At 42.5% G+C, this 144,179-nt stretch overlaps 1 long non-coding RNA gene across 1 annotated transcript; it reads left to right on the plus strand.

The window, feature by feature from the left end:
- Positions 1-81,422: 81,422 nt before the first annotated feature.
- Positions 81,423-84,739, plus strand: LOC137570609 (uncharacterized). Its single transcript, XR_011031110.1, has 2 exons — positions 81,423-81,470; positions 84,487-84,739. It is a non-coding gene; the product is annotated as an uncharacterized lncRNA (long non-coding RNA).
- The last annotated feature ends 59,440 nt before the right edge of the window (positions 84,740-144,179 follow it).

Raw genomic sequence — 144,179 nt, forward strand, 5'->3', positions numbered from 1 at the left:
TTAATGCAAAATGAATGTTTTAGAAAGTCTTGTTTTTGCAATCTTAAGCACTATTTTTTTTACCAAAAAATAATTTTGCATTAGCAGACAATCACAATATGCCTGCAGGTTGTGGGGCTGGCGTTAAGTGGTTAGGGACTTGATATACTATATATATATATATATATTTGTGTACTAGTTACGCAAAAGTTCTTTTGCTTGGACTGTTTGTTGTTGTCAGTAATCAACCACAGCTTATATCATATAATATCTTACATCATATAGTAATCTCCATCTTTTTCAGAGGTCTTCTTTTTATAGTTATTAAAATTGTTCACATATGTATAATATGCACCCATTAGTAATCTACATCATATAAAAAGCTTCATATCAATGCGCTCTACCATATATTTATAATTACATAAAAAAATGAATCTGTTGTAACCTACAAAGGCTGAAACTATCCATATTATCTCCATATTTGCATCTAACTAGCGTTCTTTATGACTTTCACTAAGCTCCTGTGGATAGATAATGTCTTTTAGCTTTTTAATAACGACACATTTTCCCAAATCAGCATTGGAAGCAAGCATGGTGAAAATACGGTTAACAGTGTCACTGATGCCTTCTGGGCATGACATGGTAGTGCCCTCTAGTGTAGAATTTCCAGCATCAGTAACACAGTCAATGCTGGATGTAATAACTGCCATATTTCACAAGTGAGCATACACATATAGCAACTGTATTTTGGAGCCAAAAGATATTGCTGATATACACAAGATGTGACTCACAATGATTACAGGAAGGGGGCTGTGATCTTTTTCTATTAGACACACACTAGAGAGAAGAGCCAAGCACTGGCTTCTTATATCACCAGTGGATTTCATATGCCACCAGTGACATATGTCAGATGGTTGTCAGCCAGGAACTGTTTCAAGCACCTCTAGTCAAATTACATTTTTGTTTACTCTCTTAAATTAAGAGATGTTTAACCCAACTGTTACAAAGAGCTAAATATTTCTTTAAATAATTACTTTAAAAATGACAATTGCTACTTGCCAAAAATGTATTCCAATGTTCATTATAAATGAATGAAAAACTATTTGGCTGGATAAAATACAAATACACGAGGGTTACACACAGCATTTGTGGCTTTTCTTAAAAGGCACCTGAAGTGAGAGGTATATGGAGGCTGACATACTGTATTTATTTAATTTTAATACCAGTTGCCAGGCTATATTGCTGATCCTCTGCCTCTTAGACTAGGTGCACACAAAGCAGAAATGCTAGTGTTGTGGAAAACACAGAGTTTTTACTGCAAATGGAAGTCTATGGGTCGCAGGAAAAAACGCGCATGCGTTTTCAATGTGTTTCGAAACATGCGTTTTAAAAAACACATGTTTTGTTGATTGATATTCAAAAATGCATCAAAAATGTGCATGATGAGAGTCAATGGAAACACAATGGTATGCGTTTTTCATGCATTTTACATGCGGTTTTCTATGCGCTTTTGCTTTAAAAGATTGTTTTGTGATGTATTTCTGCTTCATGTTGTCTCCTAGTGATTTGCATAAAATTAAGGAAAAAAACGCATGAAAAATGCATACAAAACGCATGTGCGTTTTTTATATGCAAATCGCAAATGCATTAAAAAGCATGTAAAATGCTTGAAAAACGCATCTGCGGTAAAAAACACAAACAGCAAAAACGCTGCAAAAATGCACAAAAAACGCACACATCATTAACATAAAACATGACATAAAACTCAGCTTTTCATGTTATATTATGTGTGCACCCAGCCTAATACTTTTTGCTATATACCCTGAGCAAGCATGTAGCAGATCAGGTGTTTCTGACACTTTTGGCAAATCTGAAGAGATTAGCTGCATGCTTGTTTCTGATGTAATTCAGACACTACGGTAGCCAAATAAATCAGCAGGGCTGCCAGGCAACTGATATTGTTGAAAAGGAAATAAATATGGCAGCCTCCATGTCACTCTCATTTCAAGTTCCCTTCAAAAGGGTTTGTAAACCGCAGAACATTGACAACCATTGACGTAGGGGTATTGCTGGGATCTCAGAAATTATGGTACATTTCATAGGGGTATTGCTAGGATCCCAGAAATTCTGGTACAGTACATCTGTGGTTACCACCAATGCAGGAAAAGTTGCAAAAAGTGGGTGTGGTTATGACAGATTGTGGGCATGGCCAAATAATGTATGCGAAACAAGCAAATATGTAAGTAGAAACTAGTTTTTGCCCCTCACCCAAAAGCTGGCCCATTACTATAGAAATAGTTATTTGGGATGTAATAAAAGATACAATGTATGTACTGCTTTCCACAACATGCCACTTCTAGAACCTTAGCTTATTATTAAGTAGACATATCCGAAAAAAACAAAAAATAAGGCAGCATTTCCCACTAAACAATATAATTAGGCAGAGTGTGCCCCAAGTTTGTTTTTTTCACACACATTATATATTTTCACGCATACTCTCATCTATGCAAAAATTTGTTCTCTCATGCTCACTGACGTCAATGCATTTGGTGAAACCGTTTTTTGTTTTTTCCTCATGCCCATTGACCTCCTGAATTTGAACATGTTAGATGGTGTGAAGTCTATAAAATCTTTTTTTATGGATACATTCACAATAAAAAAATTAATTTTTTTGGGACATTGTCCAGACCCCCCCCCCCCCCCCCACACACACACACACACCTACGCATACACATGGGTTCTTAACTTACCAATTGAGTTACCCTCTCTCAGTGGGTCATGGGGCTATTTCTCACTGCAGTGCTAAATGTTGGCTGTCTGGAGGTAGGAGACCTTACTTTCTGTTACGTAGGAGGCAGAAAAGAGGGTTAGAAAAAGAAACAAAGAAAGGGTTTTAACACCGTTGGAAATATTTGTCAAACTGTACAGTCTGCACTGCAAAGGACAGTGTCCTATAATACCAAATGAGCATAGTGGTGTGATTTGCTTGATTGAGCAGATTTTCCCTTCAACTTACTGGACAAATGCCCTGATTCCAAGCTCCAACTACAACTTTCAGCATCATAAATTGGACCCTCATCAGTTCACTAAAGTATAAGACTAATTGGAATATATAAAAAAGATGGGTTATAGACATGGGCACATGACTGTTATTGAATAACTGTGCATTTATTAACCTTTTATTGTCCTTACCAGTATGACTTTCAAATGCAAACAATAGGCATTCAAACCAAAGCAAACCAAGCTGTGTTTGTCTTCCCCATAACTCCCTGGCTCACCCATGCTCCGCTGGTCCAACAGTCAGGACTTGAGAAAATCAGACACATCTCTTCTCCATCTAAGTGGTGGGAGGCAATGGATGTCTACTGATTACAAGGTCTTTAACCAGGTTTTCCTTTGATTGCCATGGTAAGAAGCAATATATCATGGTAGGATGCAATATAGATCAATATACACTTTAGATGTCACCCACAGTGATTGTTATACCTACCATTCTTGTACCACGCACCCTATATTATTATCATTGTCTGAGATAAAGGATCCAACAACCTTGACTGATCCATAACAGTTTGCTGAAGCCTCATTGACATTAGCACTCCACTACCCGACTCTATGGCAGATACAGAGTCAAGAGCCCTGCCAAAATCAGATTGTGGACCTCCTGCAGAAGTCTCAATGAACTCCAGACCACCATTAGCAGTGCCATAGCACCCCAGTTTTAGACTTACTCTCAGCCACAATTTTGACTCCTCCTTGCTATTGGATCACCTTTTTTAAAATGTTAGTTTGTTTCTAATCTGTCCAAAACATTCTTTAAGGAACTGTTGAGTTTACACGGTAATTTTAGCATCATTTATTTATAAGGGCAAAGAATTACCACTGCACACTAAAAAATGTGTGCTTCATTTAATCCTTTAGCAGACAAATACAGTAAAACTTTATTTGGCTGCAGGGCCACCATCCTTGCCTTATATGTGCCAAAAGCTATATCTAGACCTTATCAGCACCTTTATAAAAGTGTCAAACAAAAAAAATGTATTTTTTGCCATGTTGCCTGCTTGTATTTTATATAATGAATAAGACCTTTAAAGTTTGCTCAGGAAAAGCCAGATGCCCATTGAAATGCTTTAGAAATTGGCACCGGATGGAAGTTTGGCTTCTCCTGAACAAACCTGACTGTGGTATTAGTTTCATCTTCTCGTTCCTATGTTTCCTTCAGATGAGGGCCCACCAGTTCCATGTCAAATATGATCTTCAGTGGGCAGTCCCAGTGCTGGTCGTAATGGAAAAATCTACGCTTACGGATCATTACGCGTAATTTTACGCTATTACGCATTACGCAATTACGGTTACGGCGTAGGAAATTATCTACGGTACATCACTGTAATTACGCGTTAACTTACGCAGTTACGCGTAAGGATACCGTAATGTAGGCGCTTACACTACGATGTTACGCGTAGTGCCGTAATACCCATTAATGCGTATTTTTCGACGCATACGGACGATGTGTACGCAATAGCCGTCAATGTGAAAGTTATTGCGTACATATCATTCGTATGCGTCAAAACGTACGCTTATACTGAAGGGCGGGAGAAGATACTATTGGTTGCTTAGGATGTTGACTGATTGGCTACTCTTAGAAAAGGGGAGTTTTTACGTTAGTAATTACGCGTAAAATTACGCGTAAGTGTTCGTAAAATTACGCATACCTAGCAATTAGACAGTGTAATTACGATACCACTTTACTGCTTACGCGTAAATAATTACGCGTAAGACCGTAAGTTACGCTTAAATTTACATTGAATTACGATGCATAATTACGCTCATGCGTAATTTCGGCCCAGCACTGGGCAGTCCTTACACTAAGGGAACATAGCCTGATCTCCACTTAGAATTGTGACCTTCAGAGCTTGATAGCGTCTTCCTACAAATTTACTGATTGGATGACATCATCACCTGGTTGGGCTCTGATTCTTCTGTAACATACTCCAAAAGAACAGGTCACTTTTTAGTTATAAATCACTACCAGTAAATCACTATTTTATGCCCTGAATGAATCCTCATGTCGCTTATAGCTGAGGAAATGTCAGCTCAGCAATGTTATGTTTATGTTTTGGAGGATTAGATAACAGAATAAAGCAGTGAGAAGCCCCCTGTCCTGACACTACAGGATCACACAGCTTTGTTTCCATGTTTGTGTTTAACCCCATCTTGTGTTGACAAAACTTATAATGACAACAAACAGAGCAGTTGTTTCTGCAAATTATTTGTTCTTAGTAATGCACTAATAGTAGTACTATACTAATCAAAATTCGGGATTTCAAAATGAGAAATAATAAAATGGAAAAAAATGTCCCTTTCTCATCACTATAGATAAACGTTACGCTCTTTGGCTTCCTTTGAGACTTTCGTTTAAAATAACCATCTCAATGAAAAGCTGCTGGAAACCTTATCCACGGGGAAACAGTTACCTGCCTTGCCAGCTTGGGCCTTGTAGCAGTTGACATCATCTTTTGGACTGGTTACAGAAGCCTATTCACATAGTTGTTAGAAGCAGGCTTAGCCTGCAAGGCAAAATCGTCCACAGAAGAAAATTAGTGCATTTACCTGTCAGCATCAAGCTAGATTTTCAATCCAGTTCACTAGTCACAGGGACTAGTTTTTCATCCTGTGGGAGATGAAACCGATACGCTGTTAGTGGTGGAGGTGTCGGCTAAAATACTTCATTAGCATGAGAATGTTAAATCCAGACGCCAAGTTTGAATTTTATACTCATTGCTTAGCTATATGGCAATGGTAGGAGACCTGTTATTTTTCAGAGCCACTTGGTGAATACAAAGTAAGGAATGTTTCCTGTAGAAGTATTAGATAGCTAAAACTAACACCCAGAACATATAGTTGAGCCATTTAACACTGGATTTTGCACTGAGAATCACACAAGCAGCAGTTAATAAACCAGCTAGAAAAAGTGTAACACATAGGCGGGCTAGTTATTGTTGCACAAAACTTTCTGTGGAATAGTTTTAATAAAGGTTAGAAATTATATTTTTTACTGCAAATGGTCAAATTATAAAAAAAAAAAAATGACATTTCACATAAACGATGTGTCCATATTACCAAATCTAAACAGCACTTGCTTCCTATGAATAATAATAATAAAAAAAAAAAAAATAAGCCTTATTACCATATTCCTTCAGCCTATGTCTACTCCATGGAGCAGAATAGGGAAGTAGTAGTTTTATTTTGTTGTCATAGTTAGATACTTGATCTGCCAAGCTAATCGATCTCTTCCTGATCAGAAATCGATCAGATAGTGATTAATTCCTGCATTCCTCCATTTCAATACATTTCAGAAGAAACCTATCAAGCTTCAATCAAACTAGAAGCATTGTACCACTCGGTATGCAGCCATTGATTCCACACTGACCCTCCCCCGCTAGCACAGACATTTTTTAACATGAGATATATCATGTTTTGATCGATAAACTTCTCAAAGTCAATTGAAAAATGAATCAGTACAATATGTACAATAGATGTTCTACTGATTAAATCAAGGTGATTGAATCTGGAAAATTCTTCACACGTGTGCCTATCATTATTAAACAGAGATGGAACATGTCCTTGTGTAAGATAACATTTGCCTGAGACAGAAGGATCATTTTTCTCCCACCCGGCGCTACACTGAGCGCTGCGTCTTTTGAAAAAGTGCTTTTCTAAGTGCTTTGCCAGAGCGGTTTTGAGATTCCCTCCCTGACACAAGTCTTTGACCTGGAAAATAATAAATACAATGTATTTATTCTAAAAAAAATGTGAACGCAATCGCCGAATAAAGTTTTTTTTTTTTTAGCATTTAGCGCTCTTACTATACCATCCATTATATCAAAAACACCCCAAAAATGGTACAGGCACCACTTTGCTGAATGTACAGAGGACGAACTGCACTGATATGAACCTTCTCATAGAGATTCATTGCACAAGCATTTTGTGGGCGATTTTAAAAATCGTCTGTGCTTGAAAAAAGGCCTAAAATGCCCCTAGTGTGAACGAGCCCTCAGAAAGCTAAAGCAAACCTTTATTGAGTGGGAGAGTTAGATTCCTTAGTAGTTACAAGCCTCTGGGTGGTCCATAGGCTTTCCAGATCCTTGTAGAGCCCACTGTTTCAGTACAGGGTTCCTCTTAATCTTCTAGCAGTGCTCCTGGCCGTGGACTAGTGCACCCGGACTGGGCATACATATGTTAAATACGGGCATGTCCTTCAGAACAAAGCCGATAGTACGCAGATGTTTTCCTCTGTGCATGAGCCCCCCATTCTAATGGCCATTCACAGACGTTATTCCCACATACCAAGTTTTGATGAGCTCATTCATGGCTGGAAGCATGTTTAGAAACCTATTTGTTGAATAGGTTTACAGGGATCCAGCATTGGAATTGTAGGCGGTAGAACTGTTTGGAAAGTTTCTGGACCATTCACTCTCACTACTGAGGTATTGTATTTTTTGGACTATAAGACTCAATTTTTCTCCCCCAAAAGTGGGGGAAAAAAGTCACTGAGCCTTATAGTCCAAATGCAGGGAGTTCCTGACGTGTGAACACCTGCCAATACAAACCTTCAGCCAGCCACAATGTCGGGGACTTCCTGTACTGTGCAGAGGAGGACACAGGGGGATACAAAGGGGTATATAGGAGGAAAAAGGAAGACACAAGAGGTACACGGGGCATGAGGTACAAAGGGGGCATAATATACAAGACGCTCCTTCACCATGGATGCACCAGGATTAGTATATATTTTTCCCCTGGCTTTGTCCTCTAAACCTAGGTGCGTCTTATGGTCTTATAGTCCAAAAAATACAGTATTTAACTTTTTTCCTGAATTCAGGTTTACTCTCAGATAAAACTCTGATGTAGAAGGAAGAAGTGGCAGCACCACATTAGCATAATTATGCTCTTTATTAATAAAACATAAGAGGAGTAGCCACAGCTACAGACACTGTTTTGGAGGTTCACCTCCTTTCTCAAGCTGTTTTGGCTTTCTCTGAAACACACAGTTTGTAAATACTGAATAAAATTTTCCAAAGGTCACATGGACCAATCAAAAGCAACATAGGGGAAGCGACCAATCATAACACAATCCAAACGGAGGAGGACCTGATGGAGAACCAATTCACAAAAGAAGCCACGCCTACCACCATAAATGCGTGCAAAGTTCGTCCCGCCCATCCTCCATCCCAACAGATGACACACCATGTTCTGCCTTCCAGCATTCAAAGGCAACCAATTGGATGCCAGCGGCTGTGGCAGACATGCCACTGCAGGACTCAACCCCCAGAGCCATCTTCAGCAGTGACGCTCACAAGTGGGGAGAGGCAAAAGTGTTAATGCACATCCCACCACTTGGTATATGATGTAGTGTATTACATCCCTTGCAACAAGAGTGCCCAGGCACCTAATTCAACTGACTTCACATCTCATGAACTCATCTAAAGTCCAAAGTTACACTGTTGATTACCTGTAGATGCAGTTGCAACACAGTGTGGTGGCATGCCTTAAAATGATTAGAGACTGGATGGTCAGGGTTTGCTGCTCCGATTGCTGTCTTATGAGAGGAGACATGTTCACGCAGACGTTGGGCATTCTTGCCCACATACACCAACCCAAAGAGGTATTTAAGTAAATACAAGACATAAGAAAAGTCGCAGGTGTATAACTGTCATATGTAGAAAACTGTATCACTTGATGGATGCATCACCATGCCCCCCTTAGATACAAGGGTGCACCTGTGGCAGTCCAAGCAAGGAAAAGTGCCCTTTCTGCTAGACGGTGCGGGCACTGTCACAACAGGTTTAGGTCTAACCTTGTTACGTATTGTTGGAGCTCATCTAAAAGAAAAAAGAGGAGCACATGTTCGTCACTACTGGGTGCTTGTCGACCTACATTGATTTAAAGTCTGATGTAGAACTTCTTATGCAGTCAACAAGCATGCAATGTTTCCACTCTGCCAGCACCCTACACTATGTCTACAAATTCAAAGCAAACATTCTTGTCTCCGCTGCTTCTCCTCCAGTCATGCCAACAGGTTTTTAAACACTCTGCACTGAAAACAGTCATATGTAAACTGGCTCAAGTACACTGCCACTGTCCTTGTGTCATGATGCATGCCTGTATATAGTTGAAAACAGTACAATGAAAGCATAGCAAATGTTAAAGCTGTGAATTGTTGTTGTTTTTTTGGGGGGAAAACTTGTGCTTATTTGGAATTTCATGCCCTCAATAACTTTTAAAAAATTGGAGACTGGGGCATGTTTACTACTGTATTGAATCACCTCACTTGAGGACTGCAGGGCTAAACCCCCCTAGTGACCAGGCCATTTTTAGCAAAATTGGCCACTGCAGCTTTAAGGCCAAGCTGCAGGGCCGCACAACTCAGCACACAAGTGATCCCCCCCCCCTTTTCTCCCCACCAACAGAGCTCTCTGTTGGTGGGGTCTGATCGCTCCCCCCATGTTTATTTTTTTTAAATAAATATTTATGTTGTCACTTTTTTAAAAAAAAACCTCTTCCTTTAATTCCTTTCCCTCCCTCGCTCCCTCCCTCCCCACAGCCGGCCAATTATGGCGATCGGCTATCATAGGCTTCTGCCTATGAGAGTCGATCGCTCTCTTGTCCCCCATGGGGACAGCCGTGTCACACGGCTGTCCCCAGTGCAGCGCTGCTGCTCGTCGCAGCGCTGCACCTAGTAAATAGACGGCGTGATCGCCGTCTAACAGTCTCCCTAGCGGCAATAGCCGCTCGGAGACCGAAGGCGGGGCGGAGCTCCGCCCTCCGAGCATGAGATGCGTGCACAGCCTGCGTGCGATCTCATGCAAAACAGAGCCCCAGGACTTTACGCCAATTGGCGTTAGGCGGTCCTGGGGCTGCCGCCGCGGCCACGCCTACTGGCGTGATGCGGGCGGCAGAAGGTTAATCATGTTCTGCAAAACGGATATTTATAAACATCCTATGTGTGCACCTTTAGTACAAATACTATTTTTATAACTGTCTTGCTATTAGTCTAACGCGCAAGTGCCCCCTGCAGCATGCATGCACACGATCAGTTGATGTAGTTTTGAAAGTGAAATGTTGGCCCATTGGCCTGATATAGGATTTTAGCTATCAAGTTCAGAGTCGCCTTTTTGTCATATTTTTTTTTTAATTACATAATTTTGCAAATATTTTCAGTGGGTGACAGTTCTGGGTGGCAACTAGGCCAGTTTAGCTCCCAGACTCTTTTACTGTGGAGCCATGCTTTTTTAAAATGTACCATATATGGTTTAGTATAGTTGGTCTGAAATAAACAAGATCTCTCTGCAAAATACACTATGCAGTCTTTGTTGCTACAAACCTAATGGGGACTATTCAGATGTGCAAGCTATACATGCCAAGTATCCTAATGCACCCTCTTAGCATCATAGGTGCTGGCTTTCTCCTCTCTGAATAAATACTTCATTTGGTCAGACCATAGGACAGTTTTCCTCTTGACCTCAGTCTATCTTAAATAAGATGGCTCAGAGAATGCAACTGCGTTTGTGGATCACATTAATATGTGTTTTCTCCTTGTATGGCAGATTAGAAACTTGTGTTTGTGGTCGGGTACAATGAACTGTGTTCACAGACACGTAAAAATATTCATGAGCCCATGTCATGATTTTCACTACACATTCAGGTCTGTTTTTATGCAACCCTGTGTGAGGACTCAGTGCTATTTTCTGAAGCACTTATACATCAAAGAAACAGTGACACACAGCTTCAGATACAATTTGACTGCAGGGGAATTCAAATAGTCAGTAGCTCTGTTCTGTTTCATAGTTTAAAACACAGTGTGGTGTTTGTAAATGCAAATATTACAGAATGATACAAAAAAAAAAACTATATAACTAAACATAATAATATGAGACTCTTTTCTTTGCTACTAATGTTCTATTAATTATGCGTACTACACATACAATTCATTATATCATAAGTTTTTTTCCCTTCAGTGTCATTTTACGTAATTTTTCAAATAATCACCTTCTGTTTTTATTTACAATTTACACAGCACACCACTTATAAATATTGTTTATATCCATACACATAAAGATATATCTTTGGTCCCACTCTTTATTCATTCTATACTGGAGTCTTGTAATCATTCTCTTCCCTAATGATTAATTATTCATTAAGATTCAGTAGAGACTGGAAATTCACAGCATGTAAAGACAACTAAACAAGAAAATTGATGTATGTTTTCTATTAACCTCTAGCATGCATAAGGCAAAAAAGTTGAATGTTCATCATATAGAACGTCTTCTGAATCAGCAGCTATCATTTCACTGTGGATCTTTGCAGTAAGTTTATGCCTCTCTGTGTTTTTGAAATTATATTGGCATATTGCTCTTTATATTGTTAATGTATCATCGGTGACAGATTTCTTTTAATATAAATTAAATACATATGATTCATAAACATATATCTATTTAATGAAGCTAATGTTTAACTTTTAATTTGCTCGCCTTCTTCTTCCCCTCTTCCTATTTCCCCCCCTCCTCACCATCAACTCGACCCAGACCGCATTAACGTCGCAGAGCAGAGGGAACAGTTCTCGTCTGTCCGTCACCAGGGAGGCAGACGGGACAGGGGAACAACAAGTCATTTGTACCTGGTGAGGAGGACACTCCTGGGAAACAAATAGATGAGCTAGCCCATGAATCCTAGCCATTCTCCGAGGTAAACAGAACTGCATGAGAAACACAGCAATTATCAGCAGCAGCATCATGCTTAACTCTCTCACTGCTCCATGGCGGCCAGAAGACATGAAACTGTAGATTATCCCAATATCTGCCTTAGGACAAAGAGACAGAAAATAATGTTGTCTCTTTCAGTTAGTCAGATATAGCACTAGCTGCTGGTATCATCAGGTCCATATCTCAATCATGTCTGCTCTGCCAGGCGTGTATAACCCTCATCAGTTTCCCCTGTCTGATACCAGCCTCTCTAACAGATCATCATACAACTTCACATGTGTAAATGTCTCCCCTAAACTGTAGCTGAACAAGTACATTTGAGGGGATTCAGACGGTGGCATCCTCCGCTACATTTTGATAAAAATTATGAACAATACATGTCTGATCATAAAAGAGTAGTGCACCTTAGAATGAATAAAGCAAAAATCTATTAACCCTTCGCACACTCACATGCAAATGCCCAAACAATGCATTCACAGATTCACTCATCCAGGCACAACTGTTATCCCTACAGCTAAATTAAAAGCCAGGGCTCTAGTTCACAAAAGAATGCATTCTTATGCTTAATCACCTATACTGCGCAGAAGTACCCAGGTAAACATAGGTGTCCTAACTCTGGCCCTGTAACATGCATAGTGCAGACATGCAAACACATTCATTGCATCAAACCTATCAATGGATTAGGAGCACACATCCTAACTTCCTCTCCTGGGAAAGACAGTGCATCTTACCAATCGCACAAGGGAGCTAATGTTATGTGTCCATGTGCACCATGCGCATACACCAGCATAAGCTGTCTGCATGCTGACAAACATACAGGGGAAGGGGGGAGTGCACCGAATTGGACCCTAGCCACAGGGGTCAATGATAAGAATAAACATACATATATCCAGGCACATCGCCTCTAGTTAGGACATTAAATAAATTATTAGGGAAAGGGAGGTGCTGAAGGGGGTGTGGCTAGAAAACAGCAAAAATCTATTAACCCTTCGCACACTCACATGCAAATGCCCAAACAATTGCATTCACAGATTCACTCATCCAGGCACAACTGTTATCCCTACAGCTAAATTAAAAGCCAGGGCTCTAGTTCACAGAAGAATGCACCTCCCTTTCCCTAATAATTTATTTAATGTCCTAACTAGAGGCGATGTGCCTGGATATATGTATGTTTATTCTTATCATTGACCCCTGTGGCTAGGGTCCAATTCGGTGCACTCCCCCCTTCCCCTGTATGTTTGTCAGCATGCAGACAGCTTATGCTGGTGTATGCGCATGGTGCACATGGACACATAACATTAGCTCCCTAGTGCGATTGGTAAGATGCACTGTCTTTCCCAGGAGAGGAAGTTAGGATGTGTGCTCCTAATCCATTGATAGGTTTTATGCAATGAATGTGTTTGCATTTCTGCACTATGCATGTTACAGGGCCAGAGTTAGGACACCTATGTTTACCTGGGTACTTCTGCGCAGTATAGGTGATTAAGCATAAGAATGCATTATTCTGTGAACTAGAGCCCTGGCTTTTAATTTAGCTGTAGGGATAACAGTTGTGCCTGGATGAGTGAATCTGTGAATGCAATTGTTTGGGCATTTGCATGTGAGTGTGCGAAGGGTTAATAGATTTTTGCTGTTTTCTAGCCACACCCCCTTCAGCACCTCCCTTTCCCTAATAATTTATTTAATGTCCTAACTAGAGGCGATGTGCCTGGATATATGTATGTTTATTCTTAGAATGAATAAAGACTGCCAGTCAGGTGAGCCGTGTCTAAGCACTGTCAGTACTGGCGACATGGTGGTGCAGTGGCTAGAAGCCTTGAACTGCTGTTCTGCCGTCACTGGTTCAGATCTGGACCAGGATAGTATATGCATGGAGTCTGTATGTTCTCCTCATGTTTCACATTCCAAAAACATATCAATAAGTTTAATGATCTCCACCTTGCAAAAAAATAAATAAATTGGTCTATAGCCTGTTACACACAACCAATTTTGATTGGTCAATTTTACCGCCTCGTTGTAGTATGACAGCATAACTACACAATCAGTTCATGGTATTCAAAATCTGTTGCCCCTCATACTGCATGGAATGTGATCAAATTGGCCAATCATTGGACAATCAAAATTGAATGTATGTAGCAGGCTTTAGACTATGAAAGATACATTATACTGTTACAATAGCAGTGATAAGATTGTGAATTAAAGGACAGTAAATTACAAGGCTGTATTCTGTAAAGCACTGTGATAGCTGTCAGCACTGTATACATACATAATAATAAGCATCAAATTTAAAGGAAACCTGTACTGAGTCAAATTATTTAAAATAAACACATGAGGTAACTTCAAATGAACATTACATAGTTACCTTGCCATCAATTCATCTCAGAAGCTCACAATTTTCTTCTGACAATGATCCCTTCCAGTTCTGACAACATTTTGTCAGAACTGTAATATATTAGTTGCTGTCAGTTATTTATCAGTTGCTGTCAGTTATAGCTGAGAGGACAACTGCTGTGCCAAGTAATGTCTATGTTTCCCTATGGCTCAAGTGGGCGATGTTACAGTTTAACAGTGTGCTGACCAGGAAGCTGTTATGGGGTAATGGCCATTTTCAAAATGGAGGACAGAGAATTCCCTTGATCACAGTGGACAAACAGGACACGGGAGAGGAGAAAGAGATTGAGGAGTAGACTACATGGGAGATAAGTATGACCTGTGCATGTTTATTTTGACTTTTAATTTGCAGTTCAGGTTTTCTTTAACTGAACCTAGGTAGGTAAGCTAATCTGTTTACAGAATGACACGTTCATCCCCAAAATGAGATTTATGTACAGTATGCATCAATTCCCACATCTATTTCTATATTTATGTATACATCAGTTCCTCATTCTTCTAGGCCTTTTGCCCAGCTAAGCTGTGACTAATTTTTAATCTCACCAATGGCCTGATGCACTAATCAGCGGTAATATTGTCATGTAGAGACAGCGCGCTGCAATATTACTGTTGCTACTGCAGGCAGTGTGCCACACATGGAACTCGAGTAGCGCAAGCATTGCTATGGTAACGTGTTCGTAATGTGCATTACCGCAGCATATCTCATAGTACACTGCTGGTGGTAGTACCGGTCCAGTTCTATTGCCGTGCAATGTCCACGCACTGCAATATTGCTGCTGGTTAATGCATCAGGCCCCACGTTTCCTATGCTTAACTGTATTCTCCACCTGCACTCAGTGCCAAACTCTAACCCCTTGCTTGTGCCTACTGCCCAACTCCAAGCTTTCCTGTTACCTTCTGCCTAACCCCCATCCTTTGCCTAATCCCTGAGATTTACTTTATCCTTCCCATATCCTGTGTCTATCTGTAACTTCAAGGCCTTGCCCTTTGCCTACCTCTATGAACATCTGCAGGCTGCAGCCAAACTCTTCCTACCACTCCTGCCCTGTGCCTAATTTTAACAGTCTGCCCTATTCCTACATCTTACTACATCTGCAGGGCTTTGCCTAGCTCAAACTCTCCTTGTGCTTTTAGATCTAGTCTTGGGCTCACATCTTGCATCTATATCTAATTTTATCCCTTGTTCTATCCTCCCATAATGGCATAGCATTAGAAACTGCAGAAGTTGTGACCCATTAGCAATGTTCATCTTCATTCACATCAGCCCTGAAGGATGTGCTTAAAGAGGAGCTGTTAGCCATACTATCTCAGAAAAAAAAACACATATATTAGTACCGTAGATAAATACTTGCTCTACTTGCATAACATATGTATTGCACTCCCACATGTTTATTTAAGTGAGTTTTATATAGTAAATAAAGAGAATTCTGTTTCTATCAGTTTCCATTTTACAAACCCTGTGTATGAAGCCAATCCTGATGTCATTTCCTCCCTTACTCTGTTTCCTCTTCTCTGCCAGATTGAAGACAGGGAGGAGGGTGGGCAATGCATACACAGACACTCCCACACAGCTCTGCAACTGTGTGCATCCTCACAAATCATTGTGTGACTTTGCAGACCTGGTTTATTTGTAAGGATTGGATTTCAGCTGAGTCATTTTCTCAGCTTCTCAGCACAATAAATATTGGCCAATCAGAGAGGAACAGAGGTGTGGGAGGGGAAAACAGGAGTGAATCAAACTTCAGCCAATCAGGCTGCATTAGTTATGTCTGAGGGGAAAAGGGGAGGAAAATGAAAGAGAAAAAAAAAACTGCATGCACTGCAACTTTTCTTGTGCGGCAGATGTACCAAATAAGAGCCAGGGGACCTGGTAAATGATAAAGAAAATTAAGAGAGATTTTTAACTTTTGGATTGCTTGGTTAGCATCCTTATTATTTGTTTACTATATAAAAATAGAGAATTCATGTTTGATTTTATGCCTAAGTTACTATTTAGGCTTGGTTCACATATAAATCTGTACATTTTCCAGTCAGTTTTTCATCCGGTTTTTAACAATTTTACCATGACATGTACACCATTTATGTGTGAACAAAGCCATAGAAAACTCAGGGCAGGACAGGACTGGGCCGGAAAATACTTTATTGGGCACAGCTGTATGTTGACGTTCAGTAAGCCAGTAATTCAGTAAGGAGTTCATTGGGCAAGACTCCCTAACACTGCTACTGCCTACTGAGTGCGCTCTAGTGGCTGCCTCGCAAGCGCTTTGAGTCGGACAGGAGAAAGGCGCTATACAAATACTGCCATTATTATTATTATTATTGACAGCAGTGAAAACATTTTTCTTCAGATGAAGGCATACTTGATAGTGATGTTCAGATTATTATTAGTAATGGACCTTGAAGTACTAGGATGAGTTCCACTGGCCTAGTCTTGGCACAAGTGTCAACAATTGGATAGGTCTTTGGTAAGCTGAACTGGCTGTCTGGGTTTACTGCTATGTGTCATGCATTTTAGTAAGGGAGCTTTTTGGACCAGTGTAGCCCCTTACACACTCCAATGAGTTCTGGTTCACCCTGAGCTTGCTGGTTAGTCTGTGCTGCTATGCCTCTGAACTGTTTCTGAAGAAGGAATATCATTCATATGGGAAAACACAAATAATTCATTTGTTTTTGTTTTAAAAGCAAAGCCAAGCTGCTGACTACCTTACCATATTATAATTAGACTATATATGTGTTTTTAGGCATTTTAGGCTAAACTGGAAAATGAATGTGGCTCTACAAGTAACCTATAGTGATATTTATGCTGTGTTTTTCTCTTCCCTGATGTTTGTTTTTCTTCCTTTAGAACCATCTGTGAAGAAAAAGATCTTCATCACATGTTGAGAATGCGATAAGGGGCAAATCCTGCAGGTGGATGGATGCTTAGCACCAGTGTAGCAGGCAGCACGGAGATTAGTATAAATCTTATCCTGCCTTTTACTGTTCTATAACTATTTATTCTAGCCACTGGCAAATGTTGTGAGGTCTTCAGTTTCGACAACCCTTTACAAGGACCTGTTTTCTGTATATGATAATGATACTCAAGCACAGTGTGATTGTTCACAGATGTTAGTTTCAACAGAGCAGATTTCCAGTAGAGAGCAATTACTCCGTGAAGCACTGACAGTCTGTAGCACTGGCTGTAGAAATTCTTTACAGTATGCTGGAATTTCACCACTGTATAGTTAATTTGTTTATAGAAGTAGTCAGATTAGAAAAGACAAAGAAACAATTCAGTCACTTCTACAGCATTCAGCTTTGTAAAGAAAAGAAATAAAAAGTATTGTCTGAGTCAGAAGCAGAAAACATCACTGCCTAAGGTGACTGGTGTCATTCGGAGAATGGAACATTAACATATCTTCTGATGCTAGGAAACATGTGCACGTGTGTTCCAGCCTACACTTGCTGCTGCATGGATGATAATCAGCCCATATGCAGGGCGCCCTAAACTTTGGAAATAAACACATGTCCACTCAGGCATCAAGCTGCTCTAATATACATTGTGGTTCCACAGAGACATTTTGGTACATGCCTGCTCTTTTTATACAACCCCTTTTGTTGTTCTCCATGTGGAATGAATAAGAATAAGAGAGCTTAAAGTGAACCTCCGTACTAAACATCTACTCAGCAGAACTGAAAAGGCTTGATGTTTCTTTAACAGTTTCACAGCATCAGAACTTTGTTTTTCTTACCAAAGCATCATTTTTAGCTGCATTTTTAGCTAAGCTCCACCCATCGAAGAAAACTGGCCAGGCTTTTTTTCCCTGATGCTGTGCAAAGCATGATGGGATTCCCTATGTTGTTATTCACGTTGCCTAGCAACTAGGAGGGATGATCAGCACACAGGACAGTTGGAACTGTGTCTCATGCTTCCTGTCACCTCCTTTCAAACAAAAAGATGGCTGCCGTCATGAAATAAAACATTTGCCTGTTGTTTTAAAACAGGGTGGGTAAGAGATTAAATTACCTATCTATTTTAATTAACATAACTAATGTAACTTAATGACAGTATGTTTGTTTAGGCTGAAGTTCCTCTTTAAGGGTCATATTGTTGAGTGGTGGACATCTTCCTACTGAACTGACCTGGTCAAGTCCCACTGTGGGGAAAGAGTGTGGATACGATCTTGTATTTTGTGGACGCTGCAACCATACTTAGAAACATGTGCTGTTCAGGTCATGTAGGCGGTAAAATGCAAATAATAAGCACGTTCAAGCATCAAAAATATTTGTTATCATTTCCATTTGTTCTTTTCTGAGAAAAGAAAACAGGCTTTTTGATTTACAGACATGTGACGCTGAGCACGTTGGGTATTAACAGGAACATATCTGAAAGCTGCTTGCAGAGACACTGTGGTCAGTGTATATATATTTTTTAATATTGCTTGTTATCAGGTGACAGATGTTTGGAACCCGTCCCTCACCTGGTTCTTATCAGATCTCAGTAAGGAGTGTTGAAAGGTTAGTGAATCAGAGCTTATGCTTTTGCAGTCACATGCACACACAACACAGTTTTCTTGAGTGTAATATTTACTGACTTTATAAAAAAAAAAAAGATTCTTGATTCTCAATGAATACAAATGTCTGTGATTGCATAACCACCAATTGACTAACAGTTAACTTGTATTCTGAAATGCAAGGGATGTCATTTTTTGCTACGTAATACGGAATAAAAAAAAATCCAGTTCAGGTGGGCTTTTGTCAAATATTAATACGCCACTTGATATTTTTATTTAAACAATTTATTGGCAAGAAAATGAAACGTACAGCACTTGAGCCAGTAAGTACTATAGTACACAGAATAGTCTGGTACGAACCACTGGATATTTTTGTGATGTTAGATTTCTAAAAAAAAAGTCAAAGTGGAGCCAAACCTAAGACAAAGTCTAAGTTGCAGGTTAAATTGTTTATTAGGATTTAGTAGTCTCAAACGTAAAGTATTTCAACTTGAAATATGAATTTTAACACCAACCTGTGCTATATACAGTGGCTTGCAAAAGTATTCAGCCCCCTTGAAGTTTTCCACATTTTGTCACATTACTGCCAGAAACATTAATCAATTTTATTGGAATTCCACGTGAAAGACCACGTGAGAAGTGGAACGAAAATCATACACGATTCCAAACATTTTTTTTACAAATCAATAACTACAAAGTGGGGTGTGCATAATTATTCAGCCTCCTTTGGTCTGAGTGCAGTCAGTTGCCCATAGACATTGCCTGATGAGTGCTAATAACTAAATAGAGTGCACCTGTGTGTAATCTAATGTCAGTACAAATACAGCTGCTCTGTGATGGCCTCACAGGTTGGCTAAGAGAATCTTGGGAGCCACAACACCATGAAGTCCAAAGAACACACCAGACAGGTCAGGAATAAAGTTATTGAGAAATTTAAAGCAGGCTTAGGCTACAATAAGATTTCCAAAGCCTTGAACATCCCACGGAGCACTGTTCAAGCGATCATTCAGAAATGGAAGGAGTATGGCACAACTGTAAACCTACCAAGACAAGGCCGTCCACCTAAACTCACAGGCCGAACAAGGAGAGCGCTGATCAGAAATGCAGTCAAGAGGCCCATGGTGACAGCTCAGGTGGGGGAATCTGTCCATAGGACAACTATTAGTCGTGCACTGCACAAAGTTGGCTCTTATGGAAGAATGACAAGAAAAAAAGCCATTTTTAACAGAAAAGCACAAGAAATCCCGTTTGCAGTTTGCCACAAGCCATGTGGGAGACACAGCAAACATGTCGAAGAAGGTGCTCTGGTTGGATGAGACCAAAATGGAACTTTTTGGCCAAATGCAAAACGCTATGTGTGGCAGAAAACTGCACATCACTCTGAACACACCATCCCCACTGTCAAATATGGTGGTGGCAGCATCATGCTCTGGGGGTGTATGTGAAGAGAAGAACCGAGAGCCAAAATATAGTGTAGTAGGTTTTGATAATGGGAAAATAAAGCAGAGTACAATAATATACTCACAAACACGGGTTACCTCCAGGTAACCACTATATAAGCAGGTGAGGAGATTAGCCTGTCCCCACTCAGGATTAAGAAGTCGCTCTCTGTAGACAGGAAAAATGGGGTATCCCCCTCCACCAAGGGTGGATATTCGATATGACAAAGACAGAGGCGCCAAAAGAATAAAACCAATATTTAAAAAGTTTAAAAATTGCTGAGGAGGCAGTGGTGGACTTACCTCCAGCAAGCAGACACAACAAGCTGTGAATTTAGAGCAAATTTAAATTTATTGGTACACTCCGGGGGGCAGTCGCTACCCCGGAGTGTACCAATAAATTTAAATTTGCTCTAAATTCACAGCTTGTTGTGTCTGCTTGCTGGAGGTAAGTCCACCACTGCCTCCTCAGCAATTTTTAAACTTTTTAAATATTGGTTTTATTCTTTTGGCGCCTCTGTCTTTGTCATATGCTCTGGGGGTGCTTCTCTTCAGCAGGGACAGGAAAGCTGGTCAGAGTTGATTGGAAGATGGATGGAGCCAAATACAGGGTAATCTTGGAAGAAAACCTCTTGGAGTCTGCAAAAGACTTGAGACTGGGGCGAAGGTTCACCTTCCAGCACGACAACGGCCCTAAACCTTAACCCAGGGCAAGAATGGAATGGTTTAAAACAAAACATATCCATGTGTTAGAATGGCCCGGTCAAAGTCCAGATCTAAATCCAATCGAAAATCTGTGGCAAGATCTGAAAACTGATGTTCACAAACGCTGTCCATCTAATCTGACTGAGCTGGAGCTGCTTTGCAAAGAAGAATGGACAAGGATTTCAGTCTCTAGATGTGCAAAGCTGGCAGCTGTAATTGCAGCAAAAGGTGGTTCTACAAAGTATTGACTCAGGGGGCTGAATAATTACGCACACCCCACTTTGCAGTTATTGATTTATAAAAAATGTTTGGAATAATGTATGAATTCCGTTCCACTTCTCATGTGTACACCACTTTGTATTGGTCTTTCACGTGGAATTCCAATAAAATTGATTCATGTTTGTGGCAGTAATGTGACAAAATGTGGAAAACTTCCAGGGGGCTGAATACTTTTGCAAGCCACTGTACTTTATACCATGGACATGCTCACAGCAAACTGGAAATTACTTGTATTGTAGGATGTCCAGGCAGGTGGGTGATAGGGGTGGCATCTCCAAACAGCTAACACCTGTTTTGTGTGAAAAGAAAACTTGCTTCAGCTTTCAGAGGTATGGAGCAGGAAGGCAAAGACACTGTGCCCTACCCCTTTAGGGCCACTCACAATAGTGGACAGGGTAGGTGCACCTGCGCATTCACACATGTGCCCATGCATAACTAGGCTATGGCTGCTCGCCATTTACATGAAAACACCAGACAAAGCTGGTACAAACACTAGTCTACTGTGAGCATGTATACAGCACAAGGTAATGCTATTCATTTCTTCATTTCTTTAACCATTTCCTCCATTCTTTTACTATTTATAATCATGCAGCTTTGAAGCTTTCCTGGACCACATAAAGTGGCTAGGTGGGCCAGATTTAGTCCTTGGCCTTGAGTGTGACTCCCATGCTCTAGATCAGTGGTTGATCATTTTACCGATCAGTTTTTGACCCTTTCTCTTCCAATTTTCAAAGCAGAGCAACTTGAACTGTTGCTATTGAGCCCCCCTCCATAGCAACAGTTCAAGTTGCTCGGGAGGGGGGGGGGAGGCAGGAAGGACAACTGCACAATGCATGATGGAGTTGTCTCCAGTGGTCAAGGTAACAAGGGGAACATGCTCCAGGAAGTCGCTTTCAATTAAATTTGGATCTTCAAACAAGCTTAGGAGATGCCTGTATATATGCTTGATGCTCAGCCAAGACACGTGCATGTAGATTTTGGCTGGGTGCACATGGGGGCAAATTGCGGCCATTTTTCCAGTTAGTGTTCTACGCAGAGCGTTGCACATGCAATGTATTCGTAATAAGGTGTTTTTTTTTGCTATCATTCTCACTTCCATTTTTGTGTTTGCGTTGTGGGAAAACTGTCTGCATTCTGCTTTTTTTCCGCACACTGAGAGCATTTCAAAAACAACTGTGTAATGCTAAGCATTAAAATGTACACAAACGTAATTCAAAATTGAAAATCACATGTGGAAAAATACATGCAAAATGCAAATGCAGCGAAATCAAGTTTCATCAAAAAGTTTGAGATTTCAGATACCTCTGGTGTGTGCTCTGCCTTAAAATGGATCTCTGCTGAGATTTGATCTATTAGTAGGATAAATGGCAAAAAGGTGTATAAACAACAACAGGAAAATAATAGTTTACCTGATTGAATACAGTATGATGTCCTTTAGTGAATGTATCCCATTGACCTTGTCACAAAAAATATACATATTTGCAGGGCCGGATTTTCCATAAGGCACTGTGGCATTTGCCAATTACACCAGAGAGAAAATGTGTGCATCAACCAAGTGAACCTGACAAATCTGGCTTTGCAAATTTGGCCTATTGGTTAATCACGAGACATTGCTCATGCAAATATGCATTTGCTTTCGCATGCCTAAATATGCAGGGTCAAAAACCAAAACCGCAAAGCAATCGCCCTGCGGGAATTAGTTCATGCTACATTAGCACTATCCAGGGGCGCCACAAGGAGGCTTTCTAAAGCCCCCATACAACTGTGGCATTTGCCTACAGGCGCCTGATGATGGAAAGGCAGCTCACTCCCCTCCCTGAGCACCTCCTCCCTCCTTACCTGTGCAGAGTCCTGATGAGAGTGTAAATGAGAGGTTCCTCACCCTGCTCTTGGCATTCCACTTGAGAGATCTCCCTTCAGTCAGAGTCACCTCTAGCTACTTAATACTGAGGTTCCTCTAGCTACCTAATACTTCGGGACACCTCTAGCTACTTAATATTGAGGGTATCTCTGGCTACCTACTGTAATACTAAGGGACACCTGTAGCTACCTATGACGGGCAAGGGAAGTATGGGAGACAGCCAGCACACTTATGGTGCAAGTCAGTGAGAGTTTGTAGGTTCATGGAGGGCGAAGTCTAAGGTGCCAGGACATCTGTGCCTATAGGCTCCTGTGAGGTAAATCTGGGCCTGCATATTTGTAATTTAGGTAATCCTGTTGTCCCTGCCGCCAAAGCATAATGGAGAGAGAAGGAAATCAGTGTAAGTGCTGAACTCACAACATTAAACAGCTGGGAACCACAAACAAGCAAGCAATAGACAGCAAACAGGACACATTGCACTTGTAAATGTGATAGACATCTTGCCAGGCAAGACATGTGAGCAAACATGACAGTGCAGATTCCAAGACAGAAGCATCACAAGCATCTTATCCCATGCAATCTATGTTTACCTTGGGCTCACCTTAACTAGCCTCAGAATGCTCCCGTGAGAACAGAAATCTATGGGGAACTTTATAAAGACAACATAGTGTTGTGCGATGCTATTATACTGCCCGGTGTATGAAAGAGACAGGCCATACCACAAAAATGCTGAAAGCAATACATCGTTTTGGTCTTTTCATAAACAACAATAGACGTTGTTCAAGGACCAACAAGGGTGAAATAATAGGAAAAATAAAGTTATTTTGGTGATGGTAAAATAAATACGTATTCCCTTTTATTTTTTAAAAAAGAGGGTGTGCTCTGTTTACCAGCCAAGGTTTCAATAACTACCGCACAAGCTTCCAATCATTATAAACCCCTTCGCTTTAATGTCAGCTTGGAAGCTAAAGCACAGCTAAATCCAGATAAAGAATGCTGCTCAGCCTACAATGGAGTGTTGGTATGTTCAAGAACTGTAAAAACTCTAAGTTAGGCTGCTTTGTCCATTGCGTTGTGGGGAGATGGACAATCTAATCACATCAAAACACAATTCAATTGTATTTCAATTGGGGCATTCACACTGTTACATTTGCAAAATGTACAGGGAGTTTGGCAGGCACTCAGGGTTTGCTGTAGAAGAACCAGGCAACATACACTCAGGCAAGCTATGTGCTCAAGATCAAAAGGATAGTATATGCAAAACATATGGAGAGACAGAAGAAGATCTGGCACTATAGCTTTAATATGTAGCAAAAAATTGACATGTGCTAAAGTGCTGTTGTGCAAAAAATTCATTGAACAATGCAGGATCGTATTTGATCAAAAGACATATATGGGTGACAGTAGCACAAAGAGGTTTGCTAACCTGGGTGTCAGGGAGGTAGCAGGTGTGGGTGCCAATAGGTGCACGGCCTAACGCCGTTTCGCAGGGCAAACGCCAAGCTTCTTCCGAGGAGTGCACAAGGTGACTGAGTGAAAATCGGGGATAAGAGCGCGTCTATTCATGACGCACTTCCGGTCCGCTGAGCTAATCCCGCCCTCGCTGTCTAATTGGCTTACAGTCTCGCTGAAGGCTAAGGGCAAAATACTGCACTGCTACAGATGAGTCGCGTATGCGCGTCATATGACGTCGCATTAACGCGGCCAATAGCAGTGCAGATATGCTGAGAAGGGCGTAATAGGGGTACGCTGTAAACAACAGCGTTTACAAAGTTGCTACTATGGCAACGTGAGATGTCCCAGCTTGACTAAGCAAATGCTGGGGCGATCTCCGTGCGCAAAGGCAACAAATGAGAGTATTCTCTCATTTAGAAGCTTATTAGCTAATTGAACCCTATGCTTGAAGCAGAGCAAGAAAAACAACAAAAGTGGGCAGGATATGGCATTAGTGCAAGTGTGTGTAAGTAAGAGAAAAGGGAAAAGGGGAGTGGTGTGTGAAGAGAAAGAAAGTGAAAAAGCACTAAGTGTAGAGGACCCCCGCAAAAGAGAGGGGATAAGTCAGTGGATAAAAGACCGAAACCCAGAGAGACATAAATATAAAAGTAGGTTCCATCATGGCGAGAAAAGGCAGCAGTATCTCATTGATATAAATTTATTAATTTGTAAGCTATACTAATAATGAAGGTTAAAATCGTCCTATTGGTTGAAACCCCTAGAAACCTAGGTTTTAATTGAAGCCTAAAAAGGAAAATATATAAATTAAATATTTTTAAGAAGGACAAATTGCCATGATGAAAGCTACCGGGCAACAATCAATGGTTTGATAGGCATAAAGGAAAGGAGAAGACCCCTATATATAACTATGGATCCAAGAAGCAAGCAAGGTCAACGTAATCGTTGAGACCTAAGGCTCCCATGGCATGGGTGCGCAAAATCCAATGTGCTTCTTGTCTAAGCAAAAGTTTCTTTCTGTCTCCACCTCTACGTGGAGTATTACAAACATCAATGCACGCGAAGGAAAGTAAACTGGGATCACTTTGGTGAGCTGCGGACATATGCTCGACTATCCTTGGGCAGCCTTTACCCTTGGGTAGCAATCGAGCATGTTCTAAAATTCGTTCTTTGACCATTCTGGTGGTTTTGCCAATGTAAAATCGCTGGCATGGGCACCATAATGCATATACCACAAATTTGGTTCTACAGGTACAAAAGAATGGAACTTTGCATTGTATGGGGCCGAGTTGAAAAAACGTGCCAGTTTTCATAAGAGGACATGCTTTGCAAAAACCGCATCTATAGTTGCCATTTGGTGCTAATTCGCTCAGCCAAGTGCGATGCGGATTTTGACGGAAATCGCTGTGCACCAAGATGTCACCAATAGTGGGTGCTCTTTTAAAGGCTATCATAGGTTTAGCAGGTAATCTATCTTTTAGGATGGGGTCTTCTAACAGGAGTGGCCAATTTTTGCTAAAGGCCCACTGAATCTGTTTGGCCATGGGGGAAAATTCAAAAGAGAAGACACTCGTTTCTCTAGAGGGTTCCCTACGCTTTTTTCTCGTGACTAAGTCCATCCTGTCTCTGTCGGTGGCCCTCTTAATGGCAAGATCTAGACTACGCTCGTTATAGCCTCTAGCCAAGAGTCTCTGTTTCAATTCACCAGACTGGTGGAGAAAATCCTCCAGTCTGGTGTTGTTCCTACGAAGACGCAGGAATTGGCCATAGGGGAGGGATTCCGTGACATGTTTAGGGTGATAACTGTTAGAATGTAAAATGGTATTAGACGCTGTTGGCTTCCGATAGCCTTTCGTCATGATTCCTTGTGGGGTAATATATAACTCTAGATCCAGGAAACACACGTTTTCTGTGGACCATTCCATGGTGAACTGCATGTTAACTTCGTTTTGGTTCAAGTATACCAAAAAGTCTTCAAGGAGTGACACTCCTCCTGACCAAAAGGCCAGGACATCGTCCACGTACCTGGACCACATCCTCAAAGCCGATCGGTATGGATTCCTGGGGGAGTGAATATATACTTCCTCCCAGGCACCCAAGAACAGATTAGCATATGTACAGGCTACTGGGGTCCCCATCGCGGTGCCCGAGACCTGCTGGTACCATGCATCGCCAAAGAGAAAGGCATTATGTGTAAGGACAAACTCCAAACATTCACATATAAAGGTATTATAAGAAGTATCTGTTTTGCCTCTATCCAGGTACATTCTCACGGCACAAATACCGTCAGTATGTGGTATTCTACTGTAGAGGCTGGCGACGTCTATGGTCACCAACAGGTCCCCTTTACACCACGGCGGGGACCCCAGGCCCCCCAACACATCAATTGTGTCGTTCAAATGGGAAGGTATAAGTGACAGAAGCTTTTGGCCGCGTTAATGCGACGTCATATGACGCGCATACGCGACTCATCTGTAGCAGTGCAGTATTTTGCCCTTAGCCTTCAGCGAGACTGTAAGCCAATTAGACAGCGAGGGCGGGATTAGCTCAGCGGACCGGAAGTGCGTCATGAATAGACGCGCTCTTATCCCCGATTTTCACTCAGTCACCTTGTGCACTCCTCGGAAGAAGCTTGGCGTTTGCCCTGCGAAACGGCGTTAGGCCGTGCACCTATTGGCACCCACACCTGCTACCTCCCTGACACCCAGGTTAGCAAACCTCTTTGTGCTACTGTCACCCATATATGTCTTTTGATCAAATACGATCCTGCATTGTTCAATGAATTTTTTGCACAACAGCACTTTAGCACATGTCAATTTTTTGCTACATATTAAAGCTATAGTGCCAGATCTTCTTCTGTCTCTCCATATGTTTTACACTGTTACATTTGCAATGCATCAATTTCCGATGGGATTATGCAAAACATACAGTGCGTTGCGAAGCGATGCATGCAGTGCCCCTTCCCCCCAGTCCATTCACCCTTTTCCCCATGTAGACTACTATAACCTATGGATTGCAGAGCCCTTTGACAATCAATACCAACCCACATAGTCCAACACATTAAGGGCTAGATGTAAAAGGGAGAGGGAAAACACTAAACTTCCCGCTCTTGACAAGATGCTTCTTCCATTTTTTAAAGAGGGTGAAGGCCCTGGGAGGGGGGGGGGGGGACTAAGTGGAATCTGGGAAATGTCTCCATTCCAGAGAGAGATGGGAGGAGAGGGATTCCCTGATCAAAACACCCTACTGGGGCGTTCCTGCAGGCTTTCCCCAGTTGCCATTGGTAGCTCTCTCTCTCTCTCCCCAGCCATGCCCCCTGCCGCTCCACTGCACGCTGCTTTGTAAGAGCAGCTTCTTCCAACATTGTGACCCCAGTCACAGTGAAAATGGAAGACTGCAGGAAAATGAAGCGGCAGAGAGCAGCGGAGATGGCAGCTACCTGTTCCGCCCACCCGGATCAAGTAGCTTTAATCCTTTGGTAATTTACTGACCCACCTCGGGTTCTCTTTAATGTTAATATTGGGAACAAGTCAAAAAAATACTTTTTTTAAAAAAAACAACTTTTTGATTTTGAAAATGCAAAGGAAAAAGAGTTTCTTCTGAGTTTAAAAAACAAATTTACTTTGCATTATCAAAATCAATTATCTCCAAAAACTGCACAGTCTTTTTTTTTTTTATAAATGTTTTATTGAAATTTTTCAAACAAAGTTGACATACTATGCAGGGGGTGCCAAATGCTCTGTTCATAGGCGACACAACCCTGCATCAATTTCTGTACAGTCAGATATAACAGTAAGAACGAGATTGGTTACAACAGTGTAAAATTTGCATAGGTTTCATAAGTAGAGCCAATCTCTCCCTCCTCCCCCTCCCATCCCCTCCCTAACCCTCCCTTGGTCTCTCAGCCCTACCACCAGTGGAAAATGGGTATATAAAACTTTTATATCACTGCTTCTTATGTAATAATATAGGTTGATAGTTTGAGGGTACTATCTGATATCTAATCAGTTGGCTCTTGGACCCCTGGCCCGCTCGAGATCTGAAGAGTTCCCAATGTGCCTAGTAGCTGTTGATTACAGTACCATGTGGAGTATTTGAAGTTTTCCATGAGAGCGTCTATTTCCTGCTGGTTAAAGTTAAATTGGATAAATCGTCTCCATATTTTGAAAAACTTATTAGATCTTTTTTCTTTGCTTTGCAGCGTATGTAGTTTCTCCAACAGGAATAGTTTGAGAAGTTCTTCCTTGACCTTATTGATCGTGGGAGGGTGTGGGTTAATCCATTGTTGGAAGATGGTTCTCTTCGCTACTATTAGTATTAGATGGTATAGGTCTGATGGAATTGACTTGGGGGTTGCATCTTTGGGTTCCAAATGATTGAAGACGCATAAGTCTTTGTGCTTAGTGATGTCTTTGTTGCACACTCTGTTGGCATACCTGCATACTTTTTCCCAAAAGTGGCTTGTGTACGGGCACTGCCATAAACAATGCATCATATTAGCTTCCGGCTCTCTACATTTAGGGCACCAAGGGTTGTAATGCGACGGAGGAGTCTTGTAAACTGCACAGTCTTTTTGAAAAAATATTTCTTTTGATTTGTTCCCAAAATTCCGCTTAACATACGGAGTAATTTCGGTGATGATAGCATGTATGGGGGCTTTGCTATTAACCGCTAAAATCGGCACGAAATTTCACAAAATGTTGTGTATTTACGCAAAATTTCAGATGGATTACGTTTACGTACCAAACACACAATTGGAGAACCTCACTCCCAAACAGTTCTCTGCTGCTTTATAAAGCCTGCAGGCTGCTTATAAGCCAATGAGAAGTGCACACATAATACACCTAGCTTGCAGTGATAATCAAGCAAAAGCTGAGCAAGTCAGCCAATTAGTAGGAGAGGGCTTCAGTTGCATATAGACAATGGCTATATGACCAGCAGGGGGCACCAGCGTGCAGGATATTCCCTCTCATCTGCCCCCCTCCTAACTAAACTGCATGGGATACTACAATGATTAAAAACAATGGTGCATGAGCCAGCCTGGGGCCCCGGGAACTCTCACTGCCCGGGGCCCCAGAACCAGCATCTAACACCATATGTGAATGCAGCCAAAACCTTGGAGCTGCCACCTCCAAGGCCTGTCTCCTACTGCTCTAAAACTTACCAAACACACAATTGGAGAACCTCACTCCCAAACAGTTCTCTGCTGCTTTATAAAGCCTGCAGGCTGCTTATAAGCCAATGAGAAGTGCACACATAATACACCTAGCTTGCAGTGATAATCAAGCAAAAGCTGAGCAAGTCAGCCAATTAGTAGGAGAGGGCTTCAGTTGCATATAGACAATGGCTATATGACCAGCAGGGGGCACCAGCGTGCAGGATATTCCCTCTCATCTGCCCCGTGTGAATTAGTAATTTTCCTGAAACTTCACGACACGATTTTGCATCGTAATTGCGAATTACAATGTGAAATAAAGAATACCCGGTATGTGAAATTTGTGCACATCACTAGCTGCTATTTCTCTAGTGTTTGAGGTATTACAGCACTTTTGTGTTACTATTCTTACAAAAAGAAATAACGGATAAAACTTAGTGGTTGTTTAATTGTAATCATGTACATGGTCTACAAAGGGGAACTGTCATTAAAGGAGGGCTATGGAGGTTGCCATGTTTATTTCCTTTTAAGGAATACCAGTTGCATGGCAGTCCTGCTGATCCTCTGCCTCTAATACTCTTATCCATCGACTGTGAACCAGCATGCAGCATATCCAGTGAAAATAATGTAATAAAAAAAGTGCTTCATTTTTACAATAATTATGTATAAATTAGTTAGTCAGTGTTTGACCATTGTAAAATCATTTAAATCCCTGATTTACATTCTGACATTTATTACATGGTGACATTTTTGCTGTTGGCAGGTGATGTAGCTGCTACTTGCTGTTTTGGCAGTTGGGAACAGCTGTAAACAGATATTTCCCACAATGCAACAAGGTTCACAGACATGAAACTGCCAAGAGTACGTACTCAGAATTTCTTGTGAGAGAGGTTTCACCACAATATCAGCCATACAGCGCCCCCCGTATGGCTGATATTGTGGGGGATGGTCTTTTTGTGAAAAGGAATAGATTTCTCATGTAAAAGGGGTATCAGCTACTGATTGGGATAAAGTTCAATTCTTGGTCGGATTTTCTCTTTAAGAAAATTGCAATAACTGCACAAACTGTTAAAACCGTTAAAACAATATACAGCAATAGCAGATAACAAATAACATCAGGTTACATCCATTGGTCTGTAGCAAACGAAAAGAGAAAACAAAATAAAAATAAAAATTCAAGCATTTTTTAAAAAAGTTAAAATGACAAATAGATGAGTAAAAACAAAACCACTGGCTTACAATTGTTGTACACCCCCTAAAAAATGACTTCAGGCTTCACTCAGCTTGCATAGTACCATACCACTACTACATTCTCCAAAAGCTGTGTATCTTCCACACAACTGGTATCCACAGTCAATTTTTAGTTCATCACTGTTGATGTATATCCAATGGATGCCTACTATTGAACTCACAGCGGTTATCAGATACAACCTTGTATAACTCCTCCTACCTCCTATCTCACAAGTTTTGCTATTGTATAACAAGTAATAATTAACTGCAGTTTTGCGTGGCCTACAAGAAGCTACTCCTCATCGATGTACATATGATTTACTTGTAAATCAGTGTGTCACCCTCAAACAGCACTCAAAGATGACAAAGAATAATAAGTTCAATTAGCCATTATTATTGCCATGTATCAGACACTTCTCTATATTCCACAGATGCCAAACCATCTGCAGAATCATTGCATCATTGCAGTTCTCCATACTGGTAGCAGACATAATCGCTCTAGTATCCTTTGTATTAAAACCTCCACCAGCCTTACAGAGCCGAGATTGCACTAACTTCCACTGATGTGTTCCACATGTAATAATGGTACAGAGTTAATTCACCAACCAAAAGATATATATTATAGATACCATCATCAGTATTTTACCAGCACGTGGGTCTAATCCTTCTGGCCACACATGTCAATGCATTTCAGCAAAAACTTCTGCTTTCTTTAGGCAGTTCCAGATAGGTGGAGACCCTGTTTACACAAGGGTCTCCACCTACCTATGCCTTCCTCCCTCATCATTTGGTAATACAATAAAGCAAGTATAAACCATTCAATGCATCAAGAATAAAGTATAAGGTGAACATGTTTTAAAGTGCAATAGTATGGTTGGTGATGAATATCTGCTCCTTTGCTAGGTGCTAGGTGCAGGACTGTATGTCCCTGGATGTGATCTGCAGTATCACCAATGGTATAAAAATACAATGGGTCATTGACATTTGGCATGCATGCCATTTTGTAGTCTACTTTGACTGTACTGGCTGAAGCTTGTTTTATGTATACGTAGTATATATACAGTACACTTTACACAAGGGTCTCCACCTACCTAAGCCTTTCTCCCTCATCATTTGGTAATTAATGTAGATTAGTAAAAAATAAATAAAAAATAAAATTGTACAACATGAATAACATTTCTCGCTCCATAATATTGGTCACATAAATGATTCACATCTCCACATGCTGATTTATTCACTTGATACATATGAATCTCTGAGGCAAGGGTCACCCTTATCTATTTTCATGTGCATTTTCTGCACAGAAAAACACATTTAAACTGAGAACTCATGTTAATCAATGGGCTAGTTCTCATTTACTCTAAATCCTTTTTTACATACAGAAAAGAAAACTGACATCCTGCAGCATAATTGTGCACATTTTGTGTGTTTTCTCTAACAATTATACTAGCTGCTGGGAAATGTACGCATTTTTACAAATGCACATGGTAAGCAGAAGGAGTATGCAGAAAACAAAACACGCACAGAAAACTGACAGACAAGTGTGACCCCTGTCTCTGAAAGATACTTTAATATTTGCTTTATTAAAATGTGAAGCAAAGAAGAAAATATTTTAATGGTGAAAATAATACATAATGTTAGAAAAATACCACACCCGTTAAAACTTTTACTTTCCCTTGAATACATGTAGATTTCTAAGGTGTAAAGGGCGTACGTAAAAAAGGGGCGTCGGGAAAAAAGGGCGCAGGGTTTTAAACGATAAGCAGGAATAACGTTTAAAAAAATTGTGCTATATTTCGTTTAAAAATAATGTTTTGTAAAGTTATAAATCATTAAATAATGTGTATGAAATCAGCAATTGTAAAAACGTTAATCTTCCCTGTTTAAAAAAGTGAAATGTATAATAACGTTTTATAAAACATTAATAAGAATTTTACTAAAACTATACATAACCCTACTCTCATACAGACCCCTCCCTGTACCTACCCCTAACCCCTAGACCCCCCTGGTGGTGCCTAAACCTAAGACCCCCTTGTGATAAGCATTAATAACGTTTAAAAAAAAATTTGTGCTGTTTTTCGTTTAAAAATAATGTTTAAAAAATATATTGTACTGTCTTTCATTTAAAAATAATGTTTAAGAAATTATAAATCATTAAATAATGTGTAATCATGAGAAGTAGTTATAAAACATTAAAAGTCTCCGGGCGCCGCTTTTAAAACGTTATTTTTCTCCGGTGCCCTTTTTTCCTGTTTAGCGCCCATTAAACGATATTTATTATGAGAGTGAATGGCGGCGCCCTTTTTGTCCACCTGCCTCATGCGCCCAAATGTCCTGCCTTCGTGTAAAGGTGTGTGAGGTTTTTTTTATATGTACTCTATTATATGTACTCTACAGACTTCTGTTTTCAGCCTAATTGAATCATATAAGTAGGTAATCATTTAGCAAAAGGGACATAATGTTCTGCTTGCATAGCAAGTCAGTGAATACTATATACAACATGCTCAACTCACTGACTACAATATGACAAACTATATGAAAAAGTTGGCTGTGGAAAAATGTAACACATGTATTTATCTCAATATGCTTATTGCAGTTGATTTGTACATCTCAAAACCTTTGATGCATGAATTCTGTACGACTCTGAAATTATATGTGCAGTCTAGCGTGAACCAGCACAAATAGAGTAAAGTGCCCACACAGTAATACATATATTACAGTTATTTAGAAAGCAGAAAAAAACAGTGCTAATACATCGGACTAAAATATACCTATTTCTTTTAATGCCGCAATGCTGAGAATCATTTAACCCTTAAATACAGAATACAGTGGCTTGCAAAAGTATTCGGCCCCCTTGGAGTTTTCCACATATTCTCACATTACTGCCACAAACATGAACCAATGTTATTGGAATTCCACGTGAAAGACCAATACAAAGTGGTGTACATGTGAGAAGTGGAACGGAAATCATACATGATTCCAAACATTTTTTACAAATCCATAACTGCAAAGTGGGGTGTGCATAATTATAAAGCGCCCCCCCCCCCCCCTTTGAGTCAATACTTTGTAGAACCACCTTTGCTGCAAGTACAGCTGCCAGTCTTTTAGGGTATGTCTCTACCAGCTTTGCACATCTAGAGACTGAAATCCTTGCCCATTCTTCTTTGCAAAACAGCTCCAGCTCAGTCAGATTAGATGGACAGAATTTGTGAACAGCAGTTTTCAGATCTTGCCACAGATTCTCAATTGGATTTAGATCTGTACTTTGACTGGACCATTTTAACACATAGATATGTTTTGTTTTAAACCATTCCATTGTTGCCCTGGCTTTATGTTTATGGTTGTTGTCCTGCTGGAAGGTGAACTTCCGCCCCAGTCTCAAGTCTTTTGCAGACTCCAAGAGGTTTTCTTCCAAGATTGCCGTGTATTTGGTTCCATCCATCTTCCCATCAACTCTGACCAGCTTCCCTATCCCTGCTGAAGAGAAGCACCCCCAGAGCATGATGCTGCCACCACCATATTTGACAGTGGGGATGGTGTGTTCAGAGTGATGTGCAGTGTTAGTTTTCCACCACATACAGTATAGCATTTTGCATTTTGGCCAAAAAGTTCCATTTTGGTCTCATCTGACCAGAGCACCTTCTTCCACATGTTTTCTGTGTCCCCCACATGGCTTGTGGAAAACTGCAAACGGGACTGCTTTTCTGTTAACAATGGCTTTCTTCTTGCCACTCTTCCATAAAGGCCAACTTTGTGCAGTGCACAACTAATAGTTGTCCTATGGACAGATTCCCCCACCTGAGCTGTAGATCTCTGCAGCTCTTCCAGAGTCACCATGGGCCTCTTGACTGCATGTCTGATCAGCACTCTCCTTGTTTGGCCTGTGAATTTAGGTGGACGGCCTTGTCTTGGTAGGTTTACAGTTGTGCCATACTCCTTCCATTTCTGAATGATCGCTTGAACAGTGCTCCGTGGGATGTTCAAGGCTTTGGAAATCTTTTTGCAGCCTAAACCTGCTTTAAATTTCTCAATAACGTTATCCCTGACCTGTCTGGTGTGTTCTTTGGACTTCATGGTTTTGTTGCTCCCAATATTCTTTTAGACAACCTTCACAGAGCAGCTGTATTTGTACTGACATTAGATTACACACAGGCGCACTCTATTTAGTCATTAGCACTCATCAGGCAATGTCTATGGGCAACTCACTGCACTCAGACCAAAGGTGGAATTCCAATAAAAATTGATTCATGTTTGTGGCAGTAATATGACAAAATGTGGAAAACTTCAAGGAGGCCGAATACTTTTGCAAGCCACTGTAAATGCAGATTACACACCTAACCAAGAGTCCTGAAATTAAAACATTAATCGTTGAAATATGAACATTCTGCCAATCAGTTACAAGAAACTAGTTGGTATATTTTTTTTATGTCAAGTATGCATAGCAAATGGGTCCTACTGCATTAGGGTTATAGTAGTCTTTTATTTACATTTCAACATGAATGAGTACTTGTAGTGTTTAGTATATACTTTTTGTGTTTCATCAAGTTGTATGCTTGAATACAAAAAGGCTCACATAATGAGAGACATGAGAGACACCTGCTGGAGTGGTGGAGAAACAAACCAGCTGAGGAGAGGGAGATGTAACATGTGATGCTGAAGCCCGGGGAGTTTAGACATTTCTCCGCTCTGGGGGGTGCGGTTTACCTAAACTTCTGGCTTCCTATGCAGGCGGAACATCTGGCTACCTATATTAAGGACAAATCTTCCTACTTAAAGGGACGCTTAAAGCAACATAAAAAAATGAGTTTTACTCACCTGGGGCTTCTACCAGCCCCCTGCAGGTGTCCGGTGCCCACACAGTCTCGCTCCGATGCTCTTGTCCCCCGCCGGCGGCCACTTCCATTTTCGGTGAAAGGCGCCAACAGGCCTGGGAACGCGAGTGATTCTTCTCATTCCTGGCCGCAATAGCAGTACAGGGGGCACTATTGTGGCCAGGAACGCAAAGAATCACTCGCGTTCCCAGTCCTGTCGGCGTCTGTTGCCGAAAATGGAAGTGGCTGCCGTCGGGGACAGGAGCATCGGAGCGAGACTGCGTGGGCACTGGACACCTGCAGGGGGCTGGTAGAAGCCCCAGGTGAGTAAAACTCATTTTTTTATGTTGCCTTAAGTGTCCCTTTAATATTTGGGGGCACATCTGTCTACCTAATTGTGCCAATTGGGGGGCAACAGAACTACCTAATATTGCTAATCGGAGAACTTATCATATGGATCCCTAATACTAATAATTAGGTGCACACCTGGCTACCTAATACTGCTATTAGGGTCATACATGGCTTTCTAATACTGTTATCTGGCAAGAGAACATGGCTACTTAATTATTTATCTGGGGGAACATGGCTACTTAATTTTTGTGTATAGGGGGCACCTGGCTACTTAATTATTTTATCTTGAGGCACCTGGCTATATAGTTATTTTATTTTTGTGGCACCTGGCTATTTGTTTTACCTTGAGGCACCTTGCTACTTAATTATTTTAACTGGAGGCATTTGACTATTTAATTATTTTATCTAAATACTCGCCTGGGGACGTGTGACTACTATATTATTTTACCTACAGGTTTGTGAACACTCAATTCATGTATCTGGAAGCGTATGACTACTAGAGATGGCCCGAACCTCCGATTTTCGCTTCGCGAACCGGGTTCATGAACCTTCGCCAAACATTCGATTTGCGCAAACTTTCGCAAACCGCAATAGACTTCAATGGGGAGGCGAACTTTGAAAACTAGAAACACTTATGCTGGCCACAAAATTGATGGAAAATATTTTTCAAGGGGTCTAACACCTGGAGGGGGGCATGGCGGAGTGGGATAGACACCAAAAGTCCTGGGGAAAAATCTGGATTTGATGCAAAGCAGCGTTTTAAGCGCCAAAATCACATTGAATGCTACATTGCAGGCCTAAAGTGCTTTAAAACATCTTGCGTGTGTATACATCAATCAGGGAGTGTAATTAGAGTACTGCTTCACACTGACACACCAAACTCACTGTGTAACGCACCGCAAACAGCTGTTTGTGTTGTGATGGCTGTGCTGGACTGGTGCGCACCATGGCGAGATTGCTCTTCCTCAGTGATATCAGGTAATGTCTGACTGCCTTATCAACTTTCGATGGTTCTTTCTCTACCATTGTTAAGCTTACATCTATTTTTTTAAATACTTTTTCTGCTTGCTGTTCAGTACCTGCAACGAAAATCTGTTATGGAGGGCAAGTCTGCCATTGTGAGTGACCACGGGTAATGGCCGGGGAATCAGGGTTCGATTCCGGTCCAGAGTGGGAGCCTAAGAAACGGCTACCACCACCACACTTCAAAGGAAGGCAGCAGGCACGCTGTGGGAAAAGGAGCAGGATTGGCTACCACACATCCAAGGAAGGCAGTAGGCATGGCATGCACGTCCCGAGGTAGTGACCAAAAATAACAATACAAGAGGACTTTCGAGGCCCTGCTGTATATGAGATGAATAAAATTTAAATCCTTTAATGAGAATCTGTTATGGAGGGCAAGTCTGCCATCCATTTAAGTGAAAGGTATGCACGGACTGCCAGGTATTATTATTATTATTATTTAGTATTTATATAGCGCCGACATATTATGCAGCGCTGTACAGTGTGTATATATATATTGTCTTGTCACTAACTGTCCCTCAAAGGAGCTCACAATCTAATCCCTACCATTTCCATATGTCTATATTATGTAGTGTAAGTACTGTAGTCTAGGGCCATTTTTTTTTTTTAGGGGGAGCCAATTAACTTATCTGTATGTTTTTGGAATGTGGGAGAAAACCGGAGGAAACCCACGCAGACACGGAGAGAACATACAAACTCTTTGCAGATAGTACCCTGGCTGGGATTCGAACCAGGGATCCAGCGCTGCAAGGCGAGAGAGCTAACCACTACGCCACTGTGCTGCCCAGGTATAATGCAATGTGCAGTCAAAGATGCACTGAAAGGTATGCAGTGACTGCAAACAGCTGTTTGTGTAGTGATGGCCGTGCTGGACTGGTGAACACCATGACAAGAGTGCAGGTGATGGCAGTTTTCCAGCCCATGTAGTCGGGCTGAGGTAGCTGAATGACAGAACAGTGACTGTCCAGCTGATCAAATTTGGTCTGTCCACAATGAAGCAACAACCTTATTATCTTTGGTGTGCCACCCCCCGAGACACTCATATAGCCGGCGGTCATTGCTTCATTGTGATACACAAGCCCCTTCACCGCGGCAATGTAATGATCACCAAGGGGAATTGGCACATGTACATGCCTTTTGTTTTGTTGTTAAATGGATGTACAGAGGCGCCAAAAGGATACAATTATGCTAAAAAGTTTAAAATATTCGGGTGGCGGTGGTGGACCGACCACTCCAAAATGGACACGAAACTGTCGTTTGAGATAAAGACAATTTATTCACATACTCCACAAACAAACTGCAACGCATTTCACGGGCACAATCCCGCTTCATCAGGCATTAAACAACCGGAGTATAACACTAAAAATGACAGTGATGAAGGCATATCAGAGTGCTATACATGTATGAATGTATGTACAACTAATATGGTATAATAAAATATGGTATAATGAAAACGGATATGATGAACCAGAGTGCGGATTAGTATATTTCAGTAAATGGCTCACATAATGAAGTGGAGGAGAATTTATATAGTGGAGGAGAATTGGTATAGTGAAGAATGATTGGTATATTTAAACAGTGAATTCAAGTGTATATTGGTAGCAGGGGAAAAAAATACAAGTCACATCAGGTAGTGTTGTATAAAGCATAGTACAACACCAAAGTATAAAGACCCAGGGGAGGGGGGGGGGGGGGTTGGGGGGGGTTAAACATTACAGACAAGCAATTGGTTGATTTGGTAAAAGGGGGCGGGGGGTTGTGGTGTAGTATGGTAGAGTGTAGCTAATGTGGGGAGGGTAGATGCTAAAGGGAGACATCACATCAGTGAATTATAGTTATGAAGTGCAGGGTAGCCTGAAATAGGCTGATGTAAAGACAATTAGTTAGGTGGTGAAGTAAAAAACTTCACCACCTAACTAATTGTTTTTACACCAGCCTATTTCAGGCTACCCTGCACTTCATAACTATAATTCACTGATGTGATGTTTCCCTTTAGCATCTACCCTCCCCACATTAGCTACACTCTACCATACTACACCACAATCCCCCGCCCCCTTATACCAAATCAACCAATTGCTTGTCCGCAACGTTTAAACCCCCCCCCCCCGCCCCCACCCACCCGAGTCTTTATACTTTGGTGTTGTACTATGCTTTATACAACACTACCTGATGTGACTTGTATTTTTTTCCCCTGCTACCAATATACACTTGAATGCACTGTTTAAAAATACCAATCATTGTTCACTATACCAATTCTCCTCCACTATATAAATTCTCCTCCACTTCATTATGTGAGCCATTTACTGAAATATACTAATCCGCACTCTGGTTCATCATATCCGTTTTCATTATACCATATTTTATTATACCGTATTAGTTGTACATACAATCAATACATGTATAGCACTCTGATATGCCTTCATCACTGTCATTTTTTAGTGTGATACTCCGTTTGTTTAATGCCTGATGAAGCGGGATTGTGCCCGTGAAATGCGTTGCAGTTTGTTCGTGGAGTATGTGAATAAATTGTCTTTATCTCAAATGACAGTTTCGTGTCCATTTTGGAGTGGTCGGTCCACCACCGCCACCCGAATATTTTAAACTTTTTAGCATAATTTTATCCTTTTGGCACCTCTGTACAATCATTTGTCAAAGTTTTCCACCCTGGTGAAAGGGTGATACACCCTCTTTTCTTTTTCAGAGAGCGACATCTTATTCCTGAGTGGGGACAGGTCTAATCTCCCCACCTGCCTATACAGTGGTTGCCTATACGGTAACCCATGTTTGTGAGTATAATACTTGCTTGTCATTTTTCCTCCTGATTCCAATATGTACTACACTATATCGGGCTCTCGGTTTCTCTGTTTTTGTTTTATTGTTGCAGCTGCAGTGCAGCCAGAAAAATTAGGCAGGCATGTACATGCACCAGAAAAATTAAAAATTCAGAAATCCGGCCGGAGTCCTGGACCCTGTTGGTGGTGGCGGAGAGGGCAGTGAAGCAGCCTGCGGGCAGAGGTGCTGTGTGGGGAGCGACTTAGTCTTGGGGCAGGCAGCCAGTCACACGGCGTGCAGGCAGAGATGCTGTGTGTGGGGAATGACTTAGTCTTTGGGCGGGCAGTAGCCCTCCGACATCCATGCCTCGTTCATTTTGATAAAGGTGAGGTACTGAAAAATGTTATGACTTAAGCGATTTCTCTTCTCAGTGACAATGCCTCCAGCTGCGCTGAAGGTCCTTTCTGGCAGGACGCTTGAGGCAGGGCAAGACAGAAGTTGGATGGCAAATTGGGACAGCTCTGGCCACAGGTCAAGCCTGCACACCCAGTAGTCCAAGGGTTCATAGCTACTCACGGTGTCTACATTCACACTTAAGGCCAGGTAGTCGGCTACCTGCCGGTCCAGGCGTTGGTGGAGGGTGGATCCATAAGCGCTAAGGCGAGGCATTGGACTAAAGAATGTCTGCAAGTCCAACATCACCATGAGATTCCTGGAGCGTCCTTTGCTTGCCTGCGTGGACATGGGAGAAGGATTACTGGCAGTGGTACCTTTATTGTGTTGTGCTTTGACATCACCCTTAAATGCATTGTAAAGCATAGTTGCCAGCTTGTTGTGCATGTGCAGCATCCTTTCTGTCTTCAGGCGAGTTGGAAACATCTCCGCCACTTTGTGCCTACACCGAGGGTCTAGTAACATGGCCACCCAGTACAGCTCATTCCCCTTGAGTTTTTTTATACGGGGGTCCCTCAACAGGCTGGTCAGCATGAAAGACGTCATCTGCACAAAGTTGGATCCAGACGTACTATCTATCTCCTCTTGCTCTTCCACAGTGACGTCAGGTAAGTCCTCCTCCTCCCCCCAGCCACGAACAATACCACGGGAACGTCGAGCAGCACAAGCCCCCTGTGACGCCTGCTTCGGTTTTTCTTCTGACGCCCTCTCCTCCTCCTCCAAAGAAACACCTTCCTCATCATCCGAGTCTGACTCCTCTTCCTCACACGACTCTTCCTCCTCCTCCCCCCTCTGTGCTGCCACAGGAGTTGAGGAAACATTGGATTCTGATGAAAATTGCTCCCGCAACTGTTCCTCCCGTAACTGTTCCTGTACATGCGCCTCCACAGCTTGATCCACCACTCAACGCATGGCACGCTCCAGGAAGTAAGCGTATGGAATCAAGTCGCTGATGGTGCCTTCACTGCGGCTCACCAGGTTGGTCACCTCCTCCAACGGCCGCATGAGCCTGCATGCATTTCTCACCAGTCCCGTGCATGCCTCCGGGATTTCTCAAGAGCTGCTCCAACATTATGGAACTTCCTACCTCCACCCATTAGGGCAGCCCCCTCCTTCAACATCTTCAAGAAAGCCCTCAAAACTCACCTTTTCACTGGCCTACTACCCCTCACAAGTGCTCTAAACCCACAGCTGAACTCTGGTCCCCTACCTTTCGTGTCCTTACCTCTCCCTCTAGATTGTAAGTCTTTGGGCAGGGTCCTCCTCCTTTTGTGTCCTACCTGATCATGCACCTCCATTACTGTGAACCCATGCTATGCATCTGAGTAAATATAACTTGCCTAATCTCCATGCTCCCCTCTAGTGACTAAGCATTACCTTGTACTCATACTGTGCTGCATGATCTGGTCTTTCTTGTATTCAGGTATTGTCATTTTGCTGTATGTCACCCCTAAACATTGTCTGTAACCTAAACTAATGTCCAGCACTGTGTAATATGTTGGCGCTTTATAAATACAATAAATAAATAAATAAATAAATAAATAATAAATAAATAATAATCAGTGTCCAGTTGTTGGGCCAGAACATCCCCATCTCCCCAGATTGTGTCCTTTTACTGTAATTGTACAGGTACTGGGTGACGACTTTCTGATTGTTCTAGCAGGCGAGAGACCAAGACCAGGGTTGAATTCCAGCAAGTCGGGCTATCACATATCAAGCGTCTCACCGGCAAGTTGTTTCTCCGCTGAATGTCCGCAAAGCGTGCCATGGCCGTGTAAGACCACCTGAAATGCTCACACAACTTCCTGGCCTGCTTCAGGACGTCCTCTAAGCCTGGGTACTTTGACACAAATCTTTGAATGACTAGATTCAGCACATGTGCCATGCAGGGTACATGAGTCAACTTTTCCCAAATTCAAAGCCGAAATGAGATTTCCACGGCTGTCTATGCAACACAAGTGTCAGTGGGACACACACACACACATACACACAAAAATAGATCACAAGAACAAGATTAGCTCTCAAAATAGCTATTGAGGGGTGCTTTTTTAGCAATCAGAATCAGAAAGGAGCAAGCTAACAAACCTACAAGAGCCTAACTAATCTTTCCCTATGAGAGTCTGCAGCAGCTTTCCCTTCTCTAATTACTGCAAGCACACGAGTGAGTAAAATGGCTGATGCTGCCTGCCTTTTATAAGGGCGGGTGTGGTTTTAGTAGGGAGTGTAGCCTGATTGGCTACAATGTGCCTGCTGACTGTGATGTAGAGGGTCAAAGTTGACCATCATGATGCACTATGGGGGCGAATCGAACTTCCGGTTCTCCGCGATCGCGAACCCGGAAGTTCGCCTGGAACTGTTCGCCGGCGAACCGTTCAGGCCATCTCTAATGACTACTTAATTAATTCATCTTAAGGCACATGGTGACTTAATTCATATACTTAGGAAGGGCATGGTTACTTAATTTATGTATCGGGAGGCATTGTGTCTATTAAATTATGTTATCTGGAACTGCTTAGTTCTGCTATTTGGGAGCCACACAGCTGTCTGATAACAGCAATGCAGCCAGCAGATAAAGCCTGACTGCCTCTGTGGTAACATAACGATTTGCGGTCTCCCATTACCTACAGTACAGGACGGAGATCTTCCGGATTTATTGAGCACCCTTAAATAGGGAGTCCAAGGGAGCCCAAATGTATTACTCTGCCTTGCATCCTGTATGGTCTTAATCTGGCTCTGTTGCAAGTAAATATGGTCAGTGAGGCACTAATAATACCATATTGCATGCAAATTATATGCAGATTGGAACTAGACCAATTCAGATAAGTAGGGAGTATATTTACTGGCCCAATTCCAAGTTGTATTCAGTTTACATTAAATGTGCATGCAGGCCTAAATATTAGAACCTAATTGACCCATACCAAGTATGCCCATCAAATGACCCGACTCTCATCTAAATTCATTGACTGCATACTTCTTTCCAGCCAAAAAAGCCAGTATGATACCCAAACAATTAGCATTTTCTAAAAAGATAATAAAGATTGCTGCCTCCTTGCACCGTTCACTATAGCTTTTCGTTCTGAAATTAGCAAGTCACTGATGATGAACTTTTTTTTAATTTATACATTATAGGCCCACCACTATTGAGGCCATATCATTACACATAAATTGAAGAAGAGTTTAAAAATGTACAATTTTTGAATTTGAAAGTTAAAATTTCCCCCTAAAAAGGAACTAAAAGTGAACCTGAGATCAACGATTATGCTGTATTTATACTTACCTGGGGTTTCCTCCTGCCCCATAAGGTCTGCTGAATACTTCGCTGTCCTCCTCTGCCCCTCCGTTCTGCCACTATCTGGCCCAGTAATCAGGCCGGCAAAGCTATTCAGTGCATGAGTAGCTTAGCCACGCGCGCGCCTCTTGTCGCGCTCTTGCTGCCAGGAGCATTCTGCGTACTGCACAAGCGCAGAAAGCTTGCAAGCATGGGAGCGCAACGAGAGCGTGCTAGTGGCCTAGCATAGCATGTATTGAAAAAGGCACAATTGGCCGCGACTGGATGGATTACCGGGCAGAATGGAGGGGCCGAGCATTGCAGCGAGGGACTCCGTGGACCTTATGGGGCAGGGGGAAGCCCCAGGTAAGTATAAAAACAGCATAATTTTGGATCTCAAGTACACTTTACAGAAGAACTTTACTGAATATAATTGCTTATTTTTACAGTATTACTTTAGAAATAATTTTAGAAATGATTTAGTCCTTGTTTGGCTATTGGAAAAACTTTCTTTACCCTTCTTTTCATTTTTAAATCTATTACAGATGAAAACATCTTTACTGCTGGACCTGACAAGGTGCATGACTGTGGAAGGTTAATTGGTTGGTAAGCAAGAAAAAACAACCCCCAGAGTACACTCGGGTAGATTGTTATGACATCATAGCCTAGGCTAAGCATCACTGAAAAGGGTGGTGTTACATACCAATATTCAGCAATACATACATATAGAAAGCATTCCTAATGCAAAAACCAGGATAATTAACATAACATTGAGTATCCTGAATAATGTATTACAGTACATTTTACTATAAGTCATTACAATGCCTCTTTCATTTTGTTGTTAGAGTTGAGGTAAATTGTCACTTTCATGTGGTGAAGTTTTCTGAAAAACTGGGCTGTTATTGTTATTATTACTATTATTATTATTATTCCTAACGTGCTGTTGTTTTAATGCTAGGCTGAATAAACAAGTTGTTCTGCTATATGAGAAAACCAGTATATATGCTGAATGTACTTACAATATCAACTACTTGCTTTGTTCCTCTTTTTTTGTTTTCAGAATGCACTTGTTTGCAGAGCTTTTGATTCGAAGCATGTTGCTGGCTGCTACTTATTTATATAGACTATAGAATTCATTTTCCATGGTTACCATAAGTGGGCTGATGTGGGCAGATGTTATCTTTCTGCCATTTGCATGTTTGCATGAATATGTAACACTCATGCAAAAAATGTCAGTGTCAAGTGGAACGGTGAACATGGCAGGGGATGGGGTTGCTGAACAATGGAATATGGCAGACTTCGACATGAACACAAGAGATCCCTATTATAAAATACATATCCACAACAGCATTCATAAATAGTCTGCAAGGACAATTATTTTATGTCACAGTAAGAGGCTAAATTAGTCGAGAAAATTCAAGGTGTGATAAGGAAAAACAAGAGAAAATAACGATAAAATATTCTTCTTTTAAAAAAGGTATAACTATGCTAATTGAACCCCCCCCCCAAAAAAAAAATAAAAAATAAAAATAATGAAAGCATATACATAATATTACTGATTTTGGCTGAGGAGTATCAGTGTTGACCATATTCCATTTTGGTAGAGACATCCCCCCTCTACTAGCAGGAGGGGGCATAGTGGGGGGTTTAGATCATGGAGCTGCACCCTGACATGTTGAGGACAAGGCTGGCCATTTGTAGGGATGGTCGGAAATGCTGATTTCTGATTCAGCAGAAATTCCGATTTCCGCCAATGCCAATTACCGTTTTGTGTGGATTTCCGTTTTCCGATTTACGAGTAGACTTTTTTTTTTGGTCATTTTTGCATTCTCTGGTTGGCCAAATACTTCTGAGTTGACTCTACATTCTCTGATTGGTCCAATGCTTCAGAGTTCTGTGATTGGGCTAAAATTACCAAGCTGCAGTAATGCGGTATTTCTACAAAAATCTTGATCTCAGTTTTCCGATTTCTGAGTTCTGATTGGAAATGCGGAAATGTAATTTCCGCAGAATCTGAATGAGCATCCCTACTCATATTTAGTCTTAGTATCTTTTTTTTCTTTCCAAAGAAGATGGAGATGTACTTTAAGGAGTAAGTGATTGTAAATACCAAGCATGATCTGTTATTACCACACCCACTTGCATGGGGCCCTTTATTCTGCCCAGGAGCCCACTGGTGACTTTACCCACCACTGATTTATAGCCCAAGTTTTGCTATTTGCATACTGCGCTATGTAGATTTCATAAAACCCAGTAAATGTTACATGTGCTGTCTGCACACATAAACATTACTGCTCTTCTGTGAATATACCCAAACCACATTTTCTCTTGATTTTGGGTATCAGGTTTTGGTTTAGGATAAACAGTGAAAAAAATAATTCCCTTCATAATCTCACTAATATTATAAATGTGACAGTTTGGATTTTTGGATGTTTGTTACTCAATCACGCAACAATGACTGAATGAATTTGAATGAAATTTGGCACACACATAGTATATTACCTGGAATAACATATAGGATGCTTTTTATCCCCATAACCAAAAAGTGGGTGGAGACAAATACAAATTTCACTGGGAAAATGTAAACTGCAGCCATTCTTACACTGTTAATGGCAGGGTTCTCCATACTCTGCACAGTTGGTCTCTGGGTGACTGGGATTAATATTCAGAAAAGTGGGTGGAGCCTATAAAAGGCAATCAAAATTCACTTATTGATTTTCAAGGGGAATATTTAATTGCTGCCCTTCTTGCACTGTTAATGGAACAAGCCTCAAACCTGGTACAGTTGGTCATTGGGTGGTGGGGGTGGAGCCACAAACAGCCAGATTTGTTTCATTTCAAATCAGATTTGTTTCATTTCAATGCAATTTATTGATGTCAAAGACCGCAAAGCTAACAAACTTGGTCATTGAGAAGAAGAAGTGGGCGCAGCCAGCACCAGCCAAATACATACCTGGGCAATGCCGGGTCATCAGTGGGCAGAGACAAATACAAATTTCACTGGGAAAATGTAAACTGCAGCCATTCTTACACTGTAATGGTAGGGTTTGGTGACTGGGGTTCAAATTCAGAAAAGGGGGAATAAGCCACAGCCAATCAGATTTATTTCAGTTCAATGCAAATTATTGATGTCAAAGACATCAACGCTCACAAACTAGGTCATTGAGTATTGAGTGTGTGTTAGGGTTAGAAAAAGTGGGCGGACCAAATACATACCCGGGCAACTTTGGGCCATCAGCTAGTCAAAAAATACATTAATTCTAAAATTTACTACTGCAGTCTATTACACATAAAATCATATTGTCCATTATTTTTTTTTACAACTGTCTTGAAAAATATTTTGGGGGATGTTAGAATGAAGGTATTGTACAGATTATTACTCATTGACTCATATTAAAACATTACGATCCTCATAATCAGTTCATTATTGCTGTTACAGCACTCTTATTGCGTCCCAGAAGGAATGTTAGTGTCAGGCAGAGGAAAGGAGAAGGTAGTGTCAGGCAGTGGTCACAGTTGTCCAATCATATTTCTATGCAATTTTGGGTTATCTGGCTCTCTGCAATCATCAGTTTTTCCATACATGATTTTCAATATTTATTTGTGATTTTCCAAAATGCATTGTGATTGGGAACATGTGCATAGTGCAGAAAAAAACAGAAAGCTGTCTGATTTTAAAATGCATCTAAGTAACAAGTGTGACTCCAGCCTCATGTAAAGGATAGGGGGAGGTTAGTTTTAGGCACCGGTGAGGTATAGTGTAGTGTTGGGTAGAAGAGTAGAGAGGTTAGTGTTAGGCAGAGGGGTTGCAAGGTTAATGTGAGGTGGAGGAAAGGTGGAGGACACAATTTTTCACAAAAGTTGCTATTAATTTCACCACAGCAGGCATTGGCAATAGCTCCTGGGTTTTCTTTCCTTCAGTTTGTTCTCGTCTAAAGGCCTGTACCCACAACATGATTTATGCTGCAACTTCTCCCATGACAGCCAACTTTTTCCGTGATGGTCGGTTTTCTTGTAACATCATGTAAAATCATTTTACTAAAGTCAATTCAACGATGTTTAACCATGTGCATCTATCGCGATTGTCATGGCGGATCCCCTCGTGGACAATCATTCCGATCCTCATAGACTCCTGAGCTAATTACCCCAATTATATGAAGTTAGTTTGTGCCCGCCGCTTGTTCCCGAGGAACGCCATTATGGAAGATGGATCAGGCATCCGCTCGTTCGTCAAATCGCTGTCGCCGCAAATCCCTGATCCATCTTTAGGAGAGTACTTAGCTTTAGATCATTTGATCAGACTAGTGGAAGGATGGGAATTGACTTCTTTCAACATGGCTCTAAAAGCCGCCTATGAACTCTATATGGGTCACAATTGCTTGAAATGCAATCCCTGCTCTCCTATAAACCAGCTAATATTAACCTACTGAGAAAAGACCTATAGTATAAAGGTATAACATTTTGTTAAAATAAGAGAGAGGTTTCATTAAATAAAAAATAGCAAACTTAATTAAATTAACAGATTAAGTATGCTCCACCAACACTTACATAACCGAGAGACAGAAATCTGCATGCAAAGACAAGGGTTAACATTTAAGCTGGAAGCATCTAGTTACTGTGTTTGATGTGGGTCTCATAGAGCCAGTAATTCCCTTACACACTATCTCTGGTTAGAAGTGATATCAACTTCAAAACATGTAACCGATACCATGGAAAACATGATGGTAGCAAGACAACCGAGACAGCAGCTATGATGGCTCAGCTGTGTGAACACAGACCATACAAGGCTAAACTTCTGCCCATGCCACAATATTTTAACATGTATTCCTCTGCTATGTGCACCTGAGTCTTGTGCCTGATAAACAAAAATTCTACCATGACAAGTCAAACCTAAACAATGACATCAAGCTGGCACTATGCCATTTCAAAGGGAATTTGTAAGTCCTGAAATATTTAACAACTGTGAATTGTATCATGAATTGCTATAGTGATATACAGCTAGAGGAGCCTTTTGGGCCTGATATATAGTAAGACACATCTTCGTTAGGCCTTTTTTACACGAGAGGCTGAGGTGATTCTAGTGCTCAATATGGGCAGTTGAGAGGTGGTCACCATAACGAGTTTGCACGAAGCAGCCGTCACACTCAGATGCAACATGATGTGTTTTTTTGCTGCTAGGTAACCGCATGTCAATGTGCTATCATACAGGGGGGCATCAAATGCTTCCATTTAGCTGCATTAACTTGCAACCAGAAGTTGTTGGGTTATCGGAAGATGACAAGTGCACAGTTCAGCCTCTAATGTGAAAGGGTCATTAGAGATCCTCAGAGGCAAAAGGTCATAAACAGACCTGCAAGCCTGACCTTGATTATTAAAAACTATTTGTAATCAGGCTTCCAGAGTTCAGTGCACAGGAATGGTACCAGTGCACATAACACAATTTGTGTTACCATGGTTACTTTCATAACTCGAGTTGCATGTGTTCATTGCACATGTCTCTTGCATGAATATTGATAAAATTGCTGTGCATTGTCCGCACACAGGAATTTTCCCGGCATTTAAGCAGTCAAGGCCAACATTTATTAAACATTAGCTCACTATTTACAAGTGAGAGAATTTCAAGAATTGTGTGAACCACAATAACCAGCAAGCGCCACAGTAACAATAAGCTAACTGCCTAAACTAAGAAAAATAAAAAAACAGTTTAACTCACCTGGGGCTTCTACCAGCCCCCTGCAGCTGTCCTGTGCCCGCGCCGTCACGGAACGATCATCCCCTTCTGTCCTTTTCCACTTTTTGTGCATGTGCAGGATGCTCCCGGAGATGGTAGCGTGATCGAGGATGCTCGCGGCCAGGGCCGTGCAGGTGCAGTGGCCATTGTCACCAAAATCTAAACTGAGTTACTGCGGGGGACCCCAGGATCGTTTTTTGACGGAGTCGGCACAGGGCGGCTGCAGGGGGGCCGGTAGAAGCCTCGGGTGAGTTAAACTGTTTTTTGGTTTTTTACTTTAGGTTTCCTTTAAACACAGGGAAAATAGGTACAAGATATATGGTGCAATAGCAAATAAATGCAAGGCCACAAGGCAAAAGCAACAATTAAAAACCAGGGAAATCAGGCCTGTGCATTAGGAGCAGGAAACCGAAAACAGATAGAGAAATGTCCAGCATTCAGAAGACTTACAAAGGAGCTACACAAGTGATTCTTAAAGAGAATCTGTACTCTAAAATTCTTACAATAAAGAGCATACCATTCTATTCATTATGTTCTCCTGGGCCCCTCTTTACTGTTTCTGCCACTCCTTGCTGCAATTCTGGCTTGCAATTGCCAGTTTTAGGCAGTATTTACAAAAAAAACCATGGCTGCTAACCAGCATGTGATAGGCTGAGAGAAGCTCAGTCTCATAAAGAGAGAAAGCAACAGCAGTTGGCACATGCAATCTATTGAAAACTTTATTGTTCACACAAGCAAGCGCAGAACCTCAGAAGACGCTCAGGAGAGCGAAACAGCTGTCAGGCAGCTCACCGCTCCCACCTCACCCCACAGCTCAGCAGGAAACGGGTAGGAAAGATCTATGTATCTCTGCTTTTTAACTTATTTTTGATATGTGGCCGGAACAATAAAGTTTTCAATAGAATGCATGTGCCAACTGCTGTTGCTTCCTCTCTTTATGGAATTGTACTTGCTTATGTGAGGATAGTTAGAGCACGCAATCTGAGCCACATGCAAACCCGTTTATTTGTAGTCTTGTGATCCGCATACTCAAGATTTGTGCCATTAAGGAAGACTGTAGTGCCTGTACTCTATATATTTCTTCTGTTTGTTCAAGTGAGAGGCTCAGTCTGTGACTCATACAGAGCCTAGAGGGGGCGTAGAGAGGGTGTGTTTAACTTCTACCTATCACAGCAAAGCAGAACATTCCTGCCTGAGCTGACAAAGCTGACAAAGGAAAGAAGATTAGATTATATAACAGAGATAATACAGCCACTGTGCAACTAGGAAAGGCTGCAGTAAGACAGACCACATTAGAACAGGTATAGGAACGTATAGGATAGAAGAAATAAGGCTGAACATTTTGTTACAGAGTCTCTTTAAAGGACAACTGAAGCGAGATATGGAGGCTGCCATATGTATTTCCTGTTAAGCAATATCAGTTGCCTGGCTGTCCTGCTGATCCTCTCCCTCCCCCTGAACAAGAATATGGCAGCCTCAATATATCACTCACTTCAGTTGTAACTTTAAAACATGCAGATACAAATTCACCTATCAAATCCCATCAAGGTGGCTTTCATTTGATCCATTTTCAAGCTTAATAAATCTACATGCAAAATTTGCATACTCTTGCATCAACTCAGAATCATTTGCCACTCCTTGGCCATCTTTATTGGGTAATAAACAGTAAAATAATTGTAAGATTATTTTATCTACTGCCTAGAAATAGCCATTTGGCAAAGGTCTTATTTTAACAGCTGCAGGCATGCATACAGTCTAGGCAAAACCGCTACATTTAAAAACCTGTGTGCCATATAAATGTTCTAGCTTTAAGATTCACGAAATGCCAGTACAGCTGTTTTCTTATTGTTATACCACACCGTTACTGTACTGACATAATGTTAACATTCTCCTAAAAAAATAAGCATATGGACCTCTTTCAAGTTCTGACAGTACACCTTTGTTATTAGTACAAATAGCTCCAGAGGTATTTCATTACAATTAATAGTCACCAGCTAGCTGCTAGATGCTGACATTTAGCATAGTAAGCAGGCCAGTATTCTTTGTGTTCAATGAGTTCATAGAAAGTTAAATCCACTTTTGACAAGAGACTCAAGCTTAGCTACCATTAAACCCTCTTCAGTTACTAGATGATGTGTTTGAACGGTATAAATGATTAATGAAGGTTAAATAGTTCTGTTTCTATCTTAAAACCTGTACCTTTTGTTTTGACAAAGTGCAGTACAACCGGGAAGGTGAGTAGTAACTGTGGTGTGTTGGCTGCTTCCCTTTCTAGCCAAGAAAATGCTGCAGTAATAATGACTAATGTCGTGAATGACAAATATATCCTTTAATAGTATTTTTTTTCACTTATTGCACTAAATGAATCATTTGACCTCTCACTTCAGCTTGGGGTTGTTGCAGCTAGGGTGCATGTTTTGCAGATGTTTGCTTAATTTTAGATTGTGAACAATATGCACTTTTTTTTGTTTATTTGTGTGGGCAGTTATCTTCCATATAATAACTGAAGAAGCGTTTCAAAAAATATAGTTAAGGATTACAGTATAGATTTTATATGTGTCAAGTATAGGTCCAAACAATAAGCTTTTTTTTTAATCTAATATTGCAGCAGGTATACTATAACTAGACACTATCTGCATGGGGTTTACATGTTCTTCTCCTGTTTGTGTAGGCTTCATCCAGGTAGTCCGGTTATCTTCATTTGGCTTTGGGTTGGGCAGCACCACCCAATGGTTATGTTACACTACACTTCCTGACATACTAATTTAATCATTACATGTAGCCACTCCTAGACACTAATTTCTTCAGAGCCGATCCAAGGATGAACTAGCACTGTCATGTTACCTATTTATTTCCATTTCCATACAGGATGGTGGATTCCCTACTAGAGATGGGCTGAAACCTCAGAATTTCGGTTCGCGAACTTCCGCAAACCGCAATAGACTTCAATGCGGAGGCAAACTTTGAAAACTAGAAACACTTATGCTGCCACAAAAGTGATGGAAAAGATGTGTCAAGGGGTCTAACATCTGAGTTTTTGCATGGCGGAGTGGGATAGATGCCAAAAGTCCCGGGGAAAAATCTGGATTTGACGCAAAGCAGAATTTTAAGGGCAGAAATCACATTGAATGCTAAATTGCAGGCCTAAAGTGCTTTAAAACATCTTGCATGTGTATACATCAATCAGGGAGTGTAATTAGAGTACTGCTTCACACTGACACACCAAACTCACTGTGTAACGCACTGCAAACAGCTGTTTGTGTAGTGACGGCCGTGCTGGAGTGGTGCGCACCATGGCGAGAGTGCAGGCCGTGGCGGTTTTTAAGCCCATATGGTCGCCGGGCTGAGGTAGCTGAATGACAGAACAGTGACTGTCCAGCTGATAAAATTTGGTCTGTTACAATAAAGCAATGACCTTATTATTGTGGGTGTATCCTCCTCCCCCCGACACACTCATATAGCCATCGGCCATTGCTTCATTGTGATACGCGAGCCCCTTCACCGCGGCAAGGTAATGATCACGAAGGGGAATGGGCACATGTATATGCGTTTTCTTTTGGTTTTTTAAGGTGCACTGCAGCCAGAAAAATGAGGCAGGCATGTACACGCATCAGAAAAATTATTATAGCGGCCGCTGCTAGCAGCGGCCTTAAAAATTCAGGAATCCGCCTGGAGTCCTGGACCCTGTTGGTGGTGGGGGAGAAGGCAGTCAACCGGCCTGCGGGCAGAGATGCTGTGTGGGGACCGACTTAGTCTTGCGGCAGGCCTGAGCGTGCTTTGCAGACCAGGCATCTGTGGTCAGATGGACCCTTGACCCAACAGTGTGTGCCAGAGATTTCACCACTTGCCTTTCAATATCACGGTACAGTTTAGGTGTCGCCTTTTTTGAGAAAAAATTGCAGCCTGTTATCTTCCACTGCGGTGTGTGGCTTTGCTTTTGTGTGCTGCTTTTCCTCAGGTGGTCATCCCATTGCAGTTTGTGCTTTGTAATCATGTGCCTTCGTAAGGTAGTTGTCCCTACGCAGGTCTTGGTCTTTCCACGACTCAATTTTAGGTGGCAGTGAGTACAGATGGTATTGCTCTCATCTAAGGCAGACACACAAAAAAAAATGTCCACACCGCTGAGCCTTGGGGTGATGACACTTTGGTGGTGGCAGCCGACTGAGTGTTAAGTGGGGTGCCAGAATCAGAGCAGGAGAAGGAAGATATGTCACGCTTCTGTGCAGAAGCTGAGAAAGACGAGGTGTTCTGTGTTAAATAGTCAACTACGTCCTGACAATATTGGGAGTTGATGGCATGCGCCTTCTTCTGAACACTGTACTTTGGTTGAGGGACGCACAAAATCACAACAGCGCGACCTCAAACAGACCTGCCAGGTGGCCTTCCTCTGCCTTTTGTTTTGTCCATATTGGGGGGATGAGGTGAAAGGTATGCACTGACTTGACTAATACAATGTGCAGTCAGTCACACAGGTGCAGTTAACAGGTATGCACGAAGTGGTATATCACACTGTGTGCACTCACATAGGTAGGTGGGTGCACTGAACACAACAGGTAGGTTAATGCAGTGATGGGTATTACAATGTGCACCTGTCACACACAGACAGGTAGCGGACAGGCACAGTGACACTACGTGCACTCAGCTCACGTAGGTGGGTGCACAGTGAACAACAGGTAGGTATATGCAGTGATGGGTAATGTGCACCTGTCACACACACAGGTAGTCACTGAATATGCTTGGCCTGGCAGTGGCACACACAATATGAATTATCAAGGCTGTCTATGCAACACAAGTGTCAGTGGGACACACAGAAAAAAAAAATAGATCACAAAAACAAGATTAGCTCTCAAAAGAGCTGTTGTGGGGTGCTATTTTATCAATAACAATCAGCAAGGAGCAAGATAAGAGCCTAAGAAGCCTACAAGAGCCTAACTAATCTTTCCCTATGAAAGAGTCTACAGCAACTGTCCCTTCTATATTTACTGCACAGTCAGACACACAAGTGAGTAATTCCTTGTACGATTACATGGGAAGATAAATCTGAAGTCACTGAGGCCTTCGTTGATTCAGGCTCAGCGGCTAATTTTATGGATTACGAATTTGCTAAGAAATTGGGTATTCCACTCACCCCCGTGACACCACCTATCCAAGTTACGGCAGTGGATGATTCCCCCCTGCAACGTAACCATCCTCTGTCTCAGACACCAGAGGTGGGAGTCACTATAGGGGTGCTGCATAGGGAGAATTTGCATTTTTTTGTGTTACACATGACCACCTCCACTATCATCCTTGGCATGAGAAAAAGAGAGAACACCAAGAGCCCAATATAGTGTAGTATGTACTGGTAAGGTATAATTGATAGAGTAATAATATTAATTTAATACTCACAAACCAGGGTTACCAAGTAGGCAACCACTGTCAAAGCAGGTGGGGAGATTATCCTGACCCCACTCAGGATTAAAAAGTCGCTCTCTGTAGTTGAAGAAGGAAGGGTACAACCCTCCACCAAGGGTGGACTTGATGTAGATAATAGGATAACAGAGGCGCCAATAGGATAAAAAACACTAAAAGAACTTAAAAACCCATCTTGGTAATAGAGGAGGCAGTGGTGGACTCACCCCCTCCAAGCAGAACACACGACTGTGGATTTTCAGTCAAAACAATTTTATTGGATACTCCAAATAAAGTGCAACGCGTTTCACGGGATACAAACCCGCTTCATCAGGCAATAACAGATAGGAGTAAACAGCATCTGCCAGTATCATCAACACTGAGCGCCTCTGTGTTTATTTGGAGTATCCAATAAAATTGTTTTGACTGAAAATCCACAGTCGTGTGTTCTTTAGTGTTTTTTATCCTATTGGCGCCTCTGTTATCCTATTATCTACATCATCCTTGGCATGCCTTGGTTACACCTTCACTCCCCTCAGATCAATTGGGCCACTGGTCAGCTAACAACCTGGTCAGCCCATTGCTTTCATCATTGTTTAGTGAAGGTGACCTTGGGTCAGACCAGGATTCATGTGGTGTTTTGTCCCAAAGACACGGATAAACTACCTCCACATCGCCCTTTCGATTGCTCCATCGACCTCCGATCTGGTTGTATGCCCCCTAGAGGTCATCTCTACAATTTGTCTGGGCCGGAAAAAGTGGCCATGCAAGAGTACATTCGTGAAAACTTAGCTAAGGGTTTCATTCGCCCTTCCCGGTTGACCGCCGGAGCAGGTTTCCATTGCCTTTGATAAACGATTTATTTACTCAGGTCACCAGTGCTAAGATTTTTTCGAAATTGGATTTGCGGGGTGCATACAACCTGGTGCTCCAGAGAGGGCGATGAGTGGAAGACGGCCTTTAACACACCCGATGGGCATTTACGAGTATCTGGTGATGCCCTTCGGGTTGTGTAACTCTCCGGCCGTCTTTCAGGAACTCATTAATGAAGTATTCAGGGAGGTATTGGGTAAATTTGTCCTGGTATATCTAGATGATATACTAATCTTCTCAGATAACCTCTCTGAACACAGGGCTCATGTCAAATGGGTGCTGCACAAGTTGAGACAGAACATGCTTTATGCTAAATTGAAGAAATGCATTTTTGAGGTAACATCTGTCACCTTTCTGGGGTACATAATTTCCACCTCGGGCCTGTCTATGGATCCTGCCAAAGTCTCTGCTGTGCTGGAGTGGCCGCAGCCAGTGGGACTTAAATCTCTCCAGAGATTTTTGGGATTCGCTAATTACTATAGAAGGTTCATAAAGGGGTACTCCACAGTCATAGCACCCCTCACCAGTCTCACAAAGAAAAGGGCAGATACCAACCACTGGTCCCCCGAAGCTCTGGCTGCTTTCTCCACCTTGAAAGAATTGTTTTGCTCTGCACCCATTTTGAGACACGTCGACACCTCCTATCCCTTTATTGTGGAGGTAGACGCCTCCGAGGTCGGGGTAGGGCTGTCTCAGCGTTCTGGGTTGCAGGGAAGATTACACCCGTGTGCCTATTTCTCTCGTAGGTTTTCACCAGCAGAGAAAAACTACGGTATAGGCAACAAGGAGCTCCTAGCCATTAAATTGGCCTTCAAGGAATGGCGTCACTGGCTAGAAGGAGCAGAACATACGATTACCGTTTACACTGATCACAAAAATTTGGAGTACATTGAGGGGGCTAAGAGATTGAGTCCCCATCAGGCTCGGTGGTCACTATTTTTCTCGAGATTCAGATTTGTAATTACGTACACTCCCGGTAGTAAAAACATTAAAGCGGATGCTTTGTCCAGATGTTTTGAGCCAGAGACAGCACAGCCCTCAGACCCAGAGACTATTATGCCACAGAGAGTAGTGTTGGCAGCCACAGAGACCTGGAGAAACTGGATGGAGACTTTAAGTCCCTTCCAGCAGGATGTCCATGAAGGAAAGCCTGAAGGGGTGATGTTTGTACCACTGCCATTTCGTCTCCAGACATTGCAGATGTTCCACTCCCACAAGAATGTTGGACATCCTGGGGCCACCAGAACACAGGACCTCGTTGCCAGGTGTGCTTGGTGGCCTTCATTGACAACTGACTGCAAGGAGTATGTTAGAGAGTGTGCAGTATGTGCAAAAAGTAAACCCTCCCGTCTGGCACCTGTGGGAACGTTGCAGCCTTTGCCCACCCCGAGTGAACCATGGACCCATTTGTCCATGGATTTTGTGGGTGAGCTTCCGAAGTCTGAGGGCATGTCGGTCATTTGAGTGGTAGTCGACTGTTTCAGTAAAATGGCCCATTTTGTGCCCCTGAAAGGACTCCCCTCGGCCCAGGAGTTGGCCGATCTTTTCATCATCCACATTTTCCGGCTACATGGCATTCCGGAAAACATTGTGTCAGATCGGGGAGTCCAATTTATTTCCAAATTTTGGAGGGCATTTTGTCATCAAATGGGCATGGAACTGTCATTTTCCTCAGGCTACCACCCACAGACCAATGGTCAGACTGAGAGAATTAATCAGTCATTGGAGCAGTTTCTAAGGTGTTATGTTGCGGATGCGCAAAATGATTGGGTCAAATTCTTGCTGTTTGCAGAATTTGCACACAATAATTTGAAAAGCTCTTCCTCTGGATTTTCTCCATTTCAGGTGGTAACTGGAAAGTTGCCTAAGTTCTCCCCACTCCCAGTAGCTTCCACTCCGTTTCCAGCTTTGGAGGCTTGGCAAAAATCGTTTAAAAACATTTGGGGGATCGTGAAAAGTAATTTGGAGAAGGCTTTTCAAAGTCAGAAAGGTCAAGCTGACAAGAAACGCTCCTTAGAGTGGAAGTTCCGGCCAGGAGACTTGGTCTGGGTGTCTACGCGTCATTTGACCCTGAAACAGCCCTCGCCCAAGTTAGGACCCAGATTTGTGGGCCCGTTTCCAGTAACCAGGAAGATCAACAATGTTACTTATGCCATTGATCTAGTTCCTGCCAGCATGCGTGGTGTAAGATCCTTTCATGTGTCCCTGCTTAAGCCAGCAGTGCATGTAAGTTCCACTCCTCCTCCTCCTGTGATGGTAGATGACCAACCTGAGTACGAAGTAGAAAAGATTTTAGACTCACGTGCAGTGGTGCTCGGATACCCCTTTTTATTATTCGAGTTTGGTCGAATTCGAATAGTAAATTATTCGCATTCGGTCGAATATTCGAGTCAATTTTTTTTTACTATTCGATTCGACCTCGGACTTCGAGCTCACTATTCGAGTCGGTATTCGAGCTCATTATTCGTGCTGACTATTCGAATTGGCCTTAAATAGCTTCCAACACTTGTTTTGAGGGTGAATGATGCAAGAAACATCTTTTTTTCCAAGTAACAACAGCAAGTGATTATGTGGGGATGTTCCTTTACAAAAAAAAAATTCTGTTCAGTACAGTGTATATACTTCTTCTTCTTCTGTCCTCATCCTCCTCCTCTGCCTCCTCAGCCTCATCCTCTCTCCACCCCCGCACCAACTCAGCTGCGCTGTGCTGATCCCCCTCATCAGCAGCAAGGTCAGGGACCTCCACCAAGTCCTCCTCCTCCTCCCCCTCAGAGGTGGACTGTGCAGCTGCATGCCGCTCCTGCTGGTCCAAGGCTGCCGCTCCCTGTTCCAGCAAAGCATCGAGGGCCCTGTTCAGCAGACAAACCAGGGGCACCCACTCGCAGACCATAGTATGGTCCCTGCTCACCATGTTAGTGGCCTGCAGAAAGGGAGCCAGCACTAAGCACACCTGCTGCATGTGCCTCCAGTCGTCATCGGGGACGATGGACGGGATGTTGCTGGTCTTGTCCCTTTTCTGAGCAGCGGACACAGTGGCCAGGGCAAGGTACTGGTTGACAGCGTGCTTCTGTTCAACCAGTCGCTCCAACATCACCAGGGTGGAGGTCCAGCGAGTTGGAACGTCAATGATCAGCCGATGGCGTGGCAGCTCCAGCTCCACGTCTTCCAGGCTCGCACAGGCTGCAGCCGAGCGCCAGAAGTGACGCACAACATTCCTTGCCGTTTCCAGCAGTTTGCCCATCCCCTGGTAGGTGCGCAAGAACTTCAGCGCTTGGCAGTGGCGGGCCTTCACACTGCTGCTGAGGCGGGGGGTTTGGCCAGGTGTGCCGGAGGATGGCAGAGGATTGGAGGAACCTGCTGCAGTTCCCCTGACCCTGCGGGGTGGCACCACCCACTGTGTTGCTGCTGCTGTGCCCGCTGCTGCTCTCCCATCCTCACCCCCTTCCACCAAGCTGACCCAGTGGACAGTGAAGGACAGGTAGCGGCCTGTCCCAAAGCGGCTGCTCCAGGAGTCCATGGTGACGTGGACCCTTTCACCAACCGCGTGCTCCAGCCCTCGCTCCACATTGGCCATCACAAAGCGGTGCAGTGCAGGAATGGCCTTGCGGGCAAAGTAGTGTCTGCTGGGGAGCTGCCAGTCTGGGGCTGCACAAGCAAGCAGCGCACGCATGTCGCTCCCCTCCTGCACGAGCGTGTATGGCAGGAGTTGGGAGCACATGGCCCGTGCCAGCAAGCCGTTCAGCTGACGCACGCGACGGCTGCTGGGAGGCAGAGCCCTAACCACCCCCTGGAAGGACTCGCTCAAAAGGCTCTGGTGTGGCCTTTTGCTAGCACGGGAATCAGCGGACACAGCAGAGGAGGCCACTGAGGACTGGCTGCCAGAACAGGCCTCAGTGTCGGCGGCAGGAGTTGCAGAGGGGGGAGGAGCAGTGCGTTTCCGCACTCCTGCTGGTGCTGCTGGAGGAGCAGGAGGGCAGGTGGCTGCTGTTGCTGTTGCTGCTGCTGCTGCTGAAGGCTGTGCAGTGATGGGTGTGGTGCCACTGCCAGCACCAGATGCCTTCAGCCTCTGGAACTCCTCATGCTGGTGGAAATGTTTCGCAGCAAGGTGGTTGATGAGCGAGCTGGTGCTGAACTTTAAGGGGTCTGCACCTCTGCTCAACTTCCGCTGACAGTGGTTGCAAGTGGCGTACTTGCTGTACACTGTGGGCATTGTGAAAAATCGCCAGATTGGTGACAAGAACAACCCCCTACGGCCTGGAGCCGCTGCTGCCTGTCTCCCTGTGGTGGTTGGGGGGGGGGGCTTGGGGGTGGCTGCTGGTGGTACTGGCAGATGCTGCTGCTGCTGCTGCTGAGCCTGAGACACCAGCAGGCTGTGGGACCTGCCTACTGCTGCCAATGCTTGCAATGATGCGCCTCCTTGCAAGGCCCACAAGCGCATCCTCCTCCTCCTCCTCAGAGCTGCTGATGATGACATCCCCAGGTGCTGGTGGTGGCGGCACCCAGTCTTTGTCTGTCACCACGTCATCATCATCATCCTCCCCCTCCTGAAACATGTCCTGCTGGGATGATGACCCCCCAAACTCCTCTCCTGATGCATGGATGGGCTGCTTGACTGTCGCCACAGTCTTGCTGTCCAATCCCTCATCCCCCAAAGTGCCCATCAGCATCTCCTCCTCCAAATCGCCAACAACAGCAGACAATACCCTGATGGTGCCTGGGGTAAAAATACTGCTGAGTGACAGGTCGCCAACTTGTGACGGTGAACTGGCCTCCTCCCCAGGCCCTGCTGGGCGGCTGCTGCGAACAGGGGTGGTGGTGGTGGTGAGGGTGGAGGCCTCGGATGCAGAGCTGATGGCGGGCTGCTTATCCTCCATCATCAGTTGCACCACAGTGGCTGCATCCTTTTCCTCAATGGGACGTTTCCGACCCGGCTGGAGGAAAATAGGAGCAGGTACTACACGCTGCTGCTGCTGCTGTGTCTCTGCAGCGTGAGTTGCTCCTGCTGGGCGGCGCCCAAGGCGTCCATGGCCAGTGGCTATAGGCGGAATGTTAGCCACTGACGCAGCTGCTGCTGCTGCGGAACTGTGCATGGTGGCGCGGCCGCGGCTTGCCACAATGCTGCTCCCTCTCCTCTTGATTCCCTTGCTGCCCTTCCCCTTGCCCAAACCGCGCTGGCTGCCACTTCCAGACATCTTAGATGTTTTGGGCGTAAACAAAAAAGTTTTTTAAAAGGGCGGGTGAAAAAGTGGGGTACTTTAATGGAGTGGGTTGGTGGGTGAGGTGACACTAATCACTAAGTGATTAGATCGCTAAGTGATTACTAGTACAGTACTAATACAAAATAAAATAATCGGTAATCAGTAAGTGTGAACAGTGAACAGTGAGTGTGTCCCCTAGTACACTAACTAGAAAATACAATAATCAGTAGTAATCAGAAGGAAATAGAGTGTGTGTACTGTACAGACAGTGCACGCACACACACACGCAGGAGCTAGCCTATGAACAGTGACTGAGTGTCCCTAGTAGTAAGTAGTAACAGTAGTAAGTACAACTAGAAATTACAATAATCAGTAGTAATCAGAAGGAAATAGAGTGTGTGTACTGTACAGACAGTGCACGCACACACACACACACACACAGGAGCTAGCCTATGAACAGTCACTGAGTGTCCCTAGTAGTAAGTAGTAACAGTAGTAAGTACAACTAGAAATTACAATAATCAGTAGTAATCAGAAGGAAATAGAGTGTGTGTACTGCACAGACAGTGCACGCACACACACACACGCAGGAGCTAGCCTATGAACAGTGACTGAGTGTCCCTAGTAGTAAGTAGTAACAGTAGTAAGTACAACTAGAAATTACAATAATCAGTAGTAATCAGAAGGAAATAGAGTGTGTACTGTGCACGCACACACGCAGGAGCTAAACAGTGACAGTGAGTGTCCTAGTACAGTTACAGTATAATAACTACAAAATACAATCACTCAGTAGTAAAGAACAGCAGAAACACTGGTATAGATAAGATGAGAAATAAAGTAACAGAGGACAGGAGGACAGCTGCCCACACAGGCAAGGCCCTGAGGCCTAAAGCTGTGTAAACTTGCCTGCAGCAGCTGTCTGTCTCTATGTAACACACAAGCTACTAACTAAAATACAATGTCTATCTAAATAACAACAATATAGGTGTGTATAGGAGGTGTATGTGAGCAAAAACGCTAGGTAATTGACCACTATAGAGCTCTTGCTAAGCCAAAGCACAAAGGAGCAGATCTCTCTCTGTACAAAGTCAGGCAAGGACAGAAAAACGGAACATGGCGGCCGCTGTTTATAGGGTAGGGACTGGCCAGGGTCCCCCTCTGTGATTGGCTGCCGTCAGAGGGCCTGGGAGCCCTCTGATTGGCTCTAAGGACATCAATCTGGGCTATGACGCTATTCGAGCTCGGTATTCGAGCTCGAATAGCGCTGGTGCTCGAATAGCTCGAATAGTGAGTGGGCTATTCGAGTTCACTCGAATAGCCCATTCGAATAGCTATAGCTATTCGAGCTCGGTATTCGAGCTCGAATAGCTGAAAAAGAGCTCGAATATTCGAGCTACTCGAATATTCGAGCTCTGCTGAGCACCACTGCTCACGTGTTGTACAGAACTCAGTGCAGTATCTGGTTCACTGGAAAGGGTATGGTATTGAGGAGAGAACGTGGGTACCTGAGTGTCGCATGCATGCGGATAAATTAAAGAGGGAGTTCCACGCTTTATATCCTGAGAAACTGGGTAGGAGCTGTCCGGAGTCCACTCCTCGGGGGGGGGGTACTATGAGAAAACGCTGAAAAGCCGCCGCGAGTACTCAAGGTAAGGCTGCTGATTCCGCGTTCAACAAGGCGGCGGATTCCGCGTCTGGCGCGGCGGTTTGCACGCATAGGCCTACATCAGGCCACATGGCGGAATGCGGAGAAACCGCCGCGTGTTCAGATAGCGGTGCGGCTGGTTCCGCGTCCTGCACAGCGGATAGATTGCAAAACAGGTCTGGTGTGGCTGGGACTGATAGTCCACACAGGTTCAGAAGGACGCGCGCGTGCGTTGAGAGGCAGAGCTTTTATGACAGCCAGAAGGGTGTCAGATGACCAAGCCGGTCAGCTGACAATTTTACCACTTCCTATTGGTCCAGCACTTAGGGGAGGCGCTGGAGAGCGCTAGGGTATATATACTAGGTGCTGGTCATTTCTCTGGTGTCTGCCGTTGCGATCACTACGTGGTAGCACTCAGACCTTTTGCTAAAATCTGTGTTGTTATTTCTCTGTTATACTTCAGACTAGTTCCAGGGTGTTGATGATCAAGGAACTCACACCCAAGACTAGGGAACTGTATTATCATTCTGTTATACTTCAGACTAGTTCCAGGGTGTTGATGATCAAGGAACTCACACCCAAGACTAGGGAACTGTATTATCATTCTGTTATACTTCAGACTAGTTCCAGGGTGTTGATGATCAAGGAACTCACACCCAAGACTAGGGAACTGTATTACCACTCTGTTATATATCAGACTAGTTCCAGGGTGTTGATGATCACGGAGCTCACACCTAAAGAATAGGCATTGTTATTATTTGTTACGACTTCCTGCTTTCCTGACCACTCTCTTGATCTCTGAATTGGTACTTCGCTATATCTGATACTCTGTTGCCGAACTCTGCTTGTCCTTGGATTCTGATTCTGTCTCCTGTCTTTGTACCTGATCTGTCTGTCTATTGCCGGCCTGGCCTTTCCGACCTCGAGAACTATTTCCCCAGTTGGGAGATAGTTCACAGACCTGTCAGTGACACTTCACCCCTGGTGTCACTCACACTCTAGTCCTTCCCACTCTTAGCCTGGCTCCGCCCCTTGGGGAGCCTCAGGCCATTGGAAAGGAATCTGTTCTTTAGGCAGTACCTCCTACTGCCTTGCACCCTCTGTACGGGTGCTCTCCTCAAAGTATTACTGTTGCACCAAACACTCAGATATTACTCAGGTGTCCAGAGGTTAGAGATATATCTGATTATCGGTGATACTGCAGATCATCTATAATCGGGTATATATCTGTATTCTCGGTGATACTGCAGATCACCGGTAATCACACCCTCTCTGTGTTACACCGATCGTTACACGATGCCTGCCTTTTATAAGGGGGGGAATGGCTCCAGGAGGGAGTGTAGCCTGATTGGCTACAATATGCTTGCTGACTGTGGTGTAGAGGGTCAAAGTTGACCCTAATGGTGCACTATGGGGGAGAACCGAACTTCCCGAAAAGTTTGCGGTTCTCCGCGATTGCGAACCCTCGGAAGTTCACCGGTGAACCGTTCGGGCCATCTTTATTCCCTACATGGATTTGTATGTTTTTTCTAACATTTGCACTAAAGTCAATTTAAAGTAGCACATTGTGTTGACATATATCAGTATTGTATTATAGTGGAGGTGGCGCTACACTACTAAATCAATCAAAAAAATATAAATAATAATTTATGGCATTTTTTTCACACAAAAAATATTGCCCACAAAAAGTACCTGGTTTCTTCATGCCGCTTCTTTAATAACGGGTGGGGGTACCCAATCCCTACACCCCTAAAAAAGAGTAGAATACTATATGGAATAAGGAGCGCTGGACATAAAATTTAAAAATCAATAATGGTACGTTTATTTGAGCAGAAAAGACAAAAATATACATTCATATACCCAATCCACTCACTCGCACCGCACATACACTCGTGGGAGCTACATGATGCCCTTTTAAAAAAGAAAAATTAACACATACAAATTTCATTGGGAGTATAAAAAAATCCTCCTGTATATATAAACAATGTATCGGAATCAATTTCTCCTCATAAAAATACGTATGCATATGCCCAAAAGACTGCGTATCCAGACTGAGGATATAAGACAGTATAGACAGTAAGACAATAGACTATACTCTAGCTTGCAAACAAATCTTGTACAGTTAGCCATTAATGGTATCTCCTAAACAACTTTTATTGTTATGGCTTGGATTCTCTCCATGACTAACACCAGACCATACACAACCGATAGTTTATTATGACCTAACCTATTCCTACTCTCACACAGAACCCTCCTTCTACAGATGCCTAACCCTAGCCCCTCCCCCCCGGTAGTGCCTAAACTTACACCCCACCGCCACCTAAACCCTTGGTGGTACCTAACCTTACCCCCCCCCCCCATTGATGCCTAACCTTAATCCCCCTTGGTGTTGCCTAACCTTAAATACCCCACACATGCCTAACCCTAAACCTCCCCCCTGTGTAAATGTATCTGCTTGTGGCTATTATTGTTGCAGAGGGTGCTGGGGGTTTGCTTTCAAATTTATAACATTTGTATGCAGAACTCAGTAGTGTACCACAGCAAAATGTCATGTTACTGAGTTTAAAATCCATTTTTTTCTTTGGATTTTTTTAAATTGAGTTTCTAAAAAAAACACTATGACTGTTTTCTCTTTTGCATTATTATTATTTTTTTTATTTTTTTTGCAATTTACACAAAAAATCGTTTACAATGTATGCATTCGTAATTTTGCAAAGACATACGTACTCAAATTATGTATAATTGTACTAGTAAAATTTTATGTGAAATTTTGTGTAAGTGAAATTAGCATTGAACTTTAAAGTCATAAAGTTCAAGTCCAAAATAACATTTATTTTAGCTTTCAATAGTATGAAAAGAGGTTAGAATTTCTGTTTGTGTAGTTGTCAATAGAGATGGCCCGAACTGTTGGCGGTGAACAGGCCATGGGGATTGACCTCAGGGTCATTTCCACATTCATCATATTATGCATTACTGCACAGACACGTTCCCGGTGGCTGCGCGTCCTTGATCGCACGCCTGCAGCCGGGAGTGCTCTGCGTGATGTTGTGCGCATGCGTAGAGTGCTCCCGGCTGCAGGTGTGCAATCAAGGACGCATGGCCACCGGTAAAGCGTTTGCGCAGTAATGTGTAACATGACGAATGCGGAAATGACCCCGAGGGCATTCCCCATGGCCTGTTCACTGCCAACAGTTCGGCGAACAGTTCGCAACATCACTAGTCATCAAGCAGAAGTTCAACGATTTCCTGCCTGCATACACAGGAACTGGGTAAAACTGGAGTTAGATCTGTTTTTGTTGTTGATATTATTATTATTATTATTTTGTTATCTATTATTTCTGGTCTCCAGGAGGACTACCAAATGTAATTAATTTTACATTTTGTATTTATATAGCACTGGCATTTTACATAATGCTTTACAGTGTATATATTTGTAACGTTTGTGGACCTGGCGGTGGCGGGCAGGCAGGGTATGCCCGCCGCCGCCGCCATGGGTCCCCGCAGGCATGGGTGGTTTTTGCTCTCGGCGTCTAGCACGCCGAGAGCAGCCCTGTCTCAAGCTCATAGGTTTGCTGTCTCGCGCGGAGACAGGCCCTTTACTACAGCAGAAGGCGCGTCAGCTGACCGGCCGGTCGGCTGACGTCAGGGATGACTCTCGCTGCTCGGATTGGAGGAGATCCGAGCTGGGAGTGGCTGAGAGTCTCCCTCTTCTACAAAAGCCTCTGTTTGCCATGCGGTCCGGGTCTGCTGTCAAGAATACTTACGTGTTAGCGCTCAGACCTTAGACTAGATCCCAGGTGTTGAAACCAAGGACTTCACACCTAGACTAGGAGATTGTGATATTGTTGTTGATTACCTGTGTATGATTCTGGCTAAACCTCTGACCTTGCCTCCTGTTTAACGTTTCTGTACTTCTGCCTATCTGACTAGTTGCTGAACCTCTGCCTGTTACCCGTAATCCTTTTGCCTCACGATTCTGTACTGATACTCTCCTCTCTGTTGCCGAACTTTGCCTGTCTGTACCTCTCTGTCCTCACCAGTGGGCTTAGCCTCTGGTGAGGGTTTCTTAGTGTATAATCTCCTGCTCCTCAGGTGATCATTAGTTGCAGTATTGTTTGTAACACCTGCTCCACAGGTGTCCACTAGGCTGCCGTTCAGTCTTAATCACCTGCTCCTCAGGTGATCACTAGGCGGCAGTATAGTCTGAATCACCCGCTCCTCTGGAGATTCTATCTCTACAGTATCAGCATCACCACGTTGCTGGGGCTCGTACTCTGTTATACTGTCAGTGTACTGATAGTACCTCACCAGCCCTCTGGTGAGGTCTCGCCAAATTGTTTAGTTACAGTCTGTGTATTTATAGTGCCTTACCAGCCCCTCTGGTAAGGTCTTGCAAAACTAATAAAGTTACGGTTGCACCAAGCACTACACTCTTAGCACCCTGTTAATTATACTAGTATTATTGGTGATTCTGCAGATCACCACATAATCAGGTATAGCGTCTGCATTATTGGTGATTCTGCAGATCACCAGATAATCGGACATCTGAATTGCTACACCCAACCGTTACAATATTCATGCTATTATTAAATGTCCCACCTACCATATGTTCTATGTCTCTGACAAAGTATAAAGTCGGTATAAAGTCGGTTTGTTTGTATTTTGAGAGGGCCGGGGTTTTTATATTGTGGTACGTGACCAGGTGACCAGAAGAATCCCACACAAACTCCAAGCAGAGAGTGTCCTTGTCTGGGAGTGAATCTCTAAAGGTTTCAAGTTGAGTGTGCTATCCACTCCACCACCATACCATGGACTTAATTTGATCCATTTTAAAGATGAATTAATCAGCATAAAATTTGCATACAGTTTACAGGAGAAATAGGCTACGTCTTACATTTTTTCAGCACTCCCCAGGTTAGTGATTTTAAAATGCAGGCCCGCTGCTCCTTTATCATTCCCTTTTATATACTTTAGAAGTGAATGTTCCAAGAGAATATCTATATAAGTTGAATATTTGTCATTGTACTATGGACAAGGCCGGATTTGTACTATTTAGCGCCCAAGGCCATTGTCAGCAGCTGCCCCCCTTCAGTATAGGTAGCTAGATGACCCTTCCCTCTAGTATAAGCAGCCAGATGACCCGCCCCCCCACACACACTGCCAGTATGGGTTGCCAGATAACCCCCACCCTCCTCCAGTTTAGGTAGCCTGATGACCCCTCCCCCACTTCCTTCAGTCTAAGAATCCAGATGACCCTCCCCTTCTTCCTTGTACATAGCCTGATGACCCCCGTCCTCCAGTATAGGTAGCCAGGTGACCCTTTTCCCCCCAGTATAGCCTGCCAGCCACCCACCCGCCCTTGAACCTGTGGTGCCCTAGGCCATGGCCTATGTGGCCTTTGCTTAAATCCGGCCCTGTCTATGGATGGGCTGTGTGCAAGCAAACTGGAGTCAAGAAATCAGTTTCAACCCATTTGCAGCTACTGAGTGTTTGCCATTTTTCAGATGCAGGCTAGAAAAAAAATCACCTAAGGTAAAATAGCCTATTTTCTACTGCTGTACTGCATTGCATTTAACTATGTTATCTTTATACAGTATTAGTGTTTCTTGCTATCCTTTTAAGTTGTTATTATATTTACAAGGACAATCAGACCTTGAGTTTCAGACACAAAGTTATAATTTTCTGGGCTTCTAACAAAGGGTAGTCCTTATTTTTTTGGTACAGTTGACATGTTGATACAACCTAGATGAAGTTAACAGTGTCTGGATCACCTAACTCTTTTGTGACAGTCTGGCAAGATTTCCTAACTGAGAGGATGTCAAGCTGTTCAGCTATATGACAACTCTGCAAGCAAGGCATATTTTTCCATCCTTTCACACAGGTTGTTGAACCAATAAACTGCCTTATTCCTTGGACTTGAAGTAGGAAATGTTTCAAATCCAAACATGACCTGAACTTCCTGAGCGGCTTTAAATGAGAAGTGTTTAGGAGCATTGACAACCTTTCATTATTTCCCAGTGTGTTTCCTTAGAAGAAGAGCAGAGTGGCCTTTTCTTTGGGCTTGATTTTTATATGACTGTATAATGTATCAAGTCTCCATCACCCTGATACAATGATAGGTAAGGCATGGAAGATAGGAGATACACTCAATGAGTGATAACACTGTACATTGGAAAATCAAACAAAAATATACCATTTTCCTGTAAGGAAAAAGGTACACAATAAGAAGGCAGTGTATACTGTGACATGACCATACCATGATGGAAGTGCACAATTATGGAAAATTGAGGTCTCACACAACTATATTAACCTCTGTTGGCAGTTTACATGCTGTCAACTGAACATTACCTGTAGCAACAATCTTCATTTCAAGCCAAGTTGCCATGTGAACTAGTGGATGTATTTTTTACAAGGTAAAATGACCCTTCACTTTAAAAAAGTGAACTTGATTTTCAGAATGTATTCTAGGTGGACCAATGAGAATCACCCTAAGTGAGAATCAGGATGATTCTCAATAGTTTAGTTTACCTAGTGGACAAATGTTGATCCCTGGCAGGTCCCTGTTGATCCCTGAAATGTGCTTTTGTCAGGGCTCCAGTGTTAAAAGATGTAGAAAAGGGAAGCAGCAGCACTCACAGTCGGTTCGAGCAATGGGAAGCGACAATGCCTGGAGAGCCTGGCATGCTGCATTAAGCGTCAGATGAGTGGCTAGACACGGGGACTGGTGGGCAGAGGAGATTCTTAAATCATGATTTAAAGGAGGAGAAAAATAAAAGAAGAAAAGTGACCGATCAAAAATAACAATACCCCCAAAAATGTCCACCCTAATAAAGTTTATTATTCAATTTTTTATTAACACTAAATTGGTAAAGGTTCAAAAGTGACCATGTACTGTATACCTGTTTACTTGGAAGAGGCGGGACATTTGGGTTCCCCATTCTTAAGGTGGGCTCCCAGATTCGAACATAAGTCTCCCAGGACTTATCCAGCATCTCCACCTTTCCCCTTCTAGGGAAGAGCTCCATGTCCATCGCCAAGGGCTCTGTAGGAGAGCGGGAGACTTTGTGGCTCCTCTCGTCCCCCATATCATGTGCCACTTTTTCTGCATCATGCTTACTAACGGCACTGCCTGTGTAGAGAAGTTGAGAGGATTTTCTCATTGCGTCCTATGTCATAATTTACAAGTGTCCCTGCGTCCTGTCCGTGTGTCAGTGCTTTTGCGCCACTGTGCATGTCAAGCACTGACAGACGTTGGGACAGGACGCAGGGCGGGCGGATGGGTGCACACGTGCACTGACTGGCGGCGGTGGTGGCGTGAAGAGACCTAGCTGCTCGTTTTTAAATGGGCTTAGGTCAACTAGTTGCAAAATAAAACTTGACTTTTTCTCCATCTCTGAACTTCTCAAGGATTGCATGCCGAAACAGAGAAATGACCATACAAAAAGAGCTCACATTTCTGCTTATATTAGAGTCAAGATGACACCATTATAATTTCACAGTTGCAGATTGTCTGAAATTCACATATGGTACTACTCTGCTTCATTTGAGATGCACATAGGAACAAGTGGCTTTAAATAACTAAATTAAGGAGTCCAAAACAGATTCTGCTATTCTATTTAAAGGAAAGAAATATCAGCATCATGGAAAACTATTTTAAACCAAAATTAATTTTTGAACATAAAATTCACATTAAATCCTAGCTAAATGTCAGTGCCAGGAAGGAATGTGTCATTGAATGGGCTTATTTCATTAAGTCTTTTGATTGCAGTGTGGCTACATTTATTCCACATTTAGGACACCTACGGTAGGTTGAGCCTTGATGGAGGTGACTGGAAGTATTTTTGTGTGATTATTATGATAAGCAGCATTCGCTCCATTATACAGCAGTTGGCTCTATTGTCACAGGTTTTAAGGCATACTGTTTGAGCTTTACTGTATGACAAGATTTAATGATGAATAATATAATTTGTGCAATTTTCAATTCTGCTGCTTGTGAATGCCCTTTCAGAACTCATGAGTTGCCATTACTATTATGATTCTGCTTTACATATAGCACGTTGTATCACAAAATGTGATTAAATTAGATCTATGTGTATTTGTGCTCTTTGAAGTCTCCAGTCCTATTCAGTACATTTCATTCCAAGCTTAGAATGAAAATTAGAATAACATGTATTATCTCTTAGAATTATTTGGAATTCTGTAATATGGAATAAAATTACATTGGAATAAAACATTTTGGGGCATATTTAATAAGGCCAAGTTCAATGTACAACGTGTAGAAACACATGCCAACCATACTAACACTGTAAGATTTTACTGATTTAACTTCTTTAAATTTGTTGTAGGTTATTTAAAAGCACATCGTTTGTCAAACTAGTCGGTGACTTTAAATCTCTCAATTCCGTTTTGTACACAACAGCAATTACAAATAGGGATGGTCAATGATATGCAAATAACCTGAGTTGATGCAGGGTTATAAAATCCGGAATGAAAATTTATGCAGCTTGAAAATGGACCAACCAAATTCAACTTTGAAGGGTTTCATAGGTCCATTTTCCGGCAGCATAACTGCATATCAAATCTGCATAATCCTGTATCAACTCTGAATTATTTGCATCTCATTGACCATCCATATTTATGGATATCACGCTGGTGCACGACAAGATAGCGTACAGATAAATATACAAAAAAAGTACAAGGCGTAGTTTAGATCAGTCAGAACTTGTGCACAAGTTAGAGATATCAAGGTACAGAGTCGCTAGGCAAAATCGTAGTCAAAATCGAGCAGAGTCAAACACGTAAGTCAGATGACAGTCGTATTGGAAGGATCTGGCAGAAATGAAGTTGGGGACAGGCCGGGTCAGTAACGTGTTTCAGAGGGCAGCGGTACAAAAGGGCAAGGCTAGAGCAAAGTCAGGAGGCAGGCGAGAAGTCGGTACACAGATAAATGCAATCAGATATTACAGAATAATACTACAAAAGTATATACAAAAATAACAAAAGACTGATTAACTACATTACATATATATTGTGCGTCTACACAATATATGAATGTAGCTCAATCACTATCTAGACCTAAAACCAGCGAACTGATTAATATCAAGGCCAGCGAGCAAATGACTCGCTTGGCCTAATATACCCTAGAAGAGGGAATGAGCCCAGCCCCCAGTAGGATGGGCTAGCGTTAGACACGCCTCCTTAGTCTGTAAGAGCCGCTCTGGCTCGTGTGCGTGCACCTGGGCAGACTGCGCAGGCACGCTTCCTGATTCGCCGCTGGAGGGACGCCGGGAATGCCGTCCGAAGCTGACAGCGCTGGAGATTCCCCGTGTAAGCGAGTTCTGCTGGAGACGCAGGACCCGCCGGACTGAGGTAAGATCGTTACAATGGACATGCCTTGGCCATAACCATTTTTTTCCAATCTCACATGTAGGATTTTTCACATACTTCTATCATGCTCCACAACTCCCTCCTAAATTTGTGTAGCAACCACTTAAAAATTTTGAAACACACTCTGAAAACTCTCCTCTTGAAGAGAGCATGTAATCTGAGCTTTTTTTAACCAGTATGGCCCTCTGTTGTTTGTAGCCTATTTAGTAAAGCATATAAAGTTTTACCTTATAAACAACATAACAATTACTCTTACTCCTTGAGCCTTCTCAACCTCTCTTTATACAGTAAGTAGGCCATATCTTCTGTTGTATCTCGATATTACTTATTACCCGCAATTCCATGTGTTTGTAGGTAAATGGGAAGGGTAACTGACTAAGGTGTGTATAACCCCAAAAAATGGCTCAAATATATTTCATAAGAAAAATACAATACTGTAGTACTGCATGAACTCACAAAGCTGATGGTAATGGGGCAGTTAGAATAGAAGAAGACTATTGGTATGGCGATCTGTGATATGGATATTGAGTTCTTAAAGGGACTCTGAGCACCTCTCATGGGTATGCCTAGAGACTACGACCAGTACTGCAAAGTACTTAAAGATGCATACCATTCTGTAGCTTGTGCTCTCCTCTTTCATTTGATGCATGAATCATCATTCTACACCAAATCGTTTTTGTTCGATTTCAATTAAAATATTGCGGCCTCCATCTTGGCTATGTTATAACTTCCGGGTCACCACTGTGTTCTCTGTTAGAGAAGAGCATCACTGAATGAATGAAGCAGGAAGAGGAAGTGATGCGCATGGCTATTGCAAGAGGCTCCTCCAGAGGTGTCATAGCACGACTTAGTTGGAAGTCATCTGGCTTAAAGGCATACCCATGAGAGGTGCTCAGAGTCCTTTTAAAGTGGAGGGAGTTTACACTGTTCATTTCGCTGTTTTTTTGATAAATTGTATTATTTGATCTGTGGGAGGTCTATTTTACATAACTGAAGTATAGCTCTGCTGATTATCACTAAATGCCTGATGTAAGCCAGACATGTGAAATAGGGCAAAATATTTGATGAACCATTTGTTAAATTTAAAAACAAGGAACACCAAGAGCCCCAATAGTGTAATATGTACTGGTAAATGGTTACTAGATAGAGTAAATATTAATACTCACAAACCAGGGTTACCATTAGGCAACCACTGTAAAAGCAGGTGGGGAGATTTTCCTGACCCCACTCAGGAATAAGAAGTCGCTCTCTGCAAATGAGAAAAAGGTGGCAAAAGGATAAAAGGAAGCTAAATGAGCTTAAAAAAACAAATTCTTGGTAAATAGAGGAGGTAGTGGTGGACTTACCTCCTCCAAGTAAACACACAACGACTGTAGTAAAGACAGTCAATATATTTTATTTGTGAACTCCAAATATGCAACGCGTTTCGCAGGTTTGATCCCACTCCATCAGGCAATAAGAACGGAGCAATAGCATATGTGGTCAGTAGAAGAGCCAGGCACCACTGTGTCTGGCTCTTCTACTTTTTATTATTAGTGAGTGAATGATAAGGTAAACCAAAGCCAGTAAAACCCTTAAAATAATTATATGAAAACAGGAGTAATTTTGCACTGAAGGAGGGATCACACTTGTCAGTTTGAAAAATGCATGTGTTTTTCCGTATTGTTCATGTTCAATTCACTTCTTCTCCTGAGTTTTCTCCTAGGAGATCATTGTCAGAATTATTCTGAATATTTTCTTGCTTGCTGGTGGCTTAAAATGCATTTTTATTGATAAGGTATAAAAATATCAACTAGGAAAATACTTTGGAGAAAAAGTGAATTGAATAAGAGCCATGGGGCCATATGCAATTTGAGGTGATAAGAAGTTCAAAATGTGCAAGCTTCTTATCACCTCACATTGCTCAGGATTTACTGGCAAATGTAACTGCCAGTTTCACCTGAGAGGTGTTATAGCGCAAAAGAGTATAACTCAGGTGAATACTAGAGATGCGCCAAAGCAATGCTCCTTTGAGGTGAGCAAGGCATTTATGGCGTGGAGCTGTCCTTCAGCACCACGGCACTGCTGCCTCGCTCCCCTGGGAGATGCGCATGCATCAGACGTCCGCCGCAACACTTGCTACCATTTGACTCTGCCCACAGGAACCCACCGGGACCTTCACTGCTGCCACCACCATCCTCATCTAACTGGTAGCCCCAGCAGGAGCATCTTTGAATGTCTCGCTGCGACTCCCTATTCGTCCACTAGGCAATGAGTGTACTCCTTATGGACTACAGCCATTGTGACATTTCAGCTTTGTCCTAATTGATTCAGCAATAACCTTATCAGCACTCATGATGTTCATTTATTATTAATATGTTTTTCAGCAGTTTTTTCTTTAGAATCCATTTTTTGATATAAATGTTGTAGTGAGAGGTGAAAACTGAAAAATAGACTTTTCTCAGTTTTCATCCAATATAGTTTTGAATAAACCATGCCAGGTAAAATCCACACATTGTTTCAATTATTTATTATATTTATCCCAACACTTAAATTATGTTGCTGGTACTATTTTTGCCACATGTCTCCCTTTTAGTTCTCTAATTACAGTGCCAAGGGGCCACTTGCTCATTAACCCTTTACCTCCTAATCACCCAATCTAAATGCCAGTACAAGGCCATGGTTAGCAGATCCAAAGGACCACGCCATGCTTTTTAAATGGGTACAGTTATTTTAGATTGAAAAAGTAATTTTCCATCAGGTAAAACAATACGTGGCAGAAAGAGCAGCAAAAAAATACACAGAGAAAAATGAGAGGCCAAATAGTCCAGAGTGCAGGGCAATGGACAAACATGCAAACTTAATGTCACAAAAAGTATGGTGAACAAAAATACTGAAAGTGAATGGAAATTTACCAGTTGACACACTAATAAATAGTGTGCTTAGAAGGAAACAAGCAGTATGAAATAACTACCAATGTACAATTTTTTAACTTTTTCAAAAACAACGTTTTCCAGAAATGTGGTGGGTCTACTGCACTGTTGTGGTGCCGGTTTCTACTGTAGCTGTCCTTCATTAACTTCACTGGTATTTGGATTTGGGGTTTGTTGGAGCCTAAACGGGCAATGAACCGAACAAGGCCATGTTTGAATAACACTACTTAAGAAGTGCAGGATTGGACTAAATAACAAAAAGACAGAACATAGTGTTAATCTATGATCAGGACTAGGAAACCATGTAAATATAGATCACAAGGCTAACCATAACTTCACTCCCACCTATGTGCCTAACCCCAACCTCACACTTTCCTCATTACTAACAAAGCCCCTTCTGAATAGCACTAAACTTAACTTAGTGCCTTACCAGTGCTTAAAAGTATTATTTTCCCTGAATAATACATAATCAGGACATTTTCGAATGCATAACCTCTACTTTGCTTTTTATTGTTAGTAATACAAGCATAAATATTAATAATATTTTTCTAGGACATCTTTTCTAGGGGACTGTTGTGCTGTATGCAAAAAAATTATGCAATCTTTTAGGCTCAGTAAAATTACTGTATTTTGTATAACTTTGACAGGCAGTTATATTGAACATGGTCAAACCCTACTTCATTGGTTATTTGCTAAACAAATCCTAAGATTATAACATGTATTCCTCCACTTTCCAACTTTAAACTCCTATGACCTTCTTAACTCATTGAAGTATTCTGTGCCCAAGTGAAGCATCACCCAGTTTATTTGGCTTGGTTGGAAAATGCCACCTAATCGTTCGATAGAAAACTAAGCACTATGCTGAAAGTCTGCCTCTAGGTTGATTTTCAGAGGGTGCTGAGTTTTCTGGCTTTGTTGCTCTGGCTATCTCAGGAGACTCCGCTTCATGAAACTTTAGCAATGATCACACTGAAAAAAAAGATATTCAAATGAATCTTTCAAATGTAGAAGAGAAAAACTGTATCATAATATATTTAGCTCTAATCAAAACATTATTCTTTAAATATAAATGATATGTATATAATTAGACATGAAATTAATAAATTACAACCTTCATCAGTCTACTGAATGTCAATCAATCATCCTTGTAATGTGTATGGATAATTAGCTATAGGCCAGCCTAATTACTCCCATGAAACTTGAGTTGTGATTCTTAGATTTCTGAAATATAGTCTGGCTTGTATCTAGTAACAGCAGGATTATCTCCTAGTTGTGAAATAGGGCTTCATAACACTACAGTGTATGGAGCTCTGCTATGCTGGAAACTCCAGCCTATTATATTCAGAACCACTGACACTGGTGACGCTGGTGTTGTGTCAGTAACTTTATTTTAATGTTTTCATTTTTTGAATAGTCAATAACTAGTATGTATTATGTTTTAGTATTATGTTGTTTATAAGACTCCTATGGAAAATGTCTTCACTATGGTTGGCTAGAGATGTTCAAGTAATTTGTTTTCCAATTGTTTACATTCACAAAATCTGGCTATTTGGCTGTTTGCATTGGAAAGTCAACTCGTAAAATTACTTTGCAAACAGAATATCTGATCACATAAGTAAGTGAATCCCCACAAATATACTTGTATGCATAGATAAAAAATAAGGTTTAAATGGAGTACAGTAAAGCAGTAATACCTCACTTAAAACATCACTTTTAATAGCATCAGGTCCATCCTTGGGGGGAAAACATTTGTCAACGCACAAACATATGGGTATCTCCAAAACAATCAGTCAAATGCCTGACGTATTTCGAGACTAGAAATGGCTTCCTCAGAGGCAGAAACTGCACTTATACAGCTGCTTGTTCATGTGTAATAAACATGTAGGAAGCAGCTGCAGGTAGTTTGGCGTCCTCCATTCCTCTGCCTGGCATGTCACCCGTGCCTCTGGCATCTGGTACGCCGAGGACAGGGTTGTCAGCCGCACATAGGGTTGCATTGTCGCGTGCGCGCGCGCACACGCAGGACCTTATGGTCGGCTGACGTCAGAGGAGACGTTTGCCGCTCCTCATTGGCTCAGAGGAGTGGGCGTGCCTATTGGGTCTCCTCTGCTTCTTAAGCCTCTTGGCTTCACTTGCAAACTGTCTGCTGTTGCGAATACTACGTGTTAGCGCTCAGACCTTAGATAGATCCAGTTTCTTTGATCCGGGAGGAAACCGGGCATTTCACACTAGATAGGAATATTACTGTTTGCATTACTCTTTATTTATATCTGTGTATGACCCTGGCTTGCTTCTGACCTCTCTCTCGTTTACTGTCTCTGTACTTCTGCCCATCTGATCCTGTTGCCGACTCAGCCTGTATTATCACCTTCCTATTGCCTTCTGATTCTGTACCGTAATTACCTGTCTGTTGCTGACCTTGCCTGTCTGACCTCGCCTCCCCACCAGAGAGCCCTGATCTCTGGTGTGGGCCTCTGTACTGATAGTACCCACCAGCTCCTCTGGTGAGGTATAGCTAATCTACCAAGCATACTGATAGTATCCACCAGCTCCTCTGGTGAGGTATAGCTATCTACCAAGCATACTGATAGTACCCACCAGCTCCCCTGGTGAGGTATAACTAATCTATCAAGTGTACTGATAGTACCCACCAGCTCCTCTGGTGAGGTATAGCCAATCTATCAAGTACTACTGTTGCACCAAGCACTATACATTGTATACCTTCTGTGTGTTGCTATACTTGTATTATTGGTGATTCTGCAGATCACTACATAATCAGGTATAGTGTCTGGATTATTAGTGATACTGCAGAGCACTCAATAATCAGACATCTGTTCGCTTACACCAATCGTTAAATCATGGCAGGATTTACATGCTGGGGATTGGTGAAAGGAAACATGTTCCTCGAGCCAATCGAAGTGCCTGGAAATCAGGAGCCATGTACATTCATAAAAAAGAAAGTAAAAAGTAGTGTTAAAAAATGTTCAAACACTTCCTGGTGATAGTGTATAGCACCATTGTGTGGCAAAAAGAAAGATTAAAATAGAATGACCATAGTTATTAACCCCTTCTAAATCCCTTCCTCATCTGTAGTTGTCAAACAGAAAAAAATACATAAATAGTTACCTTAGGGACTCCGATTTTTTGATACGTATGTCATGAGGGTAAATTATTGCTTTTTAGGGTTTTAGGGTACAAAAACACAACACAGATAAATACACCTTTAATTTCAGATTTTCAGATAGTATATTAGCGCCATACATTGTACTAGGAACATAACTTAAATGATGGAAAAGCTGGGATAAATGGACAAATAACATGTGTGGGTTTTATTGTTTAAATTGTTTTATTTGTTTATTGTAAAACTACAGGGGATGGAATTAGAGCAATACTGTATTTTTGTCCTTGTTTTTCCCTATTAAATGCATTGAAAATAAAGTATTTACTGAAAAAGTATTGCAGATATACTGTAGATCATTTAGGTGTTCTAAGCAGTGATAAAGTTGTAACTCAGAAGTTGTGGAGCAGAGTTGTGTACAGAGGCGCTGTACCTGGCTACACAACTTCTGAGTTATTCCTATCTGTATTATTGCCTGAGGAAGCGGGCTAGAGACCCACAAAACGCATTTCATTTGTTTTGGAGTACGAATTAAATTGTGTTTAAACCATACATAGTGGTTGTGTTTGGTTTTGGGGAGGTAAGTCCACCCTTGCCCCCCAATTTTTATCTGTTTTTACCTATGATCAATTTTTACTCTGCTGGCGCCTCTGTTTCCATTGCAATTATTGTTATCCACCTGGTGGATGGGTGAACACCCCTTCTTTCCTTCTACAGAGAGTGACTTTTTAGCCTGAGTGGGGACAGGCCTAATATCCCCATAAGTGCTTTAAGTGGTTGCCTGAATCCGGCAACCTATACTTGTGAGTATATTTCTATTTGCTGCATTCCTTTATCATCAATAATACACTATTGGGGGCTCTCAATTGTGTTTTTTCCTTTCTTTTACATATTGATCTCATGTGAGTGTGTGTGTGTGTGAGTGAGAGAGAGAGAGAGAGAAAGAGAGAGAGAGAGAAAGCTGCTGAAATAATACCATTTTCTGTTTTCCAGATTCATAACAGTGATGATCAGCTGCAATGTAAATCACCCCTTTTAAGCCCGATGGGCACTCTCCGCATGATCACTGCTTTAATTGAAAATCTGCCACTATTTTTGCAGCTGTCACTTTTAGAAAGCAGCAGCCAGCATGATCTCCATTTTCTTAATCACTAAGTGGTGTACGCCACTTTCATTGTAGTAAACCCATAGAAAACAATTGAGAAAACTGGTGTGTGTTTCAAACACTCTGTTTATCAGTTGATTGCAGATTGAAACTTTACGGAGCGCTCTTGAAAGTTAGTAGGTAAGACTGAGAAGTAACGGACACTGTTCAGATAGCCACTTCATGCCTGCCTTTATAGGATAAAAATGGTATGATGATCAAAGCACTGATTGCCAGAGAACAAAATGTGGTCACCCACCATTAAATCATGTGTTATAAAAGAGGTGATCAGATTTTGCAAATTGTACAACAGAAACATGGTGATCTTTTATCAGATCACCACTTCTAGTAGGCCCTATACACATTACATTCATCTGTATAATAGTTATTATGAAGTCATTGGCTTTTCAGCTAAACAATTTCCAACCTGGGTGGTAAACTTTTTATGAGATGATCCCTGTGGTTTTCTTTTTCTGTCATCATCCTTTTATAGACAACATAATTATTGTCTGTCAAAATTGCAAATACCAGACAACTGGCAACAAATGTCTGGAGTACGTTTAGTGTTTAGCCTTATCATTTATCCTATACTAAATCCAATTACACACTTTATTTCATTGTCATATATGCAAAGCACACTCCAATTACTCCTGACCTTTCAAATGAAAGATCAGTATGTGGAGATACATGGAATGCTATAGCGGAGCATCGGGACCCAAATTAGACACCAGGAACCAGCTAGTGGCATTTAGCCATTTGTCTCTGTTGTTTTATATAATTGTCTATGACAACTGCCTATGGCAGTGTTTCCAGGTTATGTTCACTTTTTTCTGTGCTTACTATTTTGTTCATGATGATATTTTGGAGTAATGGTGAAAAAAAAGAGTAAACAACTCTTGCAAGCCATTCTCTTAGGTTGGCTTATCGGTGGGTCGCGGCTTTCTTCCTAATTTTTATGTGTGCCTGATGATTTGGGCTCCACCATAGGTTGCAATGGAATTTGCGGCTATGGTGGTATCCAGTGTGTAATTTGGGCACCGAAGTTGGCTTATAGTATAGGCAAACTGAAGCTAGCAGAAAAATGGTGGTGGGATCAGTAATATGTGCTTGGCTATGGTACAGCTGAGCACTGTTTGGCAGCACTGTGGCACTGGGTGTTAGGCTAGCAGCAAGGAATCACTACTAGGCACTTAGCTATGGTATAACTTCACAATTTGGCGGTGGGGGGTTGTTCATTCACGGTAGGATCGGAATTGGGCATTTGAGCAATGGAGTTTGGCTAACGGTGGCACCAAGCTTTAAGTTAGTACAGTGGCCACCACGCTGTATATTGGTTAAATTATCAATATTCTACCATCAGGATTCAGGGATAGTAGAATATTGGTAAAACTGCCAATATTCTACTATCAACTAAACTTCACCAGATGCCCCTATTAAATGTACGTATTTGTAAATCGGGCCTCAATTATTATAGAGAAAAACATTGCACCTCACATAAACAAGGCAAACTAAAAAATATACAATTTGTTAAACCTTCTTGGCTATATGAGGTGAAACCAGACTAGACTTTCTCTTCATAAAGATTTTGGCTTATTGTCACTTATAAAGAGAGAAGAAACTCACAGCCAGGTAGGGCGCCATTGAGCTGTTCTCATTTTAAATGAAGGCTGTTCACTTCAAAAATATTAATTATATGCTGGGGAGAATAGCAAGCTAGAAAAAGAATTGTCTGTTCCTCCCAAGGCTCCTATGTACTCTCTTTTGTCAAGTCAAATTTGTAGTATATTCACAGCCCTTTCAGCCCCCCCTCCATTATTCATTATGTTGTCGGATCATTTATAAACCTTCTCGGAACTAAATACACTGAACCATTTGCAAACACAACCTGCACCTGCATAATGTTGCATGAAACAACCATTTGATGTGCCCCGTGTTTGAACCATTAAAGGGTGTGTAAGAGTGAAAGCTGAGTGTCTATGCTAAGTACAATGATAGTGCTGATCCCTCCATCCCAATGCTGTAAACATTTTTCACAGCCTTCACACTTCATATCCACACGCTTTACCCATAAACATTATTTTGTTTCCTTCCTGCAAAGTAAGACGCACTGTGTAAACACACACATATATCGTGGTGCAGGTGTCTGTGCCTCTGCAGCTGTGTATGAGAATGTTTTTATTTTTGGAAGCGATCTTTTATCCAGGTACTTCAGATTACAGCTGTGCTATATCAGGGGTGAAAAACATAAGGCACGTGTGCTACATCTAAGTTGGTGTACACTGACTGCTGAAACACCATTACTTTGATGATAGTCCCTAATTAACAGGAACATCTCTCAAGATATTGGTAGTAGTCAGATGTGCAAACAAAGCATAATCCAAGTACCATATGTAGTTCTTAACGATGATAAAGTATGTGCTTTATTTTCCATAATGAGTAAAACGTGATAGAAAGAGAGAGACAAGTGCTATCTTATCTTAGGGGCATATGATGGCAATCAACCAGAGAAAAGAGGATCAGGAACTTATTAAGTTATTAAACAGCTTGATTGAAAAATATGTGGCCATAATGTGTTAAAAAAGCATAACACCTTACAATTGCCTTTAGACTGAGATCAATCTGAAAGTGAGCTATGAGCCCAAAATAGGATTATGTAAGTAAAAACAAAGTTTTTATTTTATTTGTTTGTTTTTGTAAATGAAGAATTGTGGAAGATACAGTCTACCAAGATTTATAAAGCTACAGCTACCATTTTGTTACATGAATCATGTCAGTTTAAAACTGAAATAACCTTTGTAGACTTATAACCTGTCAAAAATATCCACAAATAAAACACTCTAATAAAGTTCCACCCCAGCACTCTATTGAAATATACAAATACAGTCTCAGGACTATAGGAGTTTTTAGCAGGAACATCAAACAGTCTTTACTCTTCAATGATATATAAAATCTTCTCAATTGCAGTCGTGAAATGTAGACAATTCATACAAAGCTCCTTGTCTCTGTTTGTGATTGAGGACAGCACATCTAGGTGTCTGCTCCAGACACCCTACACATTAGATTGCAGTTTCCCATTCCTGGGTTTTATCCTAAAATCTATATGATTGTGTGCCTCTGAGGAAGCGGCTTGTGGCTGTGAAACACGTATCAGGCAACTATTGATTCTGTTACATGGAGCTTTGAATGAATATCACGACTGCAATCGAGAAGATTTTATATATCATTGAGGAATAAAGACTGTTCGCTGTTCCTACTAAAAACCCCTATAGTCTTGAGACTGTATTTGTATATTTGAATAGACTTATAACCTGCCACTGAATTAGAAACAATCATATCAGTATGTAGGTATTTTTACTTTTAGTGGTCCAGGAGGTCAAAACAGGGAGTATGTTTCGTATCACCGGGGATGATTTTGGTTGCAAGATATCCCAGATATTTAAAACATTGGTAATATATGTATGCTCTCCCTTCCCATGTTAGCTGTACTCACAATTGATCCATGCGCTGTCCCTACCACTATATCAGTTCAGCTACAGTGTAGCCAATCTCATAACGACTCCATGCATCTGCTCCCAAACTAACCCCCTGATTCCCCATATCGGCAAATTGCATGCGTCCCTACCGCTGTATGCATTTCGTGCACCGTCCCTACTGCTATGTGAGTTTGGCTACAGTGTAGCTGATCTCATAACCAGGGCCAGGCAGAGGTGAGAGAGGCCCCAGTCTCAGGGCGCAGTGTATGAAGGGGCACACAACTCACTCAGCTATCATTCCCCTATTGTGTTTGAAGCAGAGAAAAATAAAAAAAAGGGGATACATGTCAGTGACTGCAAGCCAGATAACTAGAGATTAAGTTGTTGGGGGCCCTGGGGCGCATCTAAGTCTAAATGCAATCAGTGTGTGATGGCTGGGGTGGGAGGGATGGAGGGGCGCACTTTGTTGTCTAAGCCTTGGTAATGGAGGACCTTTTCACGGCTCTGGTCATAGCCATTGCGTGTGCTTGGTCATATCATATCTAAGCACCCACATTAACCACATAGCCGCACATTTGCATTGTAGTCTATGGAGGCACTAAGTTGTGACGAACACGGTCGTGCCCAGATCACCTGCTTCCGACAAAAAGTAAGCACTGCTGCTGGTGGGCGGAAGGGAGGGGGAGGGGGTTGGAGTGTTCTGATGGTTAGGATTGTTTTTAGGTTAAGATTTTATATGTTTAGGAATAGCTTATGCTAATAGTTTTGTGCTGCTAATATATAGCTGACGTGGTATGCAATATATAAAGGGAAACGGTCTTGTTTTTGAAAACATAACCTAGGTACTGTAATTTGACATCCACAATAAATAATAGAGGATCAGTCTGTAAAACTTGCAAAATAGAAGAATATCACTGTAAAGTAAGTGGCAAAAAAACCCAACAAAAAACAATACACTCCCAAGATCAGTCTGCAGTCTGCTTGCAGTGTTGTCTACATTTACCAGTTATCAAAAGGTTACCAAGTATTTGTGTTGTCTTTATGGAGCAGAGAAAGAAAGGTTAATAGCAGCCACATGGAGCTGGTGCAGCTGCTGTTTGGGTGAAGTTTATTAACTGCGTTTTCTGAGGCCTAAATGGCCACACGTTAGTGACAGTGCTGTCGCCAGAAGCCTGGCTGCGAGTTCACTCTCCAGTCTTTCTGGCTCCACATTTCTATACGCTTCACTTTCCTGATCCACTCTGGCCTGGCGTCATCCATCCAGTCTAACTCTAAAAGTTTGCCATGTGCAGTGACCCCACACTGACCCTGAGCCATGATACAAACTATGGCATTGTAATTAATCTCTAATTACCCACAATACCTCAGCCTGCTGTTCAGATATATTCCTCACCAATTCACTTATCACAGTCTGTTTCGAAAGCTTGGGTGTTAAATAGTTGATATACAGGAAGCAGGTAGTGAACGAGAATTTACTAACAAATCCAAATTTGATCACTTTATTTAAGTAAATTCTCTAGTAACATTTGTTACATATAAAAATCTGCAAAGTGCAGCTTGTGAAGAAAAGTAAGCTATTCCTTGACTGGTGAAGGTACAAGTCCATTTACAGTATCTACAACTGATATAGCACACCAACAATGACAAAAACGATATGTTTTAGAGGTAAGCTCCATCCAAAAAAATATATTCATTTTGTCTTGATTTTGTTTTGTTTTGGAGACTCCAATGTTGGAATTTGTCTGCAGCAGTCCGAGTATCTATTCTGTCCAAACAGGCCAAAATAAGTAATAATATAATAATCCGAACATTTATATAGCGCTTTTCTCCTGTCGGACTCAAAGCGCTCAAGAGCTGCAGCCACTGGGACGCGCTCAGGAGGCCACCCTGCAGTGTTAGGGAGTCTTGCCTTGAACTCCCTACTGAACAGGTACTGACCCTAGCCAGGATTCGGACCCTGGTCTCCCATGTCAAAGGCTGTGCCCTTAACCAGTACCCTAAGTGAAGAACAGGCTAAAATTTACCATTCCTGCTGTCTCTGGAGTCACTAAAACTGTTCCCTTCTTCTAGTGACAAAGAAAAATGCATAAACAGAGGTGCCAACAAGTACAAAATAGAATAAAAACAGTTCAAAAAGAAACTACACTGCACTTTTCGAATACACAGAATTAATGTGTTTCATTTTTTTCATTCCAGGGCCATCCTTCTGCAGGTGCCATGTTCAGTAATACCTGTACATATTACCTCAGGCTTAGGCCTCCTCCTGACAAAGATAGCCGCATATGCTTCTAACAAGTGACCATAAAACCTTGTCCTCTATAAACACACTGACATATGTATCCAATAACTGCCAAGCCCAGAATGTGAGCACAAGCTTACATTTTAAAGAACAAGCCACATGCCTCATCCAGAGCACAGTGCAACATATAAAGAAGTTTATTGTCTCATCTTTCTGTCTCTTCATAATTTTAACCAGAGACCTTATCTGTGGGAAAATTCTATAACCGGAGAGCATGTGGAGTGAATGACTGGTGCAGAATAAAAATTTTACTACCTGTTTGCCTCTACAATGTATGCCAGGCAGTGAACGCTGGACCTCCACCTCTTGCCATACACATAAAAACAATGCATAAAAACAGAATGTATAGCTATAGAACTGGGAATGAAGAGATCAGTACTATTCATATGAGCATTATGGTGTGTGTGTGTGTGTGTGTGTGTGTGTGTGTGTGTGTGTGTGTGTGTGTGTGTGTGTGTGTGTGTGTGTGTGTGTTTTCCAGCGGTTCTGGAGGTGTGTTTAGCTGCTAAGGGTACAATGGTTAATTTGCATATATTCAGCAGTGATGCATTGGGAGACATCTCAAGCTCACTCCAACCTGAATTATCGCAAATTTTTTCTGTTTTAGGAAAGCAAACTTTTGTTTTTTCTTAACATCTTAGTAAGGGGGCTTTTAGGACCATTGTAGTCCCTTACACACTCCAATGAGTTCTGGGTCACCATGAGCTTGCTGGTTAGTCTGTACCTCTGTGTGTGTGTGTGTGTGTGTTAATATACACAGTAGATGTATTAAGAAGGAGATTTAATACCGAGTTAGCTAATAGCTATAATAGTATTTATGTATGTAATAGTATATTAAGTATGTAGATTTCATGTTGAAATTGATCAGGAATCAGCCTGCGGGGTATGAGCAGCCAACAAATCTCTATTTCATCAGAGAGAGATCTGTCTTTTGGTCGAATCTGCTCATACTTTGCTAGGTGTATGGGCACATTAAAGGAGTTGCAAGGTGGCAAATACAAATTAAGTTGTTCTTACCTGGGGCTTCTTCCAGCCCCTAGAAGTCATCTAAGTCCCCTGCCACATCTCCAGTCTCCTCCTGGGTCCCGTTGGCAGCCTCTGAAGAATATCCGACCCATCGAGTCAGCATCTTTTGCGCTTTGCACGGGTGCCCGTGTCACGTCATTGGGAGTCTACTACTGCACAGGTTCATGCTCCCGGTGACATGGGTCCATTCAAGTGCACGCCTGTGCATGCGCCGAAGACGGTGACTTGGCTGGGTCACGACCCTTCATAGGCTGCCAGCGTCCCACAGGAGAAGACGGGAGCTGCGGTGAGGAACTCAAATGACTTATAGAGGCTGGAAGAAGCCCCACCTTGGGTTTCTATCGGCCCCCTGCAGATGTCCTGTACCCCCACCAGGACAAACCAATCCTCTGGTCCCCTGCAGCGAGCCAGTTTCAATTTATGCTACTGGTCTGTCGGCGGGCCACTGCACCTGCGTGGCCCTGAACGCCTGCCTCCTTGTTTACACTCCCGTCGATGTCCGGCACATTCACATTACTAGATTTCTTGTACTGCGCATGTGGGCCGGAAGCGTGAATGAGGACGCAAACGAGACAAACTGGACACTGGATGGCTCACAACAGGGGACCGGAGGATCACTTTGTCCCGGTGCGGGCACAGGATTTCTGCAGAGGGCCGGTAGAAGCCCCAGGTAAGAGTAAGGGCCCTTTTACTTTGAACAAGCAGATTGCCAGCGTATTGCCGATTGCTGAGCACCATGATTTACATGTAAATCACGGTGCACTTTTTCCATTAGCATGTTTTGATTTTTCCCCAAGTGCAATCGTAATGCTGCGCGATTATTGCATCGATCGCGTGTCGCTCCTGAAGGTGAACGTCGCAATCACGTTGAGTGGAAAAAAAAGTTTTTGCAAGCACAAATGCATCGGCGATTGCACTTGAAAGTGGAAAAGGAGCCTAGCTCTCTTGCCCCTCCTCAGGTAAGGTTCCCTTTAACTACAACCTTCTCAATTGACCCTTTGGACAGGGGTGGAGCTTCTTATGAATGCGGGGCAGAGCTTCTCATAGTTGTTAGGCCGGAGCTTCTCACGGCTGTGGGCAGTGCTTCTCACGGTCATGGGGGTGGAGCTTAGACGAACCGAAGGAGCACCTCTTAAAAATAAAATAGAGTGCACTCCTGCCTGCACTTCCATGGCAGGTAACTGAGCACGCTTTTTTTTACCTTTGCTCGATGGGTACTGCTGCTGTCCCATCCCTGGTTGGCTGTCCCTTTTCATACTCCAGCCGATTCTCCTGGCAGGTGGTCCCCTCCTCTCCATCCCTCTCTCGTTCCTCTCTGGCAGTCTCTACCTCCCCTCCTTTGCTCTTTCTCCGTGTATAGATGGAAGTGATGGGGTGGAGCTACAAACCACACTGCTCCCAGCCGCCTGCTGAAACTAAAAACTAATTGTCGGCTGAGAACAGGATAAAATTAATGGGCAGGGGAAAATACAGTAGTCTCCTTCCACCTGACTTTCTGCCTCTCTGCAATGGAGGAGGGAGGGGGGTTGAAGGGCTGAATGGAAAAAGCAAAAGGGGGAAAAGAAAGCCCCGACCAGCGGGCCTCCTTGTGGCTGGGGCCCCATAACAGTCACTATGCTATAGTGATCCCTACGCCACTGTCCACTATCTAACTATATATTTATTTTCTATTTCTTTTATAATATGTATATTACATTCCCAGACCTTATAGGTTGTAAACACAATTGAGTCAAGGTTCACTTCCCCTGTATCAGGAAGCCGCTTGTGCAAGGGAATAAAGAGTACCTCTGTGCTACTACACAGGCATGTGCCGTACTTTGCGACTGCACAGTACAGCTGCGCTCGTACATGAGGGGAATTGGTGGGAATCTTTCCTTTGGGGAGGGGCAACATAGAGCCCCCAAAAAGCCTGGATATGGGCTATCTAGGGTCCTCTTTTCCCCTAGGAGGGGAGGGGGGGCAGTCACTAAGCTCCTGGTCAGTGTTTGCCTTAGTGCCGGCACTGATCCCCATTTCTTGGGGGCATGGGAGCCCTACATGTTGTGCCCCTGTTAAGATGCAAAGAATTTTGCATGGGCCAACTCAGCAGGGCATAGCAGTGAGTTAGTTTAGACCCTGCGCATTCTGGCAAGCTGATGTAATATGCATTTGTTGTGCCATTTTAATTAGTCAATAGACAATTGACAGCCAGTATGTCAGGTGACACCTCTTTTTCTTTTATATGTATGTAGGCAATTTTACCAAGTATCTTACACCTACATTTCTAAGGGCTGGGATGCTAGCGCTGAAGTAATATGTGGTTGCAGAACATTAAGGCCCAAGCAAACTCCAAATCACTAACAGGGCTTTCACTCCAGTGGTTGCCACATTCCGGCTAGTCTTACTAGCTGAAATGATCTAACAATCATTTATTTTGGAGAGTACATGTACTAGACTGCTGCAGTGAGAGCTGTTTCCCACCAGATCTCAGTGGCCTGGATCCAGCTCAATTGCAATAAGATATATCATCCTAATGCTAGTGAGTGGGAGCAGGATGCTGCGAACCAGCCAGAAACAAGTCTCACTGCAGCAGTCTTCACAAAGCTGGTCATCATTTTTGCCATGCGAGAGCATTCAGTAAAAACACAGGCCAATAAGAGCAAAGTGCACATATAACATTTCATTTTGTACCAGACATGCCCTTTTTTAGATGTAATGGGTGGTCTTAAAGTTAATCAAACCTCTGTTTGGCCATCATGATGGAGACAAAGGCAGCCCAGGTCAGTCGGCATCTTTGTTGTCGTTAGCATGGTCAATCCTAAGTTATAAAGACACTAATTTGCCTTACTGCCCAGAGGATGGTAAAGAGGCAAGACAGCCTTACCTACCCATCACAGTGCTCTCATTAAAATTACATGATTATGTCTAACTGCTGAGTCTTTTGACAAATCTCGTGATATATACTTAATGAGGTATATACGCCTTAGTGTTTTGTGTAATGAAGGACATTTAAGGACCTCTACAATCTTTCCACCCCTCCACCTTCCTCTTTACCAGAAACATAATAATTGCTATATTTTCCTCATTCAATACATATCATTAGAGAGCACCAGAGACCTCTTGGTGGTATTTTTCATACGCCCTTAACCACTTGCCGACCGCGCACTCATACCGCGCGTCAGCAAAGTGGCAGCTGCAGGACCAGCAACGCAGATCTGCGTCGCCGGCTGCAGGCTAATTAATCAGGAAGCAGCCGCTCGCGCGAGCGGCTGCTTCCTGTCAATTCATGGCGGGGGGCTCCGTGAATAGCCTGCGGGCCGCCGATCGCGGCTCGCAGGCTAAATGTAAACACAAGCGGAAATAATCTGCTTTGTTTACATTTGTACAACGCTGCTAACAGTAGCAGCGTTGTACTGGATCAGCGATCCCCGGCCAATCAGCGGCCGGGGATCGCTGTCACATGACAGGCAGGAGCCTGTTAGAGGCTGCACAGGACAGATCCGTTCCTGTGCAGCCTCGGATCTCCGGGAAAGGGAGGGAGGAGAGGGAGAGGGGGGAATCCTGCGGTGGAGGGGGCTTTGAGGTGCCCCCCCACCAGCCACACGCAGGCAGGAGCGATCAGACCCCCCCAGCACATCATCCCCCTAGTGGGGAAAAAAGGGGGGCGATCTGGTCGCTCTGCCTGGTGTTTGATCTGTGCTGGGGGCTGTAGAGCCCACCCAGCACAGATCAGCAAATACAGCGCTGGTCCTTAAGGGGGGGTAAAGGCTGGGTCATCAAGTGGTTAAGATAGTTATACACTTATCAATATTTTTACTAGATCAACCAATACATTTAGTACTTAAATCAAACTGAGGGTGAATTAAACAGACTTTTGGCTTTTTATTTGATGAAAAGTGATCGATATCGGGCTGAGAGTCAAAATTCTGTTGCTTGAGAAGAATAGAAAATGTTAGCTGATTGGTCAGGAAACAGCTTTCATTTTGTTTGCTGTGGATCAACTGTTGAGTAGTTTACTGTTTTTGACCATCAGGGCCGGTTCAAGCCCCAGGGCAAAGGTAACCCCCCAGCGGATTCATCTCATCATTGCTGCCAGTCTGCCAGAGAGTAGCTATGCAGGAGGGGTGTAAATGATAAAGGGGAGGAGAGCAATGATAGTGGTACATTTGCCATTTTGCTCAGACAGCGGTGGAAAATCAGTGTTTGATGCCTCTAATCATCCCAATGAGTGTTTGATGCCACTAATCATCACACTGACATGCTTTATTAAAACTGATTTATTTTAATTGGGACTACATTCTATATTGGCCTATTTTTTAGTCTATCTACTTTCCTGCTTGTCCTACTTTCAAGCCGTGCAAACTTTGTACAGGCTGCTTTAAAACTATTCAAATGTGAGTATCAGAAAGCTATTTTAGATCCTCACCAGGATCTGGTAGAGCTGTAATTTACAGTGTCCATTCTTATTTTGAGATAGGTTACATTTTTCTTTCATGAGATATTTTCAGAAGCCAGGCTGTTTCTTCCTGTGCAGAATGGCACTTAGACTTTGGACTATTTTATTCACCATCAAGCTATGGATATCTGTTTAGGATATGAGAGGAAATGATGAATAGTTTCCAGTTAAATGAAGACTGTTAAAGCTAATTTACAGAAAGCCTAAAAGTAGAACTTAAATTAAAGAAAACTCTCTTTCTGAAGGACTTATGAAGGTGAAACTTTCATGGCGGGACAGCGGTGGACCATGGACAGGGAGAGAGGATCAGGATGTAGAGGACCAAGAGTCTTCCCTCTCCATAGATCAGTATCTAATTTTTTTTCAGATTCGCTTGAAATTTTCTTAAAGAGAATCTGTACTCAAAAATTCTTACAATAAAAAGCATACCATTCTATTCATTATGTTCTCCTGGGCCCTTGTGTGTTGTTTCTGCCACTCCCTGCTGCAATCCTAGATTGTAATTGCCAGTTTTAGGCAGTGTTTACAAACAAAAGACATGGCATGTGATAGGCTGAGAGGAGCTGTGACTCATACAGAGCCTGCAGGGGGCCTGGAGAGGGTGTGTATAGCTTCTATCCTACCACAGCAGAGCAGCAGATTCCTGCCTCAGTGCCTGAGCCCGACAAAGCCGTCAGAGGAAAGAAGATTAGATTATATAACAGAGATAATACAGCCACTGTGCAGCTAGGAACTTATAGGATAGAAGAAATAAGGCTGAAAATTTTGTTACAGGGTCTCTTTAAAGACAAGCATGCATGTCTACAGGTTTCTATCTTGTTCATTCACCATCAGCAGTGCTATAAGCAGCAAGGTTTATTTAACCTTTGGATGCAATTTACAAAGATATTTGCAAGCATTTGGGATGCCACAACAACTGATTCATCAAAGCTAGACTGGAGCTCCTTTTGTGAAACAAAAAAAAAAATCTGCTGATTGATGATTAAAGATTACACTATTCAACTGTTGAATTGACATATGGGGCCATATGCAATTCACTTTTTCTCCTGAGTTTTCTCCTAGGTGATATTTTCAAACTTGTCAATTAAATGCCTTTTCAAACCACCAGCAAGCAAGAAAGTACTGAAAATAATTTTCATAGTACTCTTTCAATTGTAAAATGCTTAAAAGTAATTTTAAAGACAATATGAAAATTATGATAACTCAGGAGAAAAAGTTAATTGCATATGGGCCTAGTCTTAGTCCATAGACCTAGTCCATGACATGGAGCTTATAACCTTAAAACACTTAATTGTACACAAAATCAGAAAAAAAATCCTCTTCTTGCCATACAAATTTCTTCTTTAAAAAAGGCAATCCAAGCCTGAATATAACATTCATGAAACACATGGATGTACACAGCCTTATACTACTGACACAAGGTTCCTCCTTCTCAGAACAATTATAATGAAATGCACTGCAATAGTTTACTTTCTTTGGACCCACAATGCCATTATAACAACTTTACTCTCAAGCTACTGCCATCTAGCCTCTAAAATCTATTCTAGAGTGTAATTTGCATATATTCACCCTGCAAATCTAGCACTTAACATGGGGAAAACCAGGTACACCATCATTCACATTTGTATCGCCAAATGGCATCACACCAAGTTTTCTGTACCAGAACTTTTCATGTTAAAACTCTACTAAACTTAAGATTAAAAATCTTTGCAAAGGGCTAGTCGGTTCTCAACTCTCATTTTCCATAGGAAGTGGTTTACAAGGCCTAATCCTCACATCACTGATGGCAGGTCCTAGCTCCCATAAAATAACCCTGAGCACACATACCGACCCAGTGTCGGGATTTTTAAAGACAACTTCCAGTGTAATATACAGAGCCTGCAATGTAAGGCTCTCTATTATTGATGCAAGGATCGGTAGGTGGTAGGGTTAATTACTCAACAACTGGTCCATAGTTCATTAAAGATACTGAGATGGTTTAAAAAACTTAATTCTCACACTGGCCAGCGTGATGACGCATGGCGTGCGTGGCAGGGACTCGTACTGGTGACTTAAGGCCAAAGATTAACAGAGCTGCCTGCAGAGCCAAGAGAGGAGCCAGGAGGATGCCAGGAGGATGCTGGGGGACCTTGCGGCCTATGGTGAGCTGGAGGAAGCCCCAGGTAAGTGCAAATTGTGTTTTTAAAACCTGCTCAGTATTCCTTTAATTACAGAAACTCTGCCCCCCAACCTCCGTGGCATTTTTTCTAAAGTCTTCCAAAGCTCCCCCCCACCGGCCTGCCATGACCTGCACCGTGCTGGCAGCTGTGGCCCAACTGGTGGTTGCTAAGCTGGGGGTGGACAATGCAGGTGGAGTTTTCCACAGAGCTTCGGACGATTTAAGGAATCATGGCCGTGGCTCTATTACAGATGGAGGGGGCAGAGTTTCTGTCAATAATAGATTATAAACGAGGGGGTGATTACCCCTACCACCCACCGATCCTTACAGCAATAATAGAGAGCCTTGCATTGCAGACTCTCTATTTTACACTGGAAGTGCTCTTTAACTTTAGTAGGGATTTTATGTGTATAATTCCTTGATGTACTTGTTGCTTACTTAATAATTTACTCTACTCGTTCTGTCGTTTCTTTTTTCATTGGTAAAACTTTTCCCATAAAACAATATATTAATTGCGATACCAAGTTCACGATTTATCTTATCTCATGTTCTTCATGTTCTTCATGTCACATTCAATATGTGGGGTGTACCACTAGACACCTTAGACAATGCATAGCGGAACATTATAGGGGAGCCGGTTGGCTAACCTTGGAGGTGTCTAACGTGGCCAAACATTTCAGATCGGTCCACTCAGGCGACATGTCCTCTTTTACATTCCAGGGTATTGAGCGTGTCCAGAGGTCGACAAGAGGTGGGGATGTTTATAAATGACTCCTTACCCGCGAGGCGTACTGGATTTTCCAATTAGGGACACGCTCACCAGGAGGCCTTAACGCTAGATGGGACCTTAACACAGTTACTTAAAGAGAAACTCCAACCAAGAATTGAACTTTATCCCAATCAGTAGCCCCTTTTACATGAGAAATAGAATGATTTTCACAAACAGACCATCAGGGGGCGCTGTGTGACTAATTTTGTGCTGAAACCCCTCCCACAAGAGGCTCTGAATACCGCGGTACTCTGGGCAAACTGCCACAATGTAACAAGGTTCACAGACAGGAAATGGCTGTTTAAAGCTGTCTGTAACAGCCAGAGCAGCTAGAAACAGCTACATAACTTGCCCACAGTAACAATGTCACCATGTAATACATGTCAGAATGTGAATCTGGGAGAGGAAAGCTTTTACAATGAGCAAACACTGACTAAATCATTTATACATAATTATTGTAAAAATGAAGCACTTTTTTTATTAAATTATTTTCACGGGAGTTCCTCTTTAAAGTGGTTGCACTGTTCCTGGCCATTTGTTCTTTCTTATAATTGTATGTTTAACTTTGAAATCTGATGAATATTATTATTATTACATTCATTGCTGTACATTGGTGTGCCATGTTCAATCGTATGCATTTACATTTTTACTTTTGTATCATGTTTTTATGCACTTGTTTATACTGATTGTGGGGGTTTTTTTCTCCTCAATTTTTTATACACACTTCTCTTTGTGGGTGTGGCTTTCGAGCAGGTGTTACCGGGTGTGGCTCTATTTTATAACGGTCACCCCTGTTCACTTGCACCTATGCTATGATTAAGGGCGGGTACGCCCGAAACATGTCAGCATGTGGTGTTGGATTTTAGCTTGTTATGTGTAATGATTAAATAAAGCCATTTGATTCTACCGACATCGTGCGGAATTCACTTTCTACAGTTACTTAATAATTTCATGTACTGTGGAATGTTGATAAATGTACCACCTTCCAATAAATTATATTTTTACACCATTTGGATGCTGGCTAAAAAGTTAAAGTACAACCCAAGAGAAATCAATCTTATGAATGCTGGATTACTTGCACTGAGACAACTAATCAATGAAAGTCTCATATACCATTTTACCATCCCCATAAGGTTAAATGGGTAAAGGCAATACACCTATTGTTATGAGGAAAGGCAAACAGGAATTAGAGCCACAATTGCACCCAGAACAATGTGCACAACCATCACCACCCAACTCCTCTCTACCTTGTACATATATTATATAAACAGAACTGGCATAATATTGGGTGACACAATCATCCAAAAATCAGTTAAGTGGAGATTTTGTTTTCTTTCTTTTTTTTTTTAACAAATTCATAAATTATTAGATGTTGAAGGAAATAATCACGAAATTAGCAATGCCATTTCAGTATTTTAAGGAACCGGCAAATTTAATTACAAAACAAACACAAACATTCTGTGGGCTCTACAGGTTTAATAACTAGTTTTGTTTATTTACTTGTTTCTTGTCTCTCCTCTTTGCTTTCTTTTGTTTTGCTCACTAATGAACAGGCTTGTATAGAAAAGGCATGAATGAACAATGTTTTAGGGCATTTAACCATAAAACGAGTTATTGTTAAAGACACAGTAGAGTCCCAATTTGGCTATGAATGAATACAGGACAGTGTCTTTCATTTGTACTAATATTAGGGCAGCAGTCAGATGCAAATTAGCTATCTGTTCACAGACTATAGACACGCTGAGGCTTTCAACAGCAGACAGTTTAATCCCTAGGAGCAGTGAATAGATTTCAGTTTACTTTCTCTGAGAAGAAGACTCAGCCATATCTTCTGTCACAGAGGTAAGCAGCTTGTCTCTCTTCAGCTTTAGTGGCACTGCAGAACCCAGCACATCATGATATCTAGTGCCTACTTACCGTACTTCTGAACCTCAGCATCAGTGTTATTTAGGTATGACTCCAGAAAGATTTTTTTTATTAAACTAGTGAAAAAAGTTGGGTAGTACTTGTCAAGTTGATCTCATTTAGATGTAAAGATTTTCTCACACTTTGCTATGCTGGTGACCCTGTCTCTATGTCAAGAGGCGAGGAGAACCATCTCAGACAGTACTAAAAAACAGATAATCCCTCCCACCCCCATAAATAATTAAAGAGACTTTTACATGTTTTTATCCCAAGTGCTGTTACAAGGTGATATATTGTTTGCTGTGTGGAAGAGGTCTTGCCTCACTTGATGTTGTTGGTGACCTGCCTGTTCCTGGACCCAGATAGCAGAACTAACTTGACAGATGTTTGGTTCCTTCTTCCCACTGTCCAAAAAGTGAAGAAATGACTGGGCATCCAAATTAATGAGTTAATAATACAGAGATTATTTCATACTTGTTTATTCTACCGTCAATCCATCTGAACTAAGATGAGGTTCTTTACTGCTCGACTGCAAGTAAGTCAAAGAGATAATCCATCATTACCCTCTGCACTGGGGCCCTCTGTTGTCAAGTCAAGCATATACATGTTTATTTTCCAGGCTAGGCATTTATTTTGGGGGGGGGGGGGGAGAGTTAATTTTTATTGACATGTTCTGATACATGTTTTCAGATTTACATGCAAGGAGATGACCTTTTCTGTGATAATGCCTGCATTTGAGTAGATGCTCCATCCACAATGGATGAACTCCAGACACCCGTAATTATGTTATCATGTTTTATGTCTTCTGTTTTCTCATCATGTAGTCTGCAGTCAATCCTCTCTGCTGAACACTGGAGCTGGTATATGAAGAAAATTGCCTTGCTGAAGACTTTATACATCCACATGAACACCAGATGGAGGACAGTACAAAGCTGGAACAGCTGTTGAAGCTGCATACACACTTTATATTTTCCTTGATCAGTCCTGCTACAACTCTATTGTGTGTACAGGTGTTTCTAGCCTCTTACACCCTTTAGTGATCCACCAAGATGGATTGCGCTTGCAATAAATCATTTGATCACTGGAGACATATCAAAGGAAGTTCCTGCAGTAGGGTGTTGCTCAGTCAATCTCTGCCCTCCCCATCATTTTAATAGAGCATAATACACTCATCGACTGGGAGCCTAGCAGCATGTCTGTACAGTGATCATTTATAAACCGCTTCCTGAAATTATCTCTATGTGCCCAATCACACTATGGGCTTGATTCTGTAAAGCGTGATAACTGCTATCACGCGATCGGCTGCTCGCAGTCCTTATCACGCGAACAGTGTTAGTTCACGTGATAAGCAAAAGTTATCACGTGCACTTTTTACGTGAAACGCGTGTACATGATCACGCGATAACCTTCGTTTATCACTTGAACTAACACTGTTTGCGTGATTAGCACTGCGCGTAGCCGATTGCGTGATAACTGCAATCACAGCAGTTATCACGCTTTACAGAATCAAGCCCTATGTCTCCTGTGTTGCATCGCAATGAATGCAGTTATATTCCTATGGGACTTTCACATTCATTGTAGTAAGCTGCAGTATCACACAGCATACTGTGCATTAACGGGGCAACACACATGTTTACAATGGCAGTGAAGCATAATTTTATTCACCTATATGCTTCACTGTATAATCACGCCGCCCATGTCGGCAACGTTACAATGTGACAATATCGCAACGCAATGTGCATAGAGCAAAAGGACCCTTAAGATCATTGTGAGCAACAAATGCATGCTATGTAAAGATGGATGAATCTTAGAGTTGATAAAGTGACGGCTTAATGCAGTTCAAAACTTTCAAGCAATTCTGAGGCTAATGTTTGAACATATGCCATTTTGAATAAGATGGTTCTCACAGCCACAATATAGAATGCTACACAGTATAGTGGTCTGATGAGTGCTTGAATGACTTTTCTCAACATCACTCAGGAGCTATACACAGGAGACTGCTGTATGTCATTTGCATTTTGGCTTTCAGGGCTTGATGGGATCTTGATAAAAGCATATAAATAGTATTCATTATAATCCATACTATGACTGGTTTAACATTCCTGTGGGTCTACTGCTCTTAAGATATGCTTATTAGAAATCAGTAAAATTAGAGGTCTCTGTGTAAGTAAAGCTACCTTGATAGACTCATGGTTACATAATATCATACGGTTTTCCCATATCTGTTACAGCTTTTCAGAAATGTATTTTTTTTCTACCTCTTTCCTACTTATTTCCTTGTGATTGCTAAATAACTTAGTACTGCTAGACATTGATGTGCGTCTCGGAGACATGTGCACCTTTCTCAACATAATTCTCACTTTACAGCTTTCAGAAACTGTAAAGCCTTCTTTTTTTTAATAAATAAATAAAGCTTGGGATTTGCATAAACCTACAATACAGTGATAGAGCAAAATTGAGTTCGCTTCCTAGCAATCACTTTAAAAAAAAAAAATCTCTGAAAGTGCAAATAATATATATATATTTAAATATTATTCAGCATTGCTACAAGTGGTCAAATTGCCCAGCAGCGCCACCTCATACCTTTGAGGGGTTGCTGCAGCCATGTTGACCATGGCACACTTTAATTACAGGCTCACTTCAAGTAGAGACATGTTTTAGGCGACTGAAAATGTGCAATTACTGTGAGCAGTGCTGTATTGCAAGCCACAGTATATCATTTGAGAAAATATGGTTTGACAAAAAAACTAGTCTTACAGAAAGCTATACTTATATACTTTATGCTGTACAGCAACTATTTATTTACAGATGAAAACCATTCTATTGACCTTACAATACTTACTGTGCATGACCTCGATGTATTGCAGAAAATTCTGCTGTTATAGGAAGGTTCTTCAAACATCAATACAAAGGTGATACAAAACCTACGTGCTCACATTGATTTAAAAAAATGTGTAGCCACTTCAAATAAACTGTTTTTTTTTCCTCAACTCAATCAGAAATTTGCTAAAGATTCTCCAAATCAATGCAGATACACACATATTTCAGAAATTCCTGGGTTTCGGGATGTAAATTTCCCGATAGTGGAAGACTGTATCTTTTGTTGTATTATATTGTCAAATTTCATTCTTATATAAGCCTGAATGAATTTTTAATTACAGGGTGTTGTCATTCAATGAATGCATAGGTTCTGCATTCAGATTGTGAGGCCCTTTGTCTACCAAAGGCATTTTATTGAAATAATACTACCATCGTCAGCAGCTCAAAATCAAGTCATTGCCTGTGGTTCCTAATGTTAATATTTGGCATCATTTAATGCTAGCAATGATTTTTTTTAAAGTTATCACAAATAAAGAATAAAAAAAAAGTTGAAAGTGATATGTAAAATTGTACTACCGTTCTATGACTGTCTCTAACAGAGCAATTTTATCTTAAGATACAATTAGAAAATGTAAGGATTAATAAGAGACATTTGCTAGCTTTTTGTCCCCCTCCTATGTTTTTTGTCTAGTGATTATCTTAGCTTGTACTTTGTGTATCTATAGACATTCTAATAGTTACTCGGTCTGTATTCAATACTGATTTAACACAGTGCTAGAATGATTGTTGAACTGTGGATTCAGATAAATAAATAATTGTTTATTTAACAGTGTAATTTTACTGAACTTCCCAGGGGGTATTCCAATGTTATTAATTTTCAATTTAAATTCAATTTTATTTACACTCGACCATGAACATATTAGGTTTGTAAAACAAAAAAAATTTGGATAGTGAGTGAAGATTAATAAACTGACCTAAAAAACAGAAGATCAAAATGTGGTGCTCATGCATGCTCACCAAACCCTTCTGAATCCTGTCTCTTAAGCTTCAGCTCTAATGCTTGCAATAGACATATACGAGCTAGGCCAGGCAAACTCAGCTATATTGCTTATTCCCTTTTGATAGAAAAAAATAGTGTCTACCCTTTAACTCGTTAATCAACCATAACACGATTATTTTTCCATAAACTGGAGATTTGTTTTACTTTTCTTCTATGGGAAAAGAACTGCAGCAAGCAATGTTGCTACCTAAAAATAGAAAATGTTTGCAAAACATCAATTTTGGCATACGCCCCTAAAAAACAAAATCAAACTGTATTCCTTAAAGTAACCCAAAGTGTGAGACCTACAGAAGCTGCCATATTTATTTCCTTTATTTCCTTTTCTGTCCTGCTGATACTGTATTTCAGGTCAGTAGGGTCTAAATCACAGTGATCACTAAATGTCATGGACATCTGATCTGCATGCTTGTTCATGGTCTTTGGCTTAAAGAGGTAGAAGAGTAGCAGGACGGCCAGGCAATGTGCATTATTTAAAAGAAAATAAACATGGCAGTCTCCATATCTCTCTTACCTCGGGTTCCCTACAAAAGCAAAAAGGAATGTTTTCCATGGCGCTGCCCACTGTCCTGAAGTAATGCATTAGTTTTGGTTTTTGACTTCATGCTGTAAGTAACCTGCTAATAAATTCTGATTAAACAAGGGAATAATGCATTTGTAGTGCTTTAAGGACAGGGTTTTTACTTTCCTTTTAGTCCACTACAAAAAATCCTGGTGATTTTCAATGACTTAAATTAATACCTGGCAAAAGATGAAAACATAGCATGTTATGGATGGTGCAATCTGTGATTTTCAGTGCAATCGGTGGGACAATGTGCACCCTGTGCAGGCACCCTGCATGGCGTCACACGGCAGGTGGGGAGCGGTGCAAGCAATGGCATGGGTGGGGGGATCAGCGTCGCTTGGGTTGGGTAGATCCGTCCGGTGAATTGCTCATAGGTAGGCGTCAGGAGTCGTTGGGCGCCATACACACGCCTGATTGTTGGCTGAGGCGGTCGTTATCTGTCGTCTCAGCTAACTTTAGTCAGGTGTGTGTACAAGGCTTTAAAGAGACACTGAAGCGAGAAAAAAATTATGATATAACGATTTGTATGTGTAGTACAGCTAAGAAATAAAGCATTAGGAGTAGAGATATACAGTAGGTCTAACATTTGTTTCCAGTACAGGAGGAGTTAAAAAAACTCCAGTTGTTATTTACGCAAATAGCCATTGAGTTCTATGACTTTGAAAGTCACAGAGAGCTCTGACTTCTGATTAGGTTATCTCAGCAGTATTGTGTTTTTCTTTTGCAGAAAATAGTTCAGGACAGGTAAAAAGATCACTGCCTGTTCTATAAAAACATTTAGAATGCTGAGTAATGTGTAAATTGCACATATTAGAGAATGATGCAATGTTATAAAAAAAAGCTGTATAACTGAAAATAAAAATATGAGAATACTTTTTTTGCTACCAATGTTCTAGTAATTATCCGTAGTACACAACCAATTCATGATATCATAATTTTTTTTCAGCTTCAGTGTCTCTTTAAAGCTACCCAGATGCAAAACTAAACATTATCAGTTGATCATATGAGGATAGAGGGCATAATCAGCTGTGACCTTCAGTGAAAACTGCAGGACAAAACATTTTTTTTCTGTTCCAGAGTCACACTTTGGAGAATACCGTGCACATTACTACTTCTACTGAGTGTGTCAGGAGAAAGGTCTCCCAGGTCAGGAGAAAGTCCATTTCCTTTGATACCAAAATGCTCTCTGTTGACACTTTAATGTGATGGGTTGCTTCACAGAATGGAAGCACAGGGGCACAGCTCACTTAAAGCGGAATATAACCCAGAATTTCTTCTTTGCTCTAAAAGATTATTTACAGCATATAATATACTAACACAATGTTTTTTTTTAAGTAAAACAGCATTCAAAGGGTTACATCACACGGCTGACTCTTTCTTCTGCAGGGAGAACCTGCATCCGAACTGCTGTTAAGCGTATCTTGTGTACACATTCTATACTTGATACATTTATGTAAACATTCTCTGGCTGTGCAGGACTTCAGCTGATGAGTCCTGGAGTGAAACACAGGTCAGAAATCACTGGTGGCTGCATTCACAACAGAATTACAACAGTTATGAATAAAATGCACCAGCAGCTTTAAAAATAAATTAACTGAACTTTGGGAAGTTATAATATCTAAATGAATAATCATACTTGTGCACAAAAGCAAATGATAATTGCATGGGTAGGAAAAAAAGTAGGAAAACACATTTTTGTTGAAAATTTTGTCAGAGTTTTAAACCGCTTTAAGCATCATTTTATTACACTTGCTCCAGTCTCCGCAACTGCTGAAAATATAAACTGCTGTTTTTACAGTAAGCATCCTTTTGACTATGTAGGTTTTCATCACATGGTCAATTTCTGTTATCTTGGTCTACTTCAGGTTTGTTTTAATATTAACCTTTAATCTAAATGACATTATACGCTACTGTTAATGAATTTGTGTTCGATGAACGGTATATTCTTTCATTTCTGAAACCATGCAATTTCTAAATAGAATGGTGACCTTGGTGATTCTTATGACTATGGATATAAATAAAGAAATTGTTGCCTTTGCTGTTGTCAGTTACCCGATATCCTTGCAGTATATATTTGGTATGGCTGTCACAGACTGTCACTCTACTGTGCAGAAATTGTCATAAGTCAGCTGTCACTTCCAAATAAACACAATTCAACTTTGTGTTACGTATTCATGTACATGAGTGACTCCCATTTTGACTCCTTGCCTCCACTGGAACTGTTCCAGGAGCTATTGTATCTGCGGTAAGAAAGAAATCAACAAAGTAAGGCTGCTAGCAGTGGCAGCGTGGGTTCACATTGTATATTATTTTCTCCTTTCATAGGTGACATGGTGCAATAGTCTGGTTCTTAAATAGGGCAAAACAAAAACTCACACTGTTTAATAGTGTGGGTGGAGAAGACATTCCCACCATTTCACCATACCTGATGGGAAGATACGAACGTGTGACTAACACCCCTCCTATATTAAACTCCGATCATGTGCTGCGCTAACAGTAAGAAAACTGTATGGTGTTATTCTTTTATTTGAGGAGCTGGTTTCACAATGCTACATAATAGCAGCTTATACACTCTTCCCTACGCTCCTCAATTATTTTCCCATCTTGGAGCCTTACTTTTGCTACTTCAGTTTCTACGGTATAGATTTCTTTTACAGTGTGCTCTTTTAATTATTATTGTTGAGTTCATGTGGTGATAGTATTTATTTCTCTCATAATTGCCCATTTTAAAGCCCTTTTTGCATCCAGATATAATGGTAGCTGGTGCATTGCTGCTGAGAAAAAAGGGGGCTTTCTCTTCCCACCCATGTGTGAGATATAAAGCAGGAGCCAACAGTGTTATTCCATGCCTGCAGCACCTTTCTGACACAACCATTCTTTATGGCTTTCATTTTTTTTTTTTAAGAAATACATTTACTTCTAGCATATCAGACATGTCATCAGACCTGTCCAGAAACACAACAATGTTCTCCAAATCTCTGACCTTTTCCCTTTTTTTGTCATACATCACAGAAATCATTTTCATTTATTCGTGTATAACGGTCACATTACCGTAAAGCACATTTTTAATTCAATGTACTAAAAGTTAATGTGCGTATTAACATTATTGGCAATTGCTAGTTTGTATGTGATGCATGCTCTATGCAACAAAGGTCTCTTTAAGAAAAGAATGAATCTATCGTTTGATTTTCATTTTGAAACATGTGCCTGAAAATTAAAATTTAGTGTCTGATTGGTCAGTGGACAATGCATTCCCTTCAAACCATTCAGCTTTCCTATAACAATACACATTAACAATAGGTTTTGCCAAAACGCATAGGCGTTAAATTATCAGAAAAACAGTGCTAGGAAACTTAGAGAAAACAAGGTGAATAATTGGAGCAGATATTTAAAGGGAACCTGACAGAAAGAGATATGAAGGTAGACATATTTATTTAATATTAAACAATACCAGTTGCCTGACAATCCTGCTGATCCTCTGTCTCTAACATTTTTAGCCATAGACCTGAACAAGCATGCAGATCAGATGTTTCTGACAAAAAAAAAATCGGACAAAATTAGCTGCATGCTTGTTTCAGGTCTGTGAGTCATACAAACCCTACTGATGCATGAAAATTCAGCAGGGCTGCCAGGCAACTGGTATCGTTTAAAAGGAAATAAATATGGCAGCCTCCAAATTCCTGTTCCATGTCTACATCTGTTTGCTCTTGCCATGGATTTAATATAAATAAGCCCTAGTGGGGACAATTTATCAATAGAAGTGCAAGGAAAACCAGAGCAAGCACTGAGCAACTGCCCAAGGCAACCAATCAGGTGTATGCTGTCAAATAAAGCAATGATTTTGACTGGATGCTCTGAGCAATTGCTCCACTTTACTCTAGATTCATTTACGCTCATTTTTAAAAGTCAGTCTCAATGTGTTTTATTAAAGAAAAAAATATATCTCAAAGTATTGAGAGAATATAATGCAATCTGTAACAAATAAATTGTGCATGACTTATCCATGATGCATGGCGCTGGAGGAGCCAGAAATGTGCATGACTTATCCATGATGCATGGCGCTGGAGGAGCCAGAAATGTGCATGACTTATCCATGATGCATGGCGCTGGAGGAGCCAGAAATGTGCATGACTTATCCATGATGCATGCCCCTGGAGGAGCCAGAAATGTAAGCAATGTGTTTGCAGGAGAAAAGCATTTACAAATGTTTTGTTGTTGATGTGTCTTTTTTCCCAGTGTCATTTTTGAGTATTCCTAAGACAGTATAAGCTTCTTTGTGAAACATCTATCTTTTGCCCATAAGAAATTCACCATGTGAAGTAAAATATACAGATTGTCAGTTGGTGATAAGAATGTTTCATTCTATTGGCTGCCTCTTTAGGTGCCTAGAATATAAGGTGAGCTTCAGGCAAAAATGAGTCTCCAGTTCTGAGTACGCACATAGGGACATATTAATTAACTGCTAAAAGTGGGATTCTACTTCTAAAACTAAAACTTCAGTAACTAAGAACATTTGAAAGCATTCCCGAACTTTCCTTGCATGTAAAAATGTTTACTCTCACTGCAGAGAGCAGTACGGACTTACGTATGTCTATCTAATTGGCAAATGTAATCATTGCCAGCCAGGAGACACTCTTTGCCCGTGTCTTTATTCTGCTCTCTCCTCCCTCCATCTGCTGGACAGATACATTGCTCTGGTGACAGCTGAGTTACTTCAACAGAAAAGGAGGGGGCAGAGTGAAGACACAGACAGAGAGTATCTCCTGGATGAAAATGAATACATTTACCAATTAGCTAGACATAAGCAACCACGTACTGCTCTCTACAGCAAAAATAAATATTTTAACTTACAGGGAATGCTTTCAAATGTTGTTTTATGTACCTAAGAGTAGTTACTGAAATTTTAGTTTTTAGAGTACAATCCCACGTTAATTTGTAAATATGCACAAATTTAGCTTTTTATGACCTTCAGCATATATTCAAATGGCTTAGAGGCATGTCACAAGTAGTGCTTCTGTTCACTTTTAATAGTTAAAGTCAAAATTATCCAGAATATTGTTCATTCAATTTGGCCAAAGACAAATAACATTGACATTCATGTGAAAAGTATTGGACTAAACCCTTTATGCCCATTACCAACCAACAGCTGGGTACATGCAAGGAACTCTGCCAACCTTCTTGATGTTCTTGATGGTGGTACACATTGATTGCTGGGTACATGGCCCCAGCTGGGGATATTATAAAAAATATATGCCATGTTACCTAGGAGTCACACGGATTTTGGAATTTTAGCTAGAATTTTCTTGTTAATGATGCACCACAATCACATATAGAATAATGTCCTAAATTATTCAGGATACCCAATTTTACATCAGTTATCCTGGTTTCAGCAAGCAAGAAAATAATCAGAATAATTTTGACAGTACTTTTTCACCTATCTTTTGTTTCTTTTTCAGTTGCAGGGTGCTGACTCCATCATTGCTCCAGACTACTGGAGGAGTTTTGGCCAGTGGCCACTGCTTAAATCAGTAGGATTAGCCATGCTATGCCAGGGAAAAAACACATATATAAGTAGATAAATACTTGATCTACTTACACAACACATGTATTGTACTGTCCCCATTTTCATGTCAGTGAATTTTATATAGTAAATGAAGAAAATCCTGTTCCTGGTGGGGGCCATGTCTTTTGCCCACCGTTTAGTCTAAATCCTGGTGTCATTTCTGCCCTTTACTTTTTTCTTTTCTCTTCCAATCGCTGAGTCACCTCATCCTTGCTTGTAAACACAAGTGAGTAGGGGATCGTGTTTCAGATAAGCAGCTGGCAGGGAAATAAAGGGAAGAGGAGGAATATATTATAGATAAAAAGAACACCCCAGCATGCAATTGTTTGGCACTGACTACTAAAGGGCCAGTGCTCCTTAAGTATGTGATAACTTCAAATCATAACAGCAGAAAACGTTTTAAAAGTTTTGAATGCAGGATTACTATCTTTATCACTTAATATACTCAGACCAGTTGCTTTTGAAATTTGATTTTTATGGTGACTCTCCCACTTTAAAAACATTTTCAGTAGAGCAACCTATTAGAAGACAAAGCTCCATGCCCAAGTACAGATAAGCCCATCTCTTTACTAGCCTGCATGGTGGTTGCTTGCTTTGGCAACTGCTTTGCAAGTGTCTGAACAATCTTCTCCTTTTTTCTGAAGTCTTTCCTATCCCATTTACTCTTTTAAAATATGTGCCCAAGTCTCATCTTTTGGTGCCTGACAAATGAAGCCCAGCACTTTAGTATGCTGCTCATGGATATTATATATTTACTAAAGAGCAGTAAAACCAAAATATCCTTGAAATTGTAAAGTTTATTAGTTAAACCAGCAGTGGAATTTAGAGAAGATGAGCCCCAAACAGATACATTTTCACATGATAAATGTAATATTTCCCTAAGAAAAAATATATATAATAAAGCATAAATAAAATTAATTATTCATTATAATTCTCTGGTACATGATTTGGTGTATAGATGTTTGTAGTGTATATATGTGTATTTAACTGTACTTCATTTTAACTACACCTCCTTCCCATTATATAATATGGTAGGCATGTGGCAAGATAAAAAGGGGTGCTAGGCACCACTATAAAGCAGATACTCCATACACAGAGGATAGATGTGGCTGTTCTCCATGCACAAGCATGGGGAATAATTACGGTATATGTGAAATCAGATGAAAGCATCACAGAGCAGTAGACTGCACAGATTGAGCTAGTTTCAATTACAAAGGTTCATTGCTTACTGGAGTGTACCTTTAAGCAGTGCTATGATCTGCTTAGAACAGCATAAACCAACACATTATGTAAATAAACATATGCTTGATTTCCTATATGCATATTTGCTGTTCCTGCGCTGTATATTTCCATCCGGTTGACATTTATACACATTTCTTTATGCAAGGAGGAGTGAACAGCCCTTTAACTAGTTCAACTCTTTTTGCCCTCTAAGGAATGACTCAGGTAAGGTAAAATTAAGTTGCATGCACGTTAGAATTTCCTTATCCGAAACAATAAACTATAATCATTTTGGTCAAAAAATCGAAAGGGTGTATGCCAATGTCCTTTGTTTCCTCTCTAGAGTCCACCCACATGGGTCACTGACCCTTATCCAATTAACTTTTCTCCTGAATTTTCTCCCAGGAGTTAATTTGTCATCATACCTACAGAATAACGTTTTAGCACTTTGCAATTGAAAAAATACAAAAAAAGTAGATAAAAAAGTGATATAACACTATCTTGAGTATTTTCTTGCATGGTAGGCGCTTTAAACATATTTTTGGGGTGACAATAATCGAAAGTTAACATACAAAGTACCAAGAACAACCCAAATCTAATTGCATTTGATAAACGGCATGGAACTCATCTTGTCTTCAGTAAGAGATCACCTATCAAAATGGATACAGTCTGGCGGGCATAGTGTGACCCCAACCTAATCTAGGGCAACTGGTAAATTTGATTCTTTTTTGCTTCTCTTTTGCTAAAACACAGTTATTCTATAACTAAAACAAGAAAAAGACAGCTGAAAATGCTTTAAAAATGTTGTTCATCTGAACATTTGCCTGGCTTGATCACTTAAAATTTGATGCATATCATTCTGTATATGTGTACTTCAAAAACACTTTTTGAAAATAAAACAATCTTTAAAAAAAATACTTTAAAAGAAACTCAGTTGTGTAAAGCTCGGTAGCTAGCATAAGAGGCTGGTGAAACTGGCAGTTGCAAAAGGCAAATGTATTTTAGATATTAGCAGCTGAAACACTACATAGAAATCCCCATTTTACTGTCCATATCTGAGACCTTTAACAAGGAGAAGTGTTGTATAAACCCTGAGGGCTTGAGCAATCCCTCAATTTTTTAAACATTTCAAGGAAAGGGTTTCAAGAACTTCAGACAACTCTAGTGGGAACAAGATCTGGGCCCTTCTGCATCAGATAAAGTGTTCCAAGGTTTAAAAGAATATGAAAAAAATAAATAAATGAAGTCAACTCACCTTAATGAGCTAGCCTACAGTGTTAATGTCAAGCTATTATACCACAGAAAGACTACATAAAATATTAGTGGATGGAAAATACTGTATTTTAGATGCTTCTCAGATACTGTTCCATATCTGGAGATCAATACAAAATAGCCAAACAATTCTCAAGCAAGAATAAAAATCCCATTGATACTACACTGCAAATGCAATGTAAGATACTGTGTCTCCATGGTTTGCATCCTACCAGTTTCATCCTAACAATGGGCAAAATGGGCTATTGCTAAATCTTAGAAATCACCCATCTTCATACATGACTGTTAGTAGGTCCCAGAGCTTTCTGTCATGCTGCTCCTACGTTTTGGAACTCCTTATCTCAGCAGATCAGGACAGCTCCAACTCTGGACGTGTTTAAATCCAGACTGAAAACCCACCTATTCAGTTTGACATTTGCAGAAATATACCTTTTTTGTGTGTGAATACTTCATCCTACTACCAACTACTGAATCTGAGAGAGCCTACGCGCTTTTAGGCCTATGGGAGAAAAGCGCTATAGAAATATTATTGTATTGTACTATTGTAGGAATGGAAGGCAATGTTTCATTAGGCAATCTTGAAAACAACCCTCTTTGCATAAAAAAAATGTATGGCACTTAGAAAGCTTAGCCAAAAGTATGTTAACAGAAATGTGGTTGGATTTATTGTTGATTAGATTTATTATCAAAGTATACTTAGGTTTTATGCATACTTTTCACCTATTACTTGTGAATTTGGATATGAAACAGAATTGCACTAGAGTTTTCATAGAAACATTTAACATGAACTGGAGTTATACTCATTAACCCATTAGTATCTTTAATAGAGTTTATCTCGTTTGAGGTAAGTGCATTGCTTTTGATCTCAGTCGTCAAAACTCGTTGTGCTGTAAATTCTAAGAATGCTTTGATCTCTTTAATCCAGCAGAAAATATAGAAACTGAAAGCAGAAGTCCTCTGTTGTTGTCTCACACTTCCCCCTAGAGACAAGTGGCCATAAATACACATTTCAGCAGTGCTAATTATTAGCAGGGAAATGTAACAAACAAAGAAATAAAAAGTGCTAAAATAAATGGGCTTGGAGCACTTGCAAGCGTCTAAATAAATTGTCTGCTAAAGGGTTAATAGGTTTTCAAGTTTGTACCCATAAATGCATTTAAAGTGTGTTATGTTGCACTGTTAGGGAAAACGATAACAATTTAGTTTGATGGTGATAGATTGGAGAAGGCAAACAACCTATTTTGGTGTTTTACTGCTGCTGTTGGCTGGCAAGGTGTAATAGCTATACCTGTTTTGTTTTTTTCTTTTTGCCTCTTCTTTTCAACCCACTTTTTTCAAGTTTCATCCCTCCCATCATAACAGTTTTAAAATGCACACTCTCCTTTACTAAAGTAGACATCCTGAAAAATAATTCCAAAACTAAATATTTGGCTGGATTCTGTGGCACTCTATCCACTTGGTGGTGTTCTAGGCAGCTGGCTAATTTGCCTGTGCCTAAAAATAGTCCTTCTTTCCAATAGGATAACAGAGGCGCCAACAGGAAAAAAAAACACTAAAAGAACTTAATAACCCACCTTGGTAATAGAGGAGGTAGTGGTGGACTTACCTCCTCCAAGCAGAACATATGACTGTGGATTTTCAGTCAAAACTATTTTATTGGATACTCCAAATAAAGTGCAACGTGTTTCTCGGGGTACAAACTAGAGATGTTCGCCGGCGAACGGTTCCAGGCGAACTTCGGGTGGTTCGGGTTCGCCTACGAAGGCAAACTTTCCTGGAAGTTCGATTCGCCCCATAATGCTCTATTGAGCAAAACTTTGACCCTCTACATCACAGTCAGCAGACACATTGTTGCCAATCAGACTGCACTCACTCTTGGAGCCCCACCCCCCCTTATAAAAAGCAAGGTCCTTGTGCCATTTTACTCACTAGTCTGCCTACACTAATTAGTTAAGGGGCAGCTGCTGACAGACTCTGCTAGGGAGAGTTTAGTTAGGCTCTTATAGGCTTGTTCCTAGCTAATTGTTATTACTTCCTTCCCTCCCTCCCTCCTCCCGGAGGGAGGAGAGTCTCATCTTCCAGGGAATTGTAGAATTTCAAAAGCCAACTTATATACCTTGGCCAGGAATTGAACCCAGGTCTTGGCCGGGAATTTAACCCAGGTCTGAGTGCTTGGTAGTCAGCTCTCTTAACCGCTTTACCACCACCAACACTACATGCAGAAGGCAGCCTAGCATGTACCATTATGATCTATCCTAGAGAAAAATGAGCTTGCTTAAAGATTTGTAAGCTTTTAAAAGCCAGCTTACATACCTTGGCCAGGAATTGAACCCCAGTCTTGGCCGGGAATTTAACCCAGGTCTGAGTGCTTGGTAGTCAGCTCTCTTAACCGCTTTACCACCACCAACACTACATGCGGAAGGCAGCCTAGCATGTACCATTATGATCTATCCTAGAGAAAAATGAGCTTGCTTAAAGATTTGTAGGCTTTTAAAATCCAGCTTACATACCTTGGCTGGGAATTGAACCCAGGGCTTGGCCGGGAATTGAACCCAGGTCTGAGTGCTTGGTAGTCAGCTCTCTTAACCGCTATACCACCACCAATGTATAGCGGTTAAGAGAGCTGACTACCAATAAGTGTATATTTATTGGTTTGGTTGAAAGTTAGAGCGTTTACAAACTATGGTGCCAAAAGTGAATTTTCCCATTTTGAAGCATCTCTGAATTTTCTGAGCATCTGTCATGTTTCATGAGGGTCTAGAATTCCAGGATAGTATAAATACCCCCCCCCCCCCCCCAATGACCCCATTTTGGAAAGATGACAGTTTAGGGCCCCTAAAATGCCAGGGCAGTATAGGAACTCCACAAGTGACCCCATTTTAGAAAGAAGACACCCCAAGGTATTCCGTTATATTTATTGGTTTGGTTGAAAGTTAGAGCGTTTACAAACTATGGTGCCAAAAGTGAATTTTCCCATTTTGAAGCATCTCTGAATTTTCTGAGCATCTGTCATGTTTCATGAGGGTCTAGAATTCCAGGATAGTGTAAATACCCCCCAATGACCCCATTTTGGAAAGATGACAGTTTAGGGCCCCTAAAATGCCAGGGCAGTATAGGAACTCCACAAGTGACCCCATTTTAGAAAGAAGACACCCCAAGGTATTCCGTTAGGAGTATGATGAGTTCATAGAAGATTTAATTTTTTGTCACAAGTTAGCGGCAATTGATTTTTATTGTTTTTTTTTCACAAAATGTAATTTTCCACTAACTTGTGACAAAAAATAGTATCTTCTATGAACTCGCCATGCACCTATCGGAATACCTTGGAGTGTCTTCTTTCTAAAATGGGGTCACTTGTGGGGTTCCTACTGCCCTGGCATTTTATGGGCCTTAAACCCTGAGGAGTAGTCTAGAAACCAAATGCCTCAAAATGACCTGTAAAATCCTAAAGGTACTCATAGAACGTTGGGCCCCTTAGTGCACCTAGGCTGCAAAAAAGTGTCACACATGCGGTATTGCCGTACTTAGGAGAAGTAGTATAATGTGTTTTGGGGTTTATTTTTACACATACCCATGTTGGGTTGGAGAAATATCTCTGTAAATGACACTTTTTTGATTTTTGTGACAGGTGGTGACAGGGGGTGATTGATGGGTGATTGATGGGTGATCAGTGGGTGATTAGAGGGGAGAACAGATGCAAACAATGCACTTCGGAGGTGATCTGAGGGCGGGTCTGCGGGCGATCTGAGGGTGTGGGCGGGTGATTAGGTTTGATGGGTGACAGTGACAGGTGGTGACAGGGGGTGATTGATGGGTGATTGACAGGTGATTGATAGGTGATCAGTGGGTGATTTCAGGGGAGAATAGATGTATACAGTACATAGGAGGGATCGGGGGGGGGGGGGGGTCTGGGGAGGATCTGAGGGTGTGGGGGGGTGATCAGCACTGCCCAGGGGGTAGTTTAGGACCTAATCTAAAATATAATGTTGACAGATAGTGACAGGGAGTGATTGATGGGTGATTAGGGGGTGATTGGGTGCAAACAGGGGTCTGAGGGGGTGATCAAGGGGGGGTCTGAGGGGTACTGTGGGCAATCAGGGGGCAGGGGGGGCAGGATCAGTGTGCTGCTGTGTTTACTTGCACAGCTGCAACCTGCCCTGGTGGTCCCTCGATCACTGGGACCACCAGGGGAGGAGGCAGCCTGTATAATACTCTTTGTATACATTACAAAGCATATTATACTGTAACTATGCGGCAGATCGGGGGTTAACAACCCGCCGGAGCTGCAAATTGGCCGACGGGTAGCCGTCGCGGGTGGGCAGAGCCTAATACCGGCTAATCAGTCCCCCAGGAGCCACCACTGATTGGCGTTAGGCGGTCCAGGGGGTGCCACTTTGCCGCCGCCCATAGGTAGTGGGCGTTCAGCAAGTGGTTAATATTATTACTCTTCCAATTATACATTACCAGTACATACTACACTATATTGGGCCCTTGGTGTTCTCTCTTTTTCTCTTCTTTCCAATGCTAGATTTCAATCACTGAAGAAATGGTATTCTGGATTCACCTTTAATTACAATTTTTTTTATTTCTTCTGTTCTTAGCAAAAAAAAAATCCTTATTATCAGACATTTTAATGAGTTTTGTCATCTTAAGTATATAGCATTGAAGTTATTTATAAAATGTACTATTCGCTAATGGTTCTGTTTACCTACATAAAACCCCCTGTTTTTATGGTTAAAGTGGTCGTACAGAATGGATATTTCTCTATTCATAAAATGCATTAAGGTTTTGCGGCTGTAGACATGACTGAAATACCATCACTGGTCTTATATTTGCTTTATCTTTCTGTTGATGAATTCGAGAAACATATTCCTTAAGTCTGATGGTTTAATTCCTCAGTGCTGCATCGCGCTGAATGGAAGGAACTATTTTTCTTTTTTAGCATTGTTCAGAAATGCATCACATTCTGAAGCAAAATCTCACAAAGTAAAAGCCTTTTAAAGTTAAGGCATATCAGGAGGTTACATTCTTATGGTATTAAGCCAATAGATTAAAGCTATATAGCTTAATTTTGCAGGGAACATCTGTATTGAAAGTGGTTTGTTTTCATCCCTGGGATTTGTGCAAGTTGCTACAGAACTCACCAGATTTTGCTGGTTACAGTATTTAAATTCCTCCGAAAAGGTGCAAACACCATTTATTCTCTGATGACATGAGAAAATTGTCACTTATAATATTCAAAGTACACTAGAATTTTTATTATTAAAACAATAGCATAAACATATATCTATATATCTATATCTATCTATCTATCTACAGTATCTATCTATCTATCTATCTATCTATCTATCTATCTATCTATCTATCTATCTATCCATCATGATTTATAAAGCCAGCTCCAAACATTTCCTGAATAGCTATGGTATCACCAAGCATCTCCTTTGAGAATGCTACAAGCGATTCAGCTAACTTGGACTGGAATTAAAAAAAACAAAGCAAAACATAAAGGGGCATTATGACAGGCATTATGCTGTTTCATCTGTAAAAGGGTACCATGGCATGCAGTATGCTGTTTCAATATTATGGGTTGTCTAATAGGGAGAGCATACATTTTTACAGCTTATGCTGTATGTGTTATTTTATCCCCCTCATGGTCGCAGCATAAGAGGAGAGCTGTGGCCGCAGATCGGTGGGGAGGGGGAAAATCCCCCCCCTCCCTCACCTCGGGCTCTCCTCTCAGCGCTCCCCTCCTGTAAGCAATCATTGGTGGTGCTCTTGGCAGCCGCGGCGACAGCGGCAGGCAAGCTGAGCACATACCTCCTTCTGGCCGGTCTCCAATCACTAAGTGCTTTATGTAACTTCCTGTGTAAACAGGTATTGGATGGGTGGTGGTGGGGTCAGGAGAAGAGTTCAATGATGATGATGATCGGGACCATCTGTATGTGCCTCAGACCCCGGAAAACATGTTGTATCTTGTGTTTAGGTACTAAAATCTGCGTTCCCACTGCCCGTGTCCACGGATGCATATAATTTTTTGGGCAGCACTATCAAACTGTGGTACTATCAGTGAGTTGCCATGGTCCTTCTGTGCTGCCACACTGACCATCCGCTTTGTCCTCCTGACTCAGTCGCTGCTAAAGTCTGCCTTCACACTGCCTGGGTCCACTGACAACTTTGCACTCATGTCCTTGCCTTGAAATCGCTGCAAAAAAATAATATATATATATATATATATATATATATATATATATATATATATATATCCTGCCTGGGCCTTTTTGGCATCAGCTACTCATCCTGGTGGCTGCAGTGCAGCAGGAAAACCTCCAGCACATCCCCTGCTTGGCCCACATGCTGAATCTTCTGTGTTGCAGCGCTTACTGCGCATCTACCAGGGAATGAACGACCTGCTGCAAGATGCCCAGGAGGTGGTACGGTTTTTCCGCCGCTCAGCCACTGCCTCTGCACTCCTGTCCACCTTATAGCAGCAATATGGCAAGCCACACCGCCTGATGATAGATATGCCAACTCACTGGAATTCAACTTGGGCCATGTTGGAGCGGCTGTGTTAGCACAGGCTGGATCTTAAGGTGGCCACACACCATACCATTTTTTAAATATCTGTTCAATTCAAGGATTGCAATCAATTTCTCTGACTGATTGTAACATTTCAAAAATCTGACCAATGTTCCACACAAGTATGTAAATTTTTTCCTCAATTATGATAAAATGATTGGAAACTCTGAGAAAGTTGCTTGGGTGTATATATTGCCGAACTGACCGTCCGCTTTGTCCTCCTGATTCAGTCGCTACTACACTCTGCGTTCACACTGCCCAGGTCCACTGACAACTCTGCTGTTATGTCATTGCTAATCACTGCAAAAAAACCCCACAAAATTACAAAAACCTCTCTGGGTCTTTTTGGCATCAGCCACTCATCCTCCTCCAGTGGTACCATCACCGCCAAGTGGCATTGGGACTCACCTTCACCTCTGTGATTGCTTAACGTGTATTTCCCTGTTTAAAGTGTTGATTTCATTTTAAAATCCATTTTCTCGAAAACAAAAAATTATTTTGGGATGTTTTTTGTTTAAGTCGTAGCCCCTTATCACCTTGATAGTTCATGCAATTTGGGGGATTGTAGTATGTATGGGGGCTTTGCTATTAACGTTAAAAGAAAATCCGGACCCGGCCGTGGATCCGGCCATGATTGCCTCATTCACGACCGAAAATCGGCGTCGTGGCGTGGACGTATTTCATAATACGGAGCCAATCACGCCGGAGGCGGATTTTTTTTTTAACAACGACCGTGGTTGCCGAATTCGTGGATGGAGATATCCGAGCATCACTGCTTTTACTGTCATACTTGATCATCCTTTTATTTGACAAATGACAAACAGTCCAAAGCCGATCAGGAGTTTATCAGTCGGATCCCACATGTTTGGGTATAGCGATCACAGGTAGATTCTATCAAGCTTAAAAATTATCTTCAGTGTATTTTATAATGCCGTTAATGTTATTCTTATACCTCAAGGTAGCTTTGGTGATTCAAAGCAGCCTTGGAAGACTTACTGAGAGATCTTAACTTGCTTGAGAAATTTAAATATCTTTTGCATAAATAACTGAATCTGGTGACAGCTAGCCTAGCCACACAACTTAACTGAGAGAGAAAAATGGGGCACCTGCACAGGAAAGCTGGAGGACCAACTGGACAATCTGGCCACTGTTATTGAAGAAAGACTTGGAAGAGCTGAAATCAGAGCTGGCTGAAGCTAGGGCAAGGATTGAAGACCACAAGAAAAGAGATGGTCAGTGACATGCACATAATTCTGAGTTGTTGCAGGATTATGCACATTTTGTATGCAAATGTATGCAACTTGAAAATTAACCAATCAAACTCCATCCGATTCAGACCCATTTCACTTTCTTCATGATTTTGGGCAAAATTCTAGTATTGTATTTTCAAGGGGTTTTGTGGGGGTGTAAAAAAAAGTGTCACTTACCTGGTCCCACGCTGTCACTGAAGCCTCCGACATTCGTCGCCGGCGGTGACCTGCTAATTATTCAGCTAACTAGATGAATAGCACTGCGGCTGCGCGGCCGTGCGCATCCTCTCTCCCGCGCACGTCATTAGGAGCTTACTGCACATGTGCAGTGCAAGAAAACTTCATACTGCGCCTACGCAGTAAGCTCTCGATTACATGAGTGGGAGCGGGGGCAAACAGCTGCAGTGCTATTTGTCTAGTTAGACAAATAATTAGCAGGTCACTTGTGGCAACGAAGGCTTCAGTGACAGCGTGGGACTTAATAGCTGCATGGGGCCGGTAGAAGCCCCAGATAAGTAACACTTTTTGGCTTTTTTTACACCCCACAGAACCCCTTTAAATCTTTTTTTTCTCGCATTAATACACACAGACCAAGTGGGATTTGTCTCTGGAAGGGTAAGGGTCTCTGGGTATGGAACCAAGATAAAAACTGTACACTCAATACACTTTTCAAAGTAGCAAAAGTGACATGGCATGGTACTTTCTACTGACATACAGTGGTTTGCAAAAGTATTCGGCCCCCTTGAAGTTTTCCACATTTTGTCATATTACTGCTACAAACATGAATCAATTTTATTGGAATTCCACGTGAAAGGCCATTACAAAGTGGTGTACACGTGAGAAGTGGAACAAAAATCATACATGATTCCAAACATTTAAAAAAAAAATAACTGCAAAGTGGGGTGTGCATAATTATTCAGCCCCCTGAGTCAATACTTTGTAGAACCAACTTTTGCTGCAATTATAGCTGTCAGTCTTTTAGGGTATGTCTCTACTAGCTTTGCACATCTAGAGACTGAAATCCTTGCCCATTCTTCTATGCAAAACAGCTGCAGCTCAGTCAGATTAGATGGACAGCTTTTGTGTACAGCAGTTTTCAGATCTTGCCACAGATTCTCGATTGGATTTAGATCTGCACTTTGACTGGGCCATTCTAACACATGGATATGTTTTGTTTTAAACCTGTAATGAAACGTGGAAAAGCCGCTACCTCTCAAGGTGAGGTGGCTGTTTCCGCGTCCAGCATGGTGTCACAACGCGGAAAAAACGCCGCATGCCGCATAGGCAGTGCGGCGGAATCCGCATTGGTAACGGCGGAATCCGCATTGGTAACAGCGGAATCCGCATCGGAGGCAGCTCCTGCACTCAGACTTTGCTAAACAGTACTGGTGTGGCTGGGACTCATAGTCCACCTGGATTCAGAGTTACACGCGCGCGCACAGAGGCAGAGTTTAAATAGCAGTCAGAAGGGAGTCAGCTGACCAGCTGGGTCAGCTGACAATTTCCACTGCTCTCATTGGTCCAGCAATTAGGGAGGTCCTGGAAAGGTCCTTGTGTATATATACTGCTGGCTGTTCATTTGCTCCTTGTCTGGCATTGCGATCACATACGTGGGAGCACCCAGATCCGTAGTCAGATCCGTTAGTGTGGCGGGACCAGCTGGAGCTGTAATCCTACACTAAGCTAGATTCTGTTGATAGCTTAAAGTACTAGTTTGATTGTGATTATCTGTTATGACCTTTTGCCTGTTTGACTATCCTCCTGAACTCTGATCTTGTACCTTGATATTTCTGATACCTGTTGCCGAACCCCGGCTCGTCCTTAGACTCTGTTTCTGCCTCCTGATCTTGTACCTTGATATTTCTGATACCCGTTGTCGAACCCTGCCTGTTTCTAGACTCCGCCTTTGCCTACTGTATCTGTACCTTATCTGTCCGTGTGTTACGAGCTGGCTTGTCCGACCTCGAGAACCGACCTCACTATTGGAGGCGGTTCCCCGTCCTGTTAGTGACATTTCTTCCTGAGTGTCACTCTCAGACTATCCTTCCTACTGTCAGTCTGACTCCTCCCATCTTGGAGAGCTCAGGTCTGCGGAAGGAATCCGTGCAGTACTCCTTGCTGCACTGAGGCCTAGGCCTCCAAGTGTTACTGTTACACCAATCACTACACTCTACTTAGGTGAACAGAGGTTAGTTAGTATATCGGATTATCGGTGATACTGCAGATCACGTATAATCTGGTATACATCTGTATTTCCTGTGATACTGCAGATCACCGGTAATCAGATCCTCTCTGGGCTTCACCGATCGTTACAGAACGCCAGACCAAAAACTATATGGACGGACACTCTGACCGTCTGGGAGCAATGGCCTCCTCAATGGACGAGATCAATCGAATGCTGGGTGGGCACCAGACTCTGATTGATTCGTTGTCCGGGTCATTACAAACCCTCCGGACGGCTATGGATGAGGTCCGATCCCCTCCTAGTACTGATATACGTATGCCAGTACCCAAGAGATTTTCTGGTCACAGATCTGACTTCCGCAATTTTAGGAGTAGAGTGTTGTCGTATTTCGAGTTGAGACCCCAATCCTCAGGAACTATGGCCTAAAGGGTCACATTTCTTAAGACCTTACTGACAGGCAATTCTCAGACTTGGGCATACAGTTTACCCGAGGGTGACGTAGCCTTAACATCAGTTGATGAATTTTTCAAAGCTATGGCGGTAATCTACGACGACCCAGATATAGCCTTGACCTCAGAGCAGCAGCTTAAGTTATTACGCCAAGGCATAAGAACGCGGGACATCCCGGAGTCTCTAGAACGCAGGATCTCGTGGCTAGGTGTGCATGGTGGCCCTCACTGGCAGCTGACTGCAAAGAGTTTGTCAGGGAATGTGCGGTGTGCGCAAAAAGCAAGCCCTCCCGGCTAGCATCTGTAGGTACACTGCAGCCTTTGCCCACCCCGAGCGAACCATGGACCCACTTGTCCATGGATTTTGTGGGTGAGCTTCCTAGGTCTGAGGGCATGTCGGTCATCTGGGTGGTAGTCGACCGTTTCAGTAAAATGGCCCATTTCGTGCCCCTGAAGGGACTCCCCTCGGCCCAGGAATTGGCCGATTTATTTGTCAGCCATGTCTTCCGACTGCATGGCATTCCAGAAGACATAGTATCCGATCGGGGAGTCCAGTTTGTTTCAAAAATTTGGAGGGCATTCTGTCACCAAATGGGCATGAGACTGTCATTTTCATCGGGCTACCACCCACAGACAAATGGCCAGACTGAGAGGGTCAATCAAGCATTAGAGCAATTTTTAAGATGTTACGTCGCTGAAGCGCAAAGTGATTGGGTTAGGTTTTTACCTTACGCAGAATTTGCGCACAACAACTTAAAGAGTTCTTCCTCGGGTTACTTTCTGTCCATTTCAGATAGTAACCGGGAAGCTACCCAAATTCTCTCCGTTGCCGATTGCGTCCACTCCATTTCCAGCCTTGGAAGCTTGGCAAAGGTCATTTAAGGACATGTGGTGGACCATTAAGGATAACCTGGTGAAAGCATTTCAGAGTCAGAAAGGTCAAGCGGACAAGAGACGCTCTTTAGAGTGGAGATTTCAACCAGGAGACTTGGTTTGGGTGTCTACCCGCCACTTGAACTTGAGACAGCTTTCAGCCAAATTGGGACCCAGATTTGTGGGTCCATTCCGGGTAGCTAGAAAAATCAACAATGTCACATATGTCATTGATCTTCCTGCTAGCATGCGTGGCGTAAGGTCCTTCCATGTATCCCTACTTAAACCTGCAGTTCATGTGGGTCCCACTCCTCCTCTGCCTGTAATAATAGATGACCAACCAGAATATGAAGTCGAGAAGATTTTAGATTCCCGGGTAGTACAAAATTCTATACAGTACTTGGTACATTGGAAAGGGTATGGCATTGAAGAGAGACAATGGGTACCTGGGAGCCGCATGCATGCGGACGAATTGGTGAGGGAGTTTCATGCTTTACATCCAGAAAAGCCCGGAAGGAGTTGTCCGGAGTCCACTCCTCAGGGGGGGGGGGGGGGGGGTACTGTAATGAAACGCGGAAAAGCCGCTACCTCTCAAGGTGAGGCGGCTGTTTCCGCGTCCAGCATGGCGTCACAACGCGGAAAAAACGCTGCATGCCGCATAGGCAGTGCGGCGGAATCCGCATTGGTAACGGCGGAATCCGCATTGGTAACAGGCAGCTCCTGCACTCGAGACTTTGCTAAACAGTACTGGTGTGGCTGGGACTCATAGTCCACCTGGATTCAGACTTACACGCGCGCGCGCACAGAGGCAGAGTTTAAATAGCAGTCAGAAGGGAGTCAGCTGACCAGCTGGGTCAGCTGACAATTTCCACTGCTCTCATTGGTCCAGCAATTAGGGAGGTCCTATAAAGGTCCTTGTGTATATATACTGCTGGCTGTTCATCTGCTCCTTGTCTGGCGTTGCGATCACATACGTGGGAGCACCCAGATCCGTAGTCAGATCCGTTAGTGTGCCGGGACCAGCTGGAGCTGTAATCCTACACTAAGCTAGATTCTGTTGATAGCTTAAAGTACTAGTTTGATTGTGATTATCTGTTATGACCTTTTGCCTGTTTGACTATCCTCCTGAACTCTGATCTTGTACCTCGATATTTCTGATACCTGTTGCCGAACCCCGGCTCGTCCTTAGACTCTGTTTCTGCCTCCTGATCTTGTACCTCAATATTTCTGATACCCGTTGCCGAACCCTGCCTGTTTCTAGACTCCACCTTTGCCTACTGTATCTGTACCTTATCTGTCCGTGTGTTACGGCCTGGCTTGTCCGACCTCGAGAACCGACCTCACTATTGGAGGCGGTTCCCCGTCCTGTTAGTGAAATTTCTTCCTGAGTGTCACTCTCAGACTATCCTTCCTACTGTCAGTCTGACTCCTCCCGTCTTGGAGAGCTCAGGTCTGCGGAAGGAATCCGTGCAGTACTCCTTGCTGCACTGAGGCCTAGGCCTCCAAGTGTTACTGTTACACCAATCACTACACTCTACTTAGGTGAACAGAGGTTAGTTAGTATATTGGATTATTGGTGATACTGCAGATCACTTATAATCTGGTATACATCTGTATTTCCTGTGATACTGCAGATCACCGGTAATCAGATCCTCTCTGGGCTTCACCGATCGTTACAAAACCATTCCATTGTTGCCCTGGCTTTATGTTTAGGGTCGTTGTCCTGCTGAAGGTGAACCTCCGCCCCAGTCTCAAGTCTTTTGCAGACTCCAAAAGGTTTTCTTCCAAGATTGCCCTGTATTTGGCTCATCTATCTTCCCATCAACACTTACCAGCTTCCCTGTTCCTGCTGAAGAGAAGCACCCCCAGAGTATGATGCTGCCAACACCATATTTGACAGTGGGGATGGTGTGTTCAGAGTGATGTGCAGTGTTAGTTTTCCACCACACATAGCGTTTTGCTTTTTGGCCGAAAAGTTTTTGGTCTCATCTGACCAGAGCACCTTCTTCCACATGTTTGCTGTGTAATTTCTGCTTGTAATAAAAATCTGAAAATATTATCTATAACACTAAAAACAATAATATATGTACAGTATAATCATAATAATTGTATAGAATTGTCTATAATCTCCTTTTATTATTTCTTCTTGTAATAAAAAACATCTGAAAATATTGTTTATTATAACACTGAAAATGGTAATACATTATATGTATAATCGTAATTGTATAATATTGTGTATAACCTTCTTTTATAATTTCTTTATGTAATAAAATCTGAAAATATTGTTTAAAACAATGAAAAAAATATATAGGTACATTCATAATAACTATAGTAAAACATTAGTAAATATTACCGACATTTTACTACAACTAAACCTAACCCTACTCTCACACAGAACCTATCCCTAACCCTTAGACCTCCCCTGGTGTTGCCTAACCCTGCCTACCCTAAAACCACCATGGTGGTGCCTAAACCTAATACCCCCCTATTGGTGCCTAACCCTAAGACTCCCCTGGTGGTGCCTAATCCTAAGACCCACCCTGGTGATGCCTAACCCTAAGACCCCCCTGGTGGTGTCTAACCCTAAGACCCCCCTGGTGGTGCCTAACCCTAAGACCCCTCTGGTGGTGCCTAACCCTAAGACCCCCCTGGTGGTGCCTAACCCTAAGACACCCCTGGTGGTGCCTATCCCTAAGACCCCCCTGGTGGTGCCTAGCCCTAAAAATCCACCTACTTCGCTGCAAAGAGCATGAATATAAAAAGCTATATATTTTTAATTGTATAAAAAACTTACAATAATGTATGCATTAAAAATCTTAAAATAACGGTAATATAAAAAAAAATCAAAAAGCTATATATTTGTAATAGAATAAATAGCCTAACAATAATTTACACATTAAAACAAATCTTAAAATAACGTTAATATAAAAAACAATATTTTAGCTTAGAAATGTGAAAAATATAATTTACGTATTGTGGTTCCGAAAACAAGGTTAATTTAAAAAGCGATATATTTGTAAGCTAATAAGTTTCAAGACAATAATCTACACATTGTACTCCTTAAAATGGATTTTAAAACGCTAAAATAAGTTAAACCGATAGTCAAAACAAATTTCTAAATTATATTTGTTACAAAACTTGCTTTGTAAACGAAAAAATTTGATTACACGGTCCCAGCAACCACTATTTAATGGGCAACCTAATTTCTTCTTTAGCGCTCAGTAGCCGATATTTTGCATTGTAGCCTATGGTGAGCCCTTTTAGTCCATTAGCCATATGTGCCTTTTTTTCTGTCCCCCCTCAAATCTTCAATTCCCTCCAACTACCCTATACAATAAGTTGATACTTAAAGGGAACCAGAGACGAAGCACCCTCATGTATTTTACCATATATATCAATGGGAACATGACAGTGAACACCTACCCTGTCTCTGTTTCATTTTCTGCTAAATCTGCCTGTTATCAGCCCTGATAAGAATCCCCGACAGAGCATTCAGTTTAACTTTTTCCGGAATGATTATAGCTGAGTCAGTCTTCTGTGATGTCTTTTCAAGCCCAAGTCTGCCCCCTTGTGACTCTGCTTTGATGCTATTTATTCTCAAAGCAGCAAAGCAGAGCCACAAGGGGGCAGGCTTGGGCTTGAAAAGACATCACAGAAGACTGACTCAGCTATAATCATTCTGGGAAAAGCTAGACTGAATGCTCAGTTGGGGATTCTTATCAGGGCTGATAACAGGCAGATTTAGCAGAGAAAAATGAAACAGAGAACAGGGTAGGTGTTCACTGTCATGTTCCCATTGATCTATATGGTAAAATACATGAGGGTGCTCTTTGAGGTTATGAAAAACTACAACTCACTCTATTAGGCTAATACAGTACCCCCACTTAAAGAGTTGTTTAACCAATTAGACTTCAAGGCTCATGTTTTCCCATTATCATGGATTCAGAGGACCTCAAATAAAATGTTTTCTACATTTTTTTTTCTCTAATCCACATTCTCACTTATCTATATTGTTAGGGTGTTTGGGGCCTAAACTTTCTCCTCAAGGCTTTCAGAGGGAAGGGGAGTTAGCTCTTTTCCCCTGGACACACAGTTATCCTCTGTAGGCTTAATTTGTCAAGCTGAGGCAGTGAGCCCAAGAAGCTTACCAACAAGTTCTTTTAGTATTTTGGAACACTTCTTCTTTCGTACTTGATGTTTTTAATTCGTTTTTAAAATAAATGACTTTGCTAAGATATAAAACTGCAAAATTGTAGACTCTTATATGGAAACAAGACTAGCATGTGGGGAAGCTTGTTCTAGTTTTTTACTAAACATTTATGTAAACCAGCCAACTCCACACAGGTCACTCTTCCGGATGAAGCAGGAGTTGGGTGATCTTTACCTTGTTATTGTAGTACAATGTACATCATTTGAATGTGTTATTTGCATCTACTGTAATTGCAAGTTTTAACATGCATTGTAAAAATGTTAAAAAACAACAACAATAAACAGTTTGAAAACAAAAGCTCTCCACACCACAGTTGCAGCCTCTAATTCTGTGATAGACTTATTGAATGCTGTTATATTTTTGTACCTGAGATAACCAATAGAAAATATGGGATGAGAGACAGAAAAGTAACATCCTGTGCACAGTGCATTTTTACCAAGTAGGAAACTGTATTGCTTTACACCGTAAACCAGGACAAATTATGTAGCCAACAACTGCATTTTGAAATGGTAACTGGGCTTGGTGGGTTTGTAGTGCCATGGATTTTATCTCTATGGCATTCACAACCCGGCAGACAGACATACAGGTTAATTTTAGCAACATTTTGTAACATTGCAATATTATTTGAATCACATTAAATAGATTATCCTAGTGCCGCTATGCCAGCATATATACATGTGGGTTTGCCTTGAACCCCAGTACCTCATTGTTTCCCATAATTATAAGTTTCTTGCTCTCTACTCCTTCTTTTCTGTCCGTCACCTTTGTCTTCAAATAAAATAGAGTAGTACCTGGTTGTTAAGATAAGTTTTGCTAACAGAAGGTTGATACATTCTCACATGTCATTTTTGTTGCTATATCTTTCTATGCTTAACGTTTGTTGTCTAACAGCAGCCTATAATGGTCTTATATGTATGTATATGTATATATATATATATATATATATATATATATATATATATATATATATATATTTATTTCAGCATTTTTTGTGGGAAGATTTCACACTGTCAGACACTAAACTTTTATTCTGTGCTCCATTTGGTTGTTTTTCTTAAAAATAAACTGTAATTAAGAGTGATGTTTTGGCAACAACTCGGCAAATATATTGTACCATTTGTTTGTGTTTTTTTAACTAGAGCCTGGGAAATAGGGATGCCTCAACTGTTCTGATAAAATGTAGGCATATATAGTATTTCATATATTTATTCATCACAGTTTGTTCACCCTGGATATTGCTCAGCCCTGAACACATTGTATGTTATGGAAACCAGTTCTTATACCCTGTGGCAAAATGTCGCCTTCTGCTACTCTAGTAATTCAAAAATAAGAGGTGGGTAGTTGTAACTATAGAAACCAGGTCTCATTTTACCCCACAGCCCATTTCCAACCTGTTACTAAATTACTAAGCACTGGAGCGATGCATCAAAGAGCTCATAGAGATGCTGTTAATGTAATGAAATTGAACACTCATCTGCTTAAAACATGTTGTGTCAGCTTGAAAATAAGGAGGGTGATTTTCCTCTAAGTTGGCACAATGTCAGCTACTTAAAATTTCAAAGTTACAACAACAAGATTTAACTCTTAGTGACATAAAACGATATGGTTACCATATGTGAGAGCGGCCTGTGCATCTTACTCACCTGCTGAGTCTGAAGGCATAACTGCAGGAAATATAACTGCAAAAATATATACTTTACTAGCAGACAGTGTTCTGAACGTGCACCTAAGGTTATTTGTGCCGAAAAGCCATTTATATTTTCTTTACACAACTTTCAGGAGTAGAGAAAAAAAAACAACACAAATTAACACTATAAGAGATACATTTTAAAAGTAAATATCTTATCTGGGTGTGAAATATGGAGACATTAATTACTTATGCGGTCATCCACTTATGAATTGATTACATTAGTGAACTAAACCTTCACAAAGAGTAAGAAAGAAATGTATATACTATAAGAAACACTGGTGAGTTGCACTGTGGGCATTTTTAGAAATGCAAATGAAATGCAAACAGTATGTGGAAACTACAAAGCAAGTGTAGCACCTGTGACCCCAGTGACCTCATCTACACACTAATGCTCGGTACACACCATACAACTTTGCAGTGGCATAGCTAAGGAACTATGGGCCCCGATGCAAGTTTTACAATGGGGCCCCCCAAGCACTCTATACATAACAATTGATATGGTGCACCAAAACCTGCCAATGGCAACTACAGTGTCAGAGGTACAAGAAGGGGATGGGGAACAGCTTGTTAATGATTACCACAATTCAAAGTATCTATAGAAGTGATTATGATGAGCACAGGACCAATAGAGAGCTAATACTGCAGTTAAAGGAGGGCCCTTCGGGGCCCCTCTGGCCCAAGGGCCCCGATGCGGTCACAACCTCTGCAACCCCTATTGCTATTACCCTGCAACTTTGTGTTAGATAGATGGTTGGATAGATAATTTCAGTCATGTCCGATATTATTTCCGATCATGTTTCTGGTCGATTTCTCATAGAAGTGAATGAAAATTGATAAGATAAGAGAATTGAGCGGAAAATCGAGCGGAAAATCGTTCAATGGAAAATCGGCCAAGAAAAAAGCATCGTGTGTACCTAGCATTAGGCTCTGTTCGGACAGCTAGGTAGTCATATTTTTCAGTTTATTCCAGTCTCCTACCTAAGCAGTATCCACCCATCATTCTGCTGTTATGAATCAAATGCAGCATTTGTTCAGATTGTTAACAGTGTTGCTTGCACATTTTCGCCAAAGTCATTTTCACATTGAAAACAGCATTTTTTATTTAGACAAAATATTAACGAACATACATTGTATTTTCACAATATGGCCAAAATGTGCAAAAATGTGAAACATGGTATTTTTTTTATTCTCAAAAAGCACAAAATCTTTTATTTTCAGCATGAAAATTTACAAAAAATTTTTTTCGAAAAATCACAAACTTATTGCAAAATGATTTTCCATGGCATTTTTGTTCGAAAGTTGAATTTAACATTATTTTTGCTAAAATTAATGAAAAAAGAATATCGGCATTTCTGCTCATCACTGCTTGTTAAGGAAACCTTTGTTAAGTAAGATGAAAAACTTATTCAGCTGCAGAGCAATAGAGAAGCAGAGAATGACTGTGAGTTTGCGTGTGTGTGTGTGTGTGAGAGTGTGAGTGTGTGTGTATGTGCATGCATGCATTTATATGTGTGTGTCTGCATATGTGTATGTCTGTACTCTGTATATGTGCGTCTGTGTTTGTGTGTGTTTATTAAGTAGTGATGGGTGAACTTCCTGCAGTGCAGTTCACCAGGCAAGCCTTATGGGTGAATGTCTAGTATTGCAGTCAGTCAATACAAATAAGGCGATGCTCATTGAACTACACAGCAAGTGTGCTCATCACTGTGCAGCCTGATTCCCTGGCTGTCATATCGCCTCCCTCTCCATCTTCCCATGACTGGCATCTCCGTTCTCTCACTTTGCATGAGAGCCACGCTGACCGCTGACATCACTGCTGGATGGGCAACCATCTGATCACCTGCAACTTAGCAAATCAGAGGGCACTTCTCCTACACACAGCCCATCCAGCTCTCTATGCTTCCTCTGCACGGGTGTGACGTCAGCCTGGCTCTCATGCAAGGTGAGTGCATAGGCAGGGCAGGCAGGGGGAAGGAAAGAGAGGTGCTGGCGGTAGCTGGAATGGGTAAATGTTGTGCAGAACAGTTCAGAAGGCAAATGGGGATCAATCTAATCCCTATCACAGTCATAGCCTCATTCACTTACCATAGTCTATGGCCATTTTGGGATGACATAATTACCCTTTCAATATATTTTTGAGACTGAGGTTGGAGAAAAGATGAGAATACCAAAGAGCATAAGTGATCCAAAAAAATCTGCATTGGATTCCTTAAAATTTTGGTAAGTGGTATAAACCCAATTTGAATTATAAACGGAAAATAAGAAAAAAAAACACTGTGGCATTTACAGTTGATTAAGTCAAATGTAGTTATTTCAAAAAAGTTAAGAAAAAATGAGGGGCTTTATGATGTTTTTATGTGTTAAAATATTGTGTTATATAAATAAAATTGTAATACAGTGGGCAACCATGTCCTGCAGTTTACTAAGCCTCATGGAGTTTATATGAACTTATGTACAAAGCACAGTGTACGTGGAGCTCCGCTCACAACCTCCGTTTGCCGACAGTGCAGGAAAGCAGGCTGCCAAAACCTCAAATCCAAGACTGTGCAAAAGTGGAGTCCGCACAATGTCGGTAGAATCTGTAAATCTTTATTTAGTCATTACACACAGCAGGCTAAAACCAGCACCACATGCTGACATGTTTCGGGCGTTACACGCCCTTAATCATAGCATAGGCGCAAGCAAGAAAGGGTGACTCATATATAGAATGAGGTTACACCCGATATCACATGCTCAAATGACCCCACCCACAAAGAAAAGTGCATATAAAAAACAAGGACAAAAAGTCCCCCAATTAGTGTAGTCTGATACATAAAAACATAATGCAGAGATAAAAATGTAAATGCATATGATTACACTCACTATGACATTACACAGCAATGGATATGATCATCTCGATGAATACAAAAGTTTGAAGTTAGATCATATAACTACATGATGACAACAGGCAGAAATGAACAGCCCAGTCACTTCATGTGACTGTATTAAGGTCCCATTTTGCATTGAGCCCTCCCGGCGAGCGTGTCCCTAACTGGAAGATTCAATATGCCTCCCGGGTAAGGAGACGTTTATAAACGTCTCCCCCTCTCGGAGGCCTCAGGACACGCTCAATACCCTGAAATGAAAAGGAGGACATATCACCTGAATGGACCAATCTAAAATGCTTCGCTACATTAGACACCTCCAAAGTTAACCAACCAGCTCCCCTGTAGTGTTCTGCTATACGTTGTCTGAGATGCCTGGTAGTACACCCTACGTATTAAATACGGCATAAAGAACACGAGATTAAATAAATCGTGTACTTCGTGTCACAATTTATATATTGTTTTATGGGGAAAGTTTTACCATTAAACAAAGAAATAACAGAACGAGTGGGCTTATGTACAGCACAATAATGGCAAGTTGAAAAGTTACATTTGTAGGAACCCAGGGCGGTCAGCCAACACGGCCGTTGTGTACTGGAGGGAAAGAGACTGGGTGATAGAATGCTCCCGAGTGTGGGAGCCCTTCTACTCGCAAATCTAACTCCCTGTTTTATTATCTGGTTAAGAGTTTCGTCCGCTTGTAACACGGGCAAGGACTTCCTCACAATCTGCGTGATTTGTTTGAATTTTTGACTATAGGTAGTCACAAAAATCGTATCTGTATTGGGTCGTGACAGAGTCCGACGGGAACCAGAGGTTAATAATTCCTCTCTAGTTTTCATCAGGGCCCTCCTCCTCCCCCTCTCTATCATCCATCTAGGATAACCACGCTCCGCAAGGCGAGAACCCACAGCATCTAGCTCCAAACCAAGGGCCGAACCATCAGAGCAGTTGTGGCGTACCCGGATCGACTCGCCCACGGGAACCGCATGGATGGTATGGGACGGGTGGCAACTGTTAGCCCTCAGGGTGGAATTGCCACTGCAGGGCTTACGGTAGGTGCCAGAAACTACAGAGGCAGAAGAGGGGTCACCTGCAGAATGATTTGCTTTTTCCCCTCCTGACGCAAGTCAGGAAGTGAACTCTTTGACCCAAAAAAGAATAAATGTATTATTATTTATTCTTAAAATCGCAAACTCAATCGCCGCACAAAGCAATTTTGTGAGTGTTTTGCGTTTTTCCTATACCTTCCATTGTAGCAAAATCACCCTAAAAATGGTACAGGCAGCGCTTTGCTGAGCGGATCGGAAAAGAACTGTTAAGATGTGAATACTCTCATAGGAAATCATTGCACAAGCGTTTTTAGGGCGATTTTGAAAATCGCCGGCGATGTCGTGAATGGTTCGCCTGCGAACGGTTCCAGGCGAACTTTGGGGGTTCGCGGTCGCCTGGACCAAGCGAACTTTTACGGAAGTTCGATTCACCCCATAATGCACTATGAGGGTCAACTTTGACCCTCTGCATCACAGTCAGCAGGCACATTGTAGCCATTCAGGCTACACTAAGCCCTGGAGCCCCACCCCCCTTTATATAAGGCAGGCTGCGGCGGCCATTAGCCTCACTCGTGTGCCTGCTAGAGACAGACTAGGGACAGCTGCTGCAGACTTGTTCTTCTAGGGACAGATTAGTTAGGTTCTAGGTTGCTTTGCTTGCTCCTGGCTGATTATTATTGCTTTTATAGCACCCCTCAACAGCTCTTTTCAGAGCTCATACTGTGCCCTTTTTTTCTTTCTGTGTGTCAAACTGACACTTTTGTTGCATGCACATCCTTGATGATTGATAGTGTGTGTGCCACTGCCAGCAGCCCAGCACATTCAGTGACTACCTGTGTGTGTGACAGGGAGCTGCACATTGTACTACCCAGTACTGCATATACCCACTACCCAGTACCTATTGTGTTTACTTAACCCACCTCATCACTGCATATACCTAGCTTTGTGTTGAGTGAACCCACCTCACTGCATCTAACTACCTGTTGTGTTGAGTGAACCCACCTCACTGCATCTAAGTACCTTTACTGTTCAGTGAACCCAGCTCACTGCATCTTACTACTTGTTGTGTTCAGTGAACCCAGCTCACTGCATCTAAGTACCTTTACTGTTCAGTGAACCCAGCTCACTGCATCTAACTACCTGTTGTGTTGAGTGAACCCACCTCACTGCATCTAAGTACCTTTACTGTTCAGTGAACCCACCTCACCGCATCTTACTACCTGTTTTGTTGAGTGAACCCACCTCACTGCATCTAAGTACCTTTACTGTTCAGTGAACCCAGCTCACTGCATCTAAGTACCTTTACTGTTCAGTGAACCAAGCTCACTGCATCTAACTACATGTTGTGTTGAGTGAACCCACCTCACTGCATCTAAGTACCTTTACTGTTCAGTGAACCCAGCTCAATGCATCTAACTACCTGTTGTGTTCAGTGAACCCACCTCACTGCATCTAAGTACCTTTACTGTTCAGTGAACCCAGCTAACTGCATCTTACTACCTGTTGTGTTGAGTGAACCCACCTCACTGCATCTAAGTACCTTTACTGTTCAGTGAACCCACCTCACTGCATCTTACTACCTGTTGTGTTGAGTGAACCCACCTCACTACATCTAAGTACCTTTACTGTTCAGTGAACCCAGCTCACTGCATCTAACTACTTGTTGTGTTGAGTGAACCCACCTCACTGCATCTAAGTACCTTTGCTGTTCAGTGAACCAACCTCACTGCATCTAACTACCCGTTGTGTTGAGTGAACCCACCTCACTGCATCTAAGTACCTTTACTGTTCAGTGAACCCAGCTCACTGCATCTTACTACTTCTTGTGTTGAGTGAACCCACCTTAATGCATCTAAGTACCTTTACTGTTCAGTGAACCCAGCTCACTGCATCTAACTACCTGTTGTGTTCAGTGAACTCACCTCACTGCATCTAAGTACCTTTACTGTTCAGTGAACCCAGCTCACTGCATCTAACTACCTGTTGTGTTCAGTGAACCCAGCTCACTGCATATACCTAGCATCCCCCCGAGATGGGCAAAATGGACAAACCAGGTAGAGAAAGAAGTAGAGGCAGGCCCAGAGGTAGGCCACCAGGCACCAGCAGGTCTGTGCGAGGTGGTGTTGCTGTGATTTCGTGTGGACCTGGCCCAAAATACAGTGCTCAGAAGAAGGCACGTGCCATCACTTCCCAAGATCACGACGTGCTTGACTATTTAACACAGAACACCTAATCTCCCGCAGCCACCAGCACTACAACAAGCACCACATCTGCTGCATTTGACACTTTGCAGGAGTTATTTGGTGCTAATGGTGAAATCACTGATTCCCAGCCACTACTGCAACAACAAGAAGAAGGTGCAGGTACACCACCTCATACGTCTGAGTTAGGTGGCAATAGTATGGACGTATCGTGTGAGGAGGGGGATGATGAACCACCTGAAGTTGGTGCGGTTGAGGAGGTGTCTGAGGAAAGCGAGGCTGGGCAGGAGGATTATGATGACGATTATACGGATGCCACGTATGTTCCCGGTAGAGGAGATGACCAGGGGGACAGTTTAGAGGGGGAGTCAGAGAGGAGTAGGAGGAGACGACTCCATGATAGAGGCAGAGGGAGCTCGTCCTCAGAAACAGCTGGGGGCAGTGTCCGGCGCCATGTATCGCAAGCTACGGACAGCCAGCCAACATGCCCTTCAACGTCAGCTGCTGATGCCACCGTAGCGCCATCACCCCAGGGGGGCTCAGCGGTTTGGAAATTCTTTAACATGTGTGTCTCAGTTCGGAGCAAAGCCATCTGTTGTCTCTGCCAGCAAAAATTGAGCCGTGGAAAGGCCAACTCTCACGTAGGGACAAGTGCCTTACGAAGGCACCTGGAGAGAAGGCACAAACAGCTATGGCAAGAACACCTGAGAAAAATCAGCACACAAAAGACAAGCCACCCTCCTTCTCCTGTTCCTACTTCAGGTGCATCGTCTTCATCCACTTTCTCCCTTGCACCTTCACAGCCACCCTCCTCCACACCGCCTCTTCCCTTCAGCGGTTCCTTCTCCTCTGCCCACAGCAGTACCCAGCTGTTCGTGAAGGAAGTATTTGAACATAAGAAGCAAATGTCTGCCAGTCACCCTCTTGCCCGGCATCTGACAGCTGGCGTGGCGGAACTATTAGCTCGCCAGCTATTACCATACAAGCTGGTGGAGTTGGAGGATTTCCGTAAGTTTGTGGCCATTGGTACACCACAGTGGAAGATACCAGGCCGCAATTATTTTTCAAAAAAGGCCATACCCAAACTGTACCGTGCAGTTGAGAGGCAAGTGGTGTCATCTATTTCGAAGAGCGTTGGGTCAAGGGTCCACCTGACCACGGATGCCTGGTCTGCCAAGCACGGGCAGGGCCACTACATTACATACACAGCCCATTGGGTCAACCTGGTGACCGTTGGCAGCAAGCAGGGAGTAGGTGGCTGCGCAGCGGACCAACTTGTCACACCTCCACGGCTTGCAGGCAGGCCTCCAGCAACCTCCTCTACACCTGCTGTCATCTTCGCTGTCATCATCCTCCTCCTCCTCCTTGGCTGGTGCCACGATCTCCTCTCCAGCTACACAGCCCCAGCACCCCAGGGCCTATGCTGCATGCCAGGTACGATGGTGTCACACAGTGTTAGACATGTCTTGCCTGAAAGTGGAGAGTCACACTGGAGCAGCTCTCCTGGCTGCTCTTAACAAACAGGTGGAGCAATGGCTGACCCCGCACAAGCTTGAGATCGGCAACGTGGTGTGTGACAATGGCAGCAATCTCATTTCTGCGTTGAATTTGGGAAAGCTGATATACATACCCTGCATGGCACATGTGCTGAATCTGGTCGTGCAAAGATTTGTGTCCAAGTACCCAGGCTTAGAGGACGTCCTGAAGCAGGCCAGGAAGTTGTGTGGGCATTTCAGGTGCTCTTACAAGGCCATGGCACGCTTTGCGGACATTCAGCGTAGAAACAACTTGCCGGTGAGATGCCTGATTTGCGATAGCCCGACCCGCTGGAATTCCACCCTGCTGATGTTCTCTCGCCTGCTAGACCAGGAGAAAGCCGTCACCCAGTACCTGTATCATTACAGTACAAGGACACAATCTGGGAGGATGGGGATGTTGTGGTCCAACAACTGGACACTGATGCGAAATGCATGCAGGGTCATGGAGCCCTTTGAGGAGGTGACCAAACTGGTGAGTCGCGCTGAGGGCACCATCAGCGACTTGATCCCCTACGCCTACTTCCTGGAGCATGCCGTGCGTAGAGTGGTGGATACAGCTGTGGAGGAGCGTGAACGAGAACAGTTACAGCAGCAGGAGTCGTGGGAGCGATTTACATCCAAACCCGATGTTTCCACAACACCTGCAGCAGCACAGAGGGGGGAGGAGGAGGAGGAAGAAGAGGAGGAGGAAGAAGAGGAGTCGTGTGGGGAAGGAGAGGAGTCAGACTCTGATGATGGTGATGAGGAAGGTGTTTCTGTGGAGGAGGAAGAGGCGGCGGAAGAAGAACAACCGCGGCAGCCGTCACAGGGCACTTCTGCTGCTCCACGTTCCCGTGGTATTGTTCGTGGCTGGGGGGAGGAAGAGGAGTTGCGTCCCGTCACTGAGGAAGAGCAAGAGGAGATGGAGAGTACGTCTGCATCCAGCTTTGTGCAGATGTCCTCTTTCATGTTGTCCAGCCTATTGAGGGACCCCCGTATCAAAAAACTCAAGGCAAATGACCTGTACTGGGTGGCCACGCTACTAGACCCTCGGTACAGGCACAAAGTGGCGGACCTGTTAACAACTCAACAGAAGGCGGAAAGGATGCAGCACTCGCAGAACAAGCTGTCGATGATGCTTTACAATGCGTTTAAGGGTGATGTGGCTGCACAACACAATCAAGGTACCACTGGCAGTAACCCTCCTCCTCCCAAGTCCACGCAGGCAAGGACAGGATGCTCCAGCGATCTCAGGGTGATGTCGGACATGCGGACATTCTTTAGTCCAACTCCTCGCCATAGTCCTTCCGGATCCACCCTCCACCAACGCCTGGACCGGCAGGTAGCCGACTACCTGGCCTTGAGTGTGGATGTAGACACTGCGAAAAGCGACGATGAACCCTTGGACTACTGGTTGCGCAGGCTTGACCTGTGGCCAGAGCTGTCCCAATTTGCCATACAACTTCTCTCTTGCCCTGCCGCAAGCGTCCTGTCAGAAAGGACCTTCAGTGCAGCTGGAGGCATAGTTACTGAGAAGAGAAGTCGCCTAAGTCACGACAGTGTTCAGTACCTGACCTTTATCAAAATTAATGAGGAATGGATCCCGGAGGGCTACTGCACGACCGAAGACTAAGTCAGTCCCCACACACAGCATCTCTGCCTGCAGGCCGCTTGCCTTCTCCGCCACCACCAACAGGGTCCAGGACTCTAGGCGGATTCCTGAATTTTTAAGGCCGCTGCTAGCAGCGGCCGCTACGCTAATTTTTCTGGTGCATGTACATGCCTGCAGAAATCACATTGAATGCTAAATTGCAGGCCTCAAGTGCTTTAAAACATCTTGCATGTGTATACATCAATCAGGGAGTGTAATTAGAGTACTGCTTCACACTGACACACCAAACTCACTGTGTAACGCACCGCAAACAGATGTTTGCGTTGTGACGGCCGTGCTGGACTGGTGCGCACCATGGTGAGATTGGTCTTCCTCACTCAGTGATGTCAGGTAATGTCTGACTGCCTTATCAATTTTCAATGGTTCTTTCTCTACCATTGTTAAAGCTTACATCTATTTTTTTAAATACTTGTTCTGCTGGCTGTTCAGCACCTGCATCAAGAATCTTTTATGGAGGGCAAGTCTGTCATTGGGAGTGACCACAGGTAATGGCCAGGGAATCCTGGTTCGATTCCGGTCCGGAGTGGGAGCCTAAGAAATGGCTACTACCACCACACATCCAAGGAAGGCAGCAGGCACGCTGTGGGCAAAGGAGCAGGAATGGCTACCACACATCCAAGGAAGGCAGCAGGCATGGCATGCACGTCCCGAGGTAGTGACCAAAAATAACAATACAGGAGGATTTTTGAGGCCCTGCTGTATATGACACTGATAGACTGTACTACCGGTAACGAGAATCTGTTATGGAGGGCAAGTCTGCCATTGCGAGTGACCATGGGTAATGGCCGGGGAATCCTGGTTCGATTCTGGTCTAGAGTGGGAGCCTAAGACACGGCTACCACCACCACACATCCAAGGAAGGCAGCAGGCACTCTGTGGGCAAAGGAGCAGGTTTCGGCTACCACACACATCCAAGGAAGGCAGCAGGCATGGCATGCAAGTCCCGAGGTAGTGACCAATAATAACAATACAGGTGGACTTTCGAGGCCCTGCTGTATATGTGAGATGAATCAACTTTAAATCCTTTAACGAGAATCTATTATGGAGGGCAAGTGAAAGGTATGCACTGACTGCCAGGTATAATACAATGTGCAGTCAAAGATGCAGTGAAAGGTATGCAGTGACTGCAAACAGCTGTTCGTGTAGTGACAGCCATGCTGGACTGGTGCGCACCATGACGATAGTGCAGGTGATGGCGGCTTTCAAGCCCATATGGTTGGCGGGCTGAGGTAGCTGAATGACAGAACAGTGACTGTCCAGCTCATCAAATTTGGTCTGTCCACAATGAAGCAACAACCTTATTATCTTTGGTGTGCCACCCCCTGCTTCACTGTAATACGCAAGCCCCTTCACCGCGGCAAGTTAATGATCACGAATGGGAATGGGCACATGTAAAAATTAGGCAGGCATGTACACGCACCAGAAAAAATATTATAGAGCTAAAAGATTCAGGAATCCGCCTGGAGTCCTGGACCCTGTTGGTGGTGGCAGAGAAGGCAATCAAGCGGCCTGTGGGCAGAGGTGCTGTGTGGGGACTGACTTTGGGCGGGCAGTAGCCCTCCGGGATCCATGCCTCATTCATTTTTAAAAAGGTGAGGTACTGAACACTTTTGTGACCTAGGCGACTTCTCTTCTCAGTGACAATGCCTCCAGCTGCGCTGAAGGTCCTTTCTTACAGGACGCTTGAGGCAGGGCAAGAGAGAAGTTGGATGGCAAATTGGGACAGCTCTGGCCACAGGTCAAGCCTGCGCACCCAGTAGTCCAGGGGTTCATCGCTGCTCATAGTGTCTACATTATTATTATTATTATTTATTGTATTTATAAAGCGCCAACATATTACGCAGCACTGACATATTATGCAGCACTGACATATTACTACATCCGCAGTTAAGGCCAGGTAGTCGGCTACCTGCCGGTCCAGGCGTTGGTGGAGGGTGGATCCGGAAGGGTTAAGGCGAGGCGTTGGACTAAAGAATGTCTGCATGTCCAACATCACCATGAGATCGTTGGAGCGTCCTGTCCTGTCCTCACACAGGTACCGTGAACAGGTATGCAGTAACTAGTATTACAAATGTGCAGCTGACACACACGCAGGTACCGTGAACAGGTATGCAGTGACTGGTATTACAAATGTGCAGCTGACACACACACAGGTACCGTGAACAGGTATGCAGTGAATGGTATTACAAATGTGCAGCTGTCACACACACAGGTACCATGAACAGGTATGCAGTGACTGGTATTACAAATGTGCAGCTGTCACACACACAGGTACCGTGAACAGGTATGCAGTGACTGGTATTACAAATGTGCAGCTGTCACACACAGGTACCATGAGCAGGTGCAGTGACTGGTATATAACACTGCATGCTGCTGTCACGCACGTACAGTAAACATGAACAGGTATGCTGTGACTGGTATTACAATTGTGCAGCTGTCACACACACAGGTACCATGAACAGGTGCAGTGACTGGTATATAACACTGCGAGCTGCTATCACGCAGGTGCAGTAAACATGAACAGGTATGCTGTGACTGGTATTTGTGTGTTTGTCAGCTGCACATTGTACTGATACCAGTCACTGCATACCTGTTTAGTGCACCTATGTGACAGCACGCAGTGTTATATTATATACCAGTCACTGCATACATGTTCAGGGTACCTGTGTGTGTGACAGCTGCACATTGTATTGATACCAGTCACTGCATACCTGTTCACTGCACCTGTGTGTGTGACAGCTGTACATTTGTAATACCAATCACTGCATGCCTATTCAGTGCACCTGTGTGACAGGAAGCAGTGTTATATACCAGTCACTGCATGACTGTTCACTGCACCTGTGTTTGTGACAGCTGCACATTGTATTGATACCAGTCACTGCAAAGCTGTTCACTGCACCTGCGTGACAGCACACAGTTTTATATGCCAGTCACTGTATACCTGTTCACTGCACCTGTGTGACTGCACATTGTTATACCAGCAGTCACTGAATACCTTTCACTGCATCTGTCACTGCCCATTGTATTATACCTGGGAGTCAGTGCATACCTTTCACTTGAATGGATAGCAGACTTGCCCTCCATAACAGATTCTTGTTAATGGCAAGTGGTGTCATCTCTGGCACACAGCTTTGGGTCAAGGGTCCATCTGACCACAGATGCCTGGTCTGCAAAGCACGGTCAGGGCAGGTACATTTCTTATACAGCACATTTGGGTCCTTCCTTGGATTTGTGGTGGTAGCCATTTCTCAGGCTCCCACTCTGGACCGGAATCGAACCCTGATTCCCCGGCCATTACCCGTGGTCACCATGGTGAAGAAAGTACCAAAGAGAGTTGATCACAGAGTTGAATTAATGGCAGACTTGTCCTCCATAACAAATTCCTGTTAAAGTATTTCAAGTGTACTCATCATTATATAGGGCCTCGAAAGTTGAGTTGGGACTGCTGTCTTCCTTGGATGTGTGGTGGTAGCCTTTTCTCAGGCTCCCACTCCGGACCGGAATTGAACCCTGATTCCCCGGCCATACCCTTTCTTTAACAATGTTAGAGAAAGAACCATCGACAGTCTGAGCAGCGATGAACCTCTAGACTACTGGGTGCGCAAGCTTAACCTGTGGCCAGAGCGGTCACAATTTGCCATCCAACTTCTGGCTTGCCCTGCCTCAAGCGTCCTGTCAGAAAGGACCTTCAGCGCAGCTGGAGGCATTGTCAGTGAGAAGAGAAGTCGCCTAGGCCTGAGGCATGGATCCCAGAGGGCTACTGCCTGCCCGAAAACTAAGTCAGTCCCCACACACATAGCATCTCTGCCTGCACGCGATGTGACTGCCTGCCCCAAGACTAAGTCGGTCCCCACACAGCATCTCTGCCTGCAGACCACTTGATTGTCTTCTCCAACAGGGTCCAGGACTCCAGGCGGATTCCTGAATTTTTAAGGCTGCTGCTAGCAGCGGCCACTAACAAAACCAGTAACAATTTTCTGGTGTGTGTACATGCCTGCCTAATTTTTCTGGCTGCACTGCAGCTGCAACAACAAAACAAAAGGCATGTACATGTGTCAATTCCCCTTCGTGATCGTTACCTTGCCACGGTGAAGGGGCTTGCGTATCACAATGAAGCAATGACCACCGGCTATATGAGTGTGTCGGGGGGGGGGGGGGCACACCCAAGATAATAAGTTCGTTGCTTAATTGTGGACAGACCAAATTCGATCAGCTGGACAGTCACTGTTGTTCTATCATTGAGCTACCTCAGCCCGGTGACCATATGGGCTTGAAAACCGCTATCGCCTGCACTCTTGCCATGGCGCGCACCAGTCCAGCACGGCCGTCACTACACAAACAGCTGTTTGTGGTGCGTTACACAGTGAGTTTGGTGTGTCAGTGTGAAGCAGTACACTAATTACACTACCTGATTGATGTATACACATGCAAGATGTTTTAAAGCACTTTAGGCCTCAAATTTAGCATGCAATGTGATTTCTGCCCTTAAAATGCTGCTGTGCATCAAATCCTGATTTTTCCCTGGGATTTTTGGCATGTATCCCACTCTGCCATGCCCCCTCCTGGTGTTAGACCACTTTAAACATCTTTTCCATCACTTTTGTGGCCAGCATAAATGTTTGTAATTTTCAAAGTTCACCTCCCCATTGAAGTCTACTGCGGTTTGCGAAGTTCGCGCGAACCCAAACTTTTGAGAATTTCGCATTCGAGGTTCGTGAACCTAAAATCGGAGGTTCAAGACATCTCTAGTGATCAGCACCCATGTATCACCAAACGTGGCGTGCTAGGACCTGGCCATCCTTCCAGACCCCTCAGACGGTAAGACCAATGTGGGCCTGACCAGCCTGAGGAAACACTGCTTGGCTTGAAACAGAGGGCTGTCGCTGGATCTCAGCCCCACAATTTTTAACCACCTTTTAATGGATTTTCAATAAAGAGCTATACTTTAAGAGCAATAATACTTGGAGGTGCTGACCCTTTCTGAAGAAGACATTAATGACTACAACTCTCGACATACACCAACAACCAGGGTCACGCTGGACATTGTGGATTTGTGGGAACTTAACACCGTGGCATTGACAGCTATGAGATGAATGCCCTCGTAGAGATTTGGGCTAAGGGGCAACTTTCGTACATAAGTTAATTTAACACTGCCATCCCCTCCTAACACACACACACACACAGATACACATCATTTACGAACCTCCCTTAGGGATAGGTTCATTTTCAATATATTTACATAAGTGGTAATCAAGTCGCTTTTAGTATTCAATCTACTATTTATAGGGGCGTTGCTAGGATCCTAAGAGATCTGAGGCACTTTTGGGCAATGCAGCCCAAAAAAATGGGTGGGGCCACACCCCAGAATGTGAATGTGGTCATGGGTGGAGACAAATTTACACACACATAACAGTGGTCCAAGCCCAGCAAAATGTTGGATGAAGACCCCTCTCCATTAATACAAAAAATAAATAAATGCAGCATATCACATAAATAACTAGACAGAGTTACTTGGCTTCTGTGCTGGCTGGTCTGGCTTTCTGCTGGGCAGGCTAGCCTGCCGCCAGGTTATCTGGTAGTCCACCCATAGCATTCCCTGACCTTCTAGTGGAATGTCCCCAGGGGCCTCCCATTGAGGCACCACAGCTCCCAGCATGCCCCCATAGAGGCTCTACAGCTCTAACTCTGCCTGGGGGACATTTCCGGGGCACCCCAAAATCGATCAATGGCACGTGTCACTGATCCTTGGGGCTAGCAACACCCCTGACTATTTACCTGTTTTGTGTGGAGCGGGGGATGCGGTGACCTTTTTTTTTTCTAAGTCCTGAAGAGTGCCTTTAACATTGCGTTCAATGGACAGAAATCTGTACTTTTACTTGGCTGAATCACTTATTTATTCTGCATCAGGTAATCTGACCTCATAGCAAATATCCTACAACTGTGTATTATCTGTATTGCCCCTGATTGCACATGTATCTTGTTTGTAGCAAAATAAGCAGAAATGTATATGTTATAGATACCCTAAAGACAATTTTATTTATAGTTTGTACGGCGTAAAAATAATGCTAAAAGTTTATTCACATTTTATCTGTGCATGTTTACCATTAGCAGCAATGGAAGAGAGAAGAAATATAATGGGAATGGTGACTGTTAGAAGAAAGGTTAAGCGGCATGTTAAAGTAGGATTAGGAATGAGTTAGACAAGAGAAACGTCTGGGTTTTCGTTTGAAGTTTTCCGTCTCTACCAACATAAATATGCAGTATAAAAGACAGACTGAAAGTATTAGAATGTAATACAGCTCACCTCACACCATTCTTGTTAGTAAAATGGAGTAGGGAAAATAGAACAGAGAGAGGGAGGTCTAAGAGTCATCAAACTGGAAAATCTATATCAATTAAAAGTATAATCCATAGATGTACAGCATGTATATTCAAAAGGCAAGACAGATCCGTTTTACTTGCATTCAGCAGAAGCAGCTGGCTAAGTATACTCCTACAGGTCGAGCCTAAGTTATGTGTGTATTGTGAGGTGCTCATCTGCACTGCCTTCAGTGACAGTTAGAGCTAAGGAGGAAGTCCCAGAGACAGGGGTATCAGTTCCCAGCAGCAGCTGACTTAGTATACTCCTACAGGTGGAGCCTAAGCTATATGTGTACAATTAGGTGCTCTACTGCACAGAATTCAGTGATGGGGGGGTCATTTCTAAGCAGCATCTGGCTCGGTATACTCCTACAGGTGGAGCCTGAGCTATATGTGTACAATGAGGCGCTCACCTGCACAGAATTTAGTGATGGGGGGGGGGATCTTTTTTAAGCAGCCTTGTGTTCAAAGTGAAAGACTGGCTGGTGTGACCCCTCTTGTTGCAAATAATAAATAAATAAATAAAACAATGTTAACCATTTCAGCTGCATGGACATGAACCTCACATCCGTGTCTGGTGCTGCTGTAGCCACAGGGACATGAGAACTCTGCACGCGATCGTGCAGGCGGTAGCCCGCAATGGTCCCAGCGACACGGGGGGATTGGTGGCAGGGGACAGAAGTCCCCTGAGCCAATCTGTGCATGTCTGATGAGAATGATCACTGTTTTTGTTGAAAAACAGTGATCATTCTTAGATCGTGCCACCGTGCTGCCTCCAGCTTGCTCGTTTCTGCCACTTCAGCCGCTGATCGTTAGATTAATGAATGAAAATGAAGTTCCCATTTATTAATCTCCCTTCTAGGCCCCCGTGATCGCAGACATCAATGAAATGTCTGCATCACTTTTCGAAGTAACACAGGCACACATTACTTCCCATTTAGCATACTTGTTGTACATGAATAGGAAATAATGTGCAAGGACATCCTGTGGCCAAATAGTAAAATTACACCTACAGACTTTAGGGAATAAAAAATGTTTAATATGTATGTCAAGAGGGTATCTTATTATTAAATTATGGGCTTGGTGATGGATGTAAAACTGAAAAAAATGTATCTTTATTTCCAAATAAAATATTGTCACCACTCACCATAAATTGTACTAGGGATATCATTTAAATATCATTGTTGCAATAACCGGGAAGAATGGGCAAATACAATGTGTGGATTTTAATTATGGTAGTATGTAATATTTTAAAACTATAATGGCTGAAAACTGAGAAATAATGAATTTCTTTAAAAAAAATTCTTCTTATTCCTATTAAAATGCATTTAAAATAAAATAATTCTTAGAAAAATGTACCACCCAAAGAAAGCCTAATTTTGTGGTGAAAAAAACCAAGGCATCCATCATGTGTCCCCTAAAAAGCATTTTTGGGGTTCCCATTTTTCTCCTCCTCCTTTTTCTATACAGAGTAAACCCCCAGCATCCCCACTCTCATGGGTCACCATAGTTGGAGGGGAGGTGGGGCACCTGGGGGGTCTACAGCCTCTGGGTCCTGGGGCAATTGCCCCCTTTGCATTCATGGAAGCGCTGGCTCTGTGTACGGCTGATATTGTGGTGAAACCCCTCCCACAGTGTGATGTCATGACCAAGGTCCTGACAGTTTTTTGTCTGTGAACCTTGTTGCATTTGGGAAATAACAGACTTTTCCAACTGCCAAACAAGAAATGTCTCCCTCTGTGCATGTGATCTGTACAGATCACCTGGCAGAGGGAAAGATGACACACCCAGTAATAAATTGCAGAATGTAAATCAGGTTGAGGAGAAATTTTACAATGGGCAAACACTGACTAAATAATCTATAAATTAATATTGTGAAAATATAAGCAATTCTATTCATTATGTTATTTTCACTACAGTTCCTCTTTATTACAATATATGATTTATAACTATGTTAGATCAGCCTTACCCTTGTTTGGCCATGTAACTTCTTACAGCTGTAAAGGAAACCTTCATCTCAATGCTTTCTATGCCTGGTTCTATACATATAAATAACATTTCACTAGTAAACATTGCTGTTTCACGTAACTAGCCAAAACTGCAATATGTATTGTTTGTGCTTTGGGGGCTAACATCTTGCTCTCTGCAATAGAGCAAGTGAGGTTATCTCAAGAGTGAGACATCATGTGAAACAAACGAAATATGGGTATTGAGACATCATGTGAAACAAACTAAATATGGGTATGTAATCTTGGTTCAGAGCAGAAATAGTTTTTATTAAAAAAAAAGTGTTTAGGTTCACTTTAAGACATTTTTAAGCCTGTCATTTCCTGTTTCCAGAGAATGAGTGTTAAAACCAACCACATCTATTTCCTGTGAATTACACCTCCTCATACAGACACATAACTTTTACTATAATGCTGGTAATCTGTTTATTCACACCTGACTGTCCTGCCCACCAGTCAGGACAGGAGGCTATACCGAAGTTGCAAGCACTTTTGGCCTGTGAAAACCTCTTTTTTTATTTTGTATTTACTTATCTTGTCAGGCGCTATCAGGCCCGGATTTACAACACTGGAGCCTATAGGCACAGATGTCCTGGCACACTAGACTTCACTCTCCATGAACCAACAAACCCCCACCAAATGCACCACAAGTGTGCTGCCTAGCTCTGCTTAAATGTTTTTCCATACTATTCTTCCTGAAGACCTTTCTTCAATGGTCCACACTGCACAGTGTTAAAGGGCAGGGGCGGACTGACCATTAGGGCACTCGAGCATGGACCGAGGGCCCGTGGTCAGGGGGGGCCCGCCACCCGCCAGAGAGCCCTGAGCATGAGGGGAGACAGCCAGTGAAGGAGGGCGATGGGCATAGCAGCGGAGAAGGGGGGAAGTTTCCCCCCCCTTCTCTCGCCTTGGGGCCCCCCTTCCTGGCCCTCCCCTCCGTAATCTGCAAAGTGTCGCACAGCTGGAAGCGGCTGACAGCGGGCGGAGACTTACCGCTGTTCAGCCACCGGAGGGAGCGCTGATCTGTGTGCCGCTAGTGTGGGCTTGAGAAGCCCAGACTAGTGGCACACAGATCAGCGCTCCCTCCGGTGGCTAAACAGCGGTAAGTCTCCGCCCGCTGTCAGCCGCTTCCAGCTGTGCGACACTTTGCAGATTACGGAGGGGAGAGCCAGGAAGGGGGGCCCCAAGGAGAGAGAAGGGGGGGAAACTTCCCCCCTTCTCCGCTGCTATGCCCATCTCCCTCCTTCACTGGCTGTCTCCCCTCCTGGAGACACCTACAAGCCTGGCTGCATATACTGGGGGCACTTACAGACCTGGCTATACTGGGGAGACCTATACACCTGGCTGCATATACTGGGGAGACCTATACACCTGGCTGCATATACTGGGGGCACCTATACACCTGGCTGCATATACTGGGGAGACCTATACACCTGGCTGCATATACTGGGGGCACTTATACACCTGACTACATATACTGGGGGCACCTATAGACCTAGCTACATATATAGGGGGCACCTATAGACCTGGCTGTATATACTGGGGGCACCTATAGACCTGGCTGTATATACTGGGGACACCTATAGACCTGGCTATACTGGGGACACCTATACACCTGGCTACATATACTGGGGACACCTAAAGACCTGGCTATCTATACAGGAGACACCTATAGACCTGGCTATCTGTACTGGGGACACCTATAGGCCTGGCTACCTATTCTGGAGACACCTGTAGACCTGGCTACCTATACTGGGGACACCTATAGACCTGGCTATCTTAACTGGGGACATCTATAGACCTGGCTATCTTAAATGGGGACATCTATAGACCTGGTTATCTATTCTGGGGACACCTGTAGATTAGGCTACTTATACTGGGGACACCTATAGAC

The sequence above is a fragment of the Hyperolius riggenbachi genome, chromosome 4 (genome assembly GCF_040937935.1).
Source record: "Hyperolius riggenbachi isolate aHypRig1 chromosome 4, aHypRig1.pri, whole genome shotgun sequence".
Classification (NCBI taxonomy): domain Eukaryota; kingdom Metazoa; phylum Chordata; class Amphibia; order Anura; family Hyperoliidae; genus Hyperolius; species Hyperolius riggenbachi.